Source organism: Colossoma macropomum, unplaced genomic scaffold, assembly GCF_904425465.1.
Source record: "Colossoma macropomum unplaced genomic scaffold, Colossoma_macropomum, whole genome shotgun sequence".
NCBI lineage: Eukaryota > Metazoa > Chordata > Actinopteri > Characiformes > Serrasalmidae > Colossoma > Colossoma macropomum.
In genome coordinates this window covers 12387424-12529847 of record NW_023494802.1, presented here as the reverse complement: position 1 = coordinate 12529847, position 142424 = coordinate 12387424, and the positions used below count along the sequence as shown (strand labels likewise).

General features: G+C 39.3%; 8 protein-coding genes and 1 pseudogene across 20 annotated transcripts; 6 read left to right on the top strand and 3 right to left on the bottom strand.

Moving 5' to 3' along the window:
* Positions 1-3305: 3305 nt before the first annotated feature.
* Positions 3306-5849, bottom strand: LOC118822328 (annotated as a pseudogene).
* A 12440-nt stretch (positions 5850-18289) lies between these two features.
* si:dkey-1c11.1 (draxin-B) lies at positions 18290-22234 on the top strand. The gene is made up of 7 exons (XM_036591304.1): positions 18290-18610; positions 18689-18767; positions 19709-19827; positions 20319-20433; positions 20514-20606; positions 21902-21991; positions 22119-22234. Exons 1-7 carry the CDS (start codon positions 18290-18292, stop codon positions 22232-22234), a joined length of 933 nt encoding a protein of 310 aa, XP_036447197.1.
* Positions 22235-25971: 3737 nt separating this feature from the next.
* On the top strand, positions 25972-29633 carry icmt (isoprenylcysteine carboxyl methyltransferase). The gene is made up of 5 exons (XM_036591811.1): positions 25972-26195; positions 26573-26661; positions 27606-27775; positions 27996-28213; positions 28402-29633. The coding sequence occupies exons 1-5, from the start codon at positions 25977-25979 to the stop codon at positions 28582-28584; spliced, it is 879 nt and encodes a 292-aa protein (XP_036447704.1). The 5' UTR covers positions 25972-25976; the 3' UTR covers positions 28585-29633.
* A 2136-nt stretch (positions 29634-31769) lies between these two features.
* Positions 31770-44194, bottom strand: rnf207b (ring finger protein 207b). Of its 2 annotated transcripts, XM_036591810.1 has the most exons (19): positions 44089-44175; positions 43917-43940; positions 43564-43754; positions 40755-40887; positions 40427-40571; positions 38921-39002; positions 38757-38832; positions 38542-38667; positions 38312-38358; positions 37113-37185; positions 36964-37032; positions 35925-35993; positions 35723-35847; positions 35067-35244; positions 32803-32988; positions 32447-32498; positions 32250-32367; positions 32063-32155; positions 31770-31923 (listed from the first exon to the last, which is right to left on the bottom strand). In XM_036591810.1, exons 3-19 carry the CDS (start codon positions 43752-43754, stop codon positions 31770-31772), a joined length of 1917 nt encoding a protein of 638 aa, XP_036447703.1. In that variant the 5' UTR covers positions 43917-43940; positions 44089-44175. The 2 variants fall into 2 exon arrangements, with proteins under 2 accessions (XP_036447703.1, XP_036447702.1); XM_036591809.1 differs by lacking the exon at positions 43917-43940 and having other exon boundaries at positions 44089-44194.
* Positions 44195-44838: 644 nt separating this feature from the next.
* LOC118822404 (60S ribosomal protein L22-like) lies at positions 44839-46161 on the top strand. The gene is made up of 4 exons (XM_036591439.1): positions 44839-44897; positions 45408-45515; positions 45730-45854; positions 45966-46161. Exons 1-4 carry the CDS (start codon positions 44886-44888, stop codon positions 46105-46107), a joined length of 387 nt encoding a protein of 128 aa, XP_036447332.1. The 5' UTR covers positions 44839-44885; the 3' UTR covers positions 46108-46161.
* A 525-nt stretch (positions 46162-46686) lies between these two features.
* Positions 46687-54312, bottom strand: rcc2 (regulator of chromosome condensation 2). Of its 3 annotated transcripts, none has more exons than XM_036591437.1 (13): positions 54083-54312; positions 52732-52949; positions 52546-52639; positions 51208-51351; positions 50537-50668; positions 50366-50454; positions 50115-50229; positions 49834-50000; positions 49261-49441; positions 49071-49176; positions 48868-48940; positions 48331-48408; positions 46687-47818 (listed from the first exon to the last, which is right to left on the bottom strand). In XM_036591437.1, the coding sequence occupies exons 2-13, from the start codon at positions 52933-52935 to the stop codon at positions 47714-47716; spliced, it is 1488 nt and encodes a 495-aa protein (XP_036447330.1). In that variant the 5' UTR covers positions 52936-52949; positions 54083-54312; the 3' UTR covers positions 46687-47713. The 3 variants fall into 3 exon arrangements, with proteins under 3 accessions (XP_036447330.1, XP_036447329.1, XP_036447331.1); XM_036591436.1 differs by lacking the exon at positions 54083-54312 and adding an exon at positions 53672-53938; XM_036591438.1 differs by lacking the exon at positions 54083-54312 and adding an exon at positions 53261-53552.
* Positions 54313-57211: 2899 nt separating this feature from the next.
* On the top strand, positions 57212-109412 carry arhgef10lb (Rho guanine nucleotide exchange factor (GEF) 10-like b). 9 transcript variants are annotated; one of them, XM_036590790.1, is made up of 32 exons: positions 57212-57300; positions 59199-59394; positions 65466-65531; positions 71697-72023; positions 72144-72171; positions 72667-72740; positions 72852-72923; positions 74847-74915; positions 76158-76286; positions 77359-77495; positions 79967-80080; positions 80432-80540; positions 80762-80865; positions 81081-81158; positions 82287-82466; positions 83729-83845; positions 84757-84849; positions 85780-85950; positions 86850-86995; positions 89251-89292; positions 89659-89831; positions 91975-92090; positions 93363-93490; positions 94283-94383; positions 94494-94615; positions 101799-101885; positions 102492-102706; positions 103202-103359; positions 105446-105588; positions 106502-106673; positions 107971-108093; positions 108180-109412. In XM_036590790.1, the coding sequence occupies exons 3-32, from the start codon at positions 65495-65497 to the stop codon at positions 108740-108742; spliced, it is 4128 nt and encodes a 1375-aa protein (XP_036446683.1). In that variant the 5' UTR covers positions 57212-57300; positions 59199-59394; positions 65466-65494; the 3' UTR covers positions 108743-109412. The 9 variants fall into 9 exon arrangements, with proteins under 9 accessions (XP_036446683.1, XP_036446689.1, XP_036446690.1 ...); XM_036590796.1 differs by lacking the exons at positions 57212-57300; positions 65466-65531 and having other exon boundaries at positions 59035-59394; XM_036590792.1 differs by lacking the exons at positions 57212-57300; positions 74847-74915 and having other exon boundaries at positions 59036-59394.
* Positions 109413-115904: 6492 nt separating this feature from the next.
* Positions 115905-130184, top strand: igsf21b (immunoglobin superfamily, member 21b). The gene is made up of 10 exons (XM_036591604.1): positions 115905-116225; positions 120307-120419; positions 121046-121167; positions 121298-121416; positions 122651-122766; positions 124117-124600; positions 126363-126463; positions 128225-128417; positions 128555-128593; positions 129757-130184. The coding sequence occupies exons 1-10, from the start codon at positions 116138-116140 to the stop codon at positions 129831-129833; spliced, it is 1452 nt and encodes a 483-aa protein (XP_036447497.1). The 5' UTR covers positions 115905-116137; the 3' UTR covers positions 129834-130184.
* Positions 130185-130584: 400 nt separating this feature from the next.
* On the top strand, positions 130585-141258 carry dhrs3a (dehydrogenase/reductase (SDR family) member 3a). 2 transcript variants are annotated; one of them, XM_036592357.1, is made up of 6 exons: positions 130585-131818; positions 137300-137443; positions 137954-138073; positions 138948-139186; positions 139352-139477; positions 140639-141258. In XM_036592357.1, exons 1-6 carry the CDS (start codon positions 131621-131623, stop codon positions 140721-140723), a joined length of 912 nt encoding a protein of 303 aa, XP_036448250.1. In that variant the 5' UTR covers positions 130585-131620; the 3' UTR covers positions 140724-141258. The 2 variants fall into 2 exon arrangements, with proteins under 2 accessions (XP_036448250.1, XP_036448251.1); XM_036592358.1 differs by lacking the exon at positions 130585-131818 and adding an exon at positions 135921-136377.
* Positions 141259-142424: the final 1166 nt, after the last annotated feature.

The window sequence follows — 142424 nt, the reverse complement described above, 5'->3', positions numbered from 1 at the left end:
CTGATTCAAGGAGACTAGACGGATATCCCTGCTCTGTATTAACCATATTTCCATATCTTGTTTTTTCCTGTAGGAGGTTTCTTTGCAGGACTGGCAGGTGCTGCCATTTATTCCAACATTTTCTTGCGGAGAACTGGCAAAAATTTGGGTGAGAATCAGCTTTTAAACATTGTTAAAATGAGAATTTCTATGCTCTGGTTAATGTCACAGATGAGATGTTTTTCCTTTTGGTTCCTGCAGCTGGTGGAGGTGAAGCTCCAGCACAAGGCCATCTTCAGCGGGCTGGAGAGTGAGCACTGGTGGGTGCTCATCAATGACTTTTACCACGTGTTCTCACCACAGGTAAGAAGCCATCGGAGTAGATTCATGATTTTAATATGAACAGATGTTCTACAGTCTCTTTTTTTCAACCTCATGTCTTTCACTGTTTATAGCTTCCTCCACTGCATTTTGCACGTGCCCGTGCTGTGGCCTACATCACGGTAAGATTATAGATGCACTTAGATTTTAAGGAACCAATTTGGCCGATTCTGAGTTTATTTTCATTATTTTCATGTTTGAATCTCTACAGTCTTCAAAACACCTATGTGAAAGAAATGTATAGCAGTGACATCACAAGGCTACCTGCCTATTTATTTTCAATACAATGTCCTCTGTTCATTCAGTTCATAGGAACGAATATCAGCGAGGCGAAGATCTTCCTGCACACCAAATTAATGAAGTCATCGGTGAAGGATGGTTTCCTGGTAAGTACTTGTTCGTGCCTTCTTTCTGTTAGAGTTTCTCGTGATGTGGGCTTTTTATAAATATGCGCCCTATGCGAGTTTTACACATTTTCTTGTGTATGTGTATTTGCAGAGCACAAAGGTGTCCAGATTATTGAAGGAGGTGTCCATCAACAGGGAGGGCCGTTTCAGGTGCCATCGTTCCCGTGAAGCCCAAACCTTTGAGACATCGGCACCTTTGGTGTTTTTATCTGGACAGCTGCCAGGATTTTAATCAGCCATAAGACACTTCAGATTATTTTCATACATATTTTTATTTTCATTATTAAAGTAATGTTTTCTTAATTCTTATATCTTAACATTTTGTTTGTGTTTCTGTCAGAGAGAATGTGAGTGTGTGAGTGTTTGTGAGTATGTTTTCAGGTGCAGTCACTTGCCATCACTTGCTTATATAGTTCCCAGCTATTGTGAATCTATTATTCCAATAACTCACCCTTGTATTGTTGTCTTATTCTAGCCTTCTGATTGGTTAAGAAGTGTGAGAACCTACATCTCATTGCATCGAGACGATTTGTGTATAAATGCAGGCTTGTGAGCAGATGAAAGTCCGATATGTCGTCCTTCTTTACACCAGAGACAAGCCTCAGACACTAGCCAGGTAGGCACCATGAGAGTTCTACAGACAAGGTATGTTGAGGGATATTTGGGCTGTATTTGAATTGGATAAATCGTCAGTCTTTGGCTTTAACTGGCAAAATACAGAAAACACATGCTACTTCAGAAACACTGATAAGCCATTCACAACACAACAGAGATGTTTATGGAGAACACTCAAAGGGGACAGAGCCGTTCAGACTTTTAAATTCTGTTTAGCACAAACATTCAGCGGTAAAAGTAAGTTAACTTTTTTATTTGAGCAGATTACTACTATCACTGTATCGTAATGGGAATTAGCTGTAGAGTCTAACTGTAAAAGTTTAACTAGTAATAGTTAATAAATTTAAAAATTTATATGAAAACATATGAAAATACCTTACTGTGAACTATTATTGGTTAATATAGGGAAGACAAAGTATGGGAAAGTTCAGTTTCATATATTTTAATAGATCAGGTATTGGCTAAAATTAATCAGATTTAGTTCCAATCCTTTGTTTTTATTTTGAGCTCTGTTCTACTCTGCTGTCATAGAGGAGCCATTATCCTCTACGAACATTATCACTAATGACAACACTAATGCAGCAGTGAGGAGTCTGCAGTTTCAAAGCGGAAAAATAAAGCTTGTAATATCTGCAGCATCAGTGTTTCCACTGTGCACAAAGGAACAGTTTGGTGAAGAATCAAATAAACCCACTTTCCTACTTAACATAGTAGTCAATCAGCCAACACATGTTTGGAGTCCAGGTTATAACAAATACTAGAACTCAGTAGTCACCCAAACAGCCGAGATCATTTGTGTGAAAATGCACCCTCAAAACTTCTCACAACCTGCTCAAACTGTGTTCCATAACTATATACTAAATTCACTCCTGCAGTTTTAACCCAGGAATTGCAACCGGCTGTATAAGACTAATATACATATACATATTACATAATATATATGTAATAAGACTATCATGGAAATGCATGGAAATGTGCTTCCATGACTACAAAAATAATTTCAAAGAAATAACAGAAATTCTCAGATGTTTTTTGCTTGTGTCATCAGCTGAAACTGATGCATGTTTCGATGGTCACCTACAAATATGTATTTTCACATATCTTACATATAGATAGATCAGGAGAATCTACATAGACAATGTACATTTGCACACAAACACAATACTAATTTACATTGGTTAGGAAATTAAACATATATTTTTCTACACTGCCACCACTATTACACTCGTCCTTGTGTCTCTCTTTGCCTACATAGTTTTATAAGATGTTTGCACTGAATGCTTCATAGAAAACATATTGATTGTTTCATTGTAGTTTATTTTATCTGACTTTTTGGTTGTGATGGTTTTGTGTGTTCACAAATACAGTAATATAACATCCATAACCTTCACTGAAGGTGACAAACTCAAGACATTTCAAGTCTGGAGAGCCTTAAAGTTGCACATAACTCACAACAGAATGCATTCAGCTAATGTAGCTTATTGAATAATATTCTCATACATGCAAACACATGTATTTTTTCTTTTTTCTAAGTCACAAGAAACATGTGTTACAAATGTTTAGACAGCAAAGAATCTAAAAACAGTTTCATCCATATCTCACTCCAAAGGAGAGGAAAGTACCATATTAAAGAATGTCACAGACATTTTACACTGATGAGTTCAGATTTAAACTTTAAACAGAAACAATTCTTACACAGTGAGAGAAAGAAGAGCAAAAGCTTGCACTGTTTGAAAGCAGATTTCAAACAACCTGCAAAATGCAGAGACTATAAACCCAATATGAGTTTAGTTTATCCATTTAAACAAAGATATTCTGATTACATAGTAAGTTTTTAAAGTTTCCCAAAATGGAAACATTTCCTCATGTTTTCATACAATGAAAGTAAATTCAGAGGAATTACATTCCTACAAACTTAGTGGATGTCAGTCTCAGAGTGACATGTTAAAGTGAGTATGTAATGGTAAAGGGTCCACAGGGCTCTAGCAGGGTCTCCAGAGTAATCTAGAGGCTGGAGTCTCCACTTTGCTTCTGATGTGGCAGACTGGAGAGCTCAGCTGCAGGACACTTGTGCTTTTCTCCATGGAAGGCTGCATGGTGAGGAAGTGGCTCAGCAGTCTTCTCTGGGACGGAGTCTGCACTCCACACTGAGACGGGAAGCTGACGGCCTCCTGCACACACCTGCTGTAGCCTTCACTGGCTGCAGTGGAGCAAATAGAATGTTGTGGGACTATTGCTGCTGCTGCTGCTGTGTCAGGAAATGAATTGTCATCTCCAGGATGTCGGCTTTCTCCTGTCTGGAATCAGGCTGCTGCTTCAGGAATTCTCGGCCCAGAGAGGCTTGAGCTTCTCAATGCTGCTGTTGATGCGTTCCCTACGCATCTTCTCCACTATTGGCTTCCTCAGCTAGAGAGAGAGAAAAGAAATATTTGTTTAATTACACTGATCAACCTTCTATGTTTAAATGCAGATAGAATATAGAAATGAAGTGCATGAGATATACAGGTTAGTATATTTACCTTGTTTGTAAGTGGAAGATGCTGTTTGGAGGAGATGAGAGCTGCTGATTGTAGGAGTCATGGCTGTGAGTCTTCTGTTGAGCTCTCTGTGAGGAGAAGATGTGAGCTGTGCTGAGTTCTCTCTCTCTCTCCCTCCTCTATTTATACTCTCCAATCTCCATATGAATGTGTGAGGTTTGGCTTTGCTGGAGGTTCTCACAGTCTGCAGTCAATGAAGTGTGTATTACTCAGGAAACAATGAGTGCAGCTCTGGGCAGCAGGTGGAGTGTCTCTTTAAAGGGCTGGGAACCAATCGCACGGTGCTCTGTGAATGTGGGAAAGCAGTGACCTCATAAAGTGATTTGAGTAGCTGTTTGGTTCTTAATTCCACCTGATAATAAAAGGGCTGAATCTCTGTGCTAGACACAATTCAAAGCATACTTTACAGAATTGCTTATTATATACAATCTAATCTTGAGAACGTTCATGAATGGAAATGGAGAGATGAATGAGCATGTTTTGGAAATCAGTTCTCAGGTTAAGGACTTACAACACATTCAGGTTAGCTGGTTAAGGTGATCCTGTCATATTGTGTGTTTAGGATCTTTGTGAATTTCTAAAGGGGAATTCCACAGATTTTCCAAAATTTCTGCTAATTTAGTGGTTGAGATGTACACAAAGTCTTTCATGGTGGTTTGATGCGAAATGGTTAATTATAGTGGTTGTTGGAACCAGGCATCACAATGTCTACAACACAAATATGACCAATACAAAAGTTTGGAATCATATTTCAAGAATACTGTGAACACAATACTGTGAATAAAATGATGAAAAAAATACTATATTTATGTGTATTAAATATTTGGCCGCTGAACTTTTGAAATAAGATTTAACATAACTGAATTCTTGCTGTTATACAGTTTTCTGAGTCTTTTTAGAATCTTTACCCAGCGTTCTGGACACATCTAAAATTTCTTCATTTTTATTTACAGCTTTCTAGTGTCCTACTAAATATTTAAGAGTTGCACATGACTAACATATTAGTATCATTTTATACATTTATCCACCACCAAATATGCCAAATATATTATTAAAAACATACTACATACTCTATATTCCAGAGTCATGTGCAAAAATATGAACACCCCCTGTCAAATGTTTTCATTTTTATTTAATATTTTGTTCATTTTAAACAAATTTTATTTTCCATCTGAAGCCACCAGTAAACCTACATGTATCTTCTGAGTTTTAATGTGTAATGTTGATGATGTAACAATAGTGGTAAATCTGAAAAAATAAGGGCTATTTTTCCTTATAGTGCCCTGTATGTACATTGTAAACATGAATTTTTCAGATCAAAAGTATTATAACTATGTAGTAACTATGTCTCAGGCATCAGGCAGTGTATCTATAACCAGTTCACGTAATAAATTTCTGTGAGGTTTTAATGCTTTATTAAATGCTTCAGATGTCTGGTTCCTGTCACCACCACTGTAATAATGTGAAGATTCTGACTTGGTAAGTTTCTCTAGAAAGAAATATTTAACATCAGGCCACTCTGAATAACTTGGTGTAAATCTTACCTATTTAATTATGAAGAAATTTATAAAAAAAATCAGTGAACCTCCCCTATTAAGGTGATCCATTTCATTCCTTTCTTGAATTATTACAAAATCCAGCAGAACTGTCTTTTGTCATTTCACTTTTTGATGTGGTCATCTCAGAGGGTGAAGCCAAAGCTTTTGAGTGGGATTCTCTTTTCAAGTTTAGAAGGTCAGAGTTGCACACTTTTGCCCTCTCAGCACGCTCACACTATACGCTTTGGCCATTTAAGTGTCCCTTTGGCCACACACATACACACAGCTGTCTGGCCTGCTATGTAGCCCTCATTCACACACTCCTGTTTCAGCATAGAGAACGTGGGAGCGGCGCTGCAGCAAAGCTTCCCACACGTCTGGATGAATGACATCGAGACTAAGGACAAAGGAAGTGTGGCCTGATACACAAAGCCCCGCCATCCCACACTGCCAAGCCCGCCATCTGGATAGGTCTGTTCGGTTGCCTCCCATAGACTACACTATCTGAGCTCCATGTGTGGGATTGAGATCATCTAACATCATGAGAGCAGGATAGTAGCAAGATAAGTTACCAGTATAGACATATTTTACAACTAGCCAATGTTTTCAAATGTCTTTATTACAGTAACGTGATAAGTGATCATTTGGATATTTCTAATGCTGTTAAAAAGTTGGGTAACATAAATAAGACTTCAAAATTTTATCAGTCATTGTAAGTTGAAAATTTTGGCTAGTCTTCAAAAATATAACATTTCCTTTTTGCATACTTCATAATATGTGTTATTGTTATACACTACTGTTCAAAAGTTTGGAATCATATTTCAAGAATACTGTGAACACAAAGTAGATTAAATGATGAAAGAAATACTGTAATATATATTAAATATTTGGCCACAGAAATTTTGAAATAAGATTTAACACAACTGAATTCTTGCTGTTGTACAGTTTTCTTTTTAGAATCTTTAGCCAGCATTGAGGACACATCTAAAATTTCTTCATTTATACTTACAATTTCCTGATGTCCTACTAAAGATATAAAACCTGTGATGTTGCACAGGACTAACACGTTAGTATCATTTAATACATTTACCTGCAACCAAACATGCCAAATATATTATTAAAAATGTTGATACCAAACTTTTTAACAGTAATTCCAAAGGCTTGAATGCTAGTGGACATACTCTATAATCTAGAGTCATGTGCAATAATATAAACAACCCCTGTCAAAGTTTTAATTTTTGTTCAATATGAAAATGTGGCCTTATGTGGCCTTTTTATTTTAAACAAAATAACATTAAGTATAAAATGTGCCATGACCTCTGTACAGGCCACATCTTCTGTGTTTTTGTCCCATATTCAGCAACTGAACAGTAACTGTGGTGCATTAAAATGTGTTCTCTGGACAAGAGATTTACACATTTTCACTTAGAAAATCAACAAAAATGCAATTTTACCAGAGGCGCCCAAACTTTTATATACGACTGTATTTATGTTGCTGGTAGCTCCTGGGCAGATGTTTGACTGCACTTTCCCACAGCATTTCACTGGCAAAGGACGACATGAATTACATCGGTGTCAATTCACAACAGTGAAAGCTGCATTTCTTAACAATGACTCTATCACTTGATTGACAGGGGGTACGAAAACTGCTCCCTCCCACCTGCTTATATAGTTCTTAGCTATTGTGAACCTATTATTCCAATAACTCACTCTTGTATCGTTGTCTTATTCTAGCCTTCTGATTGGCTAAGAAGTGTGAGAACCTGCATCTCATTACATGGAGACGATTTGTGTATAAATGCCGGCTTGCGAGCAGATGAAAGTCAGATACGTCCTCCTTCTTCACACCAGAGACCAGCCTAAGACACTGGCCAGCCAAGCACCATGAGAGATCTACAGACAAGGTAAGTTGAGGAATATTTGGGCTGAATTTGAATTGGATGAATCGTCAGTCTTTGGTTTTAACTGGATATTTCTGTCAGCAGTGTTTGTTTTCACTGCACTGCTTATCTCTAAATGTAGGACTTTGCATTGATGTTAAATGTGAGATATAGAGCTCTCCTCTGGTGAACTTGGTGAGATGTAATCCTGATGTAGATTGACACTCATGTTGATGCTCTCTTGTTTGTCAGGTGCAAGCTCATGAGCCTGGAGAGGAAGTGCACTGATGGTGTGGAGCGCCTCAGGACTGTTCTGGAGACTCAGCTGCACAATGGCATTTCTCACACAGACTTATGGGGGAAGACTGTCTCATTCTTCACCCCGAAAAAGGCCCCAATCTTCCATGATGGTTACTCCAAGTACTCAAGAGAAACACTCCGCTTCTTCCCAGCTCCAGCTGAAGATGTGGCCCCACTGTGCTTCCAGCAATGATTTGCCTTATGGACTGAAAACAGACATGATGATCAAACATCTCCAGCAGTGCTGGTCTACACTCTGGACACTTGAAATATGCTTGATATGTATAGTTTTGCTCTTAGGTGGCAAAGTGTTTCTAGCTTAACTGCATGTGAAAAGTCTTTTGTAAAGACAAAGTTCTATTTTTTATAATCCCCCCTTAAGGGGTTTAATTTGTCCACAAATGGACATTGGAAATGACCGATGTTAATAAGCAGCTAATGCTTTAGTATACTATGAAGAGAAAATGGCTGTTTAACAAATACATGGAACATGTAAATGTTGAGCAGCAGGTTTGAATGAAAGCCATATTCCTTTGTACAAAGGAGCCATTAGTATGCGGCCCATGCAAAAGCCTATATTATGATTGAATGCTTCAGCATTATTCAGCTTGGAAAATATTTGCATTCATATATTAGATTGTTTAAATGTTTATATGTATGAGTGTTTTCTAATAAAACCCCTGTTTTCTTGTCTCAACAGCATTTTGTACTCATTTTTAATATTCTTTTTGCATCTAGGTTTTTGCGACTGTCTTAGTAAATGCTTTAATAAATGGCTGATGAGCTGAAGTGGCTGTATTAAAGCAGTGAAAACACGAAACATCAAATTAGACAGAAATTAGACAGAAACTATTAGAAACTATTCGGCTACATTAGCTTTAGGAGATTGTAAAAAAAAAAAAAAGATTTCAAATCATTGAATCAGTACAACTTTGCTTTATGGAACTAGACTCTGCATAGGCTCAATACACAGAAGCAGAATCTGTCAAATTGCAGTGTTGTGCTGTACTGCCATCTAGAGGACAAAATATCCACAAATTTTAATATCAGAAATTCAGTATTTTAGTATGTGAGATTTCAGGTCTCATTAGCAAGAATTCAGTTAATTTTCCCCATTAATTTTAATATCAGGAAAAAAAACTTTCACTCGTATGAATTTATTCAACTTTGGAAACGAAAACTTTTTACATAAAAAAAATAATTTGTAGTACTACATTTTGAATACGAGTTTATTTCGTACCAGTAAAAAATGAATTGTTTCATCTAAAAATTTTGTTGCTACATGCAAGTAAAACTTTTCTTTCATGCAAGACTTGCACACATACCTACAGATACTCAAAGTGTTAACAGACTATCTGGTGAAACTCAATAGTCTTAGGGTTAGGTTTTTTTGTTGAAGTTCACGTTAGTTTTAGGCCCATATCCTACAGTTTTCTTGTCTTTTTTTCCCTGAGCCAGTCTTACATAATTTATAATATATATATATATATATATATATATATATATATATATATGTGTGTGTGTGTGTGTGTGTGTGTGTGTGTGTGTGTGTGTGTGTGTGTGTGTGTTTATGTATATCACTGTTGTCAGAAGAAAACCTCGTAACTCCTCAATGGTAACTTTACAGGACGGACAAGGAAAAAATATATTTTACTTTTAATGTAAGTTCAGTGGAACCAGACTTTTTGCCAAGTTATTTTGGAGCATTTCTTTTGGTCCATTCATGAAATTTACACACAATGTAAACGGAACCAGATATTTTCAAATTATGTCAAAAATTAAAAACGACAAAATGGAGATACAAGGTTTTCTTCTGACAGCAGCGATATGTATACATATAAATATATGAAAATGAATTAGGAAAACCTATCATTTCCTCCTGATGAGAAGTGAAATCTTACAAACTAAAATATAATTTAGAAATGTTAGAACTTAATGTAAAATTAATTTTTCACTAATATTAAAAATATTTTTACTTGTCTAAATAGATTTCTGATAATTGGCTTGCCATATATTGTCATTGCTGTATTACTTCACTGATCTTACAGTAAGTGCAGCTATAGACTGAAATTCAGGTTATACCATTTTTATCATTACTATTTCTGTAGGTTTAACGATGAGCCTCTTTAAGCCTTTGCCTGTTAGAATGGCACTGTATACAGGAAATCTGAGCTTGTTTGAAAAAGTATATAATGACATCAACCGTTTTTAGTAATATCAAACCCAAAAGACCACCCTCTGATGCTTATTGCTAAAAGAACAAGCCATTAGCATTACAACACTGTTCAACAGTAATGGTGATGCTCAGCTCTGTTTATTGATGGATAAATAATTAATTGTGTGAATTGTTGTGTTAAATTCTGGTGTTTTTGAATCAGTGTGGGATATTGCATTTTGAATTTGCATAGATATTGTTTGGTCAACATGCATAATTTATGTTAATATCAAGCAACTCATCAAGTGCTCTAAAATATGAGTACAGAGTCAATTACATAGGAGTTTATCCTGGATATAAAACATATAAGGCAAAGTATTTATTGACTCATATTCAACAGCTTCCTGGGTTTGTTCTTGGAGATATAGGGTTACTTCATTATGGGGTCTGCACACCTCTTCTGACCACTAGCTCCACACTATTCCTGGCACCCACCCTCCATAACACGGAGGCATTCCAAGTTATTACATTTTTATGTGGCTGGGTTTCAGTAGCATATAAACCCCCCGAGACTTGAGAGTGAACGCCAGTTTCATCATCTGGTACAGAGAAGCCTACAGACGCTGTATGAAAGCATGGTACAGTTTGAGAGGACAGTGTTTTGAGTACTTAGATGAAAGTAAGAGCTTTTCAAAAAGGAATATGACATAAAATAAAAAAAAAACATTTTACTTTGAAAGACTGTTGATACAATACAAACAACAGAAAAGAGTGACAATCAAACAGCGTGATCAGCTACAGTGTATGACATTTACAGAAGTTAGATATTACATACAGTCTTATGAGTTTTATGCAAAGGTTTAAACACCCTCAGCCAAATTACACTATGTTGTTCTAAAAAACATTCTCTACAAGGAACAAACCTAAAAACGGTATATAAAATGTAAAATGTGCCATAACTTTTGCACTAATCACATTTTATGTTTTTCCCCAGTGTGTTAAATTCAGCAAATTTATAGTAATTGTGCATTAAAATGTATGTTCTTGTGTAGATGTGTTCACTTACATCATTTAGAAAATCAACAGAACATGTCATTTGACCAGAGCACCAAAACTTTTGTATGCGTCTGTACCTGAAATTAAAGGTGCAGTTTGTAAGATTTAGTGGCACCTAGTGGTGAGGGTGCTTTTTGCAACCAACTAAACACCCCTCCCTCACCCCTCCCTTTCAAGCATGTAAGTAGAACCTATGGTTGCCATCATGTTTTCGGTTCTTTAACGACAGAAATTCACTCTACCTTGCTTTTTCTTGTGCTAAATAATAGGTATGATCCTCCATTTGTCAAAATTTAGGTTCTAAAACTTCTCACAATACAAAATAGTTAGCTAGCACCCACAGTAACAACTAATTTGTTGCCTCTTCAGCGTAAAAACACTAAAATCATTCTCTAAAGCCAGTGTTTGGTTTGTTTGTTCTGGTCTACTGTAGAAACATGAGGGCACAACATGGCGGCCTCTGTTGGAAGTGGATCCGCTCCCTATGTAGATATGAAGGGTTCATCCTAAGCTAACAAAACCACAATCATACACCAGTGAAAACAATGTTTTGAATACTACATTCGATTTTTGAGAATAGAGCCCCCTAAATCTTACATACTGCACCTTTAAATCATATTGACATACTGACGTATAAACAATGGCAGCATAATATCAGGAAAATGCATCATGCAGACAAATATATCATGAAACTGCCTTAATGAACTTAATTAGGAATTTAACAAAGCGAACACAGCAATATGAAACGAAGAGTGTTCTGAACAGGTGTACCTCCAGGTGATGCCAGAGGAGAGACAGCCCTGAACCAGCCTAAATGCCAGCCCGGGTAGTGATTTGAATACCTCTTTCAGACTGGAGAGTGCCTCGGTGTGGCCAGTGACAGACCTGCACATATGGTAACATACATAGAAAATACAGAACAGTTAGTGTGTGTTGCGCTGGTCTGAGTGGATCAGCAGTGCTGCTGGAGTTTTTAAACACCTCAGTGTCACTGCTGGACTGAGAATAGTCCACCAACCAAAAATATCCAGCCAACAGCGTCCTGTGGGCCGTGTCCTGTGACCACTGATGAAGGACTAGAGGACGCAAACGCAAACTGTGCAGCAGCAGATGAGCTATCGTCTCTGACTTTACATCTACAAGGTGGACTGACAAGGTAGGAGTGTCTAATAGAGTGGACAGTGAGTGGACACAGTGTTCAAAAACTCCAGCAGCACTGCTGTGTCTGATCCACTCAGACCAGTGCAACACACATTAACACACCACCCCCACGTCAGTGTCACTGCAGCGCTGAGAATGATCCACCATCCAAATAATACCTGCTCTGTGAGGGTCCATGGGGGTCCTGACCACTGAAGAACAGGGTAAAAGGGGGCTAACAAAGTATACAGAGAAACAGATGGACTACAGTCTGTAATTGTAGAACTGCAAAGCGCACCTATATAGTAAGTGGAGCTGATAAAATGACCTATGAACGCAGAAACAAGGAGGTGGTCATAATGTTATCCCTGATCAGTGTATCTTTCACATTGTTACAAAGACGTTTACATTCACTGGCCACTTACACTCACTGCCAATGCCATTATGTGTGCTGAGAATGATCCACCTCCAACATCTGCTCAGTGCTGGTCCTGTGGGAGTCTTTACCACTGATGATAAACAGGGTAAGGAAAGACTAACAAATTACATAAAGAAAGAGATGAACTACAATCTGTAATTAACTATAAAGTGCACCTTGGGTCAGCATATGGTAAGAGAACCTGATAAAATCAAGTATAAGTGTAGGTGGAACTAATAAAGTGGACAGTGAGTGTAGACGTAGCCTACCAAAATTTTTTTGAAAGAAAATCATAATGAGCTGTTGATCTCAATTCAGTTAAAAAAAAAAATGAAATGGCTTCATTTGTATTTTGTTGGCATTTTTTTGTACATTCTGGATAGCCGTTTGTCTGACTAAAGAGCTCTTTGCATCATTAAAGGGTTCTTCAGATGGATGGAGAATGTGCTCTATACAGAACCTTTTTGCAAAGGGTTCTACATTGCACTAAAAAGAGTTCTTCTATTTTTACCTGCTTATCATAGTAACAGCAGATGAACCCTTTTTGGTGCTGTATAGAACCATTTCTTCACTAAAAAACCGTTGAAGAACCGTGTTTAAGAGTGCAGTGTTGGCTCGCAGCTCCTCTGCGTTAGGATTCCTCCAATAAGCTTTTCGCAAGTGTGAGTCCGAGCCAATCCAAGCGCAGTTTGGGGACAAAGGGGCGGGGCTTTCTGAATACGGGCGGGAAAAAAAACCAGCACCTTCTAGTATTTGCCACATCTGTGCTGCTGAAATGGCACTTAGGCGACTTTGAACCTCAAGGCAGTGAAACTCCTGTCAGCACAGAACCGGAGAGCAAACAGGTAATACACCGCCTGACTTTTCACTGATTTCGAAAAAAAAAACTGTTTTTTATATTTGGCTGAAAGTTGTGTTAAGGAAGAGGGCAGTTTAATATGATACTGGTTTGGGTTTTTAAACAGGACTCAGTAGCCGACTTCAGATGAACCCGTGTTACTGCAGAAATTAGCTTCTGTGTCTTGAACTCATAGCCGGGCGAAATGGAAAAGAGTTTCTATCGTTATTATTTCCGCAGACAAAAGCATAATAAATGGATTTTTAAATCTTTAACGCGTGAAGAAAATGACTCTTACATCGTTCCCTCAGTGCCAAAGGCATAACTGAATGAAACAGGATGATGAAACCTGCTAAAACAGTTCATTTGCAGTTGTACGTACAGTCAGTCATGGGCAGTGTGTGTTCATTAAGTAGAGCAAGACGGTCTGTAGAAGTTCAGTGTTCTGATAAATTAGCATAATGAAGAGCTCAGAGTGCTGCTTAAAAAGTAGCCTCGGGATACTGAGATGAACCATAGATCCTTGGTCAAAAGATTTTTAACAATTAAATGCAAAAAGACATGATCATCCACTAAAGCGGCATAGAGAGGTCAGCTAATCTTCTCTAGTGGTCAGTAAAAATCCTGACTCCAGCTAGATTTGAAGAATTAGTGGGGTACTCTGGCTTGACTGGTGGGACTGAGGAGTAATTCATTTTCAGGTATGTTGAGGGGTCACTGTGACTTGCTTTAGAGGCCTTGGGCTATTAACCCTTCTTCAGCAACAGAAACAAATGTTATGTGATGAAATATTAACAAGGATGGGTTAGTTATGTGTGTTTTGTGGGTCAGTTGTGTTTTTTGTCTCTTTATCATAAACTATGACGTATACACTGACCAGCCACTTCATTAGGAACACCTCCTTGTATCTATACTCTGTGTTCATTCTGTCAGGTCCACTTACATATAGGTGCACTTTGTTGTTGTACAATTGCAGAGTGTAGTCCATCTGTTTCTCTGCATCATTTTTCGCCCGTTCTTCAATGATCAGAACCCCCACAGGACCACCACAGAGCAGGCATTATTTGGGTGGTGGATCATTCTCAGCACTGCAGTAACACTGACGTGGGGGTGGTGTGTTAATGTATGTTGCGCTGGTGCGAGTGGATCAGACACAGCAGTGCTGCTGGAGTTTTTAGACACTGTGTCCACTCACTGTCCACTCTATTAGACACTACTACCTTCTTGGTCCACCTTGTAGTTTGTGTTAGTCATCTTCTAGTCCTCCATCACTGGTCATAGGACGCTGTTGGCTGGATATTTTTGGTTGGTGGACTATTCTCAGTCCAGCAGTGACAATGAGGTGTTTAAACACTCCAGCAGCACTGCTGTGTCTGATCCACTCACACCAGCACAACACACACTAACACACCACCACCATATCAGTGTCACTGCAGTGCTGAGAATGACCCACCACTCAAATAATACCTGCTCTGTGGTGGTCCTGTGGGGGTCCTGACTATTGAGGAACAGGGTGAAAGCGGGAAGCAAAGTGTGTAGATTAACAGATGGACTACAGTCTGTAATTGTAATTGCACTACAGAGTGCACCTGTATGGTAAGTGGGGCTGATAACATGGACTAACAGTGTAGACATAAAAAAGCTGTTTATGTGCTAAATTTGACATATTGAGGAAAAAATAAATAAAAATAGAACCTAAAATTTGGCCTGTGCAAAAGTTATAGCATTTTTTATAGTATATTTTTTATATTTCCCATTAAATTCACCAAGCAAATACAGTTAGATAGAAAAACGTGCATTGAAATTTGCAGAAAATGTCATATTCTCTGTGAAGGATGTGTTATTTTAACTGAAAAATTAACAAAATGTGTAATTTGATTAGGGGTGTTCAGACTTTTGCGTATGCTGACATACAGTGGAAAACACATTTTCTGATAAAATAACTAAACACTTTGTTTAATAAAAGTAGTATTAATCATAATGATAAATCATTGATATTTCTTGCAAGTGTAAAGCCCACTCCCGAATTTTTCAACATGGTCTATAATGCGTTTTGTAGTGAAACCCTTCATATATATCAAAGTCTCTTTGAAACATATTCTAGCATAAGACATCGCGTCAACCTTGAATGTATTAATATTTAATTACTGTTGCACAACGTTTTTTAAAAAAAGAGAAGGAAAAGAAGACAGATCGAAGTCTGTAAGCCTGACCTGATTAAATCTCAAGATTATAAAAAAATTCTGACATTTAGAGCTGCTTTGCATCTTTTTGGATCTGTGGGTTTTGAGTGCAGGATTTGTTAAATCTTTGGTGTGACAGGACATGAAAGCAAACTTAGCGTGGTTAATTAGCCAGCAGCTACATACATCCCCAAAGTGTGAGTAATCCATTTTTTGCTGGGGTAAAATCCCTCGGCTCAGATCAGTTCTTCATCCCCATCTCAAAGATGCTTACAAAAGTGCATCCATTCAAAGGAGCTTACACGTCTGTGTCTTGTCTGTCTTTTATATTTGTGATCAAATGTCAAATACAAAAACAAAATAACCAAGTGTCCTGAGACAATCAGCAGAAACACTAAGCTACCCAGAAAAGCTCTCGCCTTGTTCTGTCTGTTGACAAAATCAAAGTCGAGTGCGCTACTGCAAGTCTTTGTGGGTTTTTGGCTTTACTGCTAATGAATGTGCGACAAGTGCACAAAGAGGAAACTCTAACATGGTAAAATATCTGTCTTGAGCATTTTGGGGCTATTTTAATCTCCATTTCTCAGTATGTAGCACTTCAGAGCTGAAGGCAGTGAAAGCTATTAAAACGATGAGAGCAGATAGTTTTTGGTAGCTCTGGAAGCAAGCAAGTCATCAACACACACATAAAGAGCCTTTTATGGGCCAGAAGAGTCTAAATGTCTGACAGTGTCACTGACCACAGTGTTACACTGACATGGCTTATAAAAGCAGAATCTCTGCTATTCTGTATTAGCCTGAAGTGTGTTCTGCACTATTGCTTTCATTAATGTTAAATGTCATTATTTATGCTGGATAACTCCACTGAATCTTCAAACTCCGCATTTAGTCGCAATATGGATCTGGAAAAACAGATAAACTGCCACAGGAGTATCCTGGCAGTAGTGGTGTAACAATACACAAAATTCTGAATTCAATTTGATACAGTACAGTGGTTTTATCTGGCATTTATTTAGCACATTTTTGATACAGATATAATCAGCAGTGGTGGAAAATGTACCTTCTGTTAATATGTTAATATGTTAATGTTTCTATTTTTAGTTTATTACATTTATGCAGTGGTGACTATTAGAGCTAGGCCTTCAAACTGGACCGTTAATGTGAAAAGTGGGTCAAGCAGGACTGTAATACAATTGCAGAGTTTAAAAACAAGCATATTTTTTTTTGAAAATAAAATTAGCCAAAAATTGCAGACATGTATCTTAGTTCTCAGAAATCATTAGGCCTTTTCTAAAGATGTAGAAGGACCTGGAGTTTCTTTTATCCAGTCTGACAGTTTAATCATATTACAGAGGTAGGTGAACGTAGCGTATAGCATAGTGTTTTTGCCTGGGCGCAGGTGGAGGGTCCCAGTATTACCCATTACAAACTAGACTAACCACATTATTAATAACCATAATGTTAATACAGAGTTCAACATTATAAAAGGACAACCCCATTTCCAAAAAAAGGAAGCTGTGCAAAATGTAACTAAAAACAGACTGCAATGAGGTGCAAATCATTTAAACCCTATATTTAATTGAAAATAGTTCAAAGACCATATATAAAATGTTGTAATTTAGAAATTTTATTGTATTTTGAAAAATATGCACCCATTTTGAATTTGATGTCAACAACATGTTTCAAAAAAGTTGGGACGGAGGCATGTTTACCACTGTGCTGCATCACTTCTACTTTTAACAACACTCTGTAAGCATTTGGGAACTGAGGAGACACTGCTGTAGTTTTGAAAGTGAAGTGTTTCTCCATTCTTGCTTGACATAGGATTTTAGCTGCTCAACAGTTCATGGTGTCCTTTGTCATATTTTTCATTTCATAATGTGGCAAATGTTTTTAATTGGTGACAGGTCTGGACTGTAGTCAGGCCGGTTTAGCACCAGGACTCTTTTACTACACAGCTATGCTGTTGTGTTATGTGCAGCATGTGGTTTGGCACTGTCTTGCTGAAATAATCAAGGCCTTCCCTGAAAAAGACGTCATCTGGATGGCAGCATATTTTGCTCCAAAACCTGTATATATTGTTCCGCATTTATGGTGCATTCACAGATGTGCAAGTCACCCATGCCATGGGCAGTAATTCACCTCTGGCTGCTGGCTTTTAACTGTGCGCTGATAACAAGCCGGATGGTCTCTCTCCTCTTTAGCCCAGAGGACGTGGTGTCCATGATTTCCAAAAAGAATTTCAAACTTTGTTTCATCTGACCACAGGACACTTTTACACTTCATCTTAGTTAACCTTAAATGAGCTTGGGCCCAGAGAAGGTGGCGGCGGCGTTTCTAAATCCTGTTTGTACATGGTTTCTTCTTTGCATGGTAGAGTTTTAACTTGCGTTTGTGGATGCAGCGATGGACTGTATTCACAGACAATGATTTCCCTGAGCCAATGCAGTGATTTCCGCTACAGAATCATGTCTGTTTTTAATGCAATGCCGCCTGAACACGACCAGCCAATATTGGTTTTCAATCTTGTCCAGAGATTATACAGAGATTTCTCTGGTTTCTCTGAATCTTTTAATGATATTATGTACTGTAGATGATGAAATCCCAAAGTTCTTTGCTATTTTGAGAAACGTTCTTTTGAATTGTTGCACAATTGATTTTGCCCCCTTGAATTGACCCCTCCCCATCTTCACTTCTGAAAGACTTACCCTCTTCAATCTATTCTATTGTAACGAACAGGTAGAATAGGTTGGATTTAATAAGTGATTTTTATTTGTTGTAAAAATTGATCACATCCTGTATTTACCATTGTCTTCTGATTATTAGTGATCTGAGATGTTTTATTTCTTTCTCATACTCAGGATGGCATCATCTTCTTTTGGATCCGGTCTTCTCTTTGCCATGGTCGTAGTGACGCATGTTATTGAGGCCAGCACTAAACTGATCATGAAAAGTACAAGTGACCAATCCTCTGGAAGTCCTAACACCCTATCATCCCTCAGCTCAGAGGAACTGGGGCATGGGCTTCAGAGAAGACTGGGTGGGTACAAGGAGGGACTGAATGCAGTGCAGCTGAGTGACAGGCCTTGCCATGTTGTTATTCAGACGCAGTATGATAGGCCTGAGCTGGAGGGCCTTAGCCCTGTGCGTGTAGAGATGGGTCCAGGAGACAAAAGGAAAAGAGCTGGTCAAAGAAAGAGACATTTTCCAGGACTTGGATGCTCAGAGCTTGAAGGGAAAAATTTGTCTCCTGACAGTGAGATCATGGCTAACAGCAAGAGTCATCAGTCTGGATACAGGGAGTTTGAAAAGCATAGGACTAAGGCTCTGAATGGCAGAGGTAAGTATCAAACAAACTTTTGGTGTAGCTATACACTCTCTGGCCACTTTATAAGAAACATATACCTCCTCTGGTGATGTCACAGCCATCTGTGGGTGGGTGTCCTTTGAGGGCATAACTGGCTTCACTCTCCCTTGGTGGGTAGGATGGTCTTCCCTTTCCCTGCATCACTCAGCGTGATGTTAGCCATCGCAGGCATCTGTTAGCTGATGTACCAGGCAATAGCTGATGTAACAGGCATTTAATGAGGTTCGAGGCAGAGAGGATTTATGAAGTGAGAGCCGCCATTGTCATATGGTTTTGGCGAGAGGCAGGGGGACTCATTCCCCTTTTATGCAGACAACAGAGACTCAAGTCCTGTTCATATCAGAAGGTAAATTCTGACAATTTCATTGAACTTTAGGGATTATTTTAATTTCTTAAAGAATTACAGCCAACTTGTGGTCATTTTTATGATTGATAGGGTCTTGGGACTATTTTGAGCCCAAACACGCCTTTTCTGATGATCCGATTTTAAGAAAAGACAGTTTTATTGATGGGGAGGGGTGACGTGATTTAGGCAGATAGGAACTGTATCTTGAATAGGCATGCACTTGGTTTACTTGGTTTACTTTATATACCATCTTTTCTCGGAGAAAGCATGTGCTAGCCTTCGGTCTCCCAGCTTGGTAGCATTATGTGATAGTGGGAGACCTAACTATCGGGTGGGTTGTGACCATAACTAAATTCGAGAGAAAATTAAACACACAAAATACAAAGACATCTACCTTTTTTCGATACACTTTGCTGATAGTTACAGACTATAGCCAATCTGTAGCAAAGCAACAAAATGATCCATTCTCTAGCTGTTTATTTCCAATCTGAATTAATAAAGTGGACACTGAGTTTATTTATTTTAAAAAGCTTCATCAGTTCTCTAAGTCTGATATTTATGCCATCAGAACCTGAGCTTGCAATCAAAGAACAGAAGGTTTCAGTAGAGCAGAGTCTCGGAAAGCCCACCTTTTCCCCCATGCTGACTGAAACCAGCTCTGGCACCTCCATATCTTCAGTATCTTCAGTAACCACTGAAGAACAATCTCCTCTCTCTCTTCTCTCCAACAAACCACAGGTAACTATGTCCTCCCTGATTAAACGATTCTTATTTTTGTATCCCAAGAGCTGCCGTGCAGACGACAGACCTGGAGGTGAGCTAGGTTACAATGTCATTATATGATCAGTAATGATGGCTTCATATGATTAAATTGCCTGGATAATGGCCAAATAAAACACCCAAAGGGTGCACTTACTGTGTTTTCAGGCCTCTCAAGTCCATTTGGAAAGTGGTCAGCCCATCTCACTGGTGATCACTCAGTTTTATGACCTTATTTTTAGTTCTCAGAAGATGAATTTTGTACCAGTTTTGAGAAGTTTAGTTTTCCCTTGATTCCAACCGAAGCACATATGTGGGTACTGAAGGGGGTTACTATTATAAAGGCAAAAACATTGGTAAATTTATGTAAATCAGCCTGGCTGCAATGCTTTGCTGAGCTGTTTGTATGTGTCCTACAGGGAGGGGGTGATGTAGCTAAGGATGTTGTATCTATCCTTGGCATGACATTGTCTGACCGAGCTGATTATGAGGCTGTGAAACCTGCAGAAACACAGCAGCCCTCTAAAAAGAAAGGTAAGATTGGCCCACTAAAAATATCCAGTCCAAAGACTGTTCCAATTATATATTTTAAAAATGTCCTGTGTGTTTTACAGGCAGGCAGTATACAAAGAGGTCCAGCAGTGAGAAGAAGACGATGACTTCTAAAGAAGCCGTGAGCTGTGATCATCATTTGGACTGTGTGCCAGGTCTCAGTGTCTCCTTTTTGTGTTCTATTTTGATAAAAATCTTTAGCATTGTGTACTACATGTACTGCTGCTGATACTACACTCTTAAAAATAAAGGTACCAGAAAGGATTCTTTGCCTGAGGCCTTAAAAAATTAGGAATGCACTTATATGGGATTTGTGGGCCTATGATGCAGATATGATATTTTTCATATACATATCTGCCCAATGGTAGAAATTAGGACTAAATTCATTTTGATCAGCACTACATTACAAGTAGCATTACAGAGAAATGTAAGATTTATTTCTGTTGGGTCACAAATGCGGTAAATAAACAAAAGACAGATATGTTAGCACAGTAGCCCAGCATTGCCTAAATTGCCGCATAGATATCAACCACTAGAGACAGTCAACATTATATTCACAGCCTACACACTGTATAAATTCACTGATAACCATGTAGCTCATATCCAGTTTGCATTTTCTTTACTGTGATTTATTTCTCTGGAAATCGAATCACTTCATACAGACATAGAAATGTATTTTTCCTTTATTTGACAGTTAAGGTTAACAGCTGAACAGCCCTTCACACAGTTAAAGCAGAGCCAAGCTGTGTTCTCTGATGAACTGACAGAGCAAAAAGTGTAGTATCGTCTGCAAGGTGAGATCAAGGAGCAGATGTATCCTCACTAATGCGTTGTGCACTCCAGACGTAGGAGCTTTAATGTTTTCCACAATCAAACCGAAACACGGTTACACAGCCCAGCACTGTGTAAATTGTGGTGAGTGATTCATGAGGTGATGTCTGTTTTATCGGCATCATTCTGATCAGATTACTTTTCAGACTAGTAAATCTTAACAAAACAGAAAGTGAAAACATGACGGAATTATTAGCCAGCCTTTATTAGGAACCTATATTACACTAGATTTCCTGTTTCACAGCCTTATATAGTCGTTTACCTCCAAAATCAGAAAAAAACTATTTTTATACAAGTAAATTCTATGGGCTGACACCTATGACATCATCAAATATCAGTTTAAAATATCGGTTAAATCTGATGCTGATATTTTTAAGCTTATATCTGCTAATATGATTGTGATATCACTGCGCATTCTTAAGAATAACCATTTTTGGTTCCTTCATTAACTGTAGCAGGAGCTGGTAAAGAACCTAAAGGTTTTTCACAATCACACATCTCATTTACAAACTTGGTTCTATAGAGAATTAACACAAATTACTCAAAGAACCCTTGTGGCACCTTTTGTTAAGAGTGCAGGGTAACGTTTTAGTGACTGATTGTGAGTTTTATAATGTAGGTTCCTGCTGCAACCTCAGAAAACACACATGCGACCCTCATAATCGAGGCCTCAATAACAAGTGCTATGATGACTGTATGTGTGAAGAAGGTACGTATTTCATTAAATTAAGTCATTACTAAATCTAATAAGTGATTATCCAAAATAACATATATATGGTCTTTTTATTAACTATAAACCCTAGTGTCACTTATTAGATACATTTATGTTTTTGCAGGTCTCCGCTGCTTCTCTAAGTTTCACCACCATCATCAAAACGTTATCCGAAAAAAGGGACGTTGTGTTGATCCAGAGTATATAAACACTGGCCATAGGGCATTCACTGCCGTCTGAAAGAAAACTTTTTCTGGCTTGAACTTCCCGTGCTTTTCCTGTGATTTACCATGTCCTTACTGTGAGTAATAGGACATTTTGATGTACACATTCTTAAGTTTTTGGTTGGTCTTGTCATATAATTAAAAACAATATATTTTTATTGAATGTCATTGAGGTTTAGAATACACAACCTGTGATTTATTAAATTCTTTTGATGAACCTTAGAACCTGTAAAAGAAAAAATGATAATATTTCAGTCAACAAATTACTGTTGTTAAAATTGTGTTTTATGTGTACCACAGTTTTTTACCCTTTTTACACATCTGAAATGATATCCCCTTTTCTTCACATTTTAAACACATTTTCAAATATTCAAACTAAATTAATCAAAATGATGTTCTTGTCTTTGCATATTAATTAAACTTGAAAACAGGCAAACCCGTTGAGTCACTATAACTATTACTATAAGCTAGACATTAGTACAAGCTATTCATAACATTGGTCAAATCCATGTAAAACATTTGCAGAAGAAAAAAAAATGCAACTTTTATTTATGCAGACAATCATGCAAGTTCATTCTGTCCCACATGCACAGCTTCCATGCTGCCCACTTTTTAAAATACAGTTTTGCCCTCCAAACCAAAATTTGTTTTAATAATTTCAAACGATGGCCCAGAAAAATAAGACAGGGAATTTAAGTTATGTATTGCCTGTAGCATACATGCTACATTAAATTTTGTCAGCAATATCATGACAAAAAAAACAGCCCAAAGCACAACGACTGCCTTAATAATCTAATAGCTTACTAAATTAAATTAATTCTGTTACTGTTGTGGTTGGTGAGCTACAAGTCTGTGTTCCGCCCACAAAGGCTCTCATAGAGAGTTTGAAAATGCTACAATAATTTCCCTCCTGCACTCTGATTGGTTAGTAGTATTTCTTTCTGATTGGCTAGTAAAACACGGTTCTGTGTTCTTATCAGAGCCACCTCCAGTTTAAGCTATTGTAGTTAAACATGACTGCAAGCGCTAGAGGGCACCTGCGACCAAGTCCTCAATGAATAGGAGTGAAAGGAGCCAAACAGATAGAAATAAACAATTCTACATGTTTCTAGCCATTCATATGGGAACCTCCTTTAGTTTTGTAAAGTAGAAGGATGTATTTCGTTATAAAATCAAAGAAAACTTTCCCCTATCTTTATGTTTTCCTATAACAAACAGGTTTTTTGGATGTAGGGCGCTAGCATTACTGCTACTGAGTGCTGACAAGGTCACTGACAGTAAAACAACAGATTAGTTAAAATATCATATACTGTTCTGTGTTTTATGCATTTTGTCTAAAAAAAAAATTAAGCATTTACAAACTGATTTCGCTCAAAAGCTCCATAGTAGTCCATTGACTTTGGACCCACTAGTGTTTAAAAAACCTGAAAGACATTATTCAGTGGCAGTTCTCCTCACTACACATTGTCTGGTAGTATGTTGTTGCTCTGATTGGCTGCTAGTATTTTCCCTCCCTCCTTCTAATTCACTTGTATGCCCATATTGCCTATAGGCATTTTCCCTCGTGCTCTAGTTGCCTACTAGTATTTTCTTTTTAATTCTCATTTGCAATTAGTATTGACCCTCTTGCATTCTGATTCGCTGGTGGTATTTACCCCTTCTATGCCCAGATAGTCTAGGGAATTTGTTTCAAATGTTCAAATCTGTTGCACAGAAAAATATGAATAATAATATAGGTAATTTGATGAGAGCACTTGAAGAAATAGTTGGGGGACTTACTTTTAAAGTGTCAGTCTTTGACATTGTGCATAATATTGTAGCGTGTTTAAGAAATGTTTACATGTTAGTTCTAGGTTTAGCGTGTATTTACTGGTTTCTCAACACTGTAATTGAACCCAACATGTATCCACTTTCGCATATTGATGATACCTCGTACCGGCTCTGTGTGGTTCAGTTCGCTGGACCTGCAGAATCAGCCACCGAAATGCACCTGTGTGGTGAAGGAAAGCCTGGACATGGTGGTGTACTGGGTTAGGACAGGGTGGCAGACTGTTGTAGTTCATAAGGACAGACTTGCCCCTTGAACAGAAGACCACATTGGGCCAGGTGGAACTGTCGTGTCTAGTGACCTCGCCCTGCGGAGGAGCTGGAAAGTGTCATTCCACCACTGGCTGCGCTGCTTTGGAGCTCACAAGCATGCATGCAAAAGGAGCCATTAGAAGAGGCTCATGGGAGACGTGCGCTCTCTTTAAAAGAAGGATTGTTATTGTTTGTTAGTTAAGATGTGTTATGTGTTACTTGTGTCATTCTGTGTTGGGTGTGGGTTTAATTGAGTGGGATTTTGTGTTAACTGTTGAGCGTAAGAGTGCAGCATTCCCTCTCGCCTTTCCTGGCTGAATTTCAAGTGTCTTTTCTGCCATGTTCAAAATAAAAGAGCATTTCTAAGCACAGATTATGGCCTCACCTGATTCACTCATGATGGTATAATATTATTTAGTAGTGTAACATCTGCCTGACTCTAACAGGAAATAGTTATAGATACAAACACTAAGCAGACCACGGCTCCCTATGTCTGAAAGAAGCAGCTCAGCTTTGCAGAATGGACACAAACGACACACAGGACCCCATAATCTCACAATAAACCACTAAGTCTCCCTTTTGGCTAGAATCTTAATCACTCTAGAGAAGCACGTGCTAAGCCTGTTCTGTGAGCGTCACTGGGCCAGTAAGAGCCCTGGGTCTGCCAAATAAGGGCAGATATTCTGCCTCTGTTTTCAGCTTCACTTTATTATTCCGCCTCCTGCTCTGTGGCAGTGTGTATCACAGAAATCCACAAAGCTGTTTTAGAGATTTGGGGATGACTAAATTCCACTTATCTAACAGACAAACACTGTGTTTTCCCTCGAACAGGCCCGCTTATCGGTTGTATGTGCTTAATTAAAGTGCAACAATAAACTCCTGCTCGTATGTGTGTGTTTATTATATGTAGTATGTATTATAAAAAAGTATCTTGGCGTGTATATAAGTGTATAAGGTGTATAAGTGGATTGTTTTATGTCCTGTTTGAATATTGTGACTTTTTACTGCTTGAGTTCTCTGATATATATATATATATATATATATATATATATATATATATATATATATATATATATATATATATATCGTTGCTGTCCAATGAAAATCATGTATCTCCATTTTTGTTAATTTTTAGTTTTCCACATCATGTCAACAAATCAGCTGTTCTTTACATTGTGTAAACATTTCATGATGAATGGACCAATAGAAATGCTTTAAAATCACTTGGAACAAAATCTCTTTACATTGACTTACATTGAAAGGTAAGAGTGTTTTTGCTTTCTCCTGTAAAGTTAATATTTTGGAGATACTTGTTTTTCGTCGGACATATTTTTTTTTTCTCTCTCTCTCTCTCTCTATATATATATATATATATATATATATATTGTGTGTATATATTTTTTTTTCTTCTTTTGTTTGTTTTTCATATATACACACACACACACACACACACACACACATATATATATATATATATATATATTACATACATATATTATATACATATATATTACATACATCATTATATATTACATACATATATTACATACAGAATGAAAAAATGTAAAGTAAGTATGTCTCTTCATTCAGCGTCTGTGTCTGTCAATCACCCTCAAACGCGGAGCTGACTGGAAATGAAGTCACGCGAGATTTCCTTACGAGACCTTCGTGTTTTCAACATGGCTGGCAGTAAGTTGGTGCTGGAAGGGAGGATAAGTATTCTAAGCTTTCTCTCAGGGCTTGGGGTGATAATAATACCCTTGCTTGTAAAATTCGGCTCCCATATTGACTGGATATTCGATTACCTCACTGATGTAAACGGGAAGATAGCCATTGCAGTTTATTTAACAGTTATCAACGGCTTGCTGCTAATCAAATACAGGGGACCTCTATACAGGGTAAGAGTGAGAGCTGGTTCAGCCTTAAACCAGCATCAGAATCTGTTTTTTTTTTACACCTTACTTTTATCGTTTTGTCCCTTCTGCATGTTTTCCGAACCGAATACAACGATTTAGTTAATGTTTCATGGTGGTGAGCAGATAAAACGCAGCTGTCCCATCATTGGCAGTGTTTGATAGTGATGTGTTCAGCTTTAATCCACCTTAACGAGATTTAGGATCTAAGTTAGCTTAGCGCGCCGTCTGTCAGCTCGGTGTAGTTGGAGGGCTGTGAAGATGACAGTTTAATGTGGGACAGTTGTTTTAGTTGTTTAGCCCTTAGTTGTCGTTCTCCCAACCTGGGTTAAACTAAATGTTGGTTTCTCTTCCACAATCAGGTCGCTGTACGAGCTTGCTTTCTAGGCTTTGCCTTCGGATGTGGCCTGATCATAAGTTTTGCCGATACAACATGGACACACTTTGGCTGGTAAATGCCTCATTAAGTTTTAGTGCATTATTAAATGTTTTTTTTTTACCTTATAATTATATGGTTAAGATGTAGGCAAAGTCATTGAGGGCGGTTTGTTGTGAAACCTACTCAAAAATGACCCACATGGTGGTGATAGGAACCAGACTTCCTAAGTGTTGCATGCCTTTAAAACACGGGTGCCTAAACTTTTTGTCTTGGGTGGGGAAAGTGCAGTGTTTGTGGTGGGACGAGGGACAAAAAGACATAATAGCAAATAAAGAAAGTAGTTTTTGTGTTGTATATAATTACACTAATTTTTGGTGCTAAACTACTTAAAATGACAAATTTAAAAGGAAAATACAGAATTTAATAAGTAACAATGAAGAATATGTTTGCTGCCTCACTGGTTGAGGGGGTGGGATTCAGGTAACTTTCTGGCAGGCCAAGTCAAACTTCCTCACATGCTAACTTTGGCCCATGGGCCACACTTCACCTTAGACAGCTACTCTCTAAAAGCTACTTTACATAAACGTATTACATTAAATGGTTATGAATATGTTGCCTGATGCCTTAGACATTGTTTTACCACAGTTTTGCAATGAGATTTTGGCCTTAAAGCTATTCATTGCAGAGAAATACGTGCATGGATTTGTAAGGTCAAATAGCCCCAAAAGAAAACTTTTTTCAGATTTACCATTCACTGGTCATTTTGGATAGTACATAAAATGACTGTAGTGCATTGTAGATATCGTGATCGCTGGTTTCTGTCATCACCCCTGTAAAGAAATCAGTGTCAGTAGGTTTCTCTGCAGTTAACCATTTCACATCAAGTTGAATGACTTTGTGTACATCTCAACAATTATGCAGAAATCGAAGGATAACGTATTAAAATAGCAAGTGTTTATCATGCATTGCTGTGACTAGCTAACCATAACCCTGCATTGCTTACTTCCTTACTTTAGGTACATGTGTTCGCTATCATTCTTTCACTACTCTGAGTACCTGGTCACGGCCATCATCAACCCCCGCAGTCTATCTCTGGACTCTTTCTTGATCAACCACAGCGTTGAATACACCTTAGCAGCCATCTCTTCTTGGATGGAGTTCACTTTGGAAAAGCTGCTTGTTCCAGGTCTGTTGCATATAGGACCCTATTTGTGTAGCTAATTCTTTGCTTACTTATATAAGACAAACTTATGTATAAGATATCACAATGCAGCAATGTCCTATACACTGTAAATATTGAACACGTACAATAATTAAATCTATGTTACATTGTATGCATATTATATTGTCAGTCTATTTGACAGAGGACAGATTTTATTCATCTTCTGATTTGTGTCCTCCGGCAGAGCTGAAGCAGTGGAACTGGATCGCTTTTGTGGGACTGGTAATGGTATTATGTGGAGAGGGCCTGCGCAAGTCTGCTATGTTGACAGCGGGATCCAACTTTAACCACATTGTGCAGAATGAGAAGGCCCAGAGCCACGTGCTGGTCACTAGTGGTGTATACTCATTCTTTAGACATCCTTCCTACGTGGGCTGGTTCTACTGGAGCATTGGTACTCAGGTAGGTTGGTTTGTATTAGGTGGCCAATCATCATAACGCATTATTTGTAAAATGTCCTCACTACTAGGTTTAAATTCTTAACCCTAATTGGTACTATTTGTCAATTTTGACTTATCCTTGAGCTTCTGTGTTTTAACGTTTGTTATTGGTAGTGTTCATTGACTGAAAAGATGCATGCTTCTTTGCAGATAATGTTGTGCAACCCATTCTGCTTTGTGGCCTATACAATGGCCAGCTGGCGGTTCTTCCGGGAGCGTGTTGAAGAAGAGGAGATTTCTCTCATCCATTTCTTTGGGGAGGATTACATCGAGTACAAGAAGAAGGTCCCCACTGGTTTGCCCTTTATCTCAGGCATCAGGGTAAACTCATAAGGCTGGGATGGACAAAGTGAGGGGAAACTTGGAAACCTCTGGAAGTGCACACCTGGACACCTCTGACTGGCACTGTGAGCGAGCTAGTTACTTGGTGACCTTGTGGCTCTCCCCTGCAAGAATGCACAGGGGAGCAAGGACACAGCACAGAGAGACTGACCTGCTGATCTGTTCTGAGACACACCAATCTGCTCTGAGCGGGGCAGATCCTCTACCCCTACAGCCATCAGGCAGAAACACATACACACAGCCACGAGTCTCCCAGCACTCCCTTACATATGCCCCCCATAATGCATATTATCTCTGTTCTGTCCACCTTTTATATCTCTAATGCATCATATAACATTTCTTTCTCATATCCATTGTAGATCTGTTTCAAATTTCAGCTCATGATATAGGTTCATGTATCATATCTACTCCACTTGCATCATTTCATGTCACTTTCAGTTGTAGCACCTTTTGGTTCCTGGGTCTTCTGTCTCTGTTTTTGATTGTTTGTTTGTTTTAGGCTTGTGTTAAAACATCTTTGAGTGTATTAAGGGAACTGAACTTTACCGAGATTCTACAGTATGTTGACTTTTAAATAGAAAACAGTTTACAGCAAAGTTTTAACTGGACTTAAAGCACCAAATGTTCAGAGAGAGAGCTATTTACTATACGGAAAGGCGTCTTCTCTCTTTATAATTAAAGCAGAATGTTGCATATAGTATTTCTAAATACATTTATTTATGAGGTAAAAAGTATGATTTAGATAAGAACTATTTAGTAATCTTTTGGGCCACTGATTGAGACATTACCATATGGCCTGATCAACAGTGTAATTACTAATTTGGTATTCTAGAGATTCACTTCGTCTCTTTGTGAATAGCGGAAGAAAAGTCATATTTGTAATGCGTGATTTCTGTTCCTGGATCAGTTTTACATGTTCTGGATTTTATATAGATTGATCTTGATCATTTCTCAGACACTGTCCTGTCAGTTTCAGGCGTACACAGTTTTAAATGCTGAATTCTGACAATCTTTAATAAACACAATTCCAACTGATGAAAGACATCTCACTCACTCACGCTTTTGTGGGCACCATTCTTTTCCATTTTAACCATAATTTGAGTGGGCTGAAATGTCTTGTTTGTTTATTGGATTCTATAACTCTGCTCCAAGTTGCCAACTCCAACAGATGTATTTTTTGGCACCCAACGTTCAGAATTCATAAATCTGAAAGTCCCACTAATTACGGCACACATGGGTGAGGCATTGTTTACAACTCTAGATATTTATCTACATTTTCACATTTTATTTATGTTCTCACCCCTTGTCATCATCATGTCAATGTTTTTATCTTCCAGTTGCAGTTACCTTCCATTTCAAACAAATCTAACAGCTAGGAAGCATTTGGTTAATAGTAAGACTCTCACGAGATTTCATACCAGACGAACATGTAGCCATACCCAGAGCCTCCTATTTCTTCATGTGTCTTCTTGGCATGGCCTAGCATTATTGGACAATAGACAAGTAGACAGTTTTGCACATCTTTTTGGTGAATGAGCACTGTAACGGTTTTCTGCCCCCATAAATTGTTCAACATAAAAGTTTTCTACATCCAATAGGCTTCCTTGTACAGAAAGATGGCTGAGCTGCAGTATATTAGTAATGTAACGTGGAAAATCAGTGAATGAAAGTCAACTGTACGATTATTCACACAACTGACATTTTCAGCATACAAAACAACCACAAGCCTCTAAAATAAACACTGAATATAAAGACAGTGTGTGAATATATGTTTTATATAGCTAGGCCTGTCACAATTGGAACCTTATTGCCTGATTGCAATTGTTTACACAGTCGTTAGCTTTTACAGTCATATTGCTGTTGTCGGAAGAAAATCTCGTATCTCCAAAATGGTAACTTTACAAGAGAAAGAAAAAACCTACTTTACTTTCAATGTAAGTCAATGGAACCAGATTTTTTTTGGGTCATTTCTTTTGGTCCATTATTCATGAAATTTACACACAACATAAAAGGAATTAGGCATTTTAAAATTATGTCAAAAACTGAAAAACAACAAAAACGGAGATACAAGATTTTCTTCGGACAACAGCGATATGTTTTTGGCACAACAATGTGAATTGGGTGCTTTTTCAGTGGTTGGGTTTGGGTAAATGTATATAAAGCAGAAAACATTTAATGAGGCACATCATGGGTCTCCAGAAAATAGGTTTTAACTTGTAACCAGCACTATAACGTTATAGAGAGCAGTGGTGAGTAATGTCTAGCCAATATTGCCTTTAGAGGGCAACAGTGAGCTCTTGCTGTGTTGATAGTTGGGAGCTACAGGGTATCAACAGCTGAGAGACAACATAGCTGATCAGCCAATTTGGCCACTTTCAGCTTGTATTTTAATACTTGCATACAGAGAACACAAATACAAATGATTTTTATGGCAATGACAGGCCTAAATATAACGAGTACTATGCGTGGATTTGTTTTGATTTTGTTTTAGAATGAATATTTAATTAGCGCAGGTCGAAAACGCGTCTGATCCATATTAGAATCTATCACTTTCTACACATCACCAGTAAAGCTGTAACAATTTCAGTAAAAAATAGAAAAATTGAAATAATGTATCAAAATTCAAAATTGTATGACGATATGCTTCTTGTTTTCTTCAGCCCAATTCAATAAGTCTTCCATAAAAACTACCGTCTGTGATTAAGATCAGGTATCTGGGTGCCTCCTATTAAAGTAAAGGGGGCAGGAAGGGCAGGACTTATGATATGGACACACTCACTCCCCATTTTTTGGGGGGAGCTTATTTATTTAAGCCCAACATGTCTATGTAGTATATAATTACAGCTCTAAAGAAACAAGACATGTTTAATGCAAATCAAAAATCAAATAGAATCCTGACATAAGTATTGGAAATCTTATTAAAGATGAAAATATAATCGTTACACCCTTGGTGTGCATGCATGTGTGCTGTGCGCGTTAACATATTAGCATTAACATAGGAAAACAAGGCACATAATTAGGCACTTCTTATTTTTGCTGCATCGTATTGAGACACAACCGTATCGTATCAAATCGGATTTCGAATTTCATGTATCGTTAAATCCCTAATCAGCAGTGCCTTGTCTGTTGTCTTAACATGTAACTCAGATAGTGAAGGGAATTGCCTGTAGGCTTAATCAGCTGAGCTGTGGTTTCACAGAGGAACAGGGGCCCATGTCGGCTGTGCATTTCTGCTTACTCAGCCTGTATAGATCCTTGCTTTTGTGACCCGAGTCATCTGATAGGCTGTGTAGAGTGCAATAGTCTTCACGGGCACAAGTCAGTTCATTGCTGTTGAGAAAAAACACAATGTTCGTACTACATCAGTCCATGTATGTAGGGACAGAAATCAGTCATGTAATAGTTGAGACGACACCTATTAGGCAGCCAGAAAGAAATCTGAAACACAAAAGAACTATTTAGAGCTTGCCTGTGCTGGGTATCAGCCGTCATGGTGCTGTCCTCATAAATTTTCAGCATTGTCTCAGCACGGTCATCTTTAAGCTCCTTAGGCTCCTTCAGCCTGCTTGAGATACAAGGTTGTGTCAAAGACTGTATTGGCTGACTTGAACTGAATACTTGTTTGAATGAATACAACAACACAGAAAGGTACTGACCTGGGCTCTAAGCGTTCTTTAACCTTTGCTATTGAACGGATATAAGGACCTATTTGCCGAGCAATGGTAGTCAGATAAGAATTCTCTTGCTTTAACTGAAGTAAGTCATGAAGTTGTGCTAGAAATAGAAATTGAGACATGAGTTTCTCACAGCAACATTCAAAGCGAGAAACTGCAAATCTGGTTCATTGAATCACCTTCATAAATTTCTTGCTCATTTGCCACCCTCTGAAATGTCTCTTCCCAAATCTAAGGGAAAAATACATCATAGACAAATCAGTTTATCTATTTTGGATCAAATATATAGTTTAATTCAGTATGTAAACACTGTTGAAGTTTCAATGTACCATTGACTACCCAGCCTATATGGTCCATATATGGAAGCTAAACTGCAAAAATTGACCATTTTGAACTCATGATGTCACAAAAACCAACACATTTACATACATCCACCTATCCAGACTAGTCCTGTCTGTTTACTCTAAAGTTACAAGGAGTGCTTCAACTCAACTTAACAAGAATAGCCACTGCTGTCAAAAGTTGACGTCCTTACCTCCTCAAAGATGGCCCTCATCACCTCAACAGAGGAGTATTCAGAGGAGATTTCTCTGTCCATCTGCAGAGACCTGTCCAGGATCTCACACATGGTGTCCGTCTTTATGAGGGAATGATGCTTGGTCAAGTCCCTGTGAATCTCCTGCACCTGATCCTTGAGAGTCTGGATCTCAGTCTGCAAACCCTGCTCAAAGAGCCAAGCGGAACAATAGCCACATTAGGGAAAGCAGTTTGTGTAATTCCACTTTGACCTATGTTTAAATAAAAACAGCACAAATATAGCTCCATTGTGGTTTGTAAAAATGCACTCATTCTGAAATTGATGCCTGTAACACAGTCTAAAAAATTTGGACAGGGGCAATTTAAGGTGCTTGCATATAAAAGGAGCATCCAGGAAAGTCCTAGTCCTTTATGAGCAAGGACGGGCCAATGCTTGCCAAAACATGCATCAGCGAATAATCCAACAGTAACAATGTTCCTCAATGAGTGATTGAAAGCATTTTAGTTATTTTATCCTCTACGGTGCATAATATCATCAAAAGGGAATGCTATTCAGGGAATTCAGGGAATCCTAACATATTCATTCAGGGAATCCTAACATATCTCTTATGTGTAAAAGGCAAGGTCAAAAACCACAAATGAATGTTCATTATCTTCAGTCCTTCAGACAGCACTGCATAAAAAACTAACATGCTTCTGTGATGGATATCACCACATGGGCTCAGGAATACTTTTGCAAACTCCATAAACACTGTTTGCTGCCGCATCCCCAAATGTAAGACTATGCACAGTGGAAGTGTGTATTGTGGTCTGACAAGTCAACTTTTCAGATTGTTTATGGAAATAATAGATGTAGAAGAAAAGGACCATCCAGTTCACAGCATAAAGTTCAAAAGCAGGAGTCTGTCATGATATGGGGGTGTAGTGACCATGGCATGGGTAACCTGCACAGCTGTGAAAGCACCATTAATGCTAAAAGATACATACACATTTTGGAGCAACATATGCTGCTTTCTAGACAATGGCTTTTTCATGCTTTCAGGACAACAAAGGCCCTGTATGGTTACACAAGACTTGTATAAAGGCAAAAAAAATCAGTTTTCAAGACTGGATGAGCTGGTGTTAAATGAGTAATAATTGTTAAATAGAAAGGTGATGTAGCACAAAGGTACCCTGCCTTTTTTGGAATGTATTGCAGGCATCAAATATGGAATGAGAATATACATCCACTAAGCACTTTATTTCCTTGTTTCTATACTCACTGTCCATCATATCAGCTCCATATACCATATAGAAGCACTTTGTAGTTCTACAATTACAGACTGTAGTCCATCTGTTTCTCTGTATACTTTGTTACCCCCCTTTTACCCTGTTCTTCAGTGATCAGGACCACCTGTGCAGGTATTATTTGGGTGGTGAATCATCCTCAGCACTGCAGTGTCTGTTGTGCTGGATTGTGCTGGAGTGAATCAGACACAGCAGTGCTGCTGGAGTTTTTAAACACCTCAGTGTCACTGCTGGACTGAGAATAGTCCACCAACCAAAGCATCCAAACAACAGTATTCTGTGACCACTAATGAAAGACTAGAGGATGATCATTATCCTCTGACCAACTGTGCAGAAACAGATGAGCTACTGTCAAGGTGGATCAACGGGGTAGGATTGTCTCTAACAGAGTGGACGGTGAGTGGACAGAGTGTTTAAAAACTCCAACAGCACTGCTGTCTCATCCACTCATACCAGCACAACAAACACTAACATGCTACCAACATGTCATTGTCACTGCAGCGCTGAGAATGATCCACCACCCAGATAACCAAATAACTTGAAGGGTAAGGGGAAAAGACAGCTGCCCCCTGCTGGTCAAAGCAATTTTTTTTCATAAAGTAGTGAAAAAATATTGTGAGAGAGAATTTTTTTAGATTTCCAATGGCAGAAATTGTACTAGTGATGCTAGAAATATTTTGTTCGGCTGTTTTTTCGTAGGTTATACAGGCAGAATAAATAAATAATGGAATTTAGACTTTTTTTTTCTTTTTTAGACTTTTTTTATCTTACCTCTACTGTAGGAACGTGATCTCACATGAAAAGGAAATGCATTGATGTATGTCAGAATATTCCAAAATATAATTAGATACTGCAATATATTTTTAAGACATCTTTTTTTCTGAAATTCAAATCCAAAGATACCGATTTTTTAGCATCAAACTCTATGTATGTTACTGACATATTCACAAGCATGCGGGCATCAGCAGGTCTCACCCTGTAGCTGTTCTCGTAGCTGCGGCAGTGCTCCATGAAGGGGCTTTCTCCACCCTCAGCCAGCAGGACTTTGGTGCTGATGTAGCGGTGGGAAGTGGGCTTACGCACCACCGTGGAACCTAGGGACATGTCACTGGCGACTGGAGAGTGACAGGCCACTGACAGTGATGAGGGCAGCCTGGAGGGAGAAGAAACTGCTGTGGACATCCTGTATTGAAATGTCAGAAAGTCTGCATTTCCATTTTCTTTAACCCCTCAAACTTCAAGACATCCATTCCTCACTTTCACAACTACATAATGCATATTAGATTCATAGAAGTTACTGAATAATAAGCCTGAAAATGAGCACCCCCATGAAAAGAAACTTCAACCTGCTGAACTTGTGAGTGAGTTACAAGCCAGGTTCACGAGATGCTTCGCACCTAAAAAGCTGCACCTATTATTTTTCCTGCAGATCTACCTTTGTGTTTAGTTAACTAGATCAAGCTAACTAGATCATGTTTAGGCTCTTTTAGGTTATAATTACTTGCAGATTCTTTGGGTGCTTTGTATGTATTTGTCTTCCACAATTTACACATTTTGTTTGATGTTAAATTACGTAAGACATGTAAATGTAAATATCTACACTTTGCAGAGAGACTGAGAGAGAGACTAACAGTCCACCACCATTGGCCAGGCACAGTCCTGACACGCTGCCTGCTGTGGACACTGATCGACGTTGACCCAGCAGCAAGAGAGGCTCCAGGCAGCGGGCGAACTCAGACCGGTACTCCGTGTTTATCTGTGAGAAGAGACAGCCATGTGATGGGTGATAACAGTAAAGGGCATGAGGTGAAATTCGAGTCTGCTGTTTGTTACCTTACTGCTTTGTGCTGGCCTCAGCCTGTGAGGCAGCTTCACAATCTTCTTCAGCCTCTCCATCAGTTGCTGTGTGAGGTATGGAGATTTATAGTTGTGAAGTGGGAAAGCCTAACTCAAACACTTTATAATGAAACACATTAATGACAAAGTCTTTCATTGTGGCAGCAATTCATGCACTCTCAAAAATGATGTATCACCAGTGGCATAACTGGGATCTTACGGATCCTGATGCTATAAAAATGAATGAGCCCTCCATAAGAAAATTACATTCAATTAATAATGAATATAAATCTGATGATGTAATTTGTTTGTTCACACCACTGTGTCTCAAACAAGTTGATGCCGTCAAAGCATGCCACTCCACCCTCTAGCATTTGCATTATCCTAAATGTTTACATTAGACTAATTATTTAAGATTTTTACATTATAAATAATGTAATGGGTGCACAATTGTGTTGTGATTTACAGTCCTTGTCAAACTGCATGTTTTATTGATAAAGAGAAAATAAATGAACACATCCTCTACGGGCAAAACTTTTTGCACAGTTTACACAATTATTGTTTATTTGCCAAATTTGACATATTAGAAAAATATAAAGCATAAAATTTGGCATGTACAAAGGTTATGCCACATTGTATAATTTATGTTTTGCTTTTTCCAGCATGTTAAGCTCAGCAAATAGAAACTGTGCACAAAAGTTTGCAGAAAATATCATATTTGAGTTCTTTGTAAGGATGTATCAACTTATTTTCACTTAGGAAATCAACTAAACGTATAATTTGACCAGAACTATTCAAACTTACATACAACTGTATATGAGGGATCCAATTTGGATTTTAGTGGCATGGTCACAACAGGCCCTCTGCATCATGTTCCAATGCGATTGCACCCCCTGTACCCCCATAGTTATGCCATTGTTTGTCACTGATTAACGCATCTTTAACTACACACACACACATGCTTAAGACGCATCTGATTGAAATTGTGCTTAATCATGTACTCTTTAAATGTAAATGTAACAAATTGTCTACTTACATAACCCATGTCTAAAAACTCAAATTTATTTGCAGAACTAAGGAAGGCAGAGCATGTCACTAGATGAACCTACAGAAAGGAAGAGAAGATGCTTTAAGAGAATGACTGAGTTTGGAAGAACAAAAGTGGATAGTACGAAAAGCTCTGACCTGGAGAGTGGGCAGTAGTGCAGCAAGGTGAGACAGCTGCTCTTTAAAAGCTCTTTCCTTCTCTTCATGCTGACTGTAAAAAATATGCAGGGCAATCACAAATTTAGGTAAAAAATCACTGATTTTGACAAACACCAAACACATTTCTACTGAACTGTACAGACTGATGTATTGGCATAAGGCCATAAAATAAAGGAAGTAGACAACTAACAGCATTTTGTATCTCTTCCTCTAGCTTGACTGCCTCATACAATTTCATCATACTTTCACAATATTTATTAAGTTACCTAAAACAGGGTTGGCCCGTTAGAACGTTTGATGTGGCGCACCAGAAACATACAATAACCCCACCCCCTTAACCAATGAGAGAACACACACACACACACATACACACACAGATCATCTAAACCGCTTATCCTTCTGGCTTTTTTATTTGTATGGTGTTTTGTTTTTGGGCCTTTGGCCCACCACAAACATTGAACTTTGCCCCCCCAAGACAAAAACTTTGTTTGCACCTAACCTAAAAGAACATTTTTCCATGCATTCATCACTATTGTCCACACAAAATCCACAAAAAGACCACCATAGAATGACCACTGAGATATTATTTGAGTTTTTGATCTTTCTCAGCACCACTCTAAGGGCCATTTGAGCACAGCAGTGACACTGACATGGTATCACACACACTGCTGCTACTGTTTAAGTGCCAGTGCTGAAAATGATTCTCCAATCAAATAATATTGGTCAACACTGGCACTGAGTCCAGAAACTAGAAACTGACCAATGATGAATGTGGTAGAGGATGGACAACAACAGGCTACAGTCAGTAGTTATATACCCAACAGATCTATAAGTTTGGTGGACCTAACTGGCATGAGTATGTAATAAACTGGCAAATCCATATATGTGCACCTGATTAACTGTTTTTGACTGCCAATATATAACACTACTCATTTCTTTTGGACTTGCTTTTCATAAAGTTTCATATAGAGAGATGAAAGTACTGTAGTCATCTTCTGAGTAGAAGTGGAGTGAGATGTGATGCAGGTTTGCGGTATCATAACTGAGATATTTTTAGATTGTGTAATTGGAGCCACTGTGTCTCGCTGGTGCCTCATAGCTGCACAGTGGTTTACTGTGGCTGACAGAGATGTTATGTGTTCATCAAAGTCAAACAAAAGAGCACAAGAAACAATCACCTTTGAGCTGCCTTAAGGAGAACCCTCTTTCTGTCAGCCAGTTTTTCCTAAAAGAGACAGTTGCAGTAAGATTCACAAAATCAGTATTTAACAGCACAAAAACTTGATTGATTTTAAGAGAAATCTAATCTGAAATCCATCCATTGTGCTGCCTTCTTTTTATCACTTACATATGTGACTTGAGCAACAGAGTAAATCAGTCTTTATTAATTGCATTCTAACCACATTACCTGCATACTATTAAAAAGAGTGCAGATGGCTGTCTCCTCCTCATCCGCATTGGCTCGGACTTCTCCGATCATAGCCTTCAGCAGAACAATGGCTTCCCGGGCTGATGTCTGGAGCTCCTTCACAGCCTGGGAGAAAGGAAGACAGCTCTCTGTAAACTATGTGTTTCCTTACAGCACTACATTTATAGTAAGAGATAAGCTTCAGGGTCTCTTACTATGACGGCTTGGTCCAGTTTTTCACAGCCCTGCATATACGCTGTCTCAATATCAATGCAGTGTGCTCTGCTCTCCCTACAAGCATGACCAGATGACAGTTAACTGCCTTACAATTCATGAAAATCTTCACAGATCAATTAAATGCTAGGTTAAAGAAACTCACACTGGCATGTCTCGGAAACAGTTGATGCAAAGCATGGACTTCTTCTCTGTGGAGAACATGATGTATAGTTCTTCATGAAGGGCTATAGCACAGACACAGAGAGCATCAGTTGCAGCAGAAGTGATAACAGCAGGCACCAAAATGGATTAGATAAGATTCAACATGGTTTTGAATCATATTCAAGGCCACTTATAGTGTTTATGTGGTGTAATTTGGCAAAAAAGTATCCATATTGTAGCCCTGGCAGGCCAATGCACCTCAGACCACTCCCTACACCAGGCAGGTCAAACTGGGGACCCTGCGGGCCAAAGTGCTGCAGAGATCAGTGTTTACCCTCATCTAACGCTCTGAATTCAGAATGCCTTGCTAATTAGCTGATGAGCTGAATCAGGTGTGTTCAATAAGTTAGTGTCCTGAAGTCTGCAGTGTTTTGGCCCATGAGGACAGGAGCCTGACACATGTGAGCTACACGGTAAAAAACAATTGAGGTCCAAAAAGTCTTAAAATCTTAAGTTATTTGAACTTTAAATAATAAGTTGATATGGCATAAAACGCACATTCCTGTTCTGCTAACTATTCGAAATTTAATTAACACAAAATTTTAAGGCAGCCCGAACACTAACATTTTTAAGTTAAAAAATTTTTTCGCAGTGTAATTATCAAGGCCTTCGCAAACTGAATTCAGAGTGTTAAAAGAGGGAATACACCAATCTGCATACTTCCATACTAAATAGTTGGTCAAATAGTACACCACCATTAGTGATGTGTTCATTAGTATAGTTTCTATTACACTGTGTATACTACTATACTGGCATGTGTTTAAAATGTAACCATTGCTGCATCTGTTGTAAGCATGCCTACAAGCATCCTACAGTGGTGCTGTAATAGTCTCTAGAGCAGATTTTCCAGTTTAAAGGCTAGAAAACCTCTTCTGATGATGTATTTTGAAAGTGAAAGGAACTATTGAAAAACTACAAGCTGCTTGGGGTAGTATTGTGATTGTCTTCCATTGGCTGGCTACTGCAGAAGGAAGCCAGATAGCTTTCTTCTAGGAAGCTCGAAATCACATATGTCTTTATTAGCCTCTAAAAATGGCTGCTGTAGCAGTCAGGATTTCTTGGTGGCAGTGGGAAGATTCTGAATGGTTTTATGACGTATTTGCATAATGCATGCTTGGTATTGTAGTGAGAGGACATTGATAAAAAAACACAAAAAGCATACAAACCTGTCAAACCATTGAGAAAGGAGGATGCAATGTTGTGCTTCAGAGTATTACATAACATGACAAATGACATAATAAATGCTACTTTTAGGCCGGAACGCCCCTTTAAAACCGACGTATGGAAATGGCCCTTGCTCTGATTAGCCAGCGTGAATAGATGGGCTTTACTGCAATAGGCTGAAAACTTGTGTTTACATAGTGCATCAAACTCCTTTCCATGATGTGGCCCTGTGATTGATGATTCGACTCATTTCTCTGACCATTTGAAACGTTTCAAAACGTACCACACTTTTTATGTGCTTCTTTGGTGCGTTTGGCCAGGGAGACAATTTCATGACGCGAGAACATCTTGGCCTTGTGGGTGGCTTCCCTGCAGTCTCCACACAACGGCTGGTTACAAGTGTTGCAATAATACATTGCATCCACATCCTGACAACATTAAATACAACATGTCACTTAAGACGCCTCTGTAAAGCTTTGGAGCTCAGGTCACAGACTGGAAAATCATTCAATTTAAACTTTAAAGCCAGTGTAATATAGCTCAGTTACAGTGTGTGTTCATTAAATAAAAGATGAACAAAAAAAAACAAAAAAACAAAGATGATGTAAGACCTGTTTCTTGCACTCCCAGTCACAGTTGGCACACTGCACAGTTTCCTCACAGTCCACAGAATTGTCCACCAAGAACTTCAGCAGACGATCCTCCGGAGGCAGAGCGTTTACTCCTTTCACAATAGACTGCTGTCTGAAACAGGGAAGAAAACATTTAACGTGCCTTTTTTGTTCCGCGAACAAAAGAGTGAAGGGCTGTTTTGATGTTTCTTTGTTCGTCGGTTGCTATACACACTGTCTACCTCCCCCGCTGTTTTGCCTTCATAGTAACAGGGATAGAAATAGCATCATTCTGAATTCCTAGATAAAACAGGGAGCTTCTGAGGGGAGCTATGAGCAAAAATAGTCACTAACTGCAGAGTATAGTGTAGTGAAAATGATCATGATCATAAGAATAACTATTAGTCAACATTCTTGATTCACAAACATATTGTTGGTGTCCAATAAACAACAACAAAACAAACAAGCAAAAAAACATTTATCTCCAAAATAAAACTTTATAAGAGAAGGCAAAACCTTCTTGTGTTAATGTGTATAGATTTTACTCCAGTTAATTTTTTAGTATTTTAATTTGTCACCTTATCATGAAATTTCCACACAATGTAAAAAACAGCTGCTACTGTAGAATTCTGATAAAAATAAAATGGTGTTTTTTTAGGGCAGCACTGATATGCAAATTAGTACTGATGCAAATCTTTGACCACACAACTATTTGATTGAATTCTGACTCTTTAGGAAATGTTTCAGTGCATCACAAAATATTTTACCACGACTTATATTGCTTTTACATTAAAAAAGTCTCCTTCTAAGACTAATCCTAAAGAATAGTCCTCTTCAAATTTGTAACAATGTTGAGTGTAACAAGTTTTTGAAAAGAAAAACAGCTCACATATTGGAAAATTCCTTTTTTATTTCTCTAATAAAGCTGATATTAATAATAATATACCACTGATATTTCTTGTATGTGTAAAGTCCACAAATGACAACCTAAATCATGAAAAAATGCATTTTGAAATCGGTCTATAATGAGTTTTGCGGTGTTAACCTTCATTAGAAAACAAGCTTGAGAATTATATTTTGGCCAAAAAAATATACATACTTTATTGACTTGGTCAGACTATTAGACTTGATAATTACTATTGAATCACCACATTCAGACATCATGATGCACCGCAGCATTTTTAAACCTCTAAAAGTTAAGAAAATATTGAGTTTATCACAGGTTTACAAAGTAATTGGCTTTTTGATAAAAAAGAATATTACTTATGTACTCAGGGTCACAAACAGACAACATACAAGCTGTGACTTGTCAATCATTAAATCAAACCACACTGATTTTGTAGCAGTGCATGCAGTCAGAATTGCTAATTAACTTCATACTTACATGAACATGCTGATTTAACCATAAACGTTTCCCCATTTTGCATGTATTTCAATCTGTGTAGTGTCCATAGATACTGCATAGAAGAGAGCTGTTGCATGCCTTACTATTCCACAGCTGGTGAAAGGACAGCACAGAGAAGCTGTAACTGTCTCTTATCACTCAGAGCCCAGGATAAGGGACCCACTGCCAAGTACCCAAGCAGCAATGTTTGTTTGAAGCCACAGTGGCTTTAAAGAAGTATGCAGTGTGTATTTCCATTCAGGCTAAAACAAGGGAAGGAATTATACTGCAGCTGTTGATTCCCGTCAGGTAATCCATGGTGCGCCTACCTCTGCTATGGCCTGCACTGGGGAACTGAATCAATATGTCATTCTGCTCTATGAATATGACACCAGACTCTTTAGATTGGGCTAAAAAGTCACCACCCTTCATTTATTTACTTCTAGTCTAAATGTTTTTTGGATTATGTTTTTCAGTAGATATTTTTGAGATTAGATAGAAGGTAGTCCATTTGCATAATGAAGGAGAAAGTTGATGAAAAGTATGTGGGAGTTTCTGAAACTGGAGATCAAAAATTTATTTAAAGAAATAGAGACAACTGGACTTCTAACAACTATCAATAGACTATCAATAGACTACAAAGACCTGGTAGACTACTGAAACTACCAGATCATCATGTACTTCTCCTTTTTCTGAGAGTGTTTCTGTGCATCCTTCCACTGTGAGAAGACAGCTCAATGCTGTGGGTGTGAAAGGATGTGTAGCTGTCAGGATTACTGAGAAAGGGAAAATTTGCAAATCATACAAAGAAGCTGCTGGTGTTCTCACAACAATGGACTGACCATCCCAGAGTCCAGACCTCACTGAGTGTGTTTGGGATACTTGGATTGTGAGAAGCATAGAATGCAACCAACTTCTAAGACTGAACTTTGGAGGTGTGAAAAAAATATCCCTGCAGATTTCTTTGAAAAACTGAAAGCAAGTCCTCTAAAAAGAATAGAAGCTGTGATAAAGGCAAGATGTGGACACACTAAAAGCTGAAAATTACTCAATGGCCGTTTTGACTGGAAATCAAACACATGAAATAGTGGTCTCTGATTTTCATCACTACCACTATTCAGAACCCTACACTAGAAGTCACCTTATCACACAATAGACACCATCAATTGTTTGGGAATACATGCCAAGTCTTAGCACAACTGTATCAGGTATTCAGCATTCAAGCTTGCTTGGTTTACAAACTTTTGAAGCCGAAATAAAGCAAAAACACGAACACACAAGGTCCACAAGGAATAGATTGGGAAATACTACCATAGACTACTGTATTGCACAATTATATTGTTTCAGTAATGCAGAATTTCCACAAAGTTCAAGAAGACAGCAAGAAGTTTTTTGCTGGTTGTGACTGCAGAAGCAAGTTCTTACCCACAGAGGGGGCACGTCAGTCGGCTATCCACGGCTCTACCACGCAGGCAGCTGGCACAGAAGGTGTGATAACAATCCAATAGGCACGGATGCTCATACTGTTCATGGCACAAGTGGCACACCAAGGGGTGGCAGTTGGCACTGTCCGGGTCAAAAAGGTTATCCAAGGGGGAGAAGATTCCTCCAGACATCTACAAAGGCAGAGAAGTTCCTTATGTCCTCAGAGCAGCCCAGGATGAAACTAACGCTTTAGCTACTGGATAAATCATGTTTGGCATTCATTGTTTTCATTCTCTCTGGCATTGAACCAGAAATGGAAGAAAACACAGGCAAATGTTTCTTGTTATATGTACCTTTACACTTTCTCCATTATTTACCTGTTAGTGAAATAAGACATGCAAACAAAAGTACAGTCAAACCAGGAAGAGGACAAAATAAAGGCCAAAATAACTTCATATGAAAACTGTCATAGGAATCAACAATAAAAACAAAATATACATATACAGCACACAGACGTTCCTTCACCTTGCTGGTGTCCTAGCTGCTGTCTGTGAATGGAATGAAAGCCATGTAGAGGGTTTGTGAGCCTGCCTAGATAGAGGGCTGGCCTTGACGTCAGGAGAATCAGGGATCCACATAGTGCAACAGCTGATTGGGAGGGTGGTCACGTATCCAAATATCTAAACACTGATTACACAAGAGAAACCAGACACCCTTTGTCTACAAGTAGGTGACAACAATAGTTTTGCCTTCAGCACATCATAAATATATTTGTATATATATATTCACATGCACGAGCACATGCACACACACACACATTATATATATATATATATATGTATGTATATATGTATATATAGATAGATACATAGAATGTATACTTCAGAATAATAAATGAACTTAAATGCATGTTGTTTTCTACAGAATAATTAATACTATACAATAAAATGGCATATATACAATGCACACTATATACTACAAATAGATGCATACTACGTACTACAAAAGCATACCACACTTTGTATAATAAAGCATGTACTACAAACTACATACTTAAAATGGAACAGGCACAAACATAGTGGCATTGCCCAGACATATAATGATAGGCCTAACATTAGGTTGTTTATTTCATTTGTTTATCTTAATTATTCTAAATTAGTTAGCTTAATTGAACTCTAAATCATTTCAAGTGTAAAATGTAAGGCATTTGTAATAGTCCAATTCAGAAAAATTGATCAAATCGACCTGATCTGGGCTCGATTGCGCATAGCCCACATGGCGCATGCGCGCTGTCTATTCTCCCTCTCAGCCCGATTTCCCCAATGGCTCCGCTGGTGAGTCTCAGCGAACAGCCACGATTATTCACAATAAACATGAATCCTGCCCGGTGTGTGGTTCCGCATTAGTGCTGTCTGCTCTCTATTAGTTGGCTCTATCATATCATGAGCCGAAATGAGAATTTTCATCGCCAGTTTTTATTCCATCTGTTCGTGTACATTACGAGGCCTGTAGCCAGCTAAGCTAACCGTTCAGCTTACCCGTTCAGCTGTCCCAGTGCCTGTTCAGCCTTCAGAAGCCAACATATTTTGTCAAACTCTATTATACAAACTTAATAATATATTTAGAAGCACTGGGTTGAGTAAATTTGTGAAGTTGCTGAACACGTTGTAACCATGTGTCGGTGTAGAGGGACCGAGTCTAGCATCAGAAACGTTGAAATGATGCCTCTGTGGGTTCACTTAAGAACATGTGGAACCATAGTGCTCCTCTAATCTGAGAGAGGACACCTAATTGACAGCAGTTTTTGGAATTTGAACCATTTTCCTCATCTCTGGTTTTCACAGAAGAAGCAGCTCCCCACCAAAGGTGGTAAGAAAAAGAAGCAGGTCCTGAAGTTCACCCTGGACTGCACGCACCCAGTAGAGGATGGCATTATGGACGCAGCCAACTTTGTAAGTTAACTGTATTCTGTTTTTATCTGACTGCCTTGCGTTGATTCTGACAGTTAATACAGGGAAAATACAGAAGTAGACATTAGTTCTGGAAAACCTCTAGAACTGTTACAGTATGTGTATGACAAAAAAGTTCTGTTTGGGGTTGTCATTGTAAAGCTGGCAAAGGTATCTATGTTCATTCTTAACTGAGATTGAATGTACATTTTCACAGGAGCAGTTTCTTCAGGAGCGCATCAAAGTAAACGGCAAAGCTGGAAACCTGGGAGGTGGAGTTGTAGCCATCGAGAGGAGCAAGAGTAAGATCACGGTATCTTCTGAGGTTCCCTTCTCCAAGAGGTTTGTCAGGATTTCTTTGCTGATCTGTATGAGTAACAGACTGATTTAACATCTTTGACCTTATCACTGCATCTTCATGTGTCTCATTGCCACACTTTCTTTGATCTGCAGATACCTGAAATATCTCACCAAGAAGTATTTGAAGAAGAACAACCTTAGAGACTGGCTCCGTGTTGTGGCTAACACGAAGGAGAGCTACGAACTCCGCTACTTCCAGATCAACCAGGATGAGGAGGAAGAAGACGAGGATTAAACTGTTCATCTTTTTGTATGTTTCAATAAATTCATTTAATACTACACTTTTCAACTCCGTCCATTTAGCTTCTTTTGTTTGAGGCATTTTGAAACCAATGTGTGGCAAAAGCTGTTAAGAGGCAATCAGAGACAAATGTGGTCTGCTGTGTATTTCTGTAAAATAAAACAGTCACAGCACAGTTCATTATACTCAGTGTGGAGAAGAGTCAGTAAATGCGCTTTGATTCAAAACATAGGTGTCTTAAAGGTTTTATTAGTTGTAAATGACCAAGTGCAAAGTACCTGAGATGAATCTTAAAAGACTAATCTTAATTTGGTCTATGAATGGAGAATGAATGAATGAACTTCATGCAGAAACCAGTCTTGAATACTGCACCATTAAGACAAAACTGGGTTATAAAATGTCCCATAATCACCCTGAATAAAAAACTGGGATGTAGGACCATTTCAGCTGTTTAGTGTGTAGTTATGATTATTTTAACTGTGAATCATTTGTCAGACTACCAGTTTTTAAAGACTCTGAAACCAGCTTATTCCTCCTATACAGATAACATTACAGAAGTCTTAATACCCAGAGTAAAAGTGTGGTTAACAATTACCAACTTAAATGAACCTTTATTTAACATTATCAGGAACAAAAAGAACAAATTGGCCATCCCAAGTTCTTGACATACATTTTCTGATGAAAGAAAAAAAAAAAATTTGGAGTATTACAGAAATTGTAAAAACAGGATGTAGAGCTTGCTGCTCCCCATTGTCCTTTAGTCAGACAGTTTTTACAACTTCCTGCAATGACTTAAATACAGGTAGTTCACTATAATAAACATGGGAATGCCAAACACTTAAGCACAGGTGAACACAAAAAGATGGCACAGTACATAAAATATTACATGAAGTGACCGTATACTCTGAAAACAGACACACCGCCATGGTCCCAGATTACAGTAAAGGAAAGTTATCTTTGGGACATCAAAGCATCCACAGCCTGAATAACATCACTTAAAAAGGCACAAGTATGGAGTGTGGGTCTTTTTAGTGATACCAGCTAGTTTATCAGCCAAAAGACAAGTCTGCATTGAAATGATTTAGCACCAGTTGTTTGGAGAGAGCAGACAGGCAACAGTTCTTATCAGCCAACAGTTCTAACCAGCCAACTTCATGGAACAAAATTAACAATAACCCAAAAATAATAATAATAATAATAATATTAATCTAGAATGCTTTGATGAACCTCCTTTAGGAATGTAGAAGTGAGAAGTAGAAATCCAATGGAGTTTTAAGTGCGTGGAGGGGACCATCCAAGGTTTCCCCTCACAGCTGCAGATACTGTAGTATTAAAACTGGTTCATGAAGCCATTGTGAGGTTGAGCCAGGATCTCTAGCTCACAGAAATCAGTTATTGCAAGCTCCTTTCATACTGCAGTCCAAATTGATTTCGGTTTATAGCTCGTCTTGCCGCTTTTAATCTGATGTCCTAAAAAAGAAAGAAAAGATCCCATCCCAACCAAACTGTGACTACACAGATGACCTAGTGAGCAGAGGTATTCTGGGTCAAAAACAGAAGCCTCTAGAGAACATGAGGATGATGAAAGGATTGTATCCAATCAGAGTGTGCGTGGGTTGTACTCTGGCAGCTTCTTAAGTCTCTCCTTTTCCTGATCTGTTTCCTGGCGGGCAATAATCAACGAGTGCGAGTAGCCCATCGCCACCTGAAACAACACAGATCCCGTAACTGACCCAGCGCACTTTTTTAATTCAAGTCAGAGAAACATTGCACTTGCATTTGCAGAGGCTTGAGTGAATGCATCTAAAAATAGTCCCACATTACATATAACCTACTTAAAAGCTGTAGTCAACCAGCTATAGCCTGAAGAAGGCTATATGATGCAATAAGTTGCCATCTTTCTATTCCTGCACAGGAAATGTGATATAACTACATATTTTCATATTCATATGAGCAGCATCTTATATAATGTGAATGATCTGAGATCTGTCATTTAATGTTGCGATGCTAAATCGGGGGGGGATTACTGAACTAATTCTTCAGTGAAAAGCCTCTCCACCCACGGCCATCAAAATGAGCACTGTAATCTCAGACTTTACTGAATATTCATAGGAAGTATATGGTTGCTGGTTCAGTATGTATGATGCGTCTTCCATTAGATCGAGCAGAAATGACAGTCTGCTGAACCACATTTTATCGAGTGCAATGTTCTCTTACCTGTTCAGAATACACTCCATCCAGAGTTTTAACCTCCTGAGCTGTAGTGGAAGACTTGGGTTTGTTGTCACCGTATCCCTATAAAAAAAAATGCATAATTCAAACTAGACCGTTTTGTGTATTCACAATGATGTATTACTGTATTAAACATGTACTTGAATGAATGAACCATTGCTACATCTATTGTAAACATGCTTATTGCCATGAACAGAGGTGCTGCAGTAGTCTCTAGAGCAAGATTTTCTGGTTTAAAAACAACCCCCCCCCCTCCCACCACCACCTCGGTTTGGCTTTCTTCAACTGAATTGTGTATTTGATTAAAAAAAAAAAAAATGCTGTTTTATAAGTTAGAATAATGTTAGCTTAGTTGTATTTTTTAGTCTATAGATAAGTGGCTAGGCTACAGAATGTGTAACCTAAGTCTGGTTTGAAGCCAGAATCCCCCTTTACATACTTCATTTAGCCAATTTTGATCAGCTAAACACTTTCCTTGACAAATAACAGGTAGTGTGCTATAGTACTGTAACCCAAACATACCAGCTCTCCAAATGTAGGTGAAGGTCCCCAGCTTATGGTACTCTCATCAGCAGCAATGATGATACTGCTCTTCCTAAAGAAACCAAAGAGGATAGAGTTGTATCATGGGTGGGCAAAAACTACAATTTAAAACTTAAAATTTTAAGTTATGGCTTAACATAATGCTAAATATGTGGACTGCTCAGAGGAGGCTGAATTCTCACCCGCAGGCCAGACTGCGAATCTTCCAGCCACACAGGTCCTGCACAGCTTTTGGGTACATGGTTGACTCACGAGAAGTATTTGTAACACCCCAGAAAAATAGACCACCTGAGAAACACACATAAAAACCTTACACTAACAGACAAAACAGTAATTGCTTCATTAAAATCATTCAGAGAAAACAATTCTTACCCATTTCACTAACAGCAAAGGAACATTGGTATCCACAGTATATCTGCGTCGCTCCACGACCAGGGAAATCAAAGAGCTTGACCAAACGAGGAACCATCTCATCCTTTTGCTCAGTGTGGCCCAGTCGTCCATAGCCACCAAAACCCCAGGAGAAAACACGCTTCTGCGAGTCTAGCACCAGCTACACACAGACAAAACCAGCTTTATGATCAGTCATGCTGGCTGCTGTGAAATTAATGTTTCTCATTTTGTTTCTAGGTCAGTTTTGCTGAACAGCTTGTATAATATTTGAGGCTGGGATGGGGACGCCAAGGACATGTTTAGACTGGCAACAATCCCCTCCCATAAGATCAAGTGAATCTCATGTTTCAATTCTCTAAACAAGGTTTAAAGCCATCTCTTACAATCTGACCTTATTCCATTTTGGACCACATTCATGTCAACATGGCCATTTTGCAAATAATCACATGCTGTACCACAAATGCAGTGAGGCTTAGAAAAATAAGTCTGATTTTAGCACTGGAATTAAACAAAGCTCACAACTTCAAATGAAAAGACAGCCTAGGTACTCACTGTGTGATTAGCACCACATGCAACATCTCGGGCCACAACGTTAGGTACAGGCAGCACCTGGCCATCCTTTGTCTTCTCAATGAAAATGGCCACGCGTCGAGGGATAAGTTCGCAGTCAAATTCAATGCGTTGAGCGCGAGCTATGAATTTTCCATCAGAGTTATGTCCTAAAAAGGAACAAAAATAAAATTAAAAGACTCTTGTAAAGGCAGACCAGGCTGGTGTATTTTTAATAATTACATTCTGTATTTAGGGGGGCCTTTCAAATTACAGCAACTTACCGAGCTGGCCATACTCCGGACACCCAAAGGAATAGAGGTTACCCTTACAGTCCACCACCATACTAAATTCAGCACCACATGCCACTTTAACCAGTGGCTGTCCATTGTACATAACCTGTGGGTTAAAGAAAGTACATCAGACAGTGCTGTAACTTAGGCACTACTGCACTTCCAGGCAGTATATTTGTAGAATCTGAAGTGAATGTATGACTAAAGCAAACCAAATACTTCTGAAAAGGGAGGATTCTTACTGTAGCTGGACTGAGGACAGCATCTGTCTGAGTGCCCTGACCAAGCTGTCCAAGTTTGTTCTCTCCAAACGAGTAGACAGTACCGTTTTCTACAGGAGAAACACAGGTTTAGCAACATAATCCCACAGGCACCATGCAACATCACATCACAACTGTTAGTAAACAGTTTACCCGTTAAAGCAAGGGTGTGGTTCCGCCCACACGCAGCGGCCACTATCACCTCATCTCCCAAACCCTCCACCAGCTTCGGGGCATCCAACCGCTTAGTGTCTCCATGGCCCAGTTGCCCCTTGTCATTGCGTCCTGAAAGAGCAATGACAAATGATTAGTAATTATGTCCAAGCAAGAAAATAATACTCATGTATGTCTTCATTTAGTCAGCACACACAGGGGAAGTCTGTCAAATATGTGGAAAGGGCTGCCAGAAAATGACAAAGAACAAAAGAACAGAGGAGTACAATGAATTATATTCATGTAATGCACCGTAATAAGTGCTTTGCGGGAACACTGAAAAGCCTACACCATAAATTCTGCTTTACTGTTTTACAAGAATGCCTCTAGTAAAACTGTTTAATATATAGGCAGATGAGCAATTAAAGTCTGTGAATGCTTTATGTGAGAAGACTAGTGGTTTAACTATATATTTTCCCTCAATGCTTTCTTTAAAATTCTTCCTGATAAAACTACATCAACTCAATTCATTATAATAATTCTTAAAAGAGCTTGAATTGTCAAATCAAATTATTTAGTGTACCAAGCTGTTCTTAATTCACAAATATAGAAATAAACCATGAATCGAATTACTGTCAGCTCAAAGATTCACAGCCCTAAAGGAGACTCACCCCAGCTCCAGAGTTTGCCCTCTGTGGTGATAATCAGGCTGTGAGCAGCACACGGCCCAGACACCACACTGCTGACCTGCACGTCATTCAGACACCCATAGCGATGAGGACCCCACAGATTCTGCCCCAGGTTCCTGTAGGCAGCTACACACAGATATGTCACAGAACACTACATTTAGAGGCTTAATACAATAATCTTTCATTATCAATACTTCTGTTAAACAGTACACAGTTTTTTTTTCCCCTTTATTTAGAGCCTTTGCTTACGTACATCTGTGCAGTGTTGATTTAAACAAAGCAACTGGGTATTGAAAAGAATAAAGCCGCATTAAAAATACAATTATAATTCCTAGTTCACCTTGGGCCTTTAATGGAATGCATTTTCTTGATGCACAATAGTCACAGCAGCCAAGATCAATTCTTCATTGATCCCATCAGACCACAGTCTACATGCTGCACAGCTGTTATAACACTGTCTGAAGCCAGAGTCCACTAATGAAAACACGACTGCTTCTCCGCCTGAACTTGACTTGATTCTCCACAGCACCCCATTAAAAATGGTTACTTAGAATTCATTCAAAATTAAAACATTCTCAGAAAGTTCATAAGAACAATTTATAAAATGGAAACACAAATGTTGCCAAATCATTACTGAGACCTGCTTCACTTCATCAGGAATTAACGTACGGTTTGTTAGCATGGAAACCAATCCAGAAGATTGACAGTCTCATGTCTAAAATGGGCTGAGCACATGTGAACTGCCACAGAGAGTACATCTGTGTCCAGAACCTCCCAAGTTTACATATGGGCAAGTACATTCTGAGCTTACATTAAGGTTTAAAAACAAACCTGAGAAATTATGCATTTTAGATTATTTGATAAAGCCATTGCCAAATGACATCACATTCACTGCATTCTGCTTTATTTTAACATTCAGTTGTGTCAAAGATATCAAACTTGATGCCCAATCTCATTTCACAGGGCTACCAGAGGTAGCGAGTAATAAGATTAGCTACTAGGCTTCATTGTGAGTCGTCTGTATGAACAAAGCAACAATGATTTCACGCGATATGACAAAAAAAAAAAGCTTTGAAAACCCTGCTGAAAAACAGACGATTAGACAGAAAATACCAGGAGTGACTACTGGACACCACAGGAACCAACAGAAACTTTTAATGGGTTATATGAGTTTTTCAGCAGGGTAGACACACGCAACAAAGGACTACACATGAAGCCCTGCCTGGTTGCATGTTTGGTCCTTTGTTGCAAGTCTTCCAGTCAAACCCTAAAACTTTAAGTCAACCAATCACTTTTAAATAAATCTGTTATCCAGATTACCTTGTTGCTTTGGCACTTCTTTTCTGCCAATCAGGTCCCAGTTGGTAGCTCCAAAAATGAGCATTTGCCCTTTGGCCTTGGGTAACTCAAGTTTCTAGAAGAGTGAAATAAGGAATTAATGCAACTGATCTGACCAGCTTTTCCTTAAAGCCCAAACACATTACGTACAGCGTCAACACGACTTACAATCTTTTCCTTCACATCGTCTGAAACAGTGACGGGCTGGAGTCCCGGTTTGGTCGCTTGCTTCCCTGGTTTCTTTGTATTTTCTTGCTCATATTCTTCAAACTCATCATCGCTGCTGAACTCCCTCTCTTTCTTTTTACCACTCGCTCTTTTCCTCTTCAGTCCGCCGTTCCCAGAGATATCGGTCACCTTCTTGCGTGGCATAGTGGTGAAGAGGTCTGAACAAATTAAAGGCTCATCATTACAATCTGTAAACAATTAGTTTACTGCACTCAAAAAAGAAATGGATTAAAAAGTTACACACATAACTACAGAAGTTTTACACTGGCAAACGTAGAAATATGGCTTATTATTAATCTAAATTATTTTTTTTTTTACATTTCTAGCAAGGGAACGGGACATGAATACGGAATGTGTACGACATTGTTTCGACATAACTGTCTTCCGCTTAACAGTGTTTACCAAACCAAGCTAAAGAAACCAAGTTATAAAGTTGAGAGTAACGCTACACGTCGTTTAGTAGTCTGACCGGTGAGTTTAAAGGGTCACTGGCCGTGTGCTGTGACCGGCAGGACAGCTCTGCTCAGCCTGCTGAGCTCCGTTTGTTTCTTTGTTGTAGCGCTTCTGCGGCTGGTTAGCAAACTAGCGCCGCTAGCAGTCCGTACCACACAAAGCTAACTAAACAGTTAGCAGTCCGTGTTAATCCCCGCACTCCGGCTCACTTTTCATTTTAAAACACAAGAGTCACAGAGCTAACAAACTAATAAGAACAACAAAACGGGCAGTGAAACCTCCGCGGTCGACAAAAATGAATTCGGCGAAATTATAATAATAAAAATGCGATAATGGATATTTAGCTAGCCGTGTTAGCAAGCAAGCCACACTGCATTTGCATGCAACAAAGCCATGATCACAAACACCGAATGCAGCATAAACGTACCGGTCGAAAACTTTTTTCTCCCTTCTTAAATGCGGATGTTTTAAGTCAGGGTATATAACGGCTACTTAAAGTTGCGACGGGTCGATCAATTTTACTTGGTTGTTCGAAATATTATCTTGCAAACGATGGATTTCCTGATTCAGATGCTCCGCTCATGTCTGTCCGTCTTCCTCGTTTTTTTTGATTGATTTGGAACAAAAGAATCTGCAGAGTCTCGGCGATCAAACCACGTGGGGGCCGCTCACTCTCACTCACTCAGCTCCGCCACTGCACGGGGGCTGAGAAACCTAGCTCGGCTCTCCTCCCGCGGAAAAACAACCCACTTCCAAGTTTTCTTCGAGGGGTTAGCGGAGTTTATCCTGCGTGAAACTTCAGTTTTCCTCTTTGGGAGAAATGTTTTTAGCTGTTTACCTGTTTGAAACACCGCGGTGAATGAAAGAAGGACTCGTTTAACGCTCTCGCTAACCGGGCGGTCTGGGTTTCCACTCTCCGCTGTCGACTGATTGTTTCTTTGTCAAAATGGAGCTCTGTCGCTAACTATACGGCATATGCTTAGATGGGTCCATTGAACTTTCAAGGCGGACAGCCCGCAAAACAGAAACACATGGGATTTGAAAGTGTGGACAGGACAGCCTTTAGGAGTTTTCCTACTGAGGTGTGTACTGCCCTCTGGTGATCTGGAGGAAGGTATAATTCCTCAGCTATCCCACCAAGTTTTCCCATATCACAAAAACTTATAAAATGCAGCTGTGTAGGTGTTTGGCTCTCAGGATAAAAGGAGTTTTATCATGATGATTTATGAAAGATGATTAAGATAGATTCCCATAAGAGCTCTTGTCACTGAAAAACATTTCTTTGATGAGTAGCACTCAAACCAGTTGGTCTCCGTCTTCGGTTGATCATGTGTGCTCCTGCTTTGCTGGAATGAAAATGTGCAGTCACACCGGCCCTTTGCAGATAGGACCAGAACCCCGATGGCCCTCTATGCAGCCTTACTGAAGACTGCATAATGTGGACTCAGCAGCTGCCTTTTACCCAAAATTCAGAGAGATACAGGTGAGGATCAGTCAGAGTGCATGGCTTTGTTTACTGCTGTCTGGCCAACATGCCAGAGATGAAGCTATTCTGATGTGAGTTCAAATGCTTTTGTTTACTTGACTGGTCTTTAACCTGCATTATACTTGTAATCTGAACTGAGCCGCAGTAGATGGCACATTTAGCTCATTAAAAAAAAAAAAATAAGATCAGTACGACCGATAGGCCAGGTTCAGCACATGCAGAACCTGCATGTCCCATGAGTCTATTCCAGGTGCACGTGTTTAAGCCAAGCACTCGCTTGGTCTCCTTTCCTATGAGTCTGCACATTGGTGACGTCTCCACAGGGTTTAAGTTGAGCTGTGTGCAGGTGAAGGACCCCTCCAGGACCAAGGCTGGGAAACCCTGATGTAGTTTGTAAAAGTTCCATTGTTCAAGTTTCAAAATGTAACATTCAGTCTTCCCCATATGACTGCAAAAACAGGCCATTTTGAATCTATGCTTCTGGATGTCACAAAAACCAACACACTTTAGCTCCACTCATTCATATTGAAGGAGTGTTTCAGCCTGGATTGCTTTCCGGATGAGTCACAATAAAGGCCACAATAAACATATGTCATTTACATATACCAACCTTGAGCAGTGAAGTATCAAAAACAGCCTGGATGATTGAAAGGAAGAAAGAAAAAAAGATAGATAGATAGATAGATAGATAGATAGATAGATAGATAGATAGATAGATAGGTAGATAGATAGATGTGGAAAATTATCTTTTAAAATGAATTATGACTGTTTTGGTATATAAACATCAGTGAATGTTAAAAAAATCTAAAATAAAATACACAATAAATGTAGGATATGGTTTCTTCTTAGTGCTACTGACAGGGAGGCTGAATTGTCACACATGGTTATGGTGTCTGGAGATGCTGGCAAGGGAAGAAGGGAGAAATTTTGCTGAGTAATGAAATAGAAAATGAAATAAAGCAGATGCCCAAAACATAGAATGTCAAATATACACACACACTGTGGGATAAGTTTTGAGGAAATCTACACAGAGGGGAGCCCCTACTGATAGGAAAAAAAATTATTTACAAGAATAAAATAAAACATAAATACATTAGTGATAAATGATGATACTAATAATAATGGTATCTGTAAGTACATAATACATTTGCTGTATATAATACATTTGCTGTATAACCTTGCTATATTTCTCATGACAGTACTATTTTACCTTTGTCGTATTCATCTCACAATGGACTGTTCTCTAATAGGCCTGTATGAGGCTCTATTGCTTCTCTGCGGCCAAATCGCAGACGTGATCTAATTCCCACTCACATGTAAGTATTTTTGAATGCCAATTTTCCGAAAAGAGCTTTTTAAAAATAGTGTGAGATTTGTGGATGCTGTTAACAGGCTCTCTGTAACTGATCTATATCCTATAATTCTCTGTAACTGGAATATGAACTGCCCTCATTAGAGTAGGCTGAATAGCTCAACAGATAACAAGGAGGACTAACAGGCTCCTCCAATAATGTTCAGAGACAGTCACTAACAAATTTAAGAAAATGCTACTGGAATGCTAGTTACAAGTGTTTGTCTCTGGTTAAGCTAGAGCTTGAAATAAAAGCCATAGATGTGATTATACGCCATTGCTGTTTTGAAGCCAGCATACTGTAGGCTGTGACTGAATTAGACCCCTACTTCCTCATTAGTGTTGTGTTGTATAGCGGACAAATATTAGTTTACTAAACAGCAGTAAACATATGAATCAGTAAATGAATTCAGTCACTTTCTCATCATGAACCTGTGTCAGTTTTTACCAGTTGCATAAACAAACTAACATTATCTGTTTCAGTGAGGCAGTAAAGACATTAAGGTTTTTGTTTTTAGCTGTACAGAGCTGCTGTTTTCATGTTCTGCCAGTTTCATATTCAGTGGCTCAGCAGCCACTGTTAACAATAGCTAATGTTCCTCCAACCATTGCATAGTAGTAAGAGACTCGCAATACAGTTTAGAATACATTTAGCTAATGTAGTGATGTTCACTAGAAATTGCAAATGCTCTTTGGGAGGTTGCATTGTACTTAAAATCACTCCATTTTATCAGTCTGACACTAAAAAAATGACCAACATACATAATATATCCTAATACACAAATAAAGATCATTTTTATGTATATGTATTTCTTTCAAAAGGCTGTATATCCATTTGTAACAGTTTTAGATATAATTAGTTTTGTGATGCATCATGGAAAACACATTTTTATTTCTCTAATGAAGGTGGTATTAATCATAATATAGCTTTATATTTCCTTTACTTGTAAGCTCACTCCCAACAACATGTAACATGAAATATCAGTTCACGCTGCGTAAAATATTAGGGCATGAAAACATGTCTGTACTTCATTAGAACTTGCTTCTCCTACTGCTGTCACATGCTGATCCTGCCTCATTATACTGTAAATCACACCCAGAATGAACTTTGCACAACGCAGTCACTAATGCTCTGTTTGGTGTGAGGAGTTTGAGTGAGTAAGCATAGACGCAGTATGTCACATGTTCTTTACCACTGAAGGAGGAGATCTTCACTTTTGTGAGTGTATCCTTCTGAGTGCTTTTTGTGTGACTTAGCTGTTTCTATCCTCAAGTAATTGGGATACCTAGGCTTTTATAAGACTTTGTAGTCACAGCAAAAATTCATGTGAAGGCACGTTGGAGATTAATTTAACATCAGTTTGTTTACAGGCAAAGAATAGTTCAGTGGCAGTTAATAATTACGCTGTTATAAAATTTAATGAGAATGACATTGTGATTCAAATGTTGATAAGCTTGGAGAGTAACGTGATTCCCTTACTTCTCTTTGCCTGTTCTACTTTCCTAAATGCATGTTGCATAATTAAAGTGTTCAGGTAAATGATCAGATTAATCACTGGTTATGAATATGTTTGAAAAAATACCTTGATCAACTCTATGTAGCAAGCAAGCAAAGTTTATTTATATAGCGCTTTTTACAACAGGTGTTGTCACAAAGCAGCTTTACAGGAAAATCAGCATTACAGAAAAAAAATCCAGGTCCAAGCCCCCATGAGCAAGCCAGTGTATGCAGTGTGTGCAGTTAAGCCTTATGTTTAGTTTCTGGACACTTGAACCCCTTCTTTTTCTTGCCTGTTCAGTCCATTTGACCATTTTCAGCAAAAAACAGTGGGCCTCATCCAGCCCTTTCCAAAGCATCTAAACACCTCTGGAATGCACTCTCCTTCACTATGCAGTATTTTGGAAACGTCCTGATCAAGAAGTACAAATTCTAATGTAAGACTGACTGGAGAGTGTGTTTTCATTGGTTTTCTTACAGATGGCAAAATATATGCATATTTTTCTAATTATACATTGAAGTTTTCTGGCCTTAACAATGAAATATTTCAGTGGAAGCTTGAAAAAGGTGCAGTTGAACATACTGAGTTACCAGTAGAGAATGAGCCAGGTCTATAGTCATGTACAAACGTTTGGGCTCCCCTGGTCAAATGACATGTTGATTTTTTAAGTGTAAATAAGTGAACACATCCTCTGCAGAGAGCGAATGTCTGCACATTTTATTGCACAATTACTGTTGGCTGAATTTAACATATTGGGGGAAAAAATAAAACATAAAATGTGGCCTGTGTAAAAGTCATGGCTTGTTAAGTTAGATTTTTTTTCTTACATGATAAATTTAGCAAATAAATAGGCATCGTGCCCTACAATTTGCAGAATTGCCATATTTAAGTTTTTAAATTTATTTTTCCCTTAGAAAATAAACAAAAATGTAATTTGACCAGGGTGCCCAAACATTTGCATATAACTGTACCTTTTACCCTTGTGGATTCTATTTGCTGGTTGATTTGAATGAATATCTACCCTTGCTATGTGTAGAGAGGCCCTTTGCTTAACAGCAGGGCGACCTCATTGTTTTGTTTGGACTGAATGATCATTGGCAGGAACGAGGCCGGTGGACTTTGATAACATGCAGCAGTGGAAGTTGGGATTTGTTGTACTGTTGACCATCACCTTTAAAAAAGGAACCAAACTTTATTTCTTTTTTGTTAACATTTAGTGTAGAACTAGTACTTTTCTGCCTGGTCCCTTCCTCCCCTTCTCTTTCTTCATATTTGCCACTGCGTTTTCCCATAACTACCCCCCACAGCTCTCTGACCCAACCTTCAAGTCTCAAAAATGACACTGGGCTGTGATTGGCTGGCGTCTGGGCTTGCAGCCCTGCTATTGGCTGACAGGGCTTTCGGAGTATTTGCATTCTGAGGGAGGGCTGTGCCTATTGATGTGCTGCAGGGGGAGGGAGAGAGGGAAAGGAAGCAAAAAGGGAGGGATAGAGGAAAAGAATAGAAGGGAAGAGTCTCTTATTCCTAGGAGCGACTGTGACAGCTCTCGTGGAAGGGGCTTTGGAACTAGTGCCTTGTGGGAAAGCAAACAATAGTGAACGTCTCTTCTTGCTTTCAGGGGATGTGAGAAGAAGAGGGCTGGATATTCAAGCACAGCAATCACTGAGAGCTGCACTGCGCAAAAATGGGAGCTGATGTGACAATGGAGATTTTTTAGTTGCTTGGATCTTAGAAGGGGGGATTTCTGGATTTCTGGAATTTGAAAACTAAGAGGATAAAGATTGTGGCTTGTGAGTCTTTCTTTGGAACAAAAGGTAAGAATCCATGTGTATGTGTCATCTCACTCACACTTGCTCCATTACCACAATGCAACAAAGCTTGGATCCCTCAAGGGGGGGCTTTGAGGACGATGAAGTAATGACTCAATGTTAATACATGTTTAAGCATCTAGATGGAAAGAGACAGGACTAAGAAGATAGCAGAGCCAGTTTCATTATTGCATTTGATTCGTCTCCCCATAGATGGCCTCTGAATTTCATTAGTAGGATGATTCGGCATGAAATGGTTGATGGCCAGTTTGTGGTTTTACAAACACAGCAGGAGAAACAACACTGGTTTCTAAGTATTTATGACTCTAAGCATTTTGAATCTACTGTCAATTACAATCGTACAACCTGACAAACTGCCCTGCTATGCAGTTAATATACAACTTGTCTCATTTTTTGCTGCCTAGTGTGAAGTCTGCAGCCTCACCCTGTCTGCAATTTTATTTAACCGGTAAAACAACTCAGAGCAAAGTCTCTGTTACATAGTTTACCACCACTATAGTTATGCTCATACTGCACATAAAATAGAGGCCATGCTTCATTTATTTAGTTTCTAGTCAAAACAGCCATTAATTACAAGTTATTAATTTTTTCTGATATATTTCTGAGTAAGTATATCACAATCCCCTTGCATAAAGAAGGGAAAACTCAGAAAAATAATTGGAAAAAACAAGAGTTTCCAAAATCAGAGTTCAAAATTATTAAAAGGTGTAGAGAAAACGAGACCCCTAATAACTGTGCAAGAACTAGTAGACCACCAAAACTGTCACCATCAGATAAACACTACTCTAAGCTTTCATCTTTCACAGCTAATCAAGTTCCCCTTTTGCTTCAGATCAAATCCACAGGTGTTTCTGTCCATCCTTCCACTGTGAGAAGACACCTGTCTGAAAGGATACGTATCTGTCAAGAAGTCAGTACTGAGAAAAGGGAATAGGAAAAGAAGAACATTTGCAAATCAAACAAAATATTTGCTGACCACCCTCCAGAGGCCAGACCCTTAACATCACTGAATGTGTTTGGGATTACTTGGATTGTGAGAAACAGAAAATGCAACCATCTTCCAAGATGGAATTTTAGAGGTATGGAAAAATATCCATGCAGATTTCTTAGAAAAACTAAAAGCAAATCGGAAAAGAATGAAAGCTGGAATGAAGGCAAAAGGTGGACATACAGGGTTCTAAAGAATTTGATATTATATTTCGTTGTTGAGGCTTTTAATCCTGATGCTGAAAAATCAATAATTTGTACTTAATGATCATTTTGACTGGAAATTAAATGACGGGTGATCTTTGAGTTTGCACAGTACTGAATGTTTACACACCCCTTGTTGCAATAAAAAAAAACACTTTAAGAATTAGAAAATAACGTTGCAGTGTTGCATGGCATACGTCTTGTCTAAACATAACTGGTGTCTTGTTCCTGTTTTTGCACATTCAAGCAAATTTAGATGACCTTCAAGGTAAAGATAGTAATCTACCTTTTCCTTAAGAGTCTGCGGCAATGCCTTTTTGTAAACCTCTCATTTGAATAGCAAGCAAAAAACCTTTGATCGAAACAAATGTTGGTCAGTTTTTCTTCTCCAAAACATGAATAAAGTAAAATAGCTGTCAAATGATTTGTGACAGAAAGCTGTTCAACAATATAAAACAAAATGTTACCAAAAATAGTTTAAAAATTGGAACGATTCAGACATTCAGTTAAAAGACAAGAAGAGGTGGAAACGCACTGGTTCTGTGGAGATGAAGACCAGATCAGGATCAATAAACAACATTTTAGAGAGGACCAAGGCAAAATTCCGAATTTGCATTTTTTACATGTAACAAAGATGTAAAAGCTGCAGTTAAGACCACAGCGCAAAAAGGTCTACTTAGAATATAACAGAACCACCTGGAGAGTCCAGAAGACACAGCCAAGGACTTTGTGGCCATGACCAGGAACACTATGTTTGAAGATGAGTCAGTAAGTCATTTAAAGAGAAACATACCATCCTTGCTATGAAATATGGAGATGAATCTCACTTGTTCTGAAGAAGAGTGAGCACCAGTGGCAGAGGAAGTGAGGAAGTTCAAGACTGCAGGCAAGATGAGTACAGCAGATTGTCAGAAATAGAGATTGTTGGAGGGAAATCTGCATGCATCTGCTAAAAGCTGTGCATAAGTCCCTCCAGTTTGAACTTTCCAACAGAAAAAATGTTCCAAAGCACAAGGAAAATTCAAACCAGCAGTGGCTGCACTGGGAGGAGGCTAATGTTCTAGAGTGATCCTCACCTTTCCTGGGCTTCAATATCATTGAGGCTGTATTAAAATGTAAGATGCCAGGCAGCTGAAGAACGTATAGAACCTGGAGGCCTTTTGTCAGGAAGAATGGACATCTTTACCTAAAGCATCCAGAGACCCATTCAAAGTGATAGCAGAAGACCTAAAAAAGTAATTGAAGTTTAAGTTGGCGATACATGATATTGTGCACCAAAACAAACTTTTGACCAAGGTCTTGTTTGTGATTTGTGAGATAAATTAAATGTTCTGTATTGTGAAATAGCTTTATCAGAGTGCTATTAAATAAAACATTGTGATCACTCATTTTTTGAGAACAATCTTTCTGAGATTTTTCTTAAAGTAGTTCTTGAGAAAGGTCCTATGAAAATGTCTTCATCCATGACATCCATGATCCATGACATGTTCTTAAACCGCAGAACTGTTTGTACATTTTTGCTCTTGTGTGTGTAGATTCTGAACGAATCCCAAATAACAAAACATTGGTGAATCTCAGAATCTTCGTGAAAAAGTGTAAGTGGGTTTTGAGAAGACATTTCTTCTTAAGAACGGTTGGTAAATGAAGCACAATATCAGCATTTTAAAAATTTTGTGCCAGGGCTGTGCGGACTTGTATGTACCATAAATGAATACACAGCAAAACAATAAAAAATGGACAATGTTTAAGACATATTGTTAAAAATTATGGTGGTTAAAATCATAAATATTGTCACTCTCAGAACAAACCATTTATCTCTTGCATCTGTGATTTTTCTTTACATAATTTGAATCGAGTTTACACTCGAGTTAAACAATACAAATTTCAGTGAATGGAACAATAGACACGGTTGTGTTAGAATAATTTTTTTACATTAACTTACATTGAAGAAGGTTTAAGAAGGGTTTGTTCTTCTCCTGTACAGTTACTTTTTTGATGATAGGAGGTTTTGGTCAGACAGCAGCAGTATGAGTCTGTCTGTAAAGCCAAGAGTTTGTGTTCTTCCATTAAACTGTTCTGAAATATTTGAAAGGCTGTGCATGTTTTGTTATTGTTAAGTCCAGTTTTATCCTTTTCTAAATTAGTCATTACTCAATTACTAATATAATCAATAGCAACAGTCCTAGACTTCTGCTTTAAAAACATGGTAAATACATTTAAATATGATTATATAGTAGTGTAGTCGTTGGCTTTTAAAGAACTTGAAAACTGCATGAAAACACCTTAAGAATTAGTTACCTTTTACATTTTGATCATTTATCTACATTTATTTTATTATTTTGCTTAAGCATGAATGTTGGTTCACTGTAGATCTAACCAGATTTCATCTGGACGGATAAAATGGAGATCTGACTCAGTTTGCTGAGCAACATTTACATGCAGTTTATATGCAGAAAATGTTTCCAAGCCCAGCAGGAGAAGAGAGAGTATTGAGGAGAGAGAGAGAGAGAAAGGAGTGGGCATGTGGGGTTAATGTGTGTGGAGGTGCAGATGCTTCACGCATTGAGACTGTGACCAAGGCAATGGCTGGGTTATTTATGTCACAGTGAGGCCGGAGCTCCATGACGATGGCCGTTTGAAACAGTCTCACTCTTTTTGCACCCTTTGCCTCTCTCAGCTGACACGTGACTCTTTGAAGAACCTCTTTATTGCTGGTTCTTTATTTGCTTTTAATAGTGAATTGCAGGTGCAAAATTGGGCTGGACACTATTGCAGTGGTTCCCAAAGAACCTTACCATAAAAAGAACTTGGCTTTTGTTGGAACTTGAGATGTGTCTTTTTCTTACAATATGAATCCTCCATAATGACTGACTTTGTCTTCGTGTGTTGACCAAGCAAGAGTGGTGGCTAATAGCACTGGGAGTTGACGTCTGTGGATGTGTAATGCAGGGCTGGAGGGGGTTCTGCTCAGCTCTTTTGTGCTGTTAGGCCCTGACAATCCAACTGCTGTTCTCTGTATTAGGGCCTGACCAACCAGTCACTGATACTGATTTGGAGTAGCTAAGAATTCTGATAACTGGTCATTTTAGACAGTGTGATTTTATATGGTCAAAAATTAAACAGACTCCAGTAGATTTTATGAAATAGTGCTTTAATAATGAACTTGACAGCCAAATGTGAGGGTCAGGTCTCTATTAAACTCAAATAGTTGTCTTTATAACATTTTAAGAAACATTATTGGTGCTTTGTCAAAGAGATGATGTTGACAAATCTGTGAAAATTTAATATTGACTGATTTTATCAGACACACACTGTATCAGGTGTTCTCTAACTTATATATACAGTACTGTGCAACAAATCAGAGACCATCATTCATTTTTCTGTTTTTAGCACCAGGAAAAAGTGGAAAGCATATATTTAACAGATATTTAGTGTTTTTGCACTAAACAACTAAATTTAGTACATTTTTTCAGTATTTAATACTTTGCCTTTATTACAGCTTCCATTCTTTTCAGGAGACTTGCTTTCAGTTTTTTTTTTTTAAATCTTCAGGGATATTGTTCCACACCTCCAAAGTTCAGTCTTAGAAGTTGTTTGCATTTTCTGCATCTCATGATCCAAAGAATCCCAAACACATTCAATAATATTCAGGTCTGGACTCTGGGGCGGCCAGGCCATTGTTCTGAGCACCAGCAGCATCTTTGATTTACAGCTTCTTGACAGCTACTCATCCTTTCAGACTCATAGCATTGAGTTGTCTTCTCAGAGTGGAAGGATGGACGTAAACACTTGTTTTCAGATCTGAAGCAAGAGTGGAGCTTGATTTTCTCCTCTCTCTCAAAGATAAAAGCTTTAAGTAGTGTTTATCTGGTAGTGACAGTTTTGATGGTTGCATGATTATTGGGTATCCCTTTTTCTCTTTAACTTTTAGAATGTTTTCATCAACATAGAAGCTCATGTTTTTTTTTTCTTATTTTCTCTTGACTTTCCCCTTTCATGTTGGTGCATTATCTTTTTATCCAATCTCCTCAGTAATATCTCCTGAAAGAAAGAGAAAAACTTGTACCCAATGACCATTTTGGTTTGAAATTAAATAAATGAGGGATGATTTTTGCACAATAATGATATATTGCTTTTTATATTTTCCTCAGTTCTGCCTTTGTCTGTGTCTGTCTGTGCCCTTGCCTTTCTCTCTTCTCTGCGCCTGTTAAATTATTCAGTTGACCTCCAGTGGACATTGAGCTTCAGGGTGCTCTGTTAAATGAAATAGGATGGATTTCTAGAGAGAAATTACTGTTGCTGAGCTGGATTACTATAATTTAGAGTCTTTAAGCAATGTAGCAGTGTACAGGTTTGATATAAATAACGGCACGACTGGAAACGTTGAGCTGCGCAGTTTCTTTAAAGCCATTACAAGTGTGTTTAGGCTTTGTTCATTCCTCAGCGCTGAGCTGGCCTGTTTTTCACTCACGCTGTTCGCCTTGCCCGAAGTGGGAGGACCCAGTCAGTTAAAGGCAAGCCTGGATCCGCCACGCACCGCTGAGGAATTTAGCAAGCTCACACGGTACAACCACTGGTGGACAGAGGCTTCCTCTCATGTTGCCTCCTCCAGCTATCTGCATTCTTCTTCTTCACTCCCTCTGTCTTTATACAACATACGGATATGAAACACTATAGATCACTATAGATTATTGATCTCCTTCAGGGCGGAGTTGGGTTTTGTGTGGCTTTAGGGTGTATGTTCCAGTTCAGGGAATGTTATGTAAGAAACTAAAGAACCGTGATGTTGCAATAATCTTGAATATATTTCTTTTATCACACAGTGCGTCAGACTTTCTGTAACATAAGACTGCTGTCATTTACAGGAAAGCAGATGTGACTGCAGGCTGAGTCCATGGCATCCCCACAGTCCCTTACCCCACAGCCTACAGGTGAATGCAAATCTTTTACTTGTCTAAAAACCTAATTGCACAGTTTCCCCCCTAACCCAAGTGCAGTTGATCTGCCAAGACAAGTTTGGTGTCTGATGCTTACTTCTTTACTTTTGCATTGGAGGCCAACCGGTACACTGGTGGTATCTATAAGTGTCCACTGACTTTTTGTTAGTGGACACTTATGGACACCAATTTTGCATCTTGCAGACTGCCTGCCTAAATCACCACACACATGCTTCAAACTATGTCAAGTCATTAAAGGGGCAGAGTTCCACACTTTTGCCATTTTACCATTTTTGTGGACTGACAGGTTTATTTCCAGTCATTTGGGACAGACACATTTTGTTTTTTGATTTTCTGTGCTGACCGATCAGATCAGAGGCAAAGAGGGCCTTTAGTGACAGCTGTAATGGATATGAAATTAGTGGTTGCAGTCCTTTACAGATCAAACGTAAACAAATAGCAGCTTGTAAAGTTTAGCCTGTTTTTGTTAGCAGCACCATGTTTACAAGTTAACAGTAGAAACTTTCTGCCTGTAAGTATCAAAACAGTAGCATGACTGGCAATTGTGATGCTGTTGTTGCTTAGCAACTGTGAAAGGCACAACCCAATGCAGCCTTTAAAAACCGCAGAAGTGTGAAAGTATGAACCCCTAAGAAACAAAGCAATGCCGTGTGCCTCACGTTTTCCGCCTTCAGAGAACAGTGTCCCTGATGCAAAGCAAACAACAACAGCTAATCAGCTGGCTTTGTAAAATTTTTAGCCTGCTAAATGTGTGTGAGTGAGTGAGTGAGTGAGTTACAAGCAGAGACATTATAAACAAGGAGAAGACGAATGGGAAAGCTCATAACACTCAACAAGGCGACTGTTCAGTAAAGAGAGCTTACAAGTAAAGCTGCGAGTGGTAAAAGCCCTCCCTCATTGTGGAGGTCGTGCGCATGCATAGTAGCCAGACCAAGTTGAAAAAACATGTTTTTGTGTTATTTGAGCCTAATGTTACAAAATATATGATTTTTGTTAGCTTTTACCACAGATTTCAAATATGTTTTTTAAAGAATTTTTTTTAGATTTGGATTAATATTTCTCTTCTCTAGTTAGAATCTTAGTCTTGTATTCCTAGAAATAACTGCCCAGGGGTGTTGCCAAGATGGCTGCAGAGTGGACAGACTTTCCTCTAAGGATTTTGGTTAGAAGCCGGTTTCATTAGGTGCTTCATATCTGAAAATCTTCTTGATGCCACTGTGTGGTCTAGCAAATCCTGCAGGAACTGACACTGAAGAAGTGTAGATCATACGTACAGACTTTATGTTAATAAGCAAAGTGAGTCTTTAAGTAATCTCAAATAGCCTTGCTTATGTGGTTTACAACAAGACTTTTTTGCGGTTGCCATGCTCTCACAGCAGTGATTGTAAATCTGATGGGTTAAAATGTTTGTTACGCACCACACTGGCATCACCAAAGCAGATACTATTTGCTGTGCACTGCCCAGCCTTATCAGCCGGTACACCTTGCTGTTTAATGTTTAAACAGGCTGCCAAACGGATGTTAAGCAGAACAACCAGCGTGATGCTAAACTAATGGCTGTAGACTGACATTATTTGTTAGCTGTATTAGTCTCATAGCTCCAGTACAAAACTAAATAAGAGAACTTTGGACCTTAAATGTGTTTTTTGCTGATCGACAACATTTGAGGCAAGAGAAAAATGATGCAAATTTGAACTACAGTATTGCTTTAATGCTCTTCAACACTTAAACTCTTTGATACAGTCAAAGATCCAGGAGTCAAACCAGAGCTGGTTGCAATAGCTTCTGTAGGTTCAGTGCTACAGCATGATTTTTCTGGGATTCGGTCTGTACTTCCACTCAGCTCAGTAAGACTTCCATGTATTTGGCTCAGGCCATGCAGTGTGACTGTCTTAATCTCTAGAGGGCTTGAGAAAGTGTTAGAGCACAGTATTGTTGTAAGGCTAGCTGACCATATGCTGTGTCAGAGGGATCCTGCATCTATACCATATGCCACCTGGACTTGACACACATACACCCAGCAGTCATGGAGACCGCTTGTATGACCCAGTCGCTGAAATTTCTGGTGTCGCCAAAAATTCACTTGGCAGGTTCGAAGAGGTTTTCCTACTTTTGCTGGAGTGAAGCCGATGAGGACAAAAGGCAAGGTAATGACCTGATACTGTTTAGATATGTTTAAAAGACTTATGCAAAGGTAGTTCTGAATAAGGGTGGAATAGTTTAACTTTCAGGCCATCGACCCTTAGGCTTATACTGAGGCCATGTGATTTTGAATGGAATGCAGTTCTTGTTTGACTAGATGAGGTAAATGCTGCTGCGAAAGTTACAGTAAGACCAAACGCATACCTGCCCTGAGCGCTTTTATTTGTATATGCTTTCAAGGGACCATATGGTCAGTTTGTGTAATCCCCCTTCTTTGCCTACCATGGGCCCTTATATCCACTCTGGAGAAACAGTAATCCCCTGTTTCTTATTGTCTCTTAGTGTGTAGTACATGGTTCGACCATTTCTGTTTACTTATTAAATATGGAGGAACATGTGTTTTCTATGTACCTACAGTACTGTAGTCAGTACAGAAGTCAGAGAGCACCCTTTCATTTATTTGATTTTACATCAAAAGTTAAGTATGATTTATTCATTTTTGAGCATCAGGAAGATGATTTAACAGAGAATTCCACAAAACCATAACAACTAAATCTAATGTCAATTTTCTACATTTAGTGTATGGACTCTTTATTACAGCATCTATTCTTATCAGACTTGCTTTCAGTGTTTCAAAAAAAACATATTTCCAAAGTTCAGTCTTAGAAGTTGGTTGCATTTTCTGCTTCTCACAATCCAAGTACACATTCAGTGATGTTGAGGTCTGGAATCTGTGGTGGCCAGTTCATTGTTCCATTAAGAACACCAGCAGATTCTTTGTCCTTGTTCAGACTGCCAGCCCAAATCTGATTTTTGGCATATCCAGATTGTATTCAGATTGACTTTTGATAGTCTGGACAGCAAAAAAAACACATGAAATACGATTTTTGCAAATCAGGTTTGAAATCCAATTCCAATTAAATCAGATTTTAAAGTGTCTTTTGCATCAGTCAGAATGATGTCAAACCCAGAGTGACAGAATTCATGCTTATGCCAGAGAATTTTGAAGGGTTTGGAGGGCGAGATGATGCACCTCCACCTCTCCCGCGCTTGGAATCTGCATCACCAGCGTAGCTATATAGTTACTGATGCCTACGTTGTTACCACAGCAACCCATGCAGACAAGCTGGTGATGTCTGGACACACAAATCCGATCTGATCACTTGCAAATAACAGTGCAGACAGTCGTCTCAAAAGATCTGTTTTGAGAAACAAATCCGATTTGCCTGCAGTCTGAAAGTAGCTTTTTAACATTGAAGGAACAGACAGAAAGTCCTGTGGATTTTTTCAGACCTGAAGCAGTGGAACTAGTGGGAGAGTGGAGCTTGATTTTCACTAACAAAAGCCTTAAGTACTGCTTATCCGATGGTGAGAGTTATGGTGGTCTGTCAGGTCTTGCACAGATGTTAGGAGCCAGATTTTCTCTACATCTTTTAATCATTTGTTGAACTCCTGTGTTTTCACTTATTGTGGAAGTAGATTACCTTCTATCTAATCTCCTCAGAAATATCTCCTGAAAAATGGATAACTTGTACTTAATGGCTGTTAAACTGGAGACTAAATAAATAAGGGGTGGTCTCTGACTACTGAAAATTGTGAAAGCATTTGAAAATCGAACGCTATGATTTTTTGTTTCATTCGTCTTTGTATGTAACTATGGTTTCACTGCATTTGCATGAAAAACATTGAGTCAGCTGAGTTTAGCATTATGATCAAGTTGACTGGAATCCAGTACATTACTCTGACCCATGGGCTGGACTCTGCGAACGTTTTACAGCTTGTTTGCCTGTTCCACCCAACACCCTGCATGACTCACAAGGGGCCTGCTTTTTGTCTGTAGAATTTTGGACTAAACCCACACACGCCTCTTGTTTTCACTGTAACACAGTAACACATAGCCTCCCTGCTATAGACCTGATTTCTGTTCGATGTAAGATCATTAGAACAGTGCAGTGTGTCTTAGTTTTACCTTTTTCTCCTGAAATGACGTCGCTGTTTGTTTCCAGTCATGTGGTATGCATGTGTGTGTGTGTGTATGTGTGTGTGTGTGTGTGTGTGTGTGTGTGTGTGTTATTTTGAGCCAGTAGGTCATAATCATCCTTGGTCTTGGGTTTGGAACGGTGACATTTGTTATGAACTGAAAGCAGCCCACAGTAACTGTGGGATGGAATTTGCTCAGTTCTCTGACTGTAGTTAGCACAAACAGTCTTTTGCTTTCTGTTGCATGCAGTGTAAGGATTTGATGAGCCAGAGTGATGCCAGAACATTAGATGGTTTGCTATCCAGCAATTACAGGCTTAAATGTGAGGTGCAGTTTTCAGGATGTACATGTGACTTCTGAATGTTGCGCCATCAGTAGTGTTTTCCCTTGAATGCTAAGTTTGTTTGAAGTTTTTTATTAATTATGTTCCCTGGGTATTTAGTTCAAAATTAACCTGGCCTCAGAGCCAACTAGGGGTGTAAAAATGCATGAATGCATCTTGATTCATCGATCTGAAGGTGATGAACTTATTTTGGAATGTGAGAATTAAGCAATAGAGCATGAGAGGGAGTGTGATATTGCAAATAACATCACGGCTATAATTCATTCATAACCATGATGTAATTCGCAAAACCACACAAACTTTAGTTCTGCAAAATAAAGAAAAAAGTAACTAAAAACCCGAACATTGTATCAAATGTGCTTTAATGTTGGCAGTTTCTTCCTCCAGATAAGGTAGTAACCTTTTGTGTTCACAGAAGGCTCTCAAAATATGAAGAAAATGTCTTCACAGTTTTTACTGTCATGTTAAACAGTGGTGTTTCTGTTTGTTTATTTTCTCTGTCTTCCCATGATGAAACAGAACAAGTACCCATCCCGAGCAGTGAATTCGGTTATCGAATACTGGTACCTTGAATAGTTAACTGACACATCCATACAGTTATCATAAGTATCAGCATGGGTAGAACGCTTCTCAGCCAATCAGATCGTGGGCAGTAACTGTTGTATAATTACTTATAATCCATTGGTATAATTTAATAATAAAGTATGCCCTAATTTTTTGGCCAAAATAAAATTCTCAGGCTATATTCAAACATGACCAATTCTCTCAACAATCTTAATGTATTGTTTATATTGTCTATATTCCACTACTGTATAAACAGTTTCTCTACTAATATTTGTGAGTTCAGTAAACTTTCAACAAAACACAGTGTCACTGATTCTAAGCACTGCTTTTATTAAAGGGCCCATATCTTTTATATTTTATCTTTTCCCCTGAGGCCCACTCATCACATTTGTGTGGTTTTATGTATCGAAAACAGTCATTATTTATTTTTACATGACATTTACATTTTCAAACCTCTCTTCATTTCTTTATTACTGTGTCTTTAAGTGTGATACATGTAAACAGTCTCTGTTCTGATTGGTTGTTCTATATTGTGCTTCAAAAAGCAGTCAAGGCTGAAACATGTCTTATAACATTAGCATGAAGTAGCAATGAATAAACTGCTGTAGGCTGAATAGGTGGATACATGTAAATAAGTCGGTTTTTGTGGCATCATGAAACCAGTGAAATCAAACCAGGCTGTTTGCATACTACATCAAACTATTTTATTAAAAAAAAAAGATGAAAATATTGTTTTCCATGAAATGGGCTCTTAAAGCATCAAAAGTGATTTGACTGGTAACGGCGCCCCCTGGTAGAGAATGTTTGGCCTGCTGAACGTTAGTGAGTGAATGCGTGAGTATGTGAGTTAGTGAATGAGTTCAGTTTAATGAGGTGCTTTGTATCTAAACATAACCCTAAATTATACCAACAGAATCTAATCGCAACAGTTCATGACGAAATTTGAGATTTCCTGATTCACTGAATTATTATTCTTAAACAATCGTGGTCAGATCAAATCAGATCAAGTTCAGAGATTCACAAAGAAATACAATCATGAGGTCAGAGATTTACAGCCTTCCCTGTTATGTATACTTAATAATATCTAAACTGGATTGCTTGGTTTTAGAGTCTGTGCCCACTGGAGTGGCTCAGACACCCCAGCAAGAGGAAGAGGAGGATGACGAAGATGAGGAGCTGGGAGAGAAGTTTCAGTTTGATGATAGTGAGGAAGAAGAACAGGAAGCAGCTGGAAATTCTGGAGAAAATCAGGCTTTAGGAGTTCCCCCTGCTGGAGCCGGGCCTTCACAGGGTCCCAGAGGTGTCGTCATGGCTTCAAATGCACTTTACAGTCAAGCATTGAAGCGTGTCTCAGCCAGTCACTGTCAGGAAATAAATGGAGGGACCTCTGCTGGTCAGGAGTACCAAACCATTCCTTCACACATAACAAGCCCAGGTGAGCTGTTGCCATGTGTGTATCATGAGTTTGTTTAGATTAAAAGTGATTTGGTGACTTCTTGACCTGCAGTGTGTGATTTTGATGTGCTTATGAAACTGTTTCTGTTTTTTTATCCAGATATGGTAGCCAGACAGTCTCCTGATGGGTAAGTTGGCTGTAAAGCTGACTATTTGATACTGATCCAACTCATACAAGCCCACTGACATGTAAAGTTGACAAAGTTTATACCACTCTTTTCTCTTTTTATAAAAAGATAATAAAAGGTTATAGAATTTTCTTAAGATTCACACATGAAAGATATGATTGTATGAAAAAGTTTTAGAGATTTTGGAGGAAAAAAATGTTAAACCCGTTCAAAAGGGTCACATTCTTGTTCGACAATGAGCGAACCTTTTATGCAGACCTTTACAGTCCTAGCTTCATAGACATTTTTCACATGATTTACAATGATGACCCGTGGTTGTAGACAAGAGCCTCATATTGGTTTATTATTTACTTTTCAGTACCATGGCTGTGTTCTGCCATGTAGCCAGTGATTTAAGTCTGTGTGTTAGGACATTATCCTCACTCTTAAGAATAAATACTGCTGTAACTAATTGTCCACTGGTCTGACTAATGGCCACTTTTGACAATGTTTCAGGAGCTCTGTTTCTACTGAGCCTAGAGTCACTGACGAGATGAAGAGTACATGGAAGAGAAACACCATTTATGAAGGTATTGCTCTGTCCTGTTATACAACTCCCGTTTTACAATGTGTGGGTGTTTTCAAGGGTTAGACAGTTCCCAGCAACTGCCAGTGTCCAGCTCTGTGTCTGTGATCTATAGGTTTATATTCAAGACCCGAATGCTCCTGTACGCCCGTCATAAAGAAGGACGTTCGCATGTTTGCTCAGGCAGGTCTGTGGCTCTGAGGGGGAACTGTGTTACTACACTAGTCCTCTGATACCATCACAAAGACTGGGAAATCCAAGCTAATGATACAGCACATTCAGATCAAAACAATGACTTCAGCTAATCAAATCCAGGAGGCCTATGAGCTCACTGGAAGGAAACACGCATGTTCATTTCAAATTCCCCTTCACTTCAGATCAACTATTCATAACAAGGTGGTCATGTGTCGTCCAGAAAATGTACTGGAATTTCTCAACGAATGCCTTGCTCTCAATCTTACTGCAAATGTCTACATTTTTATCCTGATCACCCACTCATAAATATTGTGCCACTGTTGAAATTGAACAAATCCCAACCCAGCGTAAATCATTCAGAGTGGTTTGATGTGAAATGCTTTGTTAGACAAATTTACAGAGTCAGAAATGTTCACGGTAGTGGTGATGGGAATCATGTGGAGAGTTTACTGCCTCTTGAAGCTCCCTCACAGGAAGCTATTAAATGAAATGGTTATGAATATGCCTGAGGCATGGTTTTACAATATTTTTGAGATAAAGTTATGGCCTAAGACGTATTTTAAAAATTAATTCAGAAAGGCAAACGCTTTCATGTTTACCTCTATTTCACCCTTGTCAACATTAGAGCACGCATTTAGGTTTATTGGTGGTTTTGGATGGTAAATAAAGTGTGTGTATATATATATATATATATATATATATATATATATATATATATATATATATATATATATATATATATGTATGTATATGTGTGTGTGTGTGTGTGTGTGTGTGTGTGTGTGGTATGCATTGCAACCTCTGGTTCCTATCACCACTGTAAAGAAATCGTAAGTGGACAAGTTTCTCTACAATGCAGCATTTTATATCAGAACACTCTAAAGGACTTTGGACCTCATTCACCAGTATCTTCCTAAGTTTTTTCTTAAATTTGTTCTTGAGAAAGATCCTAAGAAAAAGTCTACATCAGATTCATGACATGTTCTTAAACAACAGAGTTGTTCACACCTTTGCACTCATGAATGTGTGTAGATTCTGTTCTTATCTAAGAACAAACCCCAAATAAGAAAACTACGGAGCCCTGCTGGTGACATCCTGTATAAAAAAATTAATGCTTGGCCACGATTTAGTAAGGCATGGGAACAAGATAATTAAGACATGGCCACGACTAGCAAGGCATTGGAATGAGATCCTAATGCGTGGCCACCACTTAATAAGGCATGGGAATGAGATCCTAATGTGTGACCATGACTTAGTAAGGAATTATCTCATTCCCATGCCTTATTAAGTTGGCCATGCATTAGGATCTCGTGTCCATGTGTTAATAAGGTGTGGCCACACATTATTTTTATTGATATGGGATGTCACCAGCAGGGCTCTGTAGAAAACCTTGGTGAACATCAGAATCAGTGGGTTTTAAGAAGAAATTTCTTTATAAGAATGGTTGGTGAATAAGGCCCTTTGTTTACATCTCAATCATTGAATTATGCAGAGATTTTGAAAAATTGGTGGAATTCCTTTTTAACTGTTGTTGGATTGTTTGACATTTGAAAGTTAGTTTAACCCCTTAAAATCCCAGACTTGTTACATACTAAGGCTTATTATTCAGTAACTACAGGGACTTCAATGCAAACTGGTTGAGCGATTCTTATTGTATAGAAGTGTTATAAAAAAGGTTAGAAAAAAAATGGTGGTGTCACAGGGTGAATTTGATAGTCTCTCTCTATTATTAGCCCTAATAAACGATTAAATAGTGGCACTGGATCATCATTGTGCCATGACTGATTTAACAAATTATGCATGCAACTCTCCATCCTTTGGTAATTTGTCAGCAAATCGGGCCTATAACCATAGCCGTGACGTGAGAGTTCAAAGATAAAGCAGTGTTCTGAGTGAAGTGTGTGTATGTGTTCAGCTCAAGTGCCAGCTCGCTCTCGGGAATGGTTCAGTGTGGTGTCAGAGCTCACACTGCGACTGCACAAAGGTATATGTTTCCCAAAACTTGCCCTGGCCTCCTTTTAGTGCGTTCCCTTAGAACAGACGTGATTCCTCTGTCTGTGTTGTAGCTGCTCTCAGGCTAAATTAAAATAGCAATCCTCTATAACCCCTACAGCACATCCAAAGTGATCAAATTATGTATGTCTATTAGGGGCGTAAAATGCATTGATCAGAAGGTGGTGATTCAACTGCATCAGTTCTGCAGTGTTCCAATCAATTAAAGTCGATTTTAATAAAATTCAATAAAATATGCACTCAAGGCCAGAATAAAATTCTCAAACTAGCTGAAAGTGTAACTATGTAATGTACTGTTGTAATTGTATTCCACTACTTTGTAATCATTTTGTACTGTCACATTTGTGTAATCATTTTTAAAATAAGCTCTGTATAATCAAAATAATAAAATCAAATCATGGTCATTGATTGTTTCCTGAAGAACTGTCATCTAATTAAACCTTTGTATAATTTACAGCCCTAATGCTAATCTTTGGGAATATTTAGTCGGCCCTTGTTTTGTGACTTTACTACTGTCATTCTCTCTATTTATGAAATATAAGAAATATAATCAGGCCTCCTGCTTAATGAAGGTGTACACTGTAAATATTGATTGGCTTTACCAATTAAAAATTGCAGTACACTTCACTTGTGCCTTCACTTACACTGTAAGGTCAAATCTAGAATTACGTCTAGACTGTAGTTCTAGATTTGACATTCAGATATGTGCACACACAAACAGTTTGAGAACGTTTGTCTTTGAGATCTCCTTTAGGACCACATGGTTAGACACAACATGCGCCACCATCTATAAAACAAACCTTATCAGCAGATCTCTCTGCAGCACTGTTCCTATTTTTGCAGTAGAAATAAGGGCTGTATGGCTTTATCAGACACCCTGTGTTGCTGCTCCCCTGAGCTGCAGTGTTGAGTCTTGATTGATTTAATTAAAACATATTCAGTCTGCTAGTGACTTTAAAGAGTTAGTGTCTCCCTATGCTTTGCACATCAGTCCTGACTGATATTTGTGCTTGCTAGTGCATTTGTCCCTTTGTTCAGTGAGGAATCAGTGTTCATACAGAGGTTTAGTACAAACACTTTTCATTTGACTGTAATTTTCAACCCATTTTATTTGCATCTTAATATTACCACAGATTTGAAGCTAATTGGAAAAAGAAAGGACTACATACATTTTGGTGCTCATTTGCTGACTCTAAGAATGCCTCTGCTCCAGGAAAACCTGTTATAGAAACAGAGGAGAACGTGCCCTCATCTACATCAGAGGTGAACCTAGCTCCGGCCACTCACTTAGAGGTGATTTATGATGACGTCCCATGTGAGACCGTCCCCTCTCCTGGTCCAGGTCAGTGACAAGCTCTGGTTTCTCTGAATGTACAATCTTATGCAAACGTTTGGGCTTCGCTGGGCAAATGATACGTTTCTTTGACATTTGTTCTACAGAAAACATAAAAAAAATTAAATGCACTATATATATATATATATATATATATATATATATATATATATATATTTGCTGAATTTAACATATACAAGGGGAAAAACACAAAAATTTTACTTATGCAGGTGTCTGGTCACATCGCATTTTATGTTTTAACATTGTTTTTCAACATCTTACATTTAGCATATAAATAATAATTTAACTTCTCTGAATGTATTTTATTTGATTTATTCATTATTAGAGAATCAAGTAATTAATTTTACCAGGGGTGCTTAAACCTTTGCACAAGACAGTAGTGATGTCTGGTAACAAATAAGTGAGAACTGTTGTGTTTCAAAAAGGCAAATAGCATAAGGGGTTGCTTTTTTGTTGCAAGAATCAAGAACAGACAGCGTAAATGTGATAAATATCCTGTTAAATATATGCAGTGCAGTATTTTCTTCTTTGCTTTCTTGAAACAGACTATTACATTATGGTCTTGTTAGAATGCAAACTACATTTCTTGTACAATTTAGACACTTCATATTGCTCTTTTTTGCCATGCATAATGAATGAGGGTTGCATATCTTGTTTCGGTGTCACGCAGTGCAAAATATTAGCTAGTTTGTATCCTGAAGTCAGACCCATTGCTGTGTTTTGTAAACTGGAAACATCAGTACACATTAAAAGGTCAGACATAGCAGAAACACCAGCACTGAGATGGGCTAATGTTTTTCAGTCCAGTTCTTGATGTGCATGTTAAGTTTTAATTGAGATAAGGTTATAAGTTGAGGCACAGATAATGTAATTCCATTTGTCACAAGTCACTCAAATTACAAACATTAAATATGGACAATGCACAGAAAACACACTTTTCGGACTATATGTACTGTTCAGACATGTTCCATACAATATGGGCAATGCCTGTGTCAAAACGAGCTCCCTCACAGCTGTACACCTTATCTAGCTGTTCTGTGTTTCCTGTTCTTGTGTGTAGGTGATGATACGATCTATGAGGATGTGCAGAGGCCTGACGAGTCAGCAGGAATGTTGGACAACGGCTGGAGCTCCAGTGAGTTTGAGAGTTATGACGAGCAGTCGGACACCGAGATCAAGCAGCCGACCCGCAGCAAGGTGGGCAAGCATGGGTGTCTGCTCATACCTGGGCCAGGGTGCGATGCAAGGGATGTCATGCAAGGGACTTTATCAGCTTTATAAAGTCTTCCCATAAACAACACTTCATAACTGTCTCTGCTATCTTGTTTATGTCAGTGCTTAGAGCAGGGATTTCCATTTTTGTTTAAAAGTGATGGGTTTTGGTCAAAAATTATTTGAAGAAGTCTTTCCATTAATCCAAATTAGCCAAGACATTTTAGTGTCTGACATTTGGTTCTTAAGTTTTGCACGGGTGCTACGAGGCTAATGCAGCTAACAAGTAATGGAAGCTTATAGCAGTTGTGCAAACCACATGCCTAAATCATTACAGAGACAATAACATATGTTTTTGATGGACCAGTCATATGTGGACATTGCTAAGTGTGAAAGTGCATGTTGGACACATTGTGATCCAGTGACTCTTACCATCTTTCAAAGTGGTCGGGGGAGGGAATAACTACATAAGATTTGTAGTGTAAATGCTAAAGCATTCTGAGGCGTCTTCAAGAGGACCACCTTTGCTTAGCAGTCCATGCTATCTAATATCTAAAAGAACAACTACCAAAAAAAGTGTTGTTTTACAACAAATACAGTGTGATAGCTGGTACACTGGTCATAGCTGGTGACAACCGGTCACTGGAGACACATTTGAGATACATAGAAATGCTATCTGTCAGCGGCTTTACGTTGGAAGTCCGCTTGTGATCTGATCACTTGAGACGGATGTTACAAGAATAGTTTCAGATTCTATTAAAAGAACAGAATCTGAAAAATCAGATTCACACAGTTTTCTACTCACCCTAGATGTAATCGATCAGTAGAGACAAGTTTGGAATCCAAATTTTTCTTTTTTAGTTTAGAACTTGAACCATGAGGCTAAAATTGCTAACAAACACTAAAACTAAAAAATAGTCCCTTAAACAGCACAAATCTTTTTTGTAAATACATCTCCAAAATGTCCTTCAACCCACTTAAATTGCATCCAGGTCTTCATTAAGGTCACACAGACTTGTCAATGTGTTTTAGGACACATTTTGAATTAAAGGTGAGCTATAGAAGTAAACAAAGCTTCAGGCAGCCACTTTAAGGGTCTGTACTCACAAACCATCTTAGGAATAGAGTGCTGATCTTTAATTAGTATTTGCGACAATGACCGTTCCAATGAAGTTATGTCTATTTTTGTAGCTTACAGTGACATACTGTGCTATAAACCACATCGGCAAGTCTGCTCCACCTTAATAGAGACCTGGATGCAGTTTGAGCAGGTTGAGAAATGTTTTTGGGATTTTTTTTTACAGAAGCCATGTAGGCTATTTAGGTGACTATTGAGTTCTAGTGTTTGTTAGCAACATCAGCTACATCTTGGGTAAGTGGAAAATGGGGTAATATATACATTGCTTTTTTTTTTACTTAACTGTTTCTTTAATACCAGGTATGAACAGGGCCAGAGTTGCCTTAAATCAGTTGCATATCTGTATTTATCTTGAAGGCTGAATTTTTATACAAAACAATTGATCAAACAGTGTCAGAAATAACATTAGCGTTTGACATGACCTAATAAAGCACGTGTGATGATTTAAGCATGTGGCTAAATTGGTGGCTATAAACTTCTATTGCCTGTTAACAACATTAGCCTTGTAGCTGTAACACAAACTTCTGACATCATTGACTACATTTGGGGTATGTGCAAAATTTAATGGAAACTTGACTATGAACTATCACTTTAACAGGGCCCAAACTAAAAGCTGATCACTTCTGCGCTTTGTCACAAGGTGGCAATATGTAGCTGTTGTCAGATACATACATTGCTGCATCAACCACACTGGCCTTATATTTGTGGCATGACAAACAAACAGCCAGTGCTGATTGCCATGGTTTGTGGACAGCGTTTGGGTGGGGAGAGGAAGGCTAATTCACTGTGCCAGTGGATTTTTTCACTCAGCAATCTCTTTCAGTTCTCTTTCCTTCCTGGGCTTCCCCTGTTCCTCTCCTGCTTTTGCTCATTTTTAGTCTGTCCTCTCGGTTGCTGTCTCCGTCTGTGAGCACTGCTGATCAGCACTTTCTTTACCGAAACTTTATGTCATGCATGATCTCTACTGAAAACAGGTACAGAAAGGCTTTACTACACTAATCAATGCACTGTCTGGAATGGATACTAAGTGTGCTTGTTTCCTTCTGTTTGTAGCTGTCGTGTGTAATTTGTATGCCAGTCACAGGAGAAAGCACTGGATTATACAGGCACTTACTGAGACATAAGGCTGCCTTGTCCATTTTGATTGAGCAGTCCTTGCCTCACTTTTCATTTTGATTGTCTGCTTTCACTCTGATTTTCTCTGTTTGTTTCCTCATTCTCTCTCCTTTCTGTGTCTTTCTGCCTGTCTCTCTGTAAATATCGATCTAAATCACCATCCCTGTTGCCTCTGGGCACATGGAAATGATGATGACTGTAGATTTCGCCGGATGTACGGCGCCTAAAGGAGCGTTGTGTCCGGACCAAGCGTGAGCTGGCCATGCGGTTAGGGGCTCCAGACGTCAGCCAGATCAAACAAACCTATGACATCAAGGTATACTTTCCTAGGAGCAGAGTAGATGCAGTTCCATTCATTCATTCATTCATTTTGCATTCACCACAGACAATTAGTTCTAACTTAGAAAAGCAGTGAACCATCTTTAGTCTTGCTCCAGCTTGCACAAAGGAAAAAGTTTTTTGTTTTCCCCTCTTAGTTTTGCTTCACAGTGAAAATGAAACCGTCTTAATGCCTCCAAGCTTGTAGCAACTGAGCCATGAGGGACCTTCAGAAAGTGACTTTGCCCCTGCTGTTGTACACCCTGTTCTCTGTACAGGATCGAGCGTTTTTGCTCTTCTTCCTCTGAGCTGCCGTTGCTCGTCTCAGCACTCACCTCCTCTCCCACAGGTTCAACAGCTCATGAAAGCTGCCCGGAACGGCACTAAAGATGGCCTGGAAAAGACGAAAATAGCCATGATGCGCAAAGTCTCTTTCCTGAGCAAGAAAGAAAACACAGGTTTGAGGTTTTCTTACTTTTTTCCTTTTTACTTCTGATGACTCCCTGATGATAATTAAAGCTGAAGACAATTTACAGAGCGATTAGTCAGTTTTGACAACATATAACACGTTATCATACAGGTGATAAGGAGTAGGAGGAGGCTTGGATAAAAGGAAATCTGCACAATTTTAGAGGTAGTAGTGAGAATAGTGGAGTTAATGAAATTATTGTGAATGCAGATGACACAGAAGATGATTCTGGTTACCTGGATGTGACTGTTTCTGATGTGAAGCACCCACCACCACAGCTGTGTCCCATGCCAGATGGCCTCAGTAGCCAACAGGTATGTATGTGTGGTGCTTATTTATCTGTATGTGTGGTTGTTTTCGTGTGTCCTCTTAACAATGTTTTCAAAAACATTATTTTTCTGAATTGCACGTCAGTTTTTCCAACGGTTTATCAGATATCTGTGTTATACGGCTATATTTCAGAGTTCCCTATTAAAATGTTGAACATGTGCCGATTCATTTTGTTGCAATAACAAATCATTTTTTTTAGATTGTAAGGCGTCATATTCTTGGCTCTATTGTTCAGAGTGAGATAAGCTACTTGGACTCCCTTAAAAGAATCCTGCAAGTAGGTGACCGATTTAATTATATAATTAACTAATATGCAGCTGCTTTTGATTTTGTTCTGTTAGCGCATCACTATCATATCAAAAACTCTCTTTTTTAGTTTTTTATTTTCTTACTCAGTTTGATAGCAGCAGCTACTTTTTACATCATGTGGACTTTTCATAATGCATGGACCAGCAGAAGTGGTCCAAAATTAATTGGAATAAAATATTTTACTGCATAAAAGTCAGAGACCACCCTTCATTTATTTAGTTTCCAGTCAAAATGGCCATCAAGTTATTCATTTTTACTTCTGAAGAGATTAGATAGTCCATCTGTATAAGGAAGGGGGGTGTCAAAGGAAAGTGTGTGAATAAACAAGAGTTTATTTTTTTTTTAATTATTGAAAAATATATAGGAAGGAACCCAAACTAACCAGCAGATAAACGTTACTTAAAACTTTCAGTCTTCAGAGGAAGGAGAAAATCATTTTCCACTCTTGTTTCAGATCTAAAAATAATCCACAGGTGTTTCTGTCCATCCTTCCACTGTGAGAGGATAACTGAATGCTATGGGGCTGAAAGGATGCGCAGCTGTCAAGAAGCCATTACTGAGAAAAAAAAGTAGACAAAAAAAACTGCAATTCAAACAGAAAAGCTGCTGGTGTTCTCAGAACAATGGACTGTCCACCCCAGAGACCAAACCAAAGCATCATTGAATGTGTTTGGGGTTACTTAGATCATGAGAAACAGAAAGTACAAGCAACTTCTAAGACTGAACTTTGGAGGTGTAGAAAATATCTCTTCAGATTTCTTTAAAAAACTGAAAGCAAAGAGTGGACACACTAAATACCTATGAAAAATGATATTTTATTTAGCTGTTCAGGCTTGTGTTATTTTCTGTTGAATATGTTTTCTGCCTTTTTTCCTAAAAAATGAATAACTTGTGCTGCCGTTTGACTGGAACTGAAATGAATGAAGTATGTAATCTTTAATCTTTACACAATACCGTACATTACAATTAAGAATGTTTTTGTTTCTACTCTTGTGAAGTTACCATTTTGGAGCTATGAGTTATGCGGACTGCCCACTATGTATTTCTTCCTCTAAGGAGAAATATGTTCAGATCATACATTCTAATCCTCTCTCAGGATTACCAGAAGCCTTTACTGGAGGCAGAGCCACGAATCCTGAGCCCTAAGAAAATCCAACCCATTTTCTTCCGGCTCAAAGAGATCCTGCAGTGCCATGCCATGTTCCAGATTGCACTGGCCTCCCGTGTGGCTGAGTGGGACCGCACAGAGACCATCGGGGACCTCTTTGTCGCCTCTGTGAGTCTCAAAACCTTAGTCTTAACCAGTCTATCCACAAAGGGTCCAAATTCTGCTGCTCATAGTCTCAGCTTGTATGCGGGCCGAGGAGCTAAACAAGCTTGATCCTGTTTGCTGTAGTCCCCTTTGGTTTCTTTTGGTTCTTTGCAGTGACATGATGTATTAAGTAATAGGTGTCATCTGAGCAAGTGAGCTGTCATGTGTAGTGAATAGTAACTTCTTTCAACAACCTCATACTGTTATCAACCACTGCTGAAACTATGAAAGCTAAGTATGATGTATGATGCAAACAAGCTGTTCATATTACCACAATTGAGGTCCTAAATACAGTGTTCACCCTGAGAGTTTAGCGGTGAATTAAAAACCACAAAACATTATATTAAAGGAGCTGTTTCGTGAAAAGTTGAGTTAATAATAACCGAGTTTGATATAATAAACGAGTTTGATATAAAATGTAAACACTGTTACCTCTTTACTCCATATGGTCAATATATGGAAATACACTGCAAAAACAGCCCAAGAACCCATTTACATATATCTGCCTATCCTGCCTTCAGCAGTTTAGCTCTGCCTGTTGGAAGTGAAGTTTTAAGGAGTGTTTCTGGACTGCTTTTGTAATAAACCACAATCCGGGGCAGCCAATCAGAATAGACTAATTAACATAAAAAAAGGCACAGTAACAAAAAAAAATGAGAAATTGTCATGTGAAAAAAAAATTATGACCATTTTAGTATATAAAACCACACAAATGTTGAAAGGACCTCAGGGCAAAATAAAATAAAAGAACAATGTAGGATAATGACCCTTTAAACCACAGAGTTGTTCACTTGGGTGCTATAATTGACTTCATGTGCACTTCATATTGACTACCATCTATTGACTAGCTTTTTTGCTTCATTCTGGCTGTGCGCTGCAGCTTTTTTTTAGATGGAAAAACAGGAGATTCTGTGCTCAGCATTTCTATTTAAATAGTACTCATTTCCTTTGCAGTGCCCAAGCTGTGACCAGCAGCTGCACGTGTGCTTTGTACATTCAGCGCATGTTCGATTAGTCAAAAGGAAAATAATATATATAGTTAGCCTTAGCTGGCACAGGGAGGAAAGTGCAGACACAGCATAAATGTGGACTTGCAGAATGCTCTGTTTTTTTAGAACTTGGAGGTCTGGCAAGATTTTTATTTAACACAGTGCTTTGTGAAATTATATGATCATATATGTGTGTACATGTATGCATTTTCTTACTTTTCTCTCAACCACTTGCAGTTCTCAAAGTCAATGGTCCTAGATGTATACAGTGATTATGTCAACAACTTCACCAACGCGATGGCTCTTATCAAGAAGGCTTGTATGTCAAAGCCAGCATTTCTGGAGTTTCTCAAGGTGAATTTCTTTTTCTGCTTTTCAAAAATACCATTTTTTACTTCACTAGAGGTGCATATTGTTTTGCTGTCTGACATATTTTGCTGATAATTGGCAAAATGTCAATCTGATAATTTAGTGCCTTGTTTTTTGTTTGCATACACACTGAAGCATGTATATTGTATTATTATTTTTATTATTGTTATTATTATTAACCTTTGTGTGGTGTTGGGGTCTATGGGATCCATTTTCAATGTTTTCCAAAAGAAAAAATGATGTTTATATTACACATGTGCTGTTAGTGTGTGTGTGTGTGTGTGTGTGTGTGTATGTGTTTGTATATGCGTGCGTGTGTGTAAAGGTGCTGACTGGCTACAGCTGCTAAAGGAGAACTCTACTCTGGCCACCTGTGATATTTTAAACGTCTGGTATTTTTACATAAATTGATATGGCTGTATTGATTTAAAAAAACAATAATGCAGTGGGTCCACCAGACCACTGAGTAACAAAAACATCAACACCACACAAGGGTTATTAATGGTATGTGCTGTGTGTGGCAAAAAAAAGACATGGCACCCCCAGCCTGGTGATCATTTTTGATGAATTTTTGGTCAGTTTTAACCTAATTACTGCACTTTATGCATTAATTATAATATTAAGTTTTAAAAAACAAGAACAAAAATCTAGTGGTTATCGGTATCGCCCCAACAAAGTATTAATTATGGTTATTAGTATTGGCCCAGAATTTCTGCATCAGTGCATCCCTATTTTTTTTAATTCACTGGACATGTCCAGTGAACTATGAGTGGCTTGGTTTGTTGTGTAGTGTTCTTTTACACATCACTTTTGAATGACTTTTGGAAATTAATGTAACAGGACACATTCACATTAAAATTTTGAATTTCTGCTCCACTTTATGTCTTGACTTTCAGAAGAAGCAGGCTGCCAGTGCGGACAGGATCACCCTGTACGGCCTCATGGTCAAACCAATCCAGCGCTTCCCTCAGTTTATACTCCTCCTGCAGGTCAATACACACAAACACAGCATTCTCCTCATGATTCTCATACTGTACATGCTTTTAGATAGAATTAGCTAAAATTAACTTTTTGGAGTTCTTGCCTCATACTTTTACGGAATTTCCTAATGCTGCTTAGAGGAAGTGAAACGTACGAAAGAGAGACATACCCACAAAAATACACCACCATTCTAAAACATAGAATTATAGACTGCACTGTGGAAAGCAGCAGGCCTAAGCTTGCTATCTAGCCAACTGGTTAGGTGGGTGAGATTACCACTGCACTTCATAATCCTCTTACGTTCCCTCGGCAGCATACAGTAGGACATTATCTAATGATCTCCCCTTCACTCTTTACCCTGAACAGCATTATGGGACACTTCTGCCTGCTCTTTACTGTATGCAGACTCCTTTGATCATGCATTGACTGAAAAACGAATAGCGCCTGTTTTTTTCACACTCATTAGCAGCTGAAAAGGCACACTTGTTTTTACATGGACACGGCTCGTTTAGTAAGAGATGATCAATTTAATGAGCCTGAATTCATCCTTTCTTTGTGTACTGGAGCTATATATGACTATGTGGGAGGTCTTCAAGCTGTAGATGTGTGTCTGTGTGCATGTTAGGGATGTGAAAATGAATCAGTCAGAATATCCAGTTAGGGATGTATTTATGTTCGTATATTTTCAGGAAAATTACTTTTTAGGAAAACTAGGGAAAATGGAGTAACCTAGTATGGTTTTGACTTTGTAATATTGTTTTTTTTGAGCTACATGTTTAATTTTTTAAAAGACATTTCTTTTCCTTTACTGAGGTTATAGTTAGGGTTAGCTGAAAAATTAATAACTTAATAAGGTGAGGCCTTTTTTGTAATGACTCTACATCTTGCCTTTGTATAAAAACAAGTCTGTGTGTGTGTGTGTGTGTGTGTGTATTCAGGACATGCTGAAGAACACTCCGGCGGGGCACCGCGACCGACTGCCACTGCAGCTGGCTCTGACTGAGCTGGAGACGTTGGCGGAGAAGCTGAATGAGCAGAAGCGTTTGGCTGAGCAGCTCTCTGAGATCCAGCAGCTAGCACGCAGCAACAGTGACCGGGCCCTCAGCAAGGTCAAACACCAAAGCACACCCTTTCCACTGCTGGACACTTCAAAGAATTAGTCAGCAAAACTACTGCATGCCCCAGCATCCTCAGCCTATTCAGCAGACAGAGAGGAAAAAGATGAAACGTTGGCATTCACTATCTCTTCCCAAGTCATTTCCACGTTTCCTCTTCCTTTAAATATATTTAATACCTCCTCTGCTAGAATGGAGGTATTTTTATTGAGAGCACTTTTATTAGCTCTGCACATTAGCATACATGAGAGTAACTGGACTCAGCAAGAACAATAAATCCATTCATCACTTCAGTAATCCCTTATTATTTTGATGATATTAAACCTTAAACCTTCACATAAAATACTGATCCTCGTTCATTTCCGGCTGGAAAGTAATGGCGTCTCCTCCTAAGTGGCACTGCAGTTATTTGATTCTCGCTGTGAGCTATCATGACTGATGATTTGGGACATGCACCGGTGCAGTTATGGCCTCACATCTGTCGTAGAGCGAAAGTGGTCTGCTCGTAAATGGAGCCTTTATGATGCTCTCTATTCACTAGAGGGTGCTCCTGTCTCTCCCAGCAGCTGCACAGTGGAAAGAGGAAAAAAAATCACTTTTAGCCCGTCTTCAGATGCTAATGAGCTAAGAGCTAAACTGTTTTCTGGATTCTCCAAGGTTACAGCAATTCATCCTCACCGGCTATGGTTGAATGTGCAGAATAAAAGTGCAGCGTTCAAAGACATTACAGGGGGATCACAGTCCCTGCAGATGGAGAAAGGCTGAATTTTAATGTTACGCTACCCTAGTGGCTCTTTTCTAGGTGTCAAAGACAAGCTGCTATAAGAGTTTCTGTCTTGGGTTGTTATTATATGGTTGTACAGTTTGATTGATTTAATTAATTGTGTTTGCAGCAACTAAACTCAGATAAGAAGCAGCTGATTTTGTGTGAAACGCTGATCGAGACTGTGTATGGCGAGAAGGGGCAGGTTCTCAAGTCCAAGGAACGCAAAGTCTTTCTCCTCAATGACATGCTCGTCTGTGCAAACATCAATCTCAAGTAAGTGACGTTTTACAGAATACTATTAGTTAGACATTGAACAACTCTCATTTCCATTCAAAAGTTTGATATCACTGTTTTCATTTTGATAAAACCATTTTTTACAGGTGTATGTATAAAACTATTCTATTAACTTCATAGTAAAAAATGAAGAAATGTTACAAACCTCAATTCCAAAAAAGTTGGGACAGTATGTGAAATGCAAATTAAAACAGAAAGCAGTGATTTGTAACTGCACTTTCACATATATTTAACCAAAACAGTACAAAAACAAGATATTTATTGTTATACCTTGTTACTGTCATTTTTTTTGTAAATATACACTGTATATATATATACACTATAAATATACAGGGGTAATTTAAGACGAGGAAATGCTCAAAAAACATCTTAAACAAGTGTTGCAGTCATGCTTGGGTATAGAAGGAGGAGCATTCAGGAAAGGCCAAGTCCTTTACGAGTGAGGATGGGTCGAGGCTCGCCACTTTGCCAAAAAATCTTTAATTTAATAAAAATGTTCCACAATAAGTGCTTGCAAGGATTTTAGATATTTCACCCTCTAGTGCACAATATCATTGAAAGGTTCAAGAAATCCGGAGAAATCTCTGTACGTAAAGGACTAAGCCAAAAAACACAAATGAATGGCCATTTGATACTTACTTACGTACTTACAAACCATTTTCAATAAACACTGTTCGTCAGGATTCACAAATCCAAGTTAAGACTGTACTATGCAGAGCAGAAGCTATATTCCAGAAATGCCACCAACTTCACTGGACTAAAGCTCTGTATTGGGCTGATGCACAGTTAAAACGTGTATTGTGATCTGACAAGTAAACCGTTAGACTGTGTATGGAAAATATGGACATTGTGTTCTTTGGACCAAAGAAGAAAAGGACCATCCAGACTACCACTAGCATAAAGTTCAAAAACCAGGGTCTGTAATGTTATGGATGTGTATTAGTGCCCATGGCATGGGTGACATGGGTAACAGCTGTAAAAGCACTGTTAGCGCCGAAAGGTACAGGTGCATTTTGGAGTAACATGCTGCTTTCTAGACAACTTCATTTTCATGGATGTTCATACTTATTTTAACATGATGTTGCCAAGCCACATTCTACACGTTACAGCGGCATGGCTGCGTAATGTGAGAGAGAGGTTGCAGTCCAGACTTCTTTTCAGTTTCCCACGTGGGGAAAAACGTGGGGCACATTTTTGAACCGCATTTTGGTGTGTATTGCAGGCATCAGATTTGAAATGAGCTTACATTAAAAAAGTTTATTAGGTAAAACATGAAATATGTATTTGGACTTTTTAATTTAATGTAAATCAAGCTAAATTTACTGATCACTTCTTTCTTTTATTATTAATATTTCACAAACTGTCCCAACTTTTTTTGGATTATCTCCACAAAGAACAGTAGATGTAGATATTGTATCTAGAAATTAGTGTAAATATATAATTATGGTTTATTATTTATTATTTAATAACTTCCTGCTGATTTCAAAAATTCTAATATTAAATAAAATACATTAACCCTCTATTGCATGATGTTGCCTCAGGGCAACAAACTAATTTTCCTACACTTTACAATAACATTATACATATTTAAAGACAACAATAGGGTTAACAATAATGGGAAGAGCTTGAGTAAGACAATAAAAAACATGTACTTGGTCATAACATCTCTTAGGGCACATGTAAACCTCATTTTTACCGTTCAGTATCAATTTTTTTGTTATGAGAATTTGCAGAAATATGTTTGTTGTCCAGAAGCAACATTGTGAAACAGTGGAATGGATTTAGCCAGTCACAAGCCAGGTCTCACCACTTCAGTGAACATGGCTCTATATCATTTCTTACCATTGTTGCACAATGTTGCCTCAAGGCAACATACTCCAAAAGGACCTCTGCACACATTATTTTTTTTATGTTTTTGAATTGAATAATTGGGTCCAAAAAATAAATCAAGGACCATTGTATGCAAGAAAAGTGAATTGAATATTTTTTTTTAAATTGCTCTCATATTGCATGCAGTAGAGGGTTAAGTTGTCTAGCTGACAGTATTCAAATCTACAGCTAACTCTATAATATTATTGACAAAAAATACTGTGCTTATTAAAATAATGAGTGATTCCAAACTTTTGAACAGCAGTGCATGTTTTCTCAGTTAAAGATGCTCTAACAGTGACATAAAGTAAGTGAAGTTTTATGGTTTGCTGCTGCTACATTTGCCCTTTTATCTGATGATCTAGATACATTGAAAGTGGCATTGATTACGTCATTGATGAGCCAAGGTAACATTTTCAAGTCTGTGAACTTCCTCAATTCTGACAGCGGGGCTTACAGAGTCTTCAAAGCGTTCTGATCAGTGTGATTTCATAACATTTCATTGCAAAATGGGTGCCATTCAACTTCACAGTTCTAATCTTTAATGCGGATGATGCATGACGGAAGATCACGCGAATACCAGTTTCTTCCTATCGCTGCGTGGTCTATCTTTTTCTCTGGGAGCCCAATTGATCACAAGGGCTCGTTTTATCCCTGTGATTCTGTCACAATTATTCCGAGGCTCTCTGATCACAAATTATATCTAGCTGCACTGTGGGCTTTGTTCTGTCACGGTCTTTAGATCTTTAAACGGTGTCTTTGTCTCCAATCAGGGGCCCTCCGGATATAAGCAGCCTGGTCCCTGTTGGACCAAAGTACACAGTGAAGTGGAGTGCTCCTCTGCAGCAGGTTCAGGTGGTGGAGGTGGGCCAGGAGAACCCTCAGAACAACGACAGTGTTTTTCAGCCTAGTGGAGCCAAGCGCCTCAGCTCCGTCAGCTCGCAAGGTCAGCACGGTTTCATGGTTTCAGACACCCTGGAGAAGCAAAGAGCATAGTTAGACAATAATTTCACAGAGGCCTTTGATGAATGGGTTAGGGCCAGCTTGGACGCAGTGGTGAAATATTGATATACTCTGTCCTTAAAAATCCTGACTGTGTAAAAGTTTTACACCATTTTGACTTTTTTAGTGTCTTTGTGAGAACACTGGTTCAACTCTGCTTGGTCTCAGACTTTCACGAGAAGAAATTAGACACGTGCTGGGTAACATTAGACATAACTGAGTGAACAAACAGACTTCAGCGCTGCTTTTTCACACACAGTAGCTACGCAGATTGCAGTTTTCCCACATGCCAGAATGTCTATTAGAACTCAATACCTCTGTGGCTGCGCAAATCACAGCTTTTCCAGATGCAAGATTGTCTGTCAGAAGTCAATACCTTCATACTGGTCCACACACAGTCCTTATTTTCTATTATTTACCAGAGAAGCTGAGAAATACAGTCTGAAGAGTCTCTGTAGGGCTCAGAACAAATCCCAGCACTTGTTCTCCCAGAGCGAGTACACATGCCCAATCTCAGGGGGCAGCGCTGGCCTAATTCTCAGATAAGATGTACTGACGTCCTTGGTTTTATTTATTTATTTATTCATTTTAGTTTGACTTCAGATATTTTTGTGGGGATGTGGAGCTTTCATGCTGTATTTTACACTTATTAGACACTGATAATGCATTATACACTGCCATTCTAAAGTTTGAACCATAATGTTTTTGTTATGGCCTAAATAATAATATCCTATGTAATGTAGCATAACAATAAAGGATCAAGAAATATGTCATGGATTGAAACTCAGCAGAACAAGGATGAAGAAGCTTCTTCATCCTTGTTCAGAATTGTCCAGGCTATTGTCTTTTTTGTGGTTCTTTATGGATATGAAAGCTGGAAAAAAGGAAAATTTGTTGATGTCTTTGAACTTGTGCTTGTGAAGAATATGTTGGATGGCAAAATAAAACAAACAAATGGGTTCTTGACCAAATCAAGCCTCACCTCTCAGTTGAAGCCCAGAAAACCAAACTAAAACTACCTTATTCTGGACATATTATAAAGAACTTTGAAGAACTAATTCATTGGAAAAGATATTTATGCTTGGAACAACTGATGGTAATAGAGGAAGAGTACAACTAGCAACAAGATGGGTAGAGGCATCATGGACTGGACTATCTATATGGTTGGCAGGAGTCATAACTGACTTGAGACCACTTAAAATAATGTATTTTTTTATGTTTTATTCAATATTTCAGATTCTTTGCTTGTTAAAGGGCCATTTTCCCCTGAGGTTCACTTATGATGTTTGTGTAGTTTTATCCACCAAAAACCACCATCATTTTTCCAGTTATCCATTTTTCAATCTCTTTTTAACCCTTAGAGTTAAACAGGCTGTTTTTGTTACTCTGCCTTTATAACTAATATGCATAAAAGAACTCTGTTCTGATTGGCTGTGCCTTATTCAAAAAGTCTAGTCTGAAACGCTCCTTATTACTTATATGTGAATGGGCGGAGCTAAATCGCTGTAGGCTGAATATATGGACATGGAGTTTTTTGCAGCTTAGTTTCCATATATGGACTGTATGGACTGTGGAGTGAATGGTATGTTTTGAAACTTGGTTTATGATGTTTATATACTACATCAAAGTCTATTTAAAAGGGTGAGGAAATTTCAGCTTTCCACGATATGGGCCCTTAAATGATAATTAATGTGCTATAATTATCTGTTTACAATGATTTTTCTCTCTTAGTCATTTTAAAATCATTGCAGCCCTTTTTTTATCACCCTGGACACACTTAGCATTTCTCTTTTTTCCCTACAGCTTCATGGCCTCCTACTAATTACTTGAAAGCTGTAAACTTGCGCAGGGCTAGTATATTAGAATTATTTATACGTGACGCTGCAATCGAATATATTGATTACTTTTGTCTTTTGAACAGTGATTTCAATCTTTTGAACTGCGTTGTATGTTTCAGTGGGACTGAATGTTAATTAGATTGCTGTTTGGTAAAAAATGCAAGACCTACACTAACCGGAGCTGTGATATGATGGGAATACAGATGGCATGTTATGCAGAATGTGATAATGAGGGGGTGTTTATTTTAGGCAAGCTGTTTCTGGGGCCGCCAAGGCTGTATCAGGAACTGCAGGAACTGCAGCACGACCTCTCAGTGGTGGAGGAGGTCACACTGCTAGTGGGCACTCTGCAGGGATCCTATCAGGTATGACTCTGTATCTATCAGCAGCTACAGTACCACTGTGCTGAATAATGATTAGTGATGTCATGTTTTTCCTCTGGTCCTGATTCGAATGTGTTTACATTGACTGTACATCAGCTATTTGTGTTTTTGTGGCTAATACAGCTGCACATTAAAGAAAAGTAAAAACATAATAACACAATAAACATCTCTTTTCTTCTCAGCTTTGAATGCACTGTACTGCTGAGTGTCCGATAGCTGCCCACTCAAATTTTGTGTGCACCTGGATTTATCACATTTTAGTCAAAGTCAGCTTGCTTAAACGGGCACTTCAGCCAAAATGAAAAACATAACCATCACTACATCAGTTGTAAACATACCTACTCACTCCTTACAGTGGAGCCACGATAGTCTCAAGAGAGTTTTTGTAGTTTAAAGACTACAGACTAAGAAACCCCTTTTCTAATGATGTAACTTGATGGTGGGTACAACTACTGGGGTGGATTATTTGAGGTTGGCTGCTTTGATTTTTTTTGTTTTCACTAGCTGGCTAGTGCAGAGTAAAGGCAGAGTGCTAATGTTACTGTCAAATGGTCAAATACCATGTCTGTATTTAGTAGCTTCTACATCAGTGGGTTTCTTTATCACTGCGGGAAGCTCCCCATGGTTAGCATTTGCATAATGAATGCTGGCTATGATCGTAAAGAAACATTGATGGGCAAAAACATAAAAAGGACACAAAAGTAGGGAATTCTGTCAAACCGATGAGGCTGAGGGAAACAGTGCCATAGAATATTATATAACATGACAAATAACATATTAAATGCTAGTTTTGGCCTTGAATGCTCCTTTAACTGTAGATGAAATGTTGACATTGAAGAGTCTACAATTGGCTGTTGAGCTGTATTCATTTTCTACTTTAAAATCATTCCACACTGCAGACATTTCAACCACTTGTTAACATTTCAAAACATTCCTCACTGCCACAAGTGCATGATAATGTCTGTTTACCTCATTTAAATAGAGCACAGTAGGCTAAAATAGCTTTAAAAAAGGGTTGGAATTGGGTTGGGATTAATAAAGCCAATACAAATCCATTGAAAAATGTCTTTATTGGCTGCAATACTGATTTTTCCGATCACATCAGGACATCTGTAGTAATAATCCCTCACTCTTATACCCCTCCTCTTGCTGTACAGTTAAGCATCAGTAAGCTCAGTGCTAAGTGATATGCTAACGGGCAGTCAGTCTCTCTGACAGCTGTCTCTGTCTGTGTGTGTATGTGTGTGTGTGCAGAATCTTAACACCACAGTGGGGCAGGACTGGTGCCTGGCACTGCAGAGGCTCATCCGCATCAAAGAGGACGAGATCCAGTGTGCCAACAAGTGCCGTCTACGGCTCATGGTGCCTGGCAAGCCTGACAAGTGAGTGGTGAGAAAGCACTCACAGCGGTGGGCGCAGGCGGGACAAAACGGAGCTCAGTGGCAAATTGCCTTTAATGTGCGCAGATGCAACACGCCTGCCGAAGGAAGCACGCTCATCCCGTTAAACGATTTAAAGTGATTTTGCGTGATTGAAATGATTCATACCAGAGGACTTAGCCTTGCTGGATTTGTTCAGGACCAGCGGCTGCAGCTGCTCTTCCCCGCTCCCGTGGCCAAATGGACTGGGCTGAACTTGGCTTCAGTAACAGGACTTTGGTGGGAACAGATTTTAGAACAGCTGGGCATTACCTCTAAAGTGCCATCACAGAGTATGGATTAAGTGACACAGTGTGGTTTTACTGCGCTGCTCACTTAGAACAAACAGGGCTGCGTTGATTTGGCATGCTGGGATGAGTTATCACTGATTATTACGATGTTCAATAATGATGATCTTTTGGCCAAAGAAAAATTCTGAGGCTTTTTTCAAACAAAAAGTTCCAGAAAAATCTTCTGTTGTTTATATTCCATTACTGTGTATATAGCTACTTCAGTCGTATTATGTATTCAGTGCATTTCTGAATTCTGAGCCATACTGAAATATTTGAACTGAATGAAATTAATTGAAATTTAATGATGCATTGAGTCATTTTTTTATATAAAGAATCATAATCAAATCAAATTTTACAGGGGTCAGATATTTACACCCCTATTAAAATGTCTTATGAACCATTTAATTTTATTAATGTTTTATTGATGCGTCTGTGTATTTTGCACTCATTCCATCCACGACAGGTCCGGCCGTCCAGTCAGTTTCACAGTGGTTTTTAATACTCCCAGCCCAATCAGTAAAATCTCATGGGTCAATCGCTTGCATCTGGCTAAGATTGCTCAAAGTAAGTTACTGTCAAAAAATAGTCTTTATTTTTGAACTCACAGTTTTCTTTAAACTCAGATTCTATTGAATGCGCAATGCTTCCGGCTAAGCCTGTTGCTGTGTGTGTAGGGGAGGAGAACTTGCCCGGCTGGGTTTGTGCTGAGGATGATGAGAAGACTAAGCCTCCATTCTGGTGCCCATTACTGGCCTGTCGTGTGCCTGTGTTCTCTCCGAAAGCGCAAGATCAGAAGGTGAGACACAGCATGGAGCTTTCACTCTTCTATAACTTATTTCCCAGTGGCACAATTTACATTTTGCAGTCATTTTGGAAGTGGGGCACAATGTTCCCTCTAGTTGCGTACATTATTTTGAACTGTGGGTGACACTATTGATGTGAATGCAGTGGTGTTCAGCTAATCGTGGAGCTTTTGCTTTTGGTAATTGGAGCTGACCATAAAGGATTTGGCACTTAAAGCTTATTATTATTATAATCACGTTTCCAGTGTTTTCTACTCCTGCTGCCTCCCACTTTGATTTTGTTCTTCTCTCCTAACAGGCCTGATGTTTTTCAAGATACTTTACCTTTTATATATCAAATGTCCACTGTAACCAGATCAAGGCCTGCCAATTAGGTGCCCTGGGAAAATATTAGGCATGCTTTTTCAAAGCAGAGGAAAACATGTTTTCATTAGCCATTTCTCTTGGTACCATTCCAAAGGACATCACCTATATTGAAAAAAAAATGCTGATCAGTCACTGCGTTCTTTTGAAATAGGCACCTGCTCACAAGTGTATTTGGTTCTTTATGTATTCCTCCTCAGAACACACTTCCTCAAAGCAATTCTAAACATTTTTGGAGCTGGTCATGAGGCATCTTGTTATTATTCTGTCCTGATAAGTCACACAGGTAATAAGACTAGATCTGATTTAAGATAGCTTTTGTTTGTAGAGGAGGAACGGGAGGGGGCCTCTGTATCTCTGAGCAGATGTCTTGAGACATTAAAGCGTGTCTCATTCATTTTAAGATCATAGATTTTATTGGTCTCCCAGTCGGCCGACTTTAAAGTACACATCGCACTGTCAGGCAGTGGAAGTGCTTTAATCTATATCTGGTCCTCTCCAAGGATGCAGTATTTTTTGAAAGTGGTGCTTGATCATATTTTGCAAATAGTGGATGAGCAGTTGGATGTTTGTCCTAGTCTGAATGTTCTTGGAGATCCTCACTGTTTGAAGCTTATAAATAAAGCTGATAATCTCTGTATTCAGACTGGTATTATGTTGGGTCGACAAATCATGAGCAGTGGAAGTCACAGAACTCAGGAGTGGCTCTTTGCAAGGCAAGGTGGCTGTATATGAGAAACTCTCTTTCAGATTGTTTGATAAGCTTAACCAGTACTGTGTTTAACGTTATAAGTTCCTTGATTTACTGCATAATGGAGTAAATAATTCTGGACATGTTACATGTGAACAAGGCAAAGATACATGGGCATTATATGGTGCTGAAAGATTTAAATATCCGTCAATATCCGAGGGCTGTAGATTATTCTTTTTTTCAGTTTTTAAAATTTGATTTTTTTTAATAACTTTTTTTTATTATTACTTTAGTAAGTTTTAGTTTAGTTTTATTTTTAAAGTGCTCACAGTATGGCCTGTGGGCCAAAGCTGGTCCATGGGGATGTTTTAACCAGCCAGAAAGTCACCCTATCCTTACCCCTCATACAATGGGAGAACAAAATATTTTTATACTACATATCATCATCTGCACACATTTGACTGTCACCAGTGAAATGACGTGTTTGTTGATTTTGTAAGTGAAAACAATTTAACACGTCATTAACAATGAACTCATTTAGCAAATTTTAGTGCACAATTTCTATTTTTCTAAACTTTTGCAAATGACTGTATAATTTAGTAAATTCTTATTGTCCTTTTAAAATTGTATTCCAAAAAACTGATATTCAAATTATTGTGTATAATCTTTTTTGGATACCATTTTGTCTTTTGGCCTTGGGCCTACCACAGACATCGCACTTTGGCCTTCTAAGACAAAATGTTTGTGCATCCCTGCTGTAGATGAATCCAAAAAAAGACTAAAAGCATTACCAACAACTGTTTCACATGATGGAAACATCCAACAGTAGGTCTGTGTGAATAACAGGGCTTCCGATCATATTCGTCTCAGAGACACATGCGAAACGTAACTGGACCTTCCGTTAGGGAAGACATTTGGATGTGAAATTAAGAGGGGATTTATGTGATTGTAGGGGGTTAGCCATTACTTGTTGAAGATTAGTAGATGGAACTGTGACAACTGTTCCGTGGCCCATAACAGTGGTCAAGATATTGCATTGACATGTAGGTGGATATAACTAGCAGGCAGAAACTGGCTGCTTTGAAAGCATTGTGTGCTATTTTGGTGATTTGTAAAATAGCCAAGATTATGACTGTACGTGTAATGCTGTGGAAAGGAAAATAAGTCATTACGGATACACATTGAAGCTGAATTGGTATGCCCTGGCTGCGCTTTGTGTGCAGCAGCCTGTGATTTGCAGCTTATTTCACCTTGGCCAAACTCCCTCAAGTCTTGATCTGCAAGCTTGGCAGCTCAGCATGGAGAATTAGGCAGCGCTACAAGCACCAAGATTAAATAGAGTATGAACAATGGAGAGGAAACTACCGGCAGAGGGGAAAATCAAAGTCCGCGAGGGAACAAGAACGAATGATATGCTTCACCGTGGGGACTTGTAGACACAGACGGCGTGTGAAGGGAATAACTTGTGGTGTACGTAGTCCTTGTTTGATAGAGAGGATCAAGAAGGATTGAACTTGATGAATTCATTTGGAGTTGCTCCATCCCTGAGTGCAAAACTTCACCATGTTCTGAGAGTATATTGGGCTGTTGAAAGCAGAGCCTTCCTCTCTTGTTGATTTACGAGAACCAGAAGTAAATAAGTGCCTTTATTGGGTCAGGCTGGGAGCTGTTTATCCAGGGTGAGGTGCAGATTGTTGTAGGAAAACATCTGAAACGTGAACGTAGCTGTCTGCTGTTTCTTTACTTTCGTGACATAACCCTTCTCCCACTTGTATGGAAAGCAAACAACATGAAAGACAGTGATGGAATAGAAAGCTGAGAGAGAGAGGGGTAGAGAGCAGGAGAATGAGAGAGAGAGAGAAAGGCAGGGTGTTTGTCAATTGACAGGTAACTCAATATTCTAAGCTCTCTCAAGCTATTTTTTTTTCTCATAAAAAGAGCTGGATAGGTACAAAACAATCAATGTTCTCAAAAAAGATTATAAAAGAAAAGAAGAGGGGAAAACCTGACTGACTAATTCACAATGACTCCAAGCAGGGCAGCAGCAGCATTTCATCCCATTCAGATGGAATGTGAGATTGTCTGACATAAAGCCGTAGTATAAATAATTCCAACGGGCTAATTTATGCACATATTAATCACCCTGCCTCATGTTTTCATAGGGAGAAAAATAGGAATAACAGCCTTGGCCCCGATAGATGAAAAAGGGCTTCATCCCTGCTGAGCGAGTCCAAGAGGGGAGGAGATCTCAGCCTGTATGTGTGAGCGCGCTGTGCGTGCATGTGCTGACGCCACGCCCACTTCCCCCAGGAGCGCGCTGTAGATTTGCCTAGGATAGCTAGCATTGTAGGGTAGCTAGAGCCAGACTAAGGGGAGCCTGGTCAGGGAATATGTAGAGAGGAGATTTGCCACTGAGGCATGTCTTCCATGTTTGTCAAACACTAGTCCAAAATGAATGGGTTAATAAGGAGCGCTTGAGCAAAATCATAATTTGTAGTTTTATATAGAAGAATATATTCATTTCCTGAACACAGAGCATAAAATATTTTAACACCCCTCTTATATTTTTGAGTGCTTTTGAACTCAAGTTGTAGGACTTTTTTATAATTTTTGTTGTAGGACTTTTTTTTATAAAGAAGTATATGGGTACATTTTCTTTGGTTTTTTAGTGAAATACATTCCTCTAATTTTTAAAATTAAAGGAAGATCCTGGACAAATTGTAGGAAACATTTTGAACTTGTCATTTTTAGCCGTTTAGCTCCGTTCATCCTCATTCATTTAGGATTTGCTCCTGGGCGCCCTCTGCCATTTAGCAGTCATGTTTTTAATATAACGGGAGAAATAGAAAGTGGCCAGTCTCCCCTTAAATAGTTCTTCCTATTTCTTCCTATTTCCTGCTTCCTATTTCTGTCGTTATGTCAAAAATATGACTGCAAAACGCAAGAGTGTGACTGTGGATGAATCCTGGGAATAGTGGGGTGAATGGAGCTAAATGGAGCTAAATGGCCTAAAAAAATTAACATAGTTTCTAACCACTTGTCCAGGACTTCCCATTAATTTTGAAAAGTTGAATGTATTTCACTAAAGAAGCAATGAAAACTTACCTATGTATTTCCCTTTTTCTACAGCAAACAGGTTTTGGGCAGTAGGATGCTAGTGTTACAGGTACTGAGTGCTGGTTTGTTGGTAAGTTGATCAGCTCACTGGCTGAGTGAAGCGGTTTGAGCTCACTGATGTGGTAGCTGGAGCTCAAAAATGCTCAAAAATATGATTTTGCTCACATTCTCTGTATTAACCCATTCATTTCAGACTTGCTCGAAGACACTACTAAGTGGCAGTTCTCAGTGTAGCATCTTTCGGCTCTTTTCCTACAGCAAAACAGAGGGCTTTGAAGGGGAATTTCACCAATTTTTAAACATTTCTGAATAGTTCAGTCCTTAAGATGTAAATAAAGTCATTCAGAGTGGACTGATGTGAAACGGTTCATTGTAGAAAAACGTACAGGCTCAGATTTCTTTACAGTCGTGGTGATTGGGTCCAGGGCTCACAATGTCTACAACAGAAATATAACCATTTTATTTACTATCCAAAACCACTGGTGAACCTACATGTGCCTTCTGAGATTTATATTTAATGTCACTGATGGTAAAACAGTTGTAAATCTAAAAAAATATTACTAAAATACTATATTGCCACCTCTGCTGTGAATGGATTAAAATACATTGCAAGCCAAAAATGTATCACGAAACTATCATAAAACAACGTGTCAGACATCAGCCAGTGTATTTAAACCATTTCATGTAATAACTTTTTTGTGAGCGAGCTTTCAGAGGCATAAAACGCTTCAGACGTCTGGTTCCTATCACCACCACTGTGAACAATTCTGACTCAGCAAGTTTCTCCAGAATGGAGCATGTCACATCAAACTTCTCTGAATGACTATGTTTACATTTTAACCATTTATGTATGCAGAATTGTTGAAAAATCGGTGGAGTTCCCCTTTAAAAACCCGAACAAATCTCATTTGTAACAGAAAGCCTTGCCCGGCTATGTGCTGCGTTATCGCGGACAACACAAGTGTTGAACTGTCTTATAACATTTACCGTTGTTGACTACATTTAATGTGTTTACTCAGTGTGACAGACATGTTGCTGTTGGTAATGGAGATTAGAGCAGTTTTGGCAGGCAGGGGGTTCAGTTACTCCACATATGGGCCGTTGATGATTAGGAGTGGTATAAAAAATGGGCCGGTAGGTGTAAACTGTAGGTGGAAAGCTACGATTGAATTTCAGCCATTTCATATACACCACAGTATTTAGAATATGCCTCCATATGTATCAGTGAGTGTGAGGATGGAACGTGGTGTAAAATTAATGGAAAAATACATATTCAGAGGTTAATTTGACCCAAAATAAAAGAAAATGCAGCAATCAGATTTTAAATCCTTTTAAATTTCACGCTTTTTGCAATTAAAACACATCAAAGGATGAGCAGCGGGACTTTATTTGCAGTGCCTCCAATAAAACCTTTGTCATTATAAAATAAGAAAATGTATAAGTAAGTAAAGAAATGAAAGCTGAACTTCATTTAATAATCAACCCTAAGCACTGAGATACTCAAACCTATTATTTACATGTTACTGTGGTGTAATGAATGTATAAGAATAGTTGAGTAGAGGTCAGCTGTGCAGATGTCAGAGACCAGCATTCATTTTTTTCCAGTCAAAAATTGAGCACAGTTTTAGTTCAGGCAGGCCACAAAGTCAAGCTCAGGCCACAATCATCTGTTATTATCAGCTGATCTCAATCAGCTGACGGCTCAGCTGATCGCCGGCTACACAAACACTTGGCTAAATTCATCAGTGCACTTATTTAAACTGCTTTATCCTGCCATTCTCGCCACTACCTCTGCAGCCACTGTGCAGTCTGCCTCCGTCCCGGCTCCTCCTTGCTGTATCTGACTTCAGTGTCATGTTTGTTGTCATTGAAGGGGGGGGGGTCTCTGCTGCTCTCCCTGCCTTAGGCTTTCCATGTATGCACATGTATGGAAGGGAGGTCCCAAAACAGAGTCATGTCGCGCCAAATATAAATACTGCAAATGGAAATAAAACATTTTCTTGATCAAGTGGTCCTTACTGACCAGTCACTTACCAAATATATGTGATTGAACAGAGAGATAAAACATATTTAACAGAAAATTAAACAGCCTTAAACAGACAACTAAATATCCTTTTTTTAAGCATTTATTCTGTCCATCCTTTGCCTTTTTTTTGCCTTCCATTCTTTTCAGGAGACTTGCTGTTAGTTTTTTAAAGAGAGAGATATTTTTCCACTGTTCAGTCTTAGAAGTTGGTTGCATTTTCTGCTTCTCATGATCCAAGTAATCCCAAACACATTCAGTGAAGTTGAGGGCTGGACTCTGAGGTGGTCAGGACATTGTTCTGAGAACACCAGCAGCTTCTTTGTTTGTTTTGCAAATTTTATTCATTTTTTGCTTATTTCCTTTTCTCAGTAATGGCTTTTTGACAGTTACACATCATTTCAGACTCATAGCATTGAGTTGTCTTCTCACAGTAGAAGGTTGGACAGAAATACCTGTGGATTTGTTCAGATCTGAAGCAAAAGTGGGGATTGATTATTTTCTCATATCTCTCAAAGATGAAAGCTTATGTACTGTTTTTCCGATGAAGGTCTACCAGGTATAGTCCTACATGGTTGCTGATATTTTCTCTCTATCTTTAAGCAATATTTTGAACTCCAGTTCAAACTCCTGTTTTTTCGTTTGACATTCTCCTTCCTTATGCAGGTGAAGTGTCTTATATATAATCTCCTCAGACATCTCCTGGAAAATGAATAACTCATATTTAAGGATGGTCTCTGACTTTTGCACAGTACTGTGTAAGCCTGTGTAATTTAGCAGGGTAATGGAAAAAAAACTTTTATGCAATTATTTACATTTTTAGTCTGTTAGTGATGAACCTTTTATGCAGTACGTGCTTTATATTGATATTTTTGATGTGCAGAATACAACAGAGATTTGCTCGTCTTTCTGCATTGCTGCTCTTTTATTGTGGACCAGCCTTAGACAGAGTGTAATCTCAAGGTCTTCTCTTTCTCCATAGCTACAGATGGCCCTTCACAACCCAGTCCATTGTGCTCTGCTGGGTTTCTCTGCAGCTAGTACCTCTTTGCCTCAAGGCTATCTCTGGGTGAGCACACCTCTATCACACTATCATGTCTTCATTACAACACATGCGCATACCTGCAAACAACATGTACCAAATCAAGGAATGTGTGGACTATAAAAAGCCGCTTTTGAAACCCTGTGCTTTTATGTGTGTGTAATGATGCAGGAGAATGTTTATTTTCATGAAGCTGGTTCTTTCTCAGCTCCAGCATGGTGCATCTCTGTTTTTTAAGATTTTTCCCCAAGAACTGCACACAGAGCCATGGCTGTGCGACCTTAAATATCTGCAATTTAAATGGTTTGATGGACATTCATAATTATGGGCTATGCAAGACTAAAAGGTTTTTGAAAAGGCATCTGAACAACCTCAGATTTTCAGATCAAGCATGCACATCAAAGGGCATTCCATAAATGATTCATTCATGTGCTGTGTTTCTGCAGTTTCTCCCTTGCATCCTCCTCTTCTCTAGAACCATTGGTTGTTGCCAGTGAGCAATAGTTGAGGATGTCACCCTTTTTATGTTTGTTCCCCATCTCTCTCTCTCTCTCTTTCTCTCTCTCTCTCTGTCTTTCTCTCTCTGTCTCTCTCTTTCTCTCTCTTTCTCTCTCACACATACACTTTTCACAGGTGGCTAGTGGTGGAGATGACACCCATGGGCAGGTGGAGATTTTCTCGCTGAATAGATCCACTCCACGCTCAGTGAAAAGCTTCCCTCTGGGCTCTCCAGTGCTGAGCCTAGAGTATGTGACAGAACCAAGCACTGCTGAAGAAGATGAAGGACAGGCTGCTGAAGGACCTGCCAGGATTGGAAACACCATCTGTGTGGGGTTACAAGATGGCAAGTGAGTCCAAAGTCCAGTCATGTGATATTGAGTTTAATGTAGATGTTTATGTTCTTTTTAAAGGGCCCATATCGTACATTTTTATTTTATTATTCTTTCAATTTTACAAATAACATTTAGGTGGGTTTATATAGCAAAAATGTTCAGAATTCATTTTTACATGACCGTTTCCCAACGTGTCTTTGTCCCTAAAACACTCTTTATATAACTTCAATGTAATGGCAAAACTATTGTAAGTTGAATAAGCATGTTTATGTAATTGAGTTAGTGACCTCACAGAAACAATGAATTCAATGTAGGCTGTTTTTGCAGGGTAATTTTCAAAATATGGACTGGATCGAGAATTGTATGTTTTGAAACTTTAATAGCCAAACCAGACCAAATTTCCCATGATATGAGCCCTTCAATACAAGATCTATAGCCTTTTCAACCACTGATCAGTAGCAGGGAGTAAAGTGAACCTAAGTGTATATGTACGTATGTCTCTAATTACAGCATCCTAGTGTATGGCAGTGTGGACACTGCTGCCCAGTGCCTCTTGACCTTCCGTAATCCTGAGGGTTGTCCTGTTCTGTGCCTAAAACACTCTGCAAACTTTCTCTTTGCTGGGCTGACTAATGGAAAAGTTGCTGTTTACAGCAGAAAGAGTGGAGGTAAGATCACTTTCTATCTGAGATCCAATTTGAAATGTGACTATTCACACTTGAATAGTCCTAAACTTTTTTGAAAGCATGCTGAGATACAAAAAGTCATTTTAATTTCTCATCAGTGCAAAGTCAATATAACAGACTAAAGCTACTCTCCCTGCATGCAGTACCGCATGTCCAGCAGTGCAGTACAAATCTCCTTAAGTATTCTAGTGTTTGAACAAGTTTTATCTTCTGATAATTCAAACCCGACAGCGTGCCAAGTTTGCAGCCGCATCATGTCGGTGAAATGATTTGTTTGTCTTTAATTATCTCATGAATTAAATTTGTATGTGTACAATACATCAGTGCAGTTCATCATTTTGTACACATAGTAGAATCTTGTATAAAAAACAAGGTATATGAATACAGAGCCATGTTCTTGTTGCTGCAGGGAACCTAAATATGTTTTGTTTGCTACATTTTAATCTTAATCTTTTGTTAACGCAGAATATACATACACAAAATATGTCCTGTGAATAGCTTATCAGTTCTCCTCTTTCGATGTACTGGGCAGTCTTAATCTTGGGTTGCACTTAGGTCAGCAGTCCCCTCGCCAATCACCAGGTCTCGCTCCTCCTGCCCACACAGCTTTGAAGGTGCCAGTCAAAATTCAAGACATGCGGCTATTGTAGTAGTTAAAAAGGTGGCGCTTGGCATTCGATTCACACCGATTTGAAACTCAAGACTAGTCAAGTGTGTCTTTGCCGTCCTGTTTTTCTTTATGAGCTCCCTCAAGTTTTTTAGTGAACTGTGACTACCAAGCATATATTGCCTCTACACCAGCATTTAAGATGAAACTTTCAGTTTAATGCAGTAAACTGGTATTACAACCGTATCGCATTTACATACCTGTCCAGGAAGAATGTCACTAATTCTGAGTCCAACTTCAACCCCTTCGCATGTGATAATTTCATTTTTGAGAAGCGCTTCCAGTGTTGATTCTTGTTTTATTAAGTTTCTTGTCGTTAGGTTTTTTTCAGCACAGCATGTTCTTCCCCACAGGACTAGAGTCTGCCAGGCCAGGTCACTAGCCAGATTCTGCTGCGTTTTCTTAGCTGAACAGATGCAGATGGGGGGGTGGAGCAATGAGGTGTTGGAGACAGTCTTCTAAAATGACGGACAGGATGTCAGTGGAAACACAGACAAGCCTTCCACTCCACCATGCAATTCTCCAAACAGGGTTTCTCAGGCACATAATAACTTGTGCTGATACTGATGCCATTTTAACATGTTGTACATATTTTCCAGGTGATTTGTAATGGTGATAAAAGAAATAGAGTAACTAACGCACCTTGAGCAACACTATGTTCCTGTGCAGTTTCTTTGTGCTAGAATAAGATTAACTTGCAGAGAGAAGATGTAGAAGCAAACCTAGAATGCACAACTTGAGCTATCAAACTAGCTAAGCTGTCTGCTTGTTATCTGTCTGTTTATTTATTTATTCATTCATCCTTTTTCATACAACCAGACATGCCAGTATTCCCTGGATGCACATCCAGCAGTAAAGTGAGGGAGAACTTTTTAAGGCATCACCATATAAAAGCTGTATGTTTTAGTGAGTCAGGGACACAGTGGGGTCCCATCTCACTCATTTTTCTCTACTCTGCTTGTTTAGTTCAGCATCAGGGGCGTAGCAGAATGGGAGAATTGGACTGGATCATGTGTGCTGATCAAAACGTTAGGCCATGCGCAGACAGTTCCTCCAACAAGCTATTAAAGTCCCAGGAAACAGTGGAAAATGTTAAAAAAAAGTGTTATATTAAACATCCAGCAAAGTTTGAATGAAGAAAAACAAGGCTTAAAAACTGCTGGATTTGTCTGAGGAACAGTTTTTAAGCCATGCTTTATGTTTCTATCTTGTTTTCTTCATTCAGACTTACGTAGCACATTCACAATGTACTTCATTAAAGCAACAAAAAAGAAACAAAAGGAAATGAGTTTCTGTGTTTATTATTTATTACAGCTATTCTCCAGTCTGTGGTCTGAGATTTTTGGCTCTTTATATGGAAAAAGTTCTGCCATGTTTCTCAAGCCTTTGTTGTATTTTCAGAGGCATTGTGGGATCCAGACTCCAGCAGACTGGTGGTGGTTGGATATGCGCCTGTGCTCAAACTCCTCAAGATAGATGACTGCGTGTGGGCTAGCTGTGCAAACCAAGTCGCTGTCATTGAGGGTGAAAATCTAAACACGCAGGTAAATGCTAACAACCATGTATAACGCTTTATCAAGGCACAGGTAGAAAAAAGAGAAAAGCCTCATCCTTTTTTAACATAAATCTACCTGTAGACAGCAAAAGCTGCTAAATGTGACTTCCTCTCTCCGCTGAAAAAACATCGCACAAAGATCTTTATCTTTCCTCAACTTCTGTCACTGTGGCTGCTTCTAAAGACCTTTTGTTGACAGGTGTAAACAACGCCAATGAGGCGAGGCAAGTCGACTGCCTCTGTCGATCAAAGCCTGAGCTTTCCTCTGCAGTGAAGCTGGCTTCGGTACAGGGTTGAATCACATCTTTATAAGTGCAGGTTATAGTTTTTTGTGTGTTATTTCGACATATAGCCTGCTTCCCTTGTGAGCTCCATTATGACAGAGCATCCTAAGCAGTACATAAAAGGTATCCTCCCTGTAGAAGCCCAACAGCATGTTCGCGTGCGAGCCTTTGATCACTTCTGACAGCTGAGCCAACCTCTCCATTTTGCCGCAAGGAGCACACCCCCTCCCTCCACCCTGACGCTTAATAGCAGGAATAAATTTGGCTCCAGCACTCGGAAATTGAACTGGAGATGAGAACCTCACTGGATGTATGTACTTATGGACATACAAACAAAGTTGCGTGCAAAGCCAAGGCATATGTTTGTGGTGGAACCCAGACAGCTGATTTGCATAGCTTAAAGATTTTGCATCCAGAAATGATTCATTTCTGTTTTCTTCAACAGTGTTGACTTTGTGTTCTACGTAATAATCTACTATTGTTTTCTCTTGCTGCTGTTTTCTCTCTGCCTCCCTCCACACTATTGTTGCTGGGTTTTTTTTTCGCCCTTTCTTTCATGGGATTTCTCTTTTGTCTTCTCCCCTTCTCCTCTGAACCTGTGTTACTTGCCGTTCTCAGAGCTTTGAAGCTCACCCAGACCCGATGGTGAGTGTGACGCACATGGTGCGTGCGGGGGGAGGGGTGTGGATGGCGTTCTCAGAGGGCTCCTCTCTTCGCCTCTTCCACACTGAGACTTTGGAGCACCTGCAAGAGATCAACATCTCGACACGCTCTGCCTACCTGAGTCCAGGCAAGTCTAGGACGTTAACACTGTGCTCTCTCCCTCTCTCTCTCTCTCTCTCTCTCTCTCTCTCTCTATATATATATATATATATATATGTGTGTGTGTGTGTGTGTGTGTGTGTGTGTCACCCCATAGCCTCAGTCCTTGCTATCAACCAGAAAAGGGAAAATCCTGTAATTTATATTTTAAGAAATTGAATTTTAAAAAAAAATGAAATCACACAAATGTACAGTGTCCCCTTGACATTGTATGACATCCTTTATTCATGCATCAGTTGCTGCTTCTCTTAAGCTAGTTATAGAAACCACATAAGCAAGTCTATTTGAGATTACTTAATAACTTGACACAATTTATGGCATGAAGTTTGCATGGTGCTAATTGGTGGAGTATAAGCTTCTATTCTTTGTTAGCTGCATTAGCCTAGTAGCTCCAAAGAAGCAAACTTCATACACCAAACATGTCTTGTCTATTAAAGATAATTGGAAAATTGTGCAAATGAGATTTTTCACTGAACTAGAGATGTAAATGATTAACTGAACCGATTAACAGACAAATAAATAGTTGTTCAACCAATTCTGTCAGTTTAAAATCACTAATTTAATTTGATTTCGTTTCAGCTAAACAAGAGTTCCTATTTGAATAGTCAGGTTTATCGTTAAAGCTGAACTGATCAATTGTCAGTTCCACTTGATAGGTCTACTAAATAATAAAGAGCCAAAAATAGTGGTGTCTGGGACAGGACAATAACTACAACAGTGACCCATATCAAAAGCAAACATCTGCAAATGATTAAGTGTGATGCATGGCTTGGGCTTTCGAAAGTTAATAAGGTAATGAGGTCCAAGCTAAGCCCCAGTCTTCGCCTTTATGTTCCTTTTGACTTGTGCTAGTAATTAGTGGTAACTTCAGAACTTTGGACTACAGAACTTTCAATAGCTGATCATTGTATATTTTGGGGTTTTAGGTCATATAATGATGAACGTAATGCATCTCAGTTCAGATTTCAGATGCGGAACTATTCGTTTATTAATTTACATTTTCATGGGTCTCGTCATCAATTTTAGGCTTACTGTTAGCAGTTACTCACTGACTAAGGATGGTTAGTTTTAGGTATAAAGAATTTGTCAAATTTGCACCCCTACACTGAACTGTGCTTTTAAACCAAGATTTAGTTTTCATCATTCTGTAATTAAAACATAAAATGTAGAGACGTGATAATCACAAAAGCCAACCTCTTAAACCTGCAGGTAGAGCTAGTTTTAGAACAACACATTCACATCTTGGTTATTTTTCTTTCCCATAGGTCACAGGACCGTGTGTGTCACCAGCCTGCTTATATGCCAGGGCCTGTTGTGGGTGGGCACTGCCCAGGGCATCATTGTCACCCTGCCAGTGCCCAAACTGGAGGGCATCCCTAAAATAACAGGTGAGCCAGCACTGGACACAATTCACTATTGTAACCTGAGTCTTAGTGCAAACCTTGACACAGATCATCCTCCTTGTCTCTTACAGGTAAAGTTATGACCTCACTGAATGCTCACAATGGCCCGGTGGACTTCCTTGTGGCCACCTGCAGCACTTTGTCCCCAGACTTGTTAAAGAGAGACTCTCTGGTTGACGGGATGGACTCAGGCAGCGGAGGAGAGGACAGGGAGAGGAGCCACTCATCCCAGGAGTCACTGAAAGAGCAGCAGCAGCAGGAGGAGGGCTCTCCCCAGAGGGAGGCCAAACCCAAAGGAGTTTTGCTACAATACCGACTGCGCTCCACCTCCCAGCTCCCCGGGAAACTCCTCACCGCTCGGCCTGAGGAAGCCTCTGATTCCTCCCAGGAGTCTCTGGAACACACTTTGGAGGACGGCTCCATCTACGAACTGAGCGACGACCCTGAGGTTTGGGTCAGAGGCCCAGGGCCATCCACCAAAGAGGGAACACGCAGAGAGAGGGTGGTGTCAGCCGCTGTTATATCAGGCGGACGAGGATTCCGTAGACTCACCGTAGCCGGCTCCGCATCCTCCGCTTCCTCTGGCGCCAATGAGAATACGCTCATGGTCTGGCAGCTTCCACTAACGGTCTGAAGCAGTGACGAGTGACAGACTGAAAGATGCTGACTTGACGTCTGCGAGACGAAAGATTGACGAAACACTTAAGGACAGACAGACTGTATGTTTCCGTTTGTACATCTTAAGCTGTGTTCCAAAATCCTTCCAGCCACTTTTTTTTTAGGGATAGCAGTACACCTCTACTGCTTTGCCTATAAGCAGTAGGATATACTCTGTCCTGTTTTATTCCATAGCACAGACTCGACAGATAATACCAGTTTACAGATACAAAAAAACAAAACACTCGTTTCAAAATGTCAAAAAAGATTGAACCGGTTTATGTGCTCGAGCTGCATGAAGTTGTTCTTCTAGATGGAGTGCAGAAAGTCATCGTCGTGAATCTATTCAAAAGGGTCGTGATCCATCTAGTCTCTTGCATAACGGGAAAAAAGGGTATTTAATGTAACACCACTGTGGATGTATACAGTAGCAGTACAAAGGAAGACAGAAGTAAATGATGAAATTTCTCGGAGTCATTCTCTTCCAATTGTCTTTTTTTATTTTGCTTCGATCCAGAATGTGAAAGAGCTATTCTTAAGAGAGAAAAGGGTTTTGTTTTGACGTAGGTACTCGTTATTGATGGTACTTATTTTACACTGTGTCACTTTGTTTAAAAAAAGAAAAGAATAAATCATGTTTACGACAATGCAGAAATCAATGTTTTTCCATTATTCATTCTTCTGTTGTCAACAAGTCTTTTCAAAGCGGACTTTAACATGCTGTTTTGAAGATGTCTCATTTTGAACGTCGCACTGTGGGGCTCGAAGCACAGCAGTTTGAAGCTGTTTGAAACGTTGCTGTTTTAGCTCTGAAACGTATGTTTATGCCGTGCCCGTTTTCATCCTCTTATCTCTGGGCAGCCATAGGCAGCCCTCCCAATAAACATATCAGTAGACGCTGAATGAAGCAGCTCGCGCTCAGGCTAATGTATGCACGCAGTGACTCAAACTCAACGTGACGGGGAAACCAAATCACACTTTATGCCTGACAGATACTGTGTCAAACGTGATGTGGGAAATTCCGGCAGAGCTGTCTGCCAGACGTGATGTCTCCTGAAATTACAGCACTGCTAATAAGTGATGGCACTTGAATTCTCTGGATTCAGTCAAAGCCGGAACTATGATAATCCCTGCCTGGTGGGATTCTGGGGGGACTTTTTTGTTCGTGTTATTTGAACGTGATATGTTTTATTAATCACAAATCCATTGTTAAACCTAGTTTTTGCATTAAGTTTATACTGTACAAAAGGAAACGATAAAAGGGGAAGTAAAATGCACTACACTGAAAAAAACTCTGCACTTGATTCAGATGCGACAACACAGTTTTATTTATAGTATGTAAACTAAGACATTTATGTTGATGCAGTAGATTCACTGTCCAGTTTATTAGATACATCTACTTTGTATCTACACATTGTCCATTTTATCAGGTCAGCTGACCACAGAGGTGCATTTTATTGTTCTACAGGTGCCGTTTGTAGTACAGCTTTTTGTCTGCATAATCTGTTAGCCCACCCCCCTACCCCTTTGTATTATTTATCAGGACCCCCAAAATCATTTTGTGGTGGTTCATTCTCAGCACGGCAGTGACATTGACATGGTAGTCAGATGATGAAGTGTGTGTGTGTTTTAAACAGAGTGAATCACACAAGGCAGTGCTGCTGGAGTGTTAAACAGCTCAGTGTCACTGCTGGATTGAGAATAGTCCACCAACCAATAATATCCAGCCAACATCATTCTGTGGCCAGGCCAGTTTAGCACCTGCACTCTCTGATTACATAGTTATGCTGTTGTAACACATGCAGACTATTGCTTGACATTGTCACTGTGAGATACGTGTTAGTGTCCTTGAAAAAGATGTTGTCTAGAAGGCAGCATGTGTAGCTCCAAAACACGTATATATATTTTTAGCATTAATAGTGCCTTCTCAGATGTGCAAGGTACCCATGAAATGGGCCTTAAGTTACCCCCATACCATGACAGACCCTGACTTTTGAACTTTACACTGGTAACTATCTCTATTGTCCTTTTCTTTTTGGTCCAGAAAACACATCATTCATTATTTTCATGAACAATCTGAAAGGTTGCCCACAATACATGTTTCAGATGAACTCAAGCCCAGATAAGTGGGTGGCTTTTCTGGATGCTGTTGACATATGGCTTCCTCTGTGCATGGTGGAGTCATTTGTGGATGCAGCAACGTGTTTATTGACATTGGTTTGTCAAAGTATTCTCAAGCCCATGCAGTGATATCCATCACAGAAGCAGTGCAGTGATGTCTGAGGGACTGAAGATCGCAGCCATTCAGTGGTTTTTGGTCTTGCCCTTTACGCACAGAGATTTCTCTGGATTCCCTGAATCTTTTGATAATAGCACTCCCTGTAGAAGTGACATACCTAAAATCCTTGCAGTCTCTTGTTGGGTAATGTTGTTCTTAACCCCTTAAAATCCCAGCCTTGTCACAAATTAGGCTTATTATTCAGTAACTACAGAGACTTCAGTGCAAACTGGCTGAGTTATTCTCAGGTTCTAGAAGTTTGCAGACCACTAAACACACTTTTGCACAATAGACACAGAAATGTAACATGATGCCACTTCTTTACGATTTTAAAGCACCACCTTTTACCAAATACCACACTTGTGAACCAAGTTATTGAGCTCTGCTAAAGCCTGAGTAGACTGATAAATCAGTGTGATGATCAGTTATTAATCTCGGTGTTCCTGAGCTCTGCTAAAGCCTGAGTAGACTGATAAATCAACCGGATTTTTGGATCATGTTGCAGGCGTTTCAGAATGTCTGTATATTTACCAAAAATAATGAAGTTGATAAGGTAAAACATTAAATTTCTTGTCTTTGTACTGTTTTCGTTTAAACTCAGGGCACAGTGGATTTACAAATCATTGTTTCTGTTTTTATTTGCATATCACATACTGTCCTAACGTCTATGCAATTTAGGGTTAGCAAATTATTCAGAGAACAGATAAACTACATTCTGTAATTAGAGATGTACAAAGTGAATCTGTATGGAAAGTGGATCTGTTAACGCAGGCAATGAGAGTAGACAGAAGGTAGATGTACCTAATTAAGTGACCAGAGAATGCGTATGTTATTCATGTGGAAATAATGAACTCATTTGGAATAATTTATTTCAGTGCATAGTTTTTTCTTGGTGTATAAAGTGTGAAAAAATCCAGTGTTTTACATTCACGTTGTAGCAAAAAAGCAAAAAAGTATAAGAAAACCAAGTCAGTCCAAAACTAAGGCCCAATGCCATTTCTCATATTTACCCCTACCCCTTGTTTTTCAGTCTGATAGCAGAGGAGAGTAAAGTTTAGCAACCTCGCTGATGATCTTTAGTTAATTTAGTTAATAGGGGGGAATCAATGATCATTTATCACCACCCCCCCTAATTCTTCAGTGATATGAAGCTGAAGTCAAAACAGAGGGCTAAGGGCTAAGTGGTGGGGGCGAGGGGTGAAATGGGATTGGGCCTATGTGTGTACAGTGCTGGAGTTGGAGGACAGGTATGATTTCAGCTATAAAACTGAGAAACACAGTGTAACTCTATTAGGAATGTTGCTGAGTCTGAGGTGCATTAAAGTACTCTATAGGCCTAGCAACTGATAAATATTTCATGCTGGTAGGAGTCTTGTGTTTGAAGATGCCTGATTGGCCCGTGGGGGTAATCCAGCAAGTGATTATGGCTAATTGAAGGCTATAGTCAAGATAATTCCTTTACTTTTCTTTGTTTGAATAGAACAATTGCTTTAGTGTTTGGTGTTTTGTGTTTACGAACTTCAAGAGCACCTAACTGTGCAAAAACAGACAGTGATTATTTAGAGTGCCGCAGTGTCTCGTTTGTGCCCGTCAGAGTCTTTTTCAAATCCTTTCAACTCAGCAGGACACAAAAGGGCAAAGCCAAGACTGATTCTGAATACTTGCACTGCTTGTGTAAGGTTGCGGGGGGAAAAAAACTTTCAATTAATATTCCATTTCCTCTTTTAATCATGAATTTGTCATGACTTTACTGAGCATGCATTGAAGAAAAAGGCATGCAGTGAGTGATTCAAACATGTAGGGAGTACATCCTTACATACTTTGCTTTTAGCTGAATAATATTGAAAAATTGAGCAAGATTTATATTTTTTACATTACGTCTCGTGCACCGTTAGTGAACCATTCTGCCAGATGTGGCGTGGGTAGAAAATGTTTTTTTAAGAGTAGCTAGAAAAGTCTGGTAAATGTGTGTAATCACAATAAATTCAATACAGTTATGTTGTTTGAGCTGCCAAATGGGCTCTCCAACCAAAATTCATACAAATACACTGGGGTGAAAAGACCAAGACCACATTGATTTTTTTCATTTAAACTTGGAAATAAACAACAGAACATTTTCATTTTTTGGAAAATGTAACAGTTATACTGTTATATATTGTTAGTTATAACAATTAAAGTGAAGAAGAGATTCTAATATTCGAGATTATGCACTAGACTAGGTCACTTTTCAAGTTTAGGGAAATTTGTGACCCTGACCATGTTGAAACTGTTGTAAAAAAAAAAGGTCATTTTTTAGTCCTATCTCTTCTAGTGAAGCACGTATTCAGACAACTCTCAGGAGCATTTGATCTGCTCATCAGAGGCTGTTGCACAAACTCGTGGAGTCTGTGCCTGATCAAGTGCCGAGTGCCTGCTGTGATTAAAGCAAAAGAAGGACATATCAAACACTAAAAAACTCTGAAATTCATGTTAAAATTTGAAAGATTCTGCCTTCTTATTCAAGTTGTGATGTGTTTGCAATGAAAATCTTACTATTTATTTAGAGAAATTAGAAGGGAATCCAAAATGGAACCAGTGGTCTCAGACTCACACTGTATATGCATCAGAAAAATATGATGAGTAAAAAGATAAAATTGAAATATCTTTTATTCACAGCATCTCTATAAAGTGTTTCCTATGCATCTGTGAATTAATAGTTCCAAAAATGTATTTTTTGTGTTTCTATGAGGGGTTAATAGACTCTCATTTACTTTGGATGGCTTAATTAGGACCCCACTGTGTGAAGGGTTGCTATACTTTAGCCTGGCTAATTCTTGCTGTGTTACATTTTAAAGCGGTCCTGTTACAGGTTAAAATAATTATGTTGTGAATTATATGACTTCAGGGTGAATCTAGAGAAATATCTGTCTGACTGGTGTCAAATTTGAAGATGACTAAAAGCACTTTCTGTTACATTTTACCCCTTGTTAGCGTAATCTCTGCTCAGCCCTACATAATTTCTGCATGAATAAAACATATTACATCAACACAGTTCTTGCCAAAAGTAAGCAAACTGAAAGGCTAAACTGTGTTGATGTATTTTATTCGTGTGGAAACGATGTGCACATTTGAATCAGTTCAATTCAATGCATCACTGCTTTCACTGTAAGCACGGTGGACAGATCTGCCTGTTGGCTGTAATCCCTTCTTATATACTGAGTTGATTACATCGGTGCCCTGTGTCAGGGTGTTCAGCTATGTTTCATTGACTTCCCTTCGCTTTAACCTAGTGAGGAGAAAGAGCAGGAGGGGCTGGCTTAGTGTAAGATTTTCATTATAATTAATATTTTTCATTGAGGTCAATTTATGTTGTTTACATGCCTTTAGATACCAAAAACTGTCTAAGTTCATTTTACAGGGCCATTTTCCAACCTCTCTGTTAACTATAGAATAGAACAGGCTGTTTTTGTAACTATGCCTTTAAACTAATTTAAGAACGTAAATGACCTCCGTTCTGATTGGCTGCCCTGTATTGAGCCTCCTTTAAAAAGTCTGAGATATAACAGTCCTTTTAATTTCAGCATGAGTAGGCAAGGCTTAACTGCTGTAAACTGAATAGGTGGGTTTATGCAAATGAACTGTTTTTTTGTGACATCACTGAAACACTGAATTTTTTAAAAAGCTGTTTTTACAGCTTAGTTTCCGTATATCAGTGCTGGCTCTACCTAATAAACGACATAAGCAGCTGCTCAGGGCCCCGTGACTGTTAGAGAGCCTCCTAACAACTTCTGGGTTACTATGGTATGATTGTGTTGTTTAAGATGCTCAAATGAGGAGAAAGGAGTAGCTGGTTAATCATGTATCAAAAAAGAACATACACATCTGGAGCCAAAAAAACAGAAAAGAAAAAGATGAGGAGAAAAAGCTTAAAGATTAAGGAGTGGTTTTTGTAGTGTTGACATTACACCATTTGCCATAGCTTATAGTTGTTCAGCAAGTTGTACTGAAGTTGTACTACAGCTTATTAATTTACAAACACAGACACAGTTAACCTGTTTTACAACAGCGGTTAACAACTTTCTCCATTAATCCAGGTTTAGAGACTCGGACTGTGATTAATCCTCGCGTGCGTGCACATGAAATCATGACAAACAGTAATGATACATGAAGGTGAGGAAAAAGTAATAATGCTAAGAAAACCGAACTGGACCGAACGAAGTTTAAAGTTAGCTAGATAAGCAAGAAATACTGCGTGCTGAGCCCTGGATCCAGATTATCCGGAATTTACAATAACGTAACGTGTTAGAACCACAAACAATGATCTAATCATAAACAATGCACAAATAAGCATGTTATAAATGTACATAATTCAGTTGTTGTTATTAGTTAGCCTAATTTTTAGTCTAATTTCACAGCACATCAGCTAGCAAGATAGGCCCCCAAAACGTCCTGCTTAGGGCCTCCGAAAGGCTAGAGCTGGCCCTGTATTTATGGACTGTGTGAACGGGTGAGTGAACAGTATATTTTGAAACTACAACAAGCAATTTTATAACAAAAAAAGTGAGACAACACAATTTTCCATAATTTGGGCCCTTTTCGCAGGTCTATGTTTTGGTCATTTTTTTGCATTACTGTCAGAGTGTGGGGGGGTAGAGGGGCCTCCAAACACCTTTGTGCCCAGTGGCCTCGTTGAGACCAGGATCCGTCTCTGGGCTTAACCCCTGTTATAGAGTGTGTTGACGTTCACGCTCGCTCAAGTGCGCTCTGCTGTGTTGTGCTTTGCTGGAGGCTGCGCAGCAGCTCACTGGAGCGCGCGCTGGGAGCGGGAGCGCGCGCGTGCGCGGCGCGCGGGCGAGAGATCGAGCGAGCGAGCGAGCGAGCGAGGGAATTTCAGTGGAAGCTGTTGCTGCGATAATCCCTCTCTGCCCCATGTAATTCTGGATGCAGCACAGACCCGCAGGCGCCGCGCTGACAGGAATACAGAGATCGGAGCAAATCTAGCCCGGATGAAAAGACATGGAGCGCCCTGACGACTTGCCCGGCGCAGTCACTTTGGGATGGGGGGCGCATGTACCACCCAAGGAGGTCTAAGGAGAATATGGGAATGCGACACTTATGGCTTCTTTCAGCTCAGCTTCGAAAATGAACCTCCTGGTCACTTTATGCCTGCTCCTGTGCTCCACTCTGATGGACTCAGTGAAGGGTAAGCGGTGCTTTTTTCATGTTAACCTACTTTGTTTCCTTGTTGAAGAATTTCATTAGGATGTGCACAGTGGCTTTAATGCAAACTCAGCCGGCCAGAGGTCAGTAAGAGGCGAAGCAAGCGTGGACTGTTCTCAACATGTGAGCCGTGGGCGTTTTCAGAGGCAGCTTTGCCATGGAAAGGCAAGTAGTGTATAAATAGTGAAAGGACACCTTGTGTATTGCAGCAGTAGTCCAGTACATCCCCCTCACTGACGTTAACTTCCACCATTCATCTCAACTAGGTGATGTCCACTTACTGCAGACGTCCAGTTCTACTGTGTAATATGCTCTTATCACACTGACAGGCATTAAGCAGTCCAGCATTTTAGCCTTTATCCTTGTCAGCCTGCATCTTTGGAACATTGTAGTGCTGTGGTGTATTCTGCCTTACTGATTTCATTTCAGGCTGGGTGCTGTCTCAGTGGAGACCATGTTTCATGACCCTCAATGACTCAGATTAATAGCTGAGGAATAAAAGCTTAAGCTTTTTCCCTGACCCACATTTTGGGGGAGGTAATCTGCACATAAAACAATTAAAGGTCACTAATGTCAATGACTAATAGTGTGAATCACTCAGTCATCTTTTCTGAAGTGGTTTCTGACTGTTCATTACTGAAGATTGTACAGTTGCATAACATTCGATGCACAGCAAAGATGCACTGTTTAAGTGTGTGTGTGACAGTGCTTGTTAGACAGTCACGATTATCCAGTAATTACAGCTGTATCTCTGTGACAGCCTCTGAAAAGTCCTTACTGTAGCAGTACTTCAGTAATGCTTACTAGCTGGATGTCATGTCAGTGAGCAGTTGTGCAGATGTGCCCTTGAATGTAACTTTTGTTTTGATTTCCCTTCTGTACTTCCAGACTTTCAATCTAAGCTTAGGAATATAGACTTTAGGTACAGACTATAAGTTAAAGCTAGCATCAGTTTTGCCTTTTCCAAGATTCAGTCATCACAAGGATTTCATGTGAAGCTTTAAACATGAAGTGATTGAGAGTTACACCAATAAGAACTGGGATTTAACAATATAAGAATGGATGCACTTCCTCGAAGAACATGGTTTCCCACACATATTTGATTTAATTTAAGATTAAATTTAATTAAAAAAAAAAACAAATTTGTTCACTTTGGGTTGAAACCAAATGATTTACTTCAGATTGATGAGTTATTGCAGCTTGGCCTGTTTGTAGGTACTGGATAATACGTAACCTTGCCATTCAACCGCTGTAATGAAATCAGCCTGCCTGTTTGGAGAACGTGTTTCAAATAAGTGTCAGTCATTTTCTTCTGGCCAATCCAATGGCCAGTTATCCACGTGACGAGAAAAGGCTTACTGACTCTTTCTTTCACTCATGATGCACACAACTACATAGTTTCACTCACAGGGAACTATAGAATTCAACACTAGATCATGACCAAAATTCAATTTAACATCCCAGGTAGTCATAAAATAGTACTAGATCATGGAGATTGTGAAAGAAAATTAATGTGACTCCATTTTCTTATGTATCACTACTTTTTATTTCAAATCTGCACATCAAATAATAAAAGGTCACTTATGTCACTGACTAATAATATGAATCACTGATATACTTTCTGAAGTGCAATTTGACTCTTCGTCATAAAGATTGTACAGTTGCATAACATTGGTGCAGTTTTCTGTAGTCCGGCCTAGCATGTCTAGATACTGGCTTAAATGTTTAGAAGCTGAGAATGTTTCACTTTGAGAAGACGCTGTGTCAGCAGTGTATAGGTTCCAGATTGGATAATTACATGAAACAGCTAAGTAAAGAAAAATGACTGAACTGGCAAAGTGTAATTAAAATGTAAGACTGAAATTATAATGCTATTATCCAGCTCCTGCAGCTCACAAGATAATGGAAAGCCTCCGATGCAGTGGTGCTCCTTTGTTAGCCCTGCGCTACACTTTTTAATGGTTCTTTTTTCAGCCTAAAACACCCGTTTTAACCTCCTGAGGTGTTTATTAATGAGCTGATTAGATGAATGCAGTGTGTCAGAGCAGGGAAAACACTAAAAATTTCAGGGGGACTCCATGAGCAGGACTGGGAAATGCTGCATTAGCGCATGCTTAGCTAACAGGATGCTATCATCTCACACAGCTGGCTAATCCCTCTAGATGTGTGCAGATGTCTTTAAAGTGCATACCTCTTCACTGTCACTGTGGTCAAGCTTTTGACCACAGCTCCGTGGTCCTTTCCATGAGAAATTTTATGTTTCAGAGCCAAAGGTCCTTATATTTAGCATTACGCATATGATTTTTGCTAAGTGCCCACAGAATCGCAGGACCTTGTGGCCTCGGTGTCTGAGCTGCATGTGGGGCAGCATGCAGAACCACTTGGTTGATGGAAGAAAAGCTCATGGATTAGAGAGGAGGGAAAAAAACATGAAAAAATAATCCATTCGCTGACGTCACCATGGATGAGCCAATACGGAGGAACTGGGGGATTTTGTAGGTCATTGAATTTGTGACAGATTATATTGCTTCCCACACTGAGTTCTCTTTATCACATGGGGGCTGTCTGAATGGGTCTGTACTCAAGGTGCTCTTCAAAACAGGGCTGCCTCATTTGTGTCAATTGGCATTTCAGTTTCTGAACGATGTGCCGCTCATGTTGGGGTAATATGGGGTCATCCCATTTCAATTGGGTCATTTCCTTCCTATGTCTGTTATAACAATTATGGATGTCAGCAACTGGTGGTAAGTGTCTCAACAGATACTTGCTGCTGTTTGTGTTTGGTCGGCAAGTTGTTTCATTCAGCACTGTAGGTCTGCAACAGCAGTGTAACAGTGCACGGTTGATGAAGGATTTACTAAAAACCATGTGATTACATTTAGTACACTTTAAGCTTTAAACTATTTGCGATGAATACATATGACCTTGCAATAACTGTTACGTAATGCACTAAGCTGCAGAACATCTTTTTCTAATGCATGGTCACAGATGGATGGTTGACCTATAGCTACAGAGCTCTTTTAATATCTTTCCTTAACACGTAATAAACCTGTAGGTTGCAAAATCTACTTGAGGGCATTCTCATTCAGTGACAACTTTAAATTCAGGTCTTTCTTTTCATTACTGGTCATATCTGTTATGAAATGTTTCGAAAAAAAACAATGATATATTACATTTGGGATGATTAAACCCAGTTATTTGTACTTGGTAGATAAATATTAGTTTAGCAGCCGAGCTGAGTCGGCTGGTTTTAAACCGCATGAAATATTGATTAGATCACTTAGAAAATCTCAGCCGTTCAGCAGTGAGTGCTTTCAACCTCTGTATAAACTGGGGTTTGCATCATTTTTATCATCAGAAATGTATTTGTCCATCTCTGGGGTTCCAACTGAACTTCTTATCATCATGTGTGATTTATTACTCTCAAACTTCAGTCAACCTTTTTTTAACCATGTACACTATATGTCCAAAAGAGACACCTTCTCATCCAACATTTCTTCTGAATCCAAGGGTATTAACCGGGAGTTTTTCCCCCTTTGCTGCACAAACAGTCTCTACTCTTCACTAGATTTTGGAAGATTGCTGTGAGGATTTGATTGCATTCAGCCACAAGAGCATTAGTGAGGTCAGGTACTGATGTTGGGTGATTAGTGTCAGATACACCACTCCAACTCATCCCAGAGATATTGGATAGAGCTCCATCACTCCAGAGAATGCGGTTCTACTGCTCCACAGACCAATGCTGGGGGGCTTTATCCTGAGGCTCATGTACAGCTGCTGCAGAGCATGTGAGTCTATTGAAAATGCTTTTCTGTGGTGAGTACACAAGCTGTGTATGCTGACCCAAACACCTGTGTCAGCAATGGGTGCCCCTTAAAAGTCATAAATTAGAAGGGCTGTATACTTTTGGGCATATAGTGTGTCGTAAAACATATCGAAGTTTGATTGCTTATTAATTAAGCTCAAAATTGTAAGATTATATTAATCATGCAACCTTTGTTATTTGGTAAAATGCAATCTGGGCTGCTAAAGGTTCAGCATGTGATCTTTCTTCTGTCCCGCAGGGTATTTAACAGTCACCATTGAGCCTCTACCCCCCGTGGTCATGGGCGATACAGTGACTTTGAAGTGCAATTTCAGAACTGACGGCAACCTGAGAGAAATAGTGTGGTTTCGGGTGAGTGGGCTCAATCTCTGCATTCACCCCCATCAATAATACTGGTTTGTTAAACTGGCAGTAGTTAATTTCTTGCATAAGTATTTTAGCCCTTGCCCCCATCCCCCCCTACTTTTTGATACAGTATAAGTGGAAAGGCGAGTAAAATATGAAAATATATGCAGGATTAAGAGTTCATGGTTCAGTGGTTCTAGGACAAGCCTTTTTCATTTTGGGATCTTTTTTTGGCATGCTGTGCCACAGCCTTGACAGATGAGTTTCCAGATACAGCATTCAATTACAGCGCATTAGCAGCAGGCCAAAAACTATTTCGTCTTTCATGATGTGATGACATTTTTAATAAAACTCTGTCACTTCATTTGCTGAACACCAGAGCGGTTCCGTTTTATTAATTACTCAGTAAAGCGTAAATCGCAGCCGATCTCTCCGCTTGACTCAAGCACAAACTTCCGCTTGATTGGAAAGGGTCCAGAGATCTCTACTTCTCGAACCCTTTTCACCAATTAAAATTGCGATGAAAGTTTCACGGAAGCATTTCAGTTGACATATTGATAGGTTTGTTAATTACTTCCCACCCACATGGTTATAGTATCCATTTCTGAGTAACTCTTTAATGTTTTTTGTAGGTTACAGAGGGTGGTAGTTCTAAGCAGAAGATATTTACTTATGATGCCATGTACAATACCAATTTCTCTCACATGGAGGATTTTCGCAGAAGAGAAGACCTTGTTTACCAGTCAACTGTGAGGTAAAGGTCACGTCCAGCTGAGTCGTGGCTTACATTTGATATTACCTGTTGGGTTCCTGTCAGAATGTACCATGGCACATTAATGCGATCTATTCAGAATGAATTCTCTCATTCTCTGTGTTGTAACTAGGCTCCCTGAGGTTCAAATGGAAGACAACGGGCCGTATGAATGTCACGTGGGGATCTACGACAGGGCGTCCAGAGACAAGGTGGTCTTAGCATCTGGAAGCATAACACTTGCTGTTATGTGTAGGTTCCAGTCCTGTTTACATAGACCACTATCACCTCCAATGTTAGTGCTCTTCCACCTGGGATAAGCTGGGCAGTGCGCTTTGGCTAAGATCAGTTTATCTGTAATTGGTTCTTTCCTGTACTTTCGCTGCCTTCATGTGCTAGTTGGAAGATATTACTTCCCACTTGTGCAGTCGGAATTACGAGTATGAGTTCAAGTGCTTTTGTTGTCGTTGTGGTTCATTCTCACCGGCATCTTGGGAAAATCGTACTTTGATTCTGTAATGCACCTAGATAACAGATTAAAATGACGTGCGCAAACAACCATTAACGGTTGCACTGTTAAAAATAAAGAATTATGCACCATCCAATAGTCAAACTGTCCTCTGCCATGTTGAAAGGTTGCACGTCACCTCGACTCAGGAACTCGGGTATCAAACTTCCAAATCGGGAACTCCAAGTTGGGAATTCCGATAGCATGTGAAGGCAGCATTAGAATTGGGATTCTTCTCACACAGCCTATGCGGATGAAAGACTGGGGGTTAGACCATATTCAGTTCACTATATCATTTATCCTCTGTGGATGATGTCTAATGCTGATCAATTTTAATGCTTTAATTTTAAATGAATCAGTGACTTAATGAAATGTTTGTTTAGTCCATGCACTAAAGCAATTTAACATAATGCTACTGTCTCTTAGCATTATGCTAAAACCTAATGCTAGGAGAGAGAGTAGATAATGCTTTTCCTAAATGAGCAGCAGCTCTAAAAGCAGTACAAGCTTTTTTTTGCCTTGTTTTTGAGCTACCTATTAGCCTGTGGGTCTCAGGGGGAACTCAAAAGCATGTTAAGCCAACTGCTCTAGCTTGCTTTGATTAATTGAGTGAGTAACTCTCCAGAGGAGAGCATGCTGTGACATGAAGAGCGAGATGTGTGCAGAAGCTCTTGTAGTGATCTGCTAAGCACTGATATACGTCAAAATCGTCAGGGTTAGATGCTGAAAAAGGATTATGCTAACATGCTGAACATAGTTAGAAGGTAATGATGAGCCTGGTTTCTTACATTAGAGTTTTGGTGAGCAGATTGCTGTGAGGTCTGGCATTGAACATGGCTGTGGGCTCTTCTAATGAACCTTTTGAACTTCCTCTGTGAACTATCTTTGGCCTTAAGGATGCTCCAGAGCTGTATCCTCTCTCTGACCTTCTGCATGATTTGATACACTAATGAATACAACCGACTTTTTCCCTCTCAGCACCTCCGAAATCCATCTCTGTAATTGCGGCAGACCAACCGACACGATTCAATCGCTACGAGGCCCAAAACTTCACACTCGTGTGCATCGTGACGGGAGGAAAGCCCGCGCCTGTGGTCAGTTGGTGATTTATTATTGTGATAATGAAAATTCCTCACGTGTGAGCTGATGACCTCAGAAGCACTACAAATGTTTTAGATTCACTGAAATAACCACTTAAACCCTAAGGAACCGTATGTGGGCCCACATTTCAGTTCCTTACTCTGAAAACTTATAACAACTTATAACTTATACATAATATTTATTGAATAATGCATAGTTGTTCTTAAAGGGAATTCCACTGAAGTGCATAATTTAATGGTTGAGATGTAGACAAAGTCATTCAGAGTGGTTTGATGTGAAATGGTTAATTGTAGAGAAACCTATTGACTTATAGCCATTGTATATACTATCCGAAATAACCATTGAACCTACGTGTGTCTTCTTAGTTTTTACATGTAAAGTTGAAAGTGGTAATGGTGTCAAATCTGAAGTTTTTTGTGGACTATTTTGCCTTGTAACACACTGGAAATATCACTCTGCCATAAAAAAATACATTTTAGTCCAAAAGCTTTTCTCAAAACTATCATAAAACAATGTCTTAACCATCAGGCAACACATTTGTAACCATTTCCTATAATAACTGTGTTGTAGCTTTGGGAGTAAAGTAAGTCTTTGGACGTCTGGTTCCTATCACTGACACTGTAAACAATTCTGCCTCTGTACGTTGAATGACTACTATGAATGACCTTCTTTACATCTTAATGATTGAATTATGTAGAGATTTTGAAAAATTTTTGATTTTTCTGTAGCCAACTACCAGATTCAACATTTATTGCCCTAAATCTATAAAACCCCTTTGTACAATTGTATTCTTTCATGCGTAAATCTTTAAAAATCTTTCATGAAAGAAAAAGAGGACACACTTTGGGAGCTTCATTTGCCAGTGGGCTTAAAGGCTGAATAATAAACCTGCAGTTTAAAGGATTAACAAGGGCTTGCTATACTATTTAACTGTAGCTACATATTTAATTGTGAGTTATGCAATGAATTACTTTTAATTTTGTTCCTGCTGTGCTCCCGCAGCCTTTTTCTGTTTGTCGGAAGCAATGACAAAAACATTGCAAACATGTAAATGTTACATTCAAAACATGTACATGTTTTTTCTCTGAAACAAGCCGATGCACATAACAGTAATGATTCACTAATTCAAATCCAATTAAACATCTCCTCTTCTGCTTCCAAAGACAAACACTAAATCGATTGAAAGTTCAGAATCCGCACTGTTGGCTGAATTTCTCTACTTGTTTCAACGAATTATGAATGAGAAATAATTAATATCACATTTCACCACTCTTTTGTTAATTAACCTTTTTATGTTTTCATCTCTTATTCACCCTCCCTTGCTGTGGTTCCTTCTCTCTCAGGTGTACTTTAAGCGGGACGGTGAGCTAATTGAGGTGGTCCCTTCTGACAAACCCCGCGAGGCAGCTGAGAGCCGAGGCTTGTTTTCAGCCAAAGAAAGCAGGCCTCTGATCAGCCGGGACCTGGACGACACTAAGCTGCAGAAGTCCCTGTCTCTCCTCGAGCCAGATGTGGAGCCAGTGCGGCTGGACAATGTCCGGCCCCATCAGAGCAATACCCCGGGAGCCCTTGGCCAAGAAGGTCCCCGGCCTACCACTGAGATCATCCCAGAGACTGTGGTCAGCCGGGAGTTTCCACGCTGGGTGCTGAGCTCCAGCCCGCTTTACTACTTTAACCACACGCAGACGGAGTTCAGCGATGGCACCATGGAGGTGCAGGCCATGCTCACCTGGCACCTAAACCCGCAGCTGGACAACGACGCCCTCTTCAGCTGTGAAGTTAAACATCCTGCCCTCTCCATGCCCATGCAGGCCGAAGTTACACTTTGTGAGTATGAAAAGTTACACAACTTTAAACCAAGCAGGTGTTTCCAAATCTGATCTTGGATATCTACTGTCCTGTAGAGTTTAGTTCCAACCCTGATCTTTTAGGCTAATAACTCTACCAAACATCTCTCTGGCAGTACATTTAAAGTCCCAATATCCCCTTTAAACTCTGCCACCAGAATAGTTTGACATATACATGTCAAAATTGTGCATAATAGGATGTATCAGCATGTGGAATTGGAAATTTCTGTGTGGGGCCGTGTTTTCAGCCACCATATAAAGGAAGGGTGATGCTGCCTTTATTGTTGGATGCACTGCGATACTTTCTGAGTGAATACACATGTGCATTCTGAGTGAAATACAGACCACTTAGGGCTTATTTTTGATATGTGTCATCAGAGTAACAATAAAAGATGAACAAACTGTTAGGTATACTCCTATTCGAATAGTAATCTGATATGCATGAAACAATCTGACATGTAATGCATTAAAATTACTTGACTCAAATATGTACATCATTTCCACATTTTGTCCAAGAGTCGTGGTCAATTTATTCAAGAACTAAAGCCAGCCTCTATCACAAACCACTGAAAGACTGTGAAAGAGGTAACAGTTAAAAAGTTGCTGATGACATAAATGAACCAAACTACAACAAACACATAATTTGTTCTGAGAAACATTTGGATGTGTTGTCACAAAGGATTTAAAGATTGGCTTTGGACTTGCATTCAGATGTAAATTGTGAATTTCCCCACTGTGGGACCAATAAAGGATTATCTTATCTTAATTGAAAAGTATGGATTTTAGCCAGCGTTGAATCCAGACTGGAACTCCATGGACTCTCGACAGAAACAGAAAACTCGATCTGAGGTAGGCTGCGTATAATAACTGAGGTAAATTTGTTTACCTAAGCTGCCTTTATAGACTTCACTGTGCATTCCCTTTCTTATTGTAGCTGTAGTCATCTCTGTTCTGTCGCTTCAGTGTGAATCGGGTTGCTTCTGAGTAAACTTTGAAAATGTAAATGCATCACAACACCCAGCCATATAAAAATATATAGTCTGTTCCAGCCCCTACTTTGGCTAGTTTTGTATTCCCAGTTGGTAAGACTGCCTTTTCTGTTGTGAATTTGAAGGAGATAGAGCTTTTATTTGTTGTGTGTGAGTGTGTGAGTGAGTGTGCGGGAGCTTGAAGGAGTTGAGTGAGTGGGTAGGTTTCTGTTGTGTTTGTGTATGAGTCTGAAAGGATGATTCTTGGGAGCTGGGTCCTCTCTCTGTTTGATACACGACCAAAGACATCAGTGGTCTGTTTTTTCCTCACTTTTTTCTTTGAAATGGCTTTGACAGTAAAAAATATATTTTAAACCTCAAATATGATGCAACCCCTTCTGACCTTAAAAAATAGTCAAATGTGACACACAGTTTTGTTTCTTTTTTTCATTAGTTGAAGTATTGGGAACAATTGTGAAATACATTTTATTAATGTGAAACTGTAAATTCAGTACATCACTTTTTTTCGGTGATGATCTATCTTGGCTCTTTATTCTTGTTTTTTTCTGTTCAAATCTGTTGGTTACTACTCCATGTGTTACTGCTGATCCAGATAAATCCAGATCAAGGCCTTTAAGAGCACCTGAATATTAGAGGCTGGTGCACTGCACTTAAACTCTCCAGGATAAAAGATCCCCAGGACCAGAGATGGGCACTAAAGTATGTGTCAGCAGCCAGTTTGTTCATTTTTTCTTTGTATCTCACTTTCCTAAGCTGCTCCAAAGGGACCTAAACTCTCCATGACTCCAAGCAGAGCAAAAGTGGGAGATACAGTTCGCATCAGTGTGGAGGGATTCCAAGTGGGAACAAAGGGGGTAAGATCATAAGACGCTTCTAAAGATAAATGCCACATTGAAGATGGATGACATTTAAGCGTGTCTCATAGAGCTGGTACCATTTGCAATATTTTTGACATTTTAATCTGAAATCCTATTGGTATCAATTGGTTAACTCTCCTGGCATAGTTTAAATAATTGCTACATTTCATTTCTTGGACTACTGCCTTGGTGTTTTTAAGTATAGCTGGAAGCAATGGGAGGCTTCTGGAATTTAAATTAGGATTCTTATATGAGCAATGTATGCATACTTAAAATAATGAATATTACCAAAGGCACTGTGGTACTGTGAGTGAACATTAATTTCCTTTAAATCTCTCCTCTTTTCAGGCATTTAGTGTCATGTAATAAATAATACATTTGAATAAATCAGCTTTAATGTTACACTAATCCTGAGTAACAGTCTATTGCGGGGGTATCCAGTCCTGATCCCGGAGGGTGGGAATCCAGCACAGTTTGGTGATTTTTCCTGCTCAAACACACCAACAAAACATGGTGATTGATAAGTGAATTAAATCAGGTGAATGTGAGCAGAACACTTACCAAACCGTGCTGGACAAAAGCCCTTCAGGACCTGAGCTGGAGACCGCTGATCTATTGCAATGTAGTTTTAGGTTTTCTTAATTATGTTAACATTTTAATTAAGACGCCACTTCTTTGCTGTCATAATTACATGCCTTACATATTAGGGTCATAGTATTATTAATAAGTGCTTTCAAGTCAGTTCTGGCTCAGACTTGGCAACCATAGATAGTGTTTCTTCAGAATGTCCTGTCTTCTGTTTGGGTCTTCAGGCTTCCTAATGGCTTGTTCATATCTCTGATTGTGTCCATCCATCTTGTTGGTGGTCATCCTCTTTCTCTTTTACCTTCACCTCCTCCAAGCATTATAGCCTTTTCCAATGAATTGGTACTTGTCATATGTCCAAAAGAGTTTGGTTGCTTGATCAAGAATCCATTTGTTTTCTTTGCCATCCAAGGTAATCCCAAAAGCCTTCACCAGCACCAAAGTTCAAAGCCATTATTATTTGTCTTGTCTTGCTTTTTTACTGTCCAGCTTTACATCCATAAAGAACTGCAGAAAAGACCACAGCATGGACAGTTCTGATCTTTGTTTGTAGAAATACATTATATTTGTAGCTCTTTTCAAGCTCCTTCATCCTTGTTGGATGCTGGATTCTCTGTTGTTAATAACTGATCCAGATTTAAGCAAAAGCTATCCACCACTTTTACATCTTCACCATCAATGGTAAATTTAATGAGCTGAAGTCCCATTTATTCACACTGTTCTTTAACTTTCCTCATAAGGGCCTTCAGATCTTCCTAATTTTCCCCTGTGAGTCTCGTTTCATCTGCATATCAGAAGTTATTGATGTTTCTTCCACCTTGAATCTTGCTCATCCTCCTTCAGTCCAGTTCCCTCATGTGTTAAGCATACTGCTTGAACGAGTATGGAGATATGGGCACCCTTGTCCTACGCCTGTGGAATGATGTGGAACCAGTCTCTTTCTCAGTTTTCTGACTGGCTTGTTTGTCAGTGTAAAGGTTCCTTATTATAACTAAGCAATGCTCTGGTACATCCATTTTCCAGAAGACATTCCATAATTTAACAAGCTCAGCACAGTCAAAAGTCCTTATCAAGTAACACTAAATCATAAGACTTAAGATGAATAACAATAAAATGCTGAATTTTAAGGGCTTAATGTTCTAAAAGGTATTTCTTTGTGGTTGTGTGCTGCAGAATGAGGTGTTTCCTGAGCCTCTGTTCACATGGACACGTGTCGGGGGGCTGCTGCTGGATGGCAGTGCTGAGAGGGAAGGGAAGGTTCTGATTTTGGAGAGAGTTCCTGCAGAGCTCAACGGTTCCATGTACCGCTGCACTGCAGAGAACCCACTGGGCTCCACTAACACACATACACGCCTCATAGTGTTCGGTCAGTATTAAACATCCACACACACACACACACCTCATAATGTTCTATTAAATACTTACACACACCTCACATTCAGATAGAAGCTAAGTCATTTCTTAAAAACCATCACACTGAAACTTGTCTTTCTGTCTGAACAGAAAACCCAAGAATAAAGAAAGAGACACTGCAGTTTAATGGTAAGCTATGAAAACGTCACGACTGAAGCCAAACACCTAAGATAATAATGAATAGGTCAGATCTCCATTGTGGTGGTAAACAATTTTGAGCTCAAAAAAAGACTAAACCACAGAAGGTTGTCTGTCTTGTTCTATTCCTAAATTAACCAACAAAAACAACAATAATTCTTCAATTTGAATTTTTATTTTAGTGATCCTTAGTTATGTTGTGCATGAAAAACAGCATGTCATGGAAGTGATTTCACAGACGCTGAAATATTGTTTATATGTGAAACAACTTTGATGCTTGCTATTCAGTTTAAATTGCATTCAATTGCATTAAAATATATTTCTCGCTGCTGTCGGAACAAAACCTCCAAAAAGGTAACATTACAGGACAAGAAAAAACGCTCTTAACATTTAATGGAAGTAAATAGAGAAATACATTTTTTCAAGTAATTTTGGACAATTTCTGTTCGTCTGTTCATCATGAAATTTTGACAAAACATAAAGGGCAACTGCCTTTTTCAAACTAGGTCGAAAATAATAATAAAAAAAAAATCTATCGCTGCTGTAGGGACAAAACCTCGTATCTCTCTCTCTCTCTCTCTCTCTCTCTCTCTCTCTCTCTCTTTCTCTCTCTCTCTCTCTTTCTATATATATATATATATATATATATATCATATATATATACATTCATACATTCATATATATATATATATATATGAATGTATGAATCATCACTCAGGAACAAAGACTAAGTCTGAAAAGTTTACAGTTATTTGGCTAGTTAATTTGGCTAAAATGATGACAGTCTCATATGTCAGTTTGTGCCAGTTACCAAATAAAACATTAAGTGATAACAACACGAATAACAACATGCTATATTTGTCATTTTCTACTTTCGGTGTGACTTTAAAAGTGGCAGTGGAACAAAATTTACCATAGTCATTTTTTCAGTGGTGTTACAGATTTACGGACGTTTTAGAGTTTAATTAGATGTCAACATTCTTATCTCGTTGTCACCACAGTGGTAGAATGACCCTAATATTGAATTCATGTTACTATACCATAGCGACCACCTAGCAACACTGTAATAAACAATAAACAATGTTGCATGACCATGACTCAGACCATATGTGTTTAACAATGTAATCTGTTCATGAATATTCTGTGGCTTTCAGTTGCTGACTCTGGTGGGGAGCTGTTTGGTCCCATGTTTATGATGCTGCTGCTATCAGTGACCCTGGAGTTCACATGAACAGACTGAGATGCGACTCACTCCTGTTCTCTCCCTGACAGCTTCGGCTCTGCAGTCACCTTCTCTCTCTCTCTCTCTCTCTCTCTCTCTCTCTCTCTCTCTCTCTCAGCTCTGCACTGTTCATAACACAGGTGAAATAAATAGACAAGAAAAAAGACCAAATGTGCTCTGGTTCAGCCACGGTTCACTTTCACATCATGTACCGCACATCTTTCCGAAAATCATCACTTGCCTTGGCTTTGCACGCATTTCTTTTGAAGTGTCCATCTGATTAAGTATGTTCTGAATGAAAGACGTCCTTATCATACAGAATTTTATCTACATGCACTGAAAATGCCGTGATGCTAAGCTGTTTACTGCCACGTTTTATTTCTTTTTTGTTGCTGTTGTTTAAAGGGGAATTCCACCAATCTTTCTAAAGTTCTGTATAGTTCAATCATTAAAAAGTCGATCAGAGTGGTTTGGTGTTCTAGAGGAACTTGCAGAGTCAGAAATGTTCACAGTGGTGGTGACTGGAAGCAGATGTCTGAAGATTAAAGCTACATCACAAGTTGTTACCTGAAACGTTATTACCTGAGACATTGTTTTACTGTAGTTTTGCAGTAAGCTTTTGGCCTAAAGTGTGTTTTTAAAACCCCATTTCCCGGGGGAGAGGTACATGCAGGCTTTGTCAGGCCAAACGATCCCCAAAGAAAACGTTTTTTTTCATGTTTACCACCATATTTACATCAGTAAATAGAATGTCTATATCTGTGTTGTAGACATTGCGACCCCTGGTTCCTATCACCACCACTGTGAAGTGAATATGAGTCACTATGTTTCTCTACAATTTCACACCAAACCCCTCTGAAGGACTACATCTCAATGATGACATCTCAGTTATGCAGTAAGTGGAATTCCCCTTTACCATTTTCAAGTCCATGTGCCACATCTCACCAGTAGGTGGCGGTGGAGACTTCACAACGAGAGAAGCGTGTCAAAAAGAGTCCTACAAAAAGCAGCCTGAGTGGAGTGCTGTGTGGTTTTGGTCAGTTATGTAATGCATTAGAGACCTATTTCTAGTAAGGCAGATAACAAACAGAGTACTTTCTCTTCATATAAAGTGTTAGCGAGAGGATTTTATACCTTGCTTTTTTTCTTTCTGTAGAAAGTCCTACGAACTGTGATATTTTGTATCGCGAGAAGCAAAAGACGACAATAAAAGCTCTGCTATTTAATCGCAACCCTCTGCAGTGGTGTTTGTTCAAGGCTACTGGTTTTAAAACCTGGAGGTTACGCAGGCAGATGTACTTGTGTCTCAGTAGCTGAGCCTCATATGGACAATAAACACGGATCCACTTGCTTGAAACGTGTGCGTGTCTGCGGGTGGAGTAAATACTCTTCCCAAACACTCAGAGTGGGCTTCTAAGAGTGGGTCAGGAAAGTCAGGTTAGCTTCTGACAGGCTGGGCTGTGCTGAATAAATTGACTCTGGTCAGGCAGCGTCCAAGTATATGAGTCTGATGCTGAGGCAGGACGTGCCTCATTCAGACCGCGTGTACCTGAGAGAACCGCTGCCGCTAACGAGGCACACCTGAACTGGTGGAAATGTGAGTTTGGCTCTCCGCTTTATATCGAGGAGCGCTCAGACCAGGAGGGTCCAGCCACACCAGCAAGGCTGCGTGAAACTTCCAGAGGAGGCTGAGCAGCATTGGCGCACACGCGCGCTCGCACACGCACACGCACTCTCTCCCTCTGGACTTCAGCAGCTCTCCTGCGCTTCTCCAGCAGTGGGTACACTCGCTCGTCATGATGGATCTAAGGCTGTGGGGATGCGCGCTCCTTTTCCCCCTCCAGATTTTGCTGTGCGTCCTGAAGGCAGCCGTGCGCTTTTTGCTGCCCCCGAGGCGCAAAGACCTGGGGACTGATGTGGTGCTGATCACCGGAGGTGGCAGAGGAATTGGCCGTCACCTGGCCAAAGAGTTTGCCAAGCAAGGAGCCAGAAAGGTACCACAGACTTCACAGCTCTAGGCTACCTGCGTGCCGATTTAGGACGCGCGGTTACGCGTAATTTATGGCTGCGTTTAGATGAGTGGACAGTGCATGGGCATCTGCAGGCAGGTCTGACTATATTTTCATCCTTTTTCCTCTTTTATCAGATCAGATTCCTCAGTGTAGTTCAGATCACCAAATCCTGGGTTTGTGTTGATGTCACTTAGTACTATTGTAGCTTCTGTCAACTCAGTGAGAGTTGATGAGATCTTTGACTTTATTAAAGGTGGATCAGTCAATCATTTTCATAGTGAGGGTAATTCACGTGTCCTTTCCACGCAAATCACTTTTTACAGTGTGGGCAAGAGGAAACTTTATTTATTATTAGTACAATTTGAAAACATCGTTTTTGCTCTTTAGGCAAATGCCTCATCAGTAACAGTGACTCTCATCATTTCTCAGTGCCATCACGTCTTATTCGAACTCGAGCCTCCTATCTTATCTCTGTAGTCCATAACCCTGCACGACGCCTGAAATATTAGGTTAGGTAATGTTGCATGGGATATGCCATTTCAAGGACATTGAAACGATTGTGCAGCAGTTACTATACAGTACATTAAATGCCCTATGATCATTTTTTAGCACTGGAGTTAAAGGCTGTAGTGATTTGGCAGATTTAACCCCAGATTGTCCATTAAAGGAATAGTTCGCTTAGAAATGCCAGTGTTCTCTTATTTTTCCCCTTATAGGAATAATGCAGTCAGAAATACCAGCGTTCCCCCATTTTCACCTTAAAGGGAAAGTTTACTCAGAAATACCAGCGTTCCCCCATTTTCACCTTAAAGGGAAAGTTTACTCAGAAATGCCAGTGTTCCCCCATTTTCACCCTTTAAAGGATTAGTTAACTCAGAAATGCCAGTTATCCCCCAATTTCACTATTTTAAAGGAATAGTTCACTCAGAAATGCCAGTGTTCCCTAATATTTCCCCTTAAAGGAATAGTTCACTCAGAAATGCCAGTCTTCCCACATTTTCAACCTTTAAAGGAATAGTTCACTAAGAAATGCCAGTGTTCCCTAATATTCCCTCTTAAAGAGATAATTCACTCAGAAATGCTAGTGTTCCCCCCATTTTCCCTCTTAAAGGAATAGTTCACTCATAAATGCCAGTGTTCCCACATTTTCACCCTTTAAAGGAATAGTTCACTTGGAAACGCCAGTGATCCCCCAGTTTCCCTATTTTAAAGGAATAGTTCACTTAGAAATGCCAATGTTCCCCCAATTTCTCCTTAAAGGAGTAGTTCAATCAGAAATGCCAGTCTTCCCCCATTTCCCCCCTCAAAGGAATAGTTCAGTCAGAACTGCTTATGTTCTCAAATTTTTCCCCTTAAAGAAATTGTTTGGTCAGAAATGCTAATGTAGCTAACAGTGAATGGAACTGAATAGCCAACAATTAGCATGATGCAAATGACATCATGCTAATTGATAGTTACTAGCTTCCATTCATAGTTAGCCTTATTGGTTTATTTGTGTGAACTACTCCTTTAAGCACAAAGCCTCTATATTGTGGTTTTTGGTTTTCCAAGTGATGGCACTAGTTAAATGTCTCCAGCCAGCAGAGGTTGGATTGAACCGCCGCTGCCCCCGAACGCAGAGTCACTTGTGTTTCATGCGCCTCCTCGGATTCTCCTCTGCGGGCACACAAACACAGGTGTTTCCTAAGCCTTTCTGCCTTTACAAATGCCCAACAATGGAGTGCTGACAGACAACACTGACTGTTTTGTTGAGCTTAAATGATCTATGACTTTTTAACCTCCGCACTCATACTTCCCTGTGTTGTATGGGGAAAAATCATAGAACAAAGCAAAGTTCAACACATTATCACCACAGTTTTTTGGCAGAACAGTCAAAAATTCAACTTATAAACATCACTGACCCCTTTCTGAAATAGAAAGACTAGGGAAGTTAATATCATTTAAGCATAAAGGTTTTCACTGAGATCAATGGGAGACCTGCTCTACTTTAGGAGCATGTGTGTGTGTGTGTGTGTGTGTGTGTGTGAGGAGTGCATGATTGTGGGTGTAGGTGTGTGCATCTGTGTGTGAATGGATTGCATGCAGGTGGTGCAGTAGGCGAAAAAGCACCTTACAGATTGGTTACCACAACCAAGTTCATTGGCAGGTCAGCCAGCTTTAGTAGAGTGGGGCTGATGATGTCATCAGTGTTATTGTGCAGGCTTCTCACTCCCAGAGGAAAAGACTCAAATGGAAAGCCAAAAGAGTTGAGTGAGTGAGCAAATATGTGTGTGTGTGTGTGTGTGTGTGTGTGTGCGTTTGTGTGTGTGTGTGTGTAAGCCAAGCTAAGCAAGCATACAAAAGTCAGAAAGGCCATAAGTGTCAGCTCCTCTCCTTTGACCCATTGTTCACTGCAACATAATAAAAAATGTTTGTATGTGCTGTAAACTGCTTGTTCTTTTCTGCCCTTATAAATATATTTAACACTTGTATACTTGTACAGTCTGTCCAGCCTTCATTTCTCTAACCTCCAGTCTAAATGGCCATTAAGTACAAGGTATTTATTTTTCTGCATCAGAAAACGCAGAAAACCTATATTTAACTTAACAGGTTTAATATCATTTCAAGATCTGCAGGGAATTTTTTACATACCTCCAAAGTTCAGTTTTAGAAGTTGATTGTATTTTCTGCTTCTCACAATCCAAGTAATCCAAACACATTCAATGATGTTGAGGTCTGGACTCTGGGGAGGTCAGTTCATTGTTCCAAGACCATCAGTAGCAGTTTGATGTGCAAATTTTCTTCTTTTTTGTCTATTTCATTTTCTCAGTAACAGCTTCTTCACAGCTACACATCCTTACAGACTCGTAGTGTTGCGTTGTCATCAGATAGTGGAAGAAAGGACAGAAACTTTGGTGGATTTTTTCAGATCTGAAGTAAGATTGGAGGCTGATTTTCTCCTCTCTCTCAAAGATGAAATCTTTAAGTACTGCTTATCTCTTGGTGACAGGTTTAGTGGTCTAAGAGGACTTGCACTGTTGTTTGGAGTCCCATGTGAACTGTTTCTTTTAAATTCTTTTAAAATCCAGTTTTGGAAACTGTTTTTTCACTTATTTCTTCACCTTCCTTATGCAGTGGAATATAATTTCCTTAGAAATTTCCTCCTGAAAAATAAATAACTTGCACTTTATGGTTGTTTTCATCAGAAAGTAAATGAATTGTGACTTTTGCACAATACTGTATAATATTACACAAGTTAAACCTTATAATTCATTTCATTTTAATTCAATTTATTGTAAAGAGCACTTTTTATACAACAAATGTTGTCACAAAGCAGGTTTAAATATATCAGGTCTGAGCCCCTATTGAGCAAACTGAGGGAGACAGAGGTGGGAAAAACTCTCTAAGAGACTGAAAAAGAAACACTGTGAGTAACCAGTGCTCAAAAAGAGGAGCCCATCCTCCTCTGACACCTTTCTACAAGGGTGTAAAATATACAGAGTGGTGGATAACATGTTAGGTAAGTGTTAAGCAAGTGACCCAGAATCAAAGCGGATACATCAAACAAGTGGGTTTTCTTATTCGACTGTTATCAGTACTGATATAAATCTGCTTTATGAGCAGAAAAAACACCCACAATGCAACAGTGTGTACCTGCAGTGATAGAAGAAAGAGGAAGTCCTGCAGTATGTAAATGGTAGAGCCTGGGGGTAAAGGTGTAGAGCCAGGATAGCCTCCATGCTCCCAGCTGGGCATTGGCCCAGGCCTGACCCCAGCAGCACTGCCTTAATGAGGGGAACACAGGCTGCCCCCTCCGCTTGTCCTCCAGCGGCCCTGCTGCTTGAACTTTTCCTGATAATGGGACGCTCTCTGCCTGCTGATTGTGACACTGGTTGGGCACGAGTCAGGAGGCAGATCATTCAGCAGTTGAGAGTGCACACCTGTCGCCTGCTTATCCTAGTGCTCTCTCTCTCTCTCTCTCTCTCTCTCTCTCTCTCTCTCTCTCTCCTCTCCTCTCTCTCTCTTCCTCCTCTTTCTCTCTCTCTCTCTCTCTCTCTCTCTTTCTCTACCTCTGTCTCGCTCACAGATATTAAGCAGACAAAATAGGGTTCACCGGGCGACTGAACCGTGTAATGCCTCTGAGCGTGCGTGTGAGTGTCTGTGTGTTTGTGTGTGAGTGAGAGAGATGAAGACGGACGGGGTGAGGGAGGAGGACTCATTCTTGCGCTTACCTCTCTCTGACCCCCACCGAATGACAGATCTAATAGCCAGTGAGTAGAGTGGCCTACGCAGGCTGACCCTGTCTGCTATCACTCTCACTGGCTCTCCCGCAGCCTCTTGCAGAAAGATATGGGAATACATCACTGCGTTTCCCAAAGGGAACTCCAGTGCTTTGTTTGTGTAATGATGTTTGGCCATTTCAGTGACTGTCGGATGTTCTGTGCTGCATTAATCATTAACCTGCAAGTGCCTTCAACCAGTTCCACTCTTGGAAATAATGGTTTCTAAAGGGTTCTTGGCCCAGGTATGCAGTATACAGACCTCAAGTCCAGAAAGCAGTGGTTAGTAAAGTCTGTTTAACCTGTAATATTTTGAAAACAGTACAAAACATATTTGAAGTTTTACCTTTTGGACTTGTTTTAGGTTGTTTTTCATAAATATATGCTTATTCCCAATTTGATGCCTGGAACATGTTTTCAATGAAGTTGGGGCAGGAAGATGTTTACCACTGTGTTACATGACCTTCTCTTTTAATAACAATTAATCGTCATTTTGGGACTGAAGACACCAATTGATCTAGGTTTGAAAACAGATTTTTTTGTGGCCATTCTTCCCTTATACAAGTGTGTAACCACATTTCCAAAGGGAGACAATTCTGGACTGCAGACAGGCCAGTCTAGCACCTTTACTCTCTGATTATGCAGCCATGCTCTTGTAGCACGTGCAGATTGTGGCTTGGCGCTGTCACATTGAAAGATGTCCTTGAAAAAGACGGCGTTTAGAAGGCAGCATATGTTGCTCCACAATATGTATACATTTACAGTGTTAATAGTATAATGGGCACTAATACACCCGTGCACTAATTCACCCATACCATGACAGGATTTTGAACTTTACGCTGGTAACAATTTGGATGGTGCTCTTCTTCTCTGGCCTGGAAAACATAACGTCCATTATTTCCATGAAAAATCAGGAAGGCTCATATTCCTCACTTCTATATCCTAAAAGAATGAATTTTTTCATGCTTTCAATATAGTTACTGAAAAATATGCTTTAGGATGTGGATGTCCACACGATTTAAGAAGTTATTTGCTACTAATTCATCACATCAGGTGTGTTAGAGCCTGGAAAACACCAATATGTGCAGGGTAGATGTACTCCATGACCAAGATTGGGAATGAATGACCTAGCAGAGGTTTCTGGATGTTCCTTTTTGATTTTGTTGTCCACTAACAGCTTCTCCTCTTCCTTCTCCTCCCTCAGGTGATCCTCTGGGGCCGCACGGAGAAGTGTCTGAGAGAGACATGTGAGGAGATAACCATGACAGGGACAGAATGCCACTACTTTGTGTGTGATGTGGGGAACAGAGAGGAGGTGTACCAGCAGGCCAAGGTGGTGAGGGAAAAGGTAACATAAAACTGACAATGTTTGCACAATACTCAGAACACTTCCAAGGATCCAGAGCAGAATATGTTTTCAGTGTATGAAACTATTATATCTCATATCCACTGTTGTCCATTGACAATGAACGTGCTTTACAAAGGCTAAACGTCTAAAGGTAACAACACCTGAAGCCACAATCGGAACAAGACAGTCTCCGATTTGACGTGCAGTAAAGCTGAAGGAGGGGAATGAAATTTATAGGCTAAGCTGCTGGCATGAAAACCAATAACATCAGAGCCCTGGAGGAATGTTTCAAAGCTCTGCTGGCTTAATTTACTCTGTAATTTTAACAATAGGATCAAAAACCTCAACTTGGCTGGCAAAGTGAATACACTAAGGAACGAGCTACAACTTAAAGGAGTAGTCTTCAAGAATAAATGTAAACCAAGTGGCTTTAAAACTCATAGAGTGTGGCTCTGAGCTGTGCTTTGAAATGGATCCAGTTCAAACGGAATGTTTTGGATTCTTTTATAGGTTGGCGATGTTACCATTCTGGTGAATAATGCAGCAGTGGTTCATGGGAAAAGCCTGATGAACAGCGATGATGATGCACTTCTGAAAACACAGCACATCAATGCACTCGGCCAGTTCTGGGTAAGTAAGAGCCCAGCGCTCTGGTTCATTTTCTTCCCTCTAAGGAATACAAGAGTATCGTCCCACAGTAACCTTCCCCTGAACCCTACAATTGCACACGGCTTTCTTTGTGGATTTCAAAACATTCTTACTTACATAAACACTTCCAAGTCATTTGGCATGCTATCTGTTTTGGAATATTCCCTCATAATTAATCGATGTTGTTGCCAGGAGAGGAAAAAGTCTGCTTTAAACTTTGCATTCCTCACATAAAACAATCAGAGGCTCTTGCATAGAAGTTCTAAAACAACAAAAGCAGTCAGGATGACTGGCTGCTCTTCAAAGGACCTTCTAGAAGTTCATTTGCCACAAAGAATAGAAGTCGAATCTTTATCGAAGTAATGTTTCAAAGAAATTTGATTGAATATATAGGTCCAACAGTGGTCACATTGAGAGCAAATTCAAAGTGGATTATAATCAGAGGAGGCATTCAGATGTTTTAGATATATGTCTAGTAAACGGTGCCGGAGGTGGTAGTACTTTGTTGTGCTCCTAACTTGAAACACATGGAGGTTTTTGGCAGAGGAGCCTTTGATATGTTGAGGCATGGCAAGGCCAGTGGATAGATGTAATAATAGTAGTTCGCAGTCATTAATCCTCTGACTTGAGATCAAACGGCAAATGTGGGCCAAAATTCAAACATCTGCTAAATCAATCAAAGTCTTCTAGTTGGACACATGATTTTCACTTATGGGATTCCATGGCCTTGCTACAGTCCTCATCACTTTTGTGCTGAAGCTTTTCTTCTTGTTATTGGAAATTCCTTAAGCTAGTCAGGGGAATAGCAGTGAAAAGTAGAACAATGCAGAATGTGTCCCGTCTCTCCTCCCCACAGACCACGAAAGCTTTCCTTCCTCGGATGCTGGAGCTGTGCCATGGCCACGTGGTGTGCATCAACTCCATCCTCTCGCTTTCTTCCATCCCTGGAGCTATCGACTACTGCACGTCCAAAGCCTCGGCCTACGCCTTTATGGAGAGTCTTACTCTGGGCCTGCTGGACTGCCCAGGAGTGGACTGCACCACAATATTGCCCTTCCACACGGACACAGAAATGTTCCAGGGCATGCGTGTCAGGTAGTGCACTGTGATCAGGGTATGAGTTAGGACTGGTAGATCTAGTAGTTGTAGATCTAGCTGCATCTACACTGAACTGGAAGTGCCTGTACGCATGCATAAATATGCATATAGGAAATAATGAAAGCAGACTGTATGAGGCTTGTTCTTTCTTTCCTTTGTCAGGTTCCCTCAGCTCTTTCCTCCTCTGAATCCTGAGATGGTGGCTCAGAGAACTGTAGATGCAGTCAGGACCAACACTGCCTTTGTTGTTCTACCGTGGACGATGCACTTTCTCGTTGCCCTAAAGAGGTCAGTATTTCTAATACTAATGTAGAGTTTCTCTGTTAAAAATTCTCTTAATATTATAGGATATATCAGTATGTAAGTATATATAGTATACTATATATGTCGGTATGTATAGCATCACTTTAACACAGTTTTCTTCTCATTCCGAATGTAATCAATCAACCAAGATAATTTCGGTGGCTGATGTTTACTTCTTTAGTTTTGCGCTGGAGTTATGAGGCTAATGTAGCTTTTACGTCACCACCAGCACTTTTTACTGATGGGCAGTGTTCGTAATAACAATTAAAAAATAAATAACAATTGACACAAACCTATATAGCCATTTATAGTGTTAATTGTCTATACCTGCTGGTGAAATGACGTCAAAATGAACAAAAGCAGCTTTCCTGATGTCACTAGATGGAATAAGCTTTCATAAAAGTTCCTGTAGGTTTATGTCCATTGTTATGAAAGGCTTATGTAGTTGTTTTATGAATGCTGCCCTTCAGTAAAGTGTTACCTTGCCTCAAACTCCTATTAAGTTGTTAAAGTTACACTGTGTAAGATTTGGGGATTTGGAGACACCTCTGGTGAAAATATGTAATTGCATGAAACATGCAGAAGAACATTTTGCAATTTGGAGCACTTGCAATAGAATAAATCTGATGATTGTGATATTTTGCCACAGCATTCGAAGTTACGGACTTGTCTTCCGAGGAAATCAGTGAATTATCTGTCCATCATATCTTCGTCAGTATAATGCTGTTTTTGAGCCTGTGCGTCTGGGGCTAATATATAAAGATGTATGATGTGGTACAAGAACTCCCACAAAATCTGACCCATCACATCTGACTTTAAATTACTTTTAAATTAATATTTCAGGCTTTATAGAGGGACTCGCAGCAGCCCTCCATATTTAAGCATGTTTAGCTCAGTAACACTGCTTCTTCCAGCTGAACAAAGAATGTACACACTGCAGCTTGAAGTAATCTCAAACAAACCTTTTGGTTAGCTGAAACGATCATACAGCCCTTTTGAATGTTTTTTATTCTTAGTCAAGCTGATTCGGTGTTTCCATCTTTGTATGCATCTGTGCTTCTTTGCTATGAACTGACTGCCTTATGAAAGCTTTAGAAAGTGTCTTTCCACTCTATAATAATTATAATTTCTTGCTTTGGTCCTCAGCCTTCTGCCACAATGTGCTCTGGAGGAAATTCACAAGTTTGCAGGAAGCTACACCTGCATGAACACATTCAAGGGACGGACATAAAGAGCTGACCGCAGGGAAGGATGGAATGTGAAAAATTTTGTTCAACAAACTTATCAAGCAATGCAAGCACTCGGTCCCTGGAACGACAAAACAAGCTGTAGCAAAAGAATTCAGGATCACAGGGATACGGTGTATCACAGTGGCTTGTTTATCCAGCATATTTTTGTCAATGGGTGTAGCATGGACTGATCATTTGTAGTTGCTTGTGCTGGTAATATTGATGTGTTAGTCTGAATGGCTCGCAGGTTTGCTGGTTAGAGCGCTCCTCGGACTTGGTGAGAATACTGGAGTAGACTCTTTAACCAATAGAGAAACCGGTCAGGGGAACATATCTATAAGGTTTTCAATAAGGATGTTAAACCCTCATACAGATACTGTGGATGTAGCGCACATTCTGTAGACTCTTACTAATTTTAAATGCTTTTTTTGTAATTTAAGACAATGCAAGTTCTTTCTCCAACTCATTTTCAGTAAATCCAATGTATCCACCTCAATATTCATGTCAACACTGAATAAACAGTATTTGATATTAAAATAATGCCGGCCAATGTTATTCCGTGTGCGTTCATGTGGGTTAGAAAACAGGGAAATGTATGTCCCTGGCAGTGAGCTTGTTCTTTCTCAGCCAAAACTCACAGGCATTTCATGGTCAGCATTCCTCCACCACGGGCCAGCCAATCATGAGCTCATAGCGCTCGAGGTAGGGTTGTCAAAACACAGGCTCTACTTAACAGGAAAGCACGCTGCAGAGGGTCAGCCACTGGAGGGCTAATGGAGGGATTTCAGTGGGTTTGCTCAAATAATCAAGGGTTGCCTGCATCGTTTTCAGCTTTGTCAAATGTGTTTCCGTATCCAACTGTTATAAATGTTCACCCTTAAGAAAGTTAGATCCCTTAGAAGGTAAAGCACATTAAAATAACCCTGCTTCACCCCCGCATTAGTCATTTTGGACTTGAGATCAGAGGCTGGTGCCACATAAAATACAACCTGGACGCTGAGTACAGGCAGCTGCTGTCTTTCCCTAATAGCATGCCAGTTGTAAAACTGTTCTCTACATCTCAATCATTGCAAAACACCAAACTGATAAATTCTGGGCTATAACTCAAGCTATATGACTGATTTGAAAAATGCTGTGACAGTTTAATGTTGCATTTAGTATAAACAAACTAACACAAGTCCTCAGATTTCACTCGGAGGGAAATTTTCTCTGATTTTTCTTGGCATCTTGCAGCCTATTTATTCAACTGCTTGGGACACCAAGATTAAGCGAGCGGTTCAACTCAATTCAAAACTAAACCTTGGATCTCGGTGTGGCCGACACTGCCAGTGGAAATTTCTCAGATTGGGATCATGACATAAAACTGTGTCATGGCCTGCACGTGTGTTGGAGAAGTCAGCTCAAATCTCATGGGGCGAGTTCAGAGCAAGGTTAGCCAAATAGTAGATAAATGTGAGGAGGCTGTTGGACGGACAGCTCACCCTGTGCTGAACCCTTCGGCCAGCAAATAGAACAGCTTCATTGGACTCAGCACAGGTGGAAAAAAGGGACTGTAATAGCTCTCCTGGGGCACGTCATACTTCACGTCCTCATCATAGAACATATATAACCTACATAATCCTAAATGTTAGGGCTTGGCATGAAGCTTCAGAGAAATACATATTCTTAAAGAGGAATTTTTATTTCTGCATAATTCAATCATT

Coding starts and splice junctions, on each gene's coding strand:
- igsf21b (XM_036591604.1), top strand. CDS start 116,138: ATGGCTTCTTTCAGCTCAGCTTCGAAAATGAACCTCCTGGTCACTTTA. Junction 122,767..124,116: donor GAGGAAAGCCCGCGCCTGTG/GTCAGTTGGTGA, acceptor CTTCTCTCTCAG/GTGTACTTTAAGCGGGACGG. Junction 128,594..129,756: donor AGAGACACTGCAGTTTAATG/GTAAGCTATGAA, acceptor TGTGGCTTTCAG/TTGCTGACTCTGGTGGGGAG.
- LOC118822404 (XM_036591439.1), top strand. Junction 45,516..45,729: donor TTATGGACGCAGCCAACTTT/GTAAGTTAACTG, acceptor ACATTTTCACAG/GAGCAGTTTCTTCAGGAGCG. Junction 45,855..45,965: donor GAGGTTCCCTTCTCCAAGAG/GTTTGTCAGGAT, acceptor TTTGATCTGCAG/ATACCTGAAATATCTCACCA.
- rcc2 (XM_036591437.1), bottom strand. CDS start 52,935: ATGCCACGCAAGAAGGTGACCGATATCTCTGGGAACGGCGGACTGAAG. Junction 51,352..52,545: donor AGAAGTGCCAAAGCAACAAG/GTAATCTGGATA, acceptor ATCTGTGTGTAG/CTGCCTACAGGAACCTGGGG. Junction 49,177..49,260: donor CTTTGCTGTTAGTGAAATGG/GTAAGAATTGTT, acceptor TGTGTTTCTCAG/GTGGTCTATTTTTCTGGGGT.
- icmt (XM_036591811.1), top strand. CDS start 25,977: ATGGCTGGCAGTAAGTTGGTGCTGGAAGGGAGGATAAGTATTCTAAGC. Junction 26,196..26,572: donor ACAGGGGACCTCTATACAGG/GTAAGAGTGAGA, acceptor TTCCACAATCAG/GTCGCTGTACGAGCTTGCTT. Junction 26,662..27,605: donor ACATGGACACACTTTGGCTG/GTAAATGCCTCA, acceptor TCCTTACTTTAG/GTACATGTGTTCGCTATCAT.
- si:dkey-1c11.1 (XM_036591304.1), top strand. CDS start 18,290: ATGGCATCATCTTCTTTTGGATCCGGTCTTCTCTTTGCCATGGTCGTA. Junction 18,611..18,688: donor CAGGAGACAAAAGGAAAAGA/GCTGGTCAAAGA, acceptor CCTGACAGTGAG/ATCATGGCTAACAGCAAGAG. Junction 21,992..22,118: donor TGACTGTATGTGTGAAGAAG/GTACGTATTTCA, acceptor ATGTTTTTGCAG/GTCTCCGCTGCTTCTCTAAG.
- dhrs3a (XM_036592357.1), top strand. CDS start 131,621: ATGATGGATCTAAGGCTGTGGGGATGCGCGCTCCTTTTCCCCCTCCAG. Junction 131,819..137,299: donor CCAAGCAAGGAGCCAGAAAG/GTACCACAGACT, acceptor CTCCTCCCTCAG/GTGATCCTCTGGGGCCGCAC. Junction 139,478..140,638: donor TTTCTCGTTGCCCTAAAGAG/GTCAGTATTTCT, acceptor TTTGGTCCTCAG/CCTTCTGCCACAATGTGCTC.
- rnf207b (XM_036591809.1), bottom strand. CDS start 43,754: ATGTCTGGAGGAATCTTCTCCCCCTTGGATAACCTTTTTGACCCGGAC. Junction 38,359..38,541: donor CTCTTTTTAATAGTATGCAG/GTAATGTGGTTA, acceptor TGTCTCTTTTAG/GAAAAACTGGCTGACAGAAA. Junction 31,924..32,062: donor ACGGCTGATACCCAGCACAG/GCAAGCTCTAAA, acceptor TTTTCTCAACAG/CAATGAACTGACTTGTGCCC.
- arhgef10lb (XM_036590790.1), top strand. CDS start 65,495: ATGGCATCCCCACAGTCCCTTACCCCACAGCCTACAG. Junction 72,741..72,851: donor GAGAAACACCATTTATGAAG/GTATTGCTCTGT, acceptor TGTGATCTATAG/GTTTATATTCAAGACCCGAA. Junction 72,924..74,846: donor TCGCATGTTTGCTCAGGCAG/GTCTGTGGCTCT, acceptor GTATGTGTTCAG/CTCAAGTGCCAGCTCGCTCT.